This window comes from Stegostoma tigrinum, chromosome 3 (genome assembly GCF_030684315.1).
Source record: "Stegostoma tigrinum isolate sSteTig4 chromosome 3, sSteTig4.hap1, whole genome shotgun sequence".
Classification (NCBI taxonomy): Eukaryota; Metazoa; Chordata; class Chondrichthyes; order Orectolobiformes; family Stegostomatidae; genus Stegostoma; species Stegostoma tigrinum.
In genome coordinates, this window is record NC_081356.1 from 113281857 (window position 1) to 113426035 (window position 144179).

At 43.1% G+C, this 144179-nt stretch overlaps 2 protein-coding genes and 1 long non-coding RNA gene across 3 annotated transcripts; 1 reads left to right on the top strand and 2 right to left on the bottom strand.

Moving 5' to 3' along the window:
* The first annotated feature begins 2391 nt into the window (after positions 1 to 2391).
* On the top strand, positions 2392 to 102851 carry si:ch211-197n1.2 (EF-hand calcium-binding domain-containing protein 6). The gene is made up of 19 exons (XM_048527715.2): positions 2392 to 2456; positions 5603 to 5943; positions 18316 to 18422; positions 18793 to 18893; positions 19464 to 19541; positions 22496 to 22669; positions 23999 to 24136; positions 33910 to 34052; positions 37770 to 37912; positions 39297 to 39493; positions 42880 to 42987; positions 45816 to 45881; positions 74225 to 74335; positions 83380 to 83494; positions 84550 to 84674; positions 85109 to 85352; positions 86395 to 86567; positions 99912 to 100068; positions 101735 to 102851. The coding sequence occupies exons 1-19, from the start codon at positions 2446 to 2448 to the stop codon at positions 101990 to 101992; spliced, it is 2790 nt and encodes a 929-aa protein (XP_048383672.1). The 5' UTR covers positions 2392 to 2445; the 3' UTR covers positions 101993 to 102851.
* An 80-nt stretch (positions 102852 to 102931) lies between these two features.
* On the bottom strand, positions 102932 to 108725 carry LOC132209513 (uncharacterized). Its single transcript, XR_009445641.1, has 2 exons — positions 108219 to 108725; positions 102932 to 103469 (listed from the first exon to the last, which is right to left on the bottom strand). It is a non-coding gene; the product is annotated as an uncharacterized LOC132209513 (long non-coding RNA).
* A 16169-nt stretch (positions 108726 to 124894) lies between these two features.
* helt (helt bHLH transcription factor) lies at positions 124895 to 128412 on the bottom strand. The gene is made up of 4 exons (XM_048528051.2): positions 128233 to 128412; positions 127848 to 127952; positions 127592 to 127688; positions 124895 to 126677 (listed from the first exon to the last, which is right to left on the bottom strand). Exons 1-4 carry the CDS (start codon positions 128257 to 128259, stop codon positions 126184 to 126186), a joined length of 723 nt encoding a protein of 240 aa, XP_048384008.1. The 5' UTR covers positions 128260 to 128412; the 3' UTR covers positions 124895 to 126183.
* Between the last annotated feature and the right edge of the window lie 15767 nt (positions 128413 to 144179).

Sequence of the window (144179 nt, forward strand, 5' to 3'; positions counted from 1 at the left end):
ACTTGCAACAGTACTTGTGCCAGCCACTAAAAACCAAAACCCACTTCATCCAAACCAGTTTCTGAATGACAAAATAATCTCTTTAATTTACTTTACCCTATACCAACATGCATGTGCTGCTCATAATAACCCAGAGTTTATTAACTTTGAGATGCTGCTTTTTAATTTGTTGCCTAGCTTGTCGTACTCTATGTGTCCAAACTCTTACCCGGTCTTTCATATGTTGTTGAAAAAAAAGGAAAGATGTTGTTTCAGCTGAAAGGGTAGAGAAAAGATTTACAAGCATGTTACTGGGCTTGTAGGGTTTCAGCTATATGGAGAAGATGAATAGGCTGGAGCATTGGAGGCTGAGAAAAGTCCTTGTAGAAGTTTATAAAGTCATGAGAAGCACGAATAGGGTGAATAGTCAAGGCCTTTTTCCCAGGATAGGGGAGTCCAAAACTAGGGGGCATGGGTTTAATATGAGAGGGAAAAGATTTAAAAGGAAACTCAGGGGTAACTTTTTCATGCAGAGGGTGATGCTTGTATGGAATGAGCTGACAGAGGAGGTGGTGGAGGCTGGTACAATTACAATATTTAAAAGAAATTTGAATGAATATTTGAGTATGGGTCAAATGCCAGCAAATGCGATTAGGTCAGACTGGAATGTCTGATCAGCACCAACAAGTAGGACCAAAAGGTCTATTCCTGTGCTGTATTACTCTATGACTCTAAATACAATGAACTTTACTTTTAATTGTAATGTTCTGATGGCATTGTATTTCAATGCAGTTACTTAGATACAGTACACTGGGTTCAGAAATGTTCACTCATCATTTGACCCAATCCAAAGTTTACACAAGCTCTAGAAACTGGAAAGGCAAATAGTAGAAACGATCCAGGGGTTTTTGAAATGTAGTCTGTTGAGCAAACCTTTGCACCCAATATTTTGTCTTGATGCTTTATATTCCAATTTACTTTTTATGTATTATAACTTAACAACTTAAGTATTTTATGGGAGTCAGGTTTTCGAGAGGACATCAATAAAAATGATTTGTTTGCATTGTGGACAGAATTACGGTGTTACAATGCTGCTTTGTGGCAAGTAGGAACCATGGTTTCAGCTCTCATGCAGAGGAGAATGTAATGAAGTATTAAAGTGTGGTGAAACTGCTACTGCAGGAACGCAGCGTATTAGACGTTAAGATAATCCCAATTAATCAAGAAAAGAAAATATTGGCTTGAGCCTGCAGGATATCACTGCATAAAATAATATCACTGTTTCCATTTAGATCCAAAAGTTCAAATGAAATCCTATGGTATGGTTCTGGTCTGAGTGATCACAAACAATGTTTTGGAGTTCCTTTCTAAGTTGTTTTACTAAGTACTAAGATATAAGCTATTTTGGAATTTTCTGTGACCAAATACCGATAATTGGCATTTCTGCATGAGGTGCAGTTCAATAACAGCTGAAATATTATCTATCAGCTTGAGTTTTAAGCAATTATTTATTTCATAAAACTACTTGTTTGTTAATGTAAACATCAGATAATTTGTTTTTCTATAACTGTGCACATTCAAAGGTGGAGAGACTGGCTTGGATTTATTCAGTTGCTTACCACTATTCTAGGCTTGCAGGATAGGAAGCAACACCATGATAAAATGGAGTACTTTCCAGTCAAATGGATTGCAATGATGCCAATTTTGGATAGGAGACGAGACTTACTTAGAAGTCACAACATATGATGCCATTCTTGTGTTCTGGTTGCTTTTGACACTAATCTCAAACCTAGAATTCTCTAAGATGGGAAATGTCTCAAATGAGAATAGTGCCCTGCAGATATAATGTCTAATGTCATCAAACCCATGATGTATGCATTGAGATGATAATTAGACTTTGGGGAGTCAAGGAGTGAGTTACTTCCTAGTCTCTGACCTGTTCTTGCAGTCACAGTGTTTGTAAGGTGAGTCCAGCTCAGTTTCTGGCCAATGGCAACCCCCCAGGACACAGATTTATATTTCACTATTGTCAATGTATTACACTTAACTGTAAATAGAATCAGTCTCTTAAGAATGTAGGCATTTGTTCCCACATTTTCAGGTCAGTTGCATTTACCCTGGAGTTTCTCCAGCAATTTCAGATTTCCAGCATCTGCGTTTCCTAGTTTTATCAATTTCCTTGCTTTGCCTCCCTATGTTCACACTTGCATTTGTATTGAAAACCAGGCACAAAACAGCTTGGGAGTGAAAGAAAAATACAGAAAAAGTATAGTGGTGTACAGCAAGAAGCTATCAATAGTGTACAATTTGATAAGTCAAAACTTTTTCTTCATGACTTAAAGTTGTAATCAAATCAAACAGGTCCCTGCAAGCTCTGCTGCTGATTACAAAGAAGAATATTGTTTTGGTGTAAAGTGATACAAGGATTAGGTACAATTAGTACCCAGGCATCTGGCACATTTACTGATGAATTCCAGGTAAGTCTGGAGCCATGGAACCAATATCCAAACAACAAACACAACTGCATATGAGTGCTTTAATGACATTTAACCTCCATTGCACTTATTACCAATCATATCTGAATGTGCAAATTGAGTAAACAATTATACTTCTAATTTTTGCAGAGCGGATTGGTATGCTGTAGGAATATAAGATTAGATTTCGTAGCCCCTTTAAGTCTAAACTGCGGTACAATAAGATCACAGCTGATTTGGTCTCAACTCCTCTTTCTTCTCCCCATATAATACTTGTCTCCCTTGTTTATCAATAATCTAACTTCACCTTCAATAAATCCGGAGCCCTACTTCCACTGCTTTCTGGAGAAGACAATTTCACAGACTAATGACTCTGAGAGGAAAAGGTTCTCATTGCTATTTTAAATGAGTGACAGTATTAGACCCTCAACGTCAATAAGTCATTTTCTCATTTTCACATGTCTAAGCACCTTAAAAATCATCAAAGAAATTATTGAAGCAAAAACAGAAATTACAGGAGAAACACAACAAGTCTGCAGCATCTGTGGAGAGAAACAGAATTAACACTTTGGGCCGTGTGCCCTAGTCTCCTTCACAAAACAAAACATTGACCTGTTATCCTCCCACTCTGGTCTCTTTAAGATCTTATAATTCTAATTTTACCTCCTCTTTTGGAGGTTCGGTGAAATAACTCATGTCAGAAGGATCTATTTCATTTCGAATTTTTTTGAAACATAATGTTTTATTGGGTCAGCCTTCTGATTCTTGGACTCTGATTTTCAGAGTCCTGATCTAAAACAAATACAGAATGATCACTACATTCATGTCGATTACAGGGGCCATTCAAGGTACTAATCAGTGAGAAAAGGCTATAGAGATACCATATGCAGTATTTCATTTGCTTCAACAGGCTTGAACTGTTAACTTTAGCTTTTCTGTCTTGGGGAGGCAATGGACAAGTAGTATTATAGATGGACTGTTAATCCAGAGACCCAGGATCCTTGGTTTGAATCCCACCACAGCAGATGGTGGAATTTGAATTCAATAAATATCTGGAATTAAGAGTCTAATGATGACCCTGAATCCATTGTGAATTGTCAGAAAAACCCATCTGGAAACTACCATTCTTTCATGGTTGGTCCGACGTGTGACTTCAGACCCACAATAATGTAGTTGGCTTATAAGTGCCCTTTGGTCAATTAGGGATGGGCAACGAATGCTGCCTGGGCAATGAATAAATAAAAAGAGATGCTGCCAGACCCGCTGAGTTTCTCCAGCATTCTCTGTTTATATTCTAGGCCTTCAGATCTGTAGACAGTGAAAGGTGGGGTGCAGCTTTGGGATATCATCTGAGGTTCAAATGTATAAAATCTGGTCTTAGAACATAGAACAGCGCAGAGCAATACAGGCCCTTCGGCCCACAATGTTGTGTCAACCTAGTATCCTACTAAGGTCAATCTACCCTGCCTACCCTACATTTTACTATCCTCTGTGTGCATATCCAAGAAACGCTTAAAAGTCTGTAAAGTATCTGACTCCGCTACCACCGCCGGCAGCAAATTCCACACGCCCACCACTATCTGTGTGCAGAACCTACCTCTGACATCTCCCCTATACTTTCCAACAATCACCTTAAAATTATGCCCCTTCCTAATAATAATTTCTGCCTTGGGAAAAAGTGTCTGACTATCCACTCTATCTATGCCTCTCATCATCTTGTAAAACTCTATCAAGTCACCTCTCATCCTTCTTCACTCCAGTTAAAAAAGCCTCAGCTCTCTCAACCTTCCTTCATAAGATCTGCCCTCCAGTCCAGGCAGTATCCTGGTAAATCTCCTCTGCGTCCTCTCTAAAGCTTCCACATCTCTCCTATAATGAGGCGACCATAACTGAACACAAGTGTGGTCTAACCAGGGTTTTATAGAGCTGCAGCATAACCTCACAGCTATTAAACTCAATTCCCCTGCCAATGAAAGCCAACACACCATGTGCCTTCTTAACCACCCTATCAACTTAGGTCACAACTTTGAGGGATCTATGGATGTGGACCCCAAGATCCCTCTGTTCCTCCACACAGCTGAGAAACCGGCCATTAACCCCGCATTCTGCATTCAAATTCCACCATCCAAAATGAATCACTTCACACTTTTCTGGGTTGAATTCCATCTGCAACTTCTTTGCCCAGCTCTGCATCCTGTCAATGTTCCATTGCAACCTACAACAGCCCTCCACACTATCCACAACTCCACCAACTTTCGTGTCATTGGCAAACTTACTAACCCACCCTTCCACTTCCTCATCCAAGTCACTTATAAAAATCACAAAGAGCAGAGGTCCCAGAACAGATCCCTGTGGCACACCACTGGTCACTGAGCCCCAGATCTTCTTTCCAATTACTTCGGTGTACTCAGATCCAGTAGCTCTCACAGATCAGATATCTGCCTCATGGCTGCATCCTCTGTTCTGTTGGCAGTTCATACCGCCTCTCTTACCTGAGACTCAAAAATCATGAGATACCAGCTGCTATTGTCCCATGAAACGCAAAATGAGTGCAGCCAATCAGCACCAGTGACCATGGTCTATCACTAGCAGGAGGATGGATTTAAGAACAGCTTCAATTTCTCTCAAGTTCCCTTCCAATTCCTTATGTTTCTATCTGTGAAACTGCTTCTTCCATCAGCAGATTTTGGAGACCATTTCAGCATAAAAACAATGCCTGTGCTCCCAATGCAGGCACTGATAGCCTAGTTGCATCTGAGGTTCTTAAAATACCTGCTGAGATATTTTGTTTGCAAAACTACAAACTCAAGATAGACTTTTGGCTGACAGAACAAGCTTGCCCATATTCCAGATAGGCACAAACTGTAAGTTACAATGCTGCCAGTGTTCAAGTGCAGCTGTTGATAGTTCATTTGCAGCATTTGTGTTTGTATGGCGCTGCCTGAAACCGACGTCCTCCTGCTTTCTGCATGCTAAAGTAATTTAATGAGAAGGATTTGGGCTTACTGTGTTGCCTATGGCAACGTCTCCTTGTTGACTCAGAGACACAGAGTCACCAACTGGTGAAAAGTTGCTACAGTCCGGTTACATTTCTCCGTCTTTTGAAATTAATACTGTAAATTCCGTTTATTTTTCTTGCTTTTCCGAAGGATGGCAGCTCTCGGCGGAGTGCCCCGGCCTCCCAGCCACGCTACTCCCCGGCTGCAGTACGTCCAGCACCCGCTGTCCCGCCTCGGGGACCCGGAGACCATCAGTGTCCGGGGCTTCTCTCGGACGGGTGACAAGACATCGGCCGATCCGTTCCCGGGACCGGACAGGCCGGCGCCCACTGACCGCAGCGGGGGTAAAGAGCCAATGGATTCGCCTCATTACGGCCGCAGCAAGGAGCTGCAGCCGGCCCGAGGAGCGCGGGAGTCGCTGGCCCATGTTCCCGAGGGAGTGGAGGTGACATTCGGGACTGACCCTGAAAAACCCCGGCTCCCCATCTTCGGTGAGTCGATGCATGGGACGGTGACGTAGAGGCCAGCTTTTTAACTGCTTGGGAGAAACCTACAGTCACAGGGAGATAGAGGCTGGCGCAGAGACAGAGAGATACTGCACACAGAGAGACCCGCAGAGACTGGGGATAGTGCACAGAGATAGAGATGGTGCACACAGAGAAGTGGAGATAGTGCGCGCAGAGACAGAGAGATGGTGCATACCGAGCAATGGCGGGATAGTGCACACAGAAAGACAGAGAAATAGGGCACAGAGAGAGAGAGAGAGACGGGCCGTGTGTTCATAATGGACACAGAGAGACAAGGGGATAGTGCACACGGAGAGAGAGAGAGATGACACATATAGAGACTGGGGATAGTGCGCACAGAGAGACTGGGGGATAGTGCACACAGAGGGACTGGGGGATAGTGCACACAGAGGGACTGGGGGATAGTGCACACAGAGGGACTGGGGGATAGTTCACACAGAGAGACAGGGGGATAGTGCGCACAGAGACAGGGGGGATGGTGCACACAGAGAGACTGGGGGATAGTGCGCACAGAGGGACTGGGGGATAGTGCACACAGAGAGACTGGGGGATAGTGCACACAGAGGGACTGGGGAATAGTGCACACAGAGAGACTGGTGGATAGTGCACACAGAGACGGGGGGGATGGTGCACACAGAGAGACTGGGGGATAGTGCACACAGAGCTACTGGGAATAGTGCACACAGAGAGACGGGGGCACAGTGCACACAGAGAGACGGGGGGACAGTGCACACAGAGAGACTGGGGGATAGTGCACACAGAGGGACTGGGGTATAGTTCACACAGAGAGACTGGGGGATAGTGCACACAGAGAGACTGGGGGACAGTGCACAGAGAGAGACGGGGGTAGTGCACACGAAGAGACAGGGGGATAGTGCACACAGAGACGGGGGGACAGTGCACATAGAGAGACGGGGGGATAGTGCACACGGAGAGACTGGGGGATAGTGCACACGGAGAGACTGGGGGATAGTTCACACGGAGAGACGGGGGCATAGTGCACACAGAGAGACTGGGGGATAGTGCACACAGAGGGACTGGGGGAAGGTTCACACAGAGACGCGGGGATAGTGCACACAGAGGGACTGGGGGATAGTTCACACAGAGAGACGGGGGGATAGTGCACACGGAGAGACTGGGGGATAGTTCACACGGAGAGACAGGAGGATAGTTCACACAGAGAGACGGAGGGACAGTGCACACAGAGGGACTGGGGGATAGTGGACACAGAGAGACGGGGGGATAGTGCACACGGAGAGACTGGGGGATAGTTCACACGGAGAGACAGGAGGATAGTTCACACAGAGAGACGCGGGGACAGTGCACACAGAGGGACTGGGGGATAGTGGACACAGAGAGACGGGGGGATAGTGCACACAGAGAGACGCGGGGATAGTGCACACAGAGAGACTGGGGGATAGTGCACACAGAGAGACTGGGGGATAGTGCACACAGAGGGACTGGGGGATAGTGCACACAGAGGGACTGGGGGAAGGTTCACACAGAGAGACGGAGGGACAGTGCACACAGAGAGATGCAGGGACAGTGCACACAGAGCGACTGGGGGATAGTGCACACAGAGAGACTGGGGGACAGTGCACCGAGAGAGACAGGGTGTAGTGCACACGGAGAGACAGGGAGATAGTGCACACAGAGAGACGTGGGGATAGTGCACACAGAGAGACGTGGGGATAGTGCACACAGAGACTGGGGGATAGTGCACACAGAGAGACTGGGGGATAGTGCACACAGAGAGACTGGGGGATAGTGCACACAGAGGGACTGGGGGATAGTGCACACGGAGAGACTGGGGGATAGTGCACACGGAGAGACTGGGGGATAGTGCACACAGAGAGACTGGGGGATAGTTCACACAGAGAGACGGAGGGACAGTGCTCACAGAGAGACGCGGGGACAGTGCACACAGAGGGACTGGGGGATAGTGCACACAGAGAGACGGGGGGATAGTGCACACAGAGAGACGCGGGGGGGATAGTGCACACAGAGAGACGCGGGGATAGTGCACACAGAGAGACTGGGGGATAGTGCGCACAGAGAGACTGGGGGATAGTGCACACAGAGGGACTGGGGGATAGTGCACACAGAGGGACTGGGGGATAGTTCACACAGAGAGACTGGGGGATAGTGCACACAGAGAGACTGGGGGACAGTGCACACAGAGAGACTGAGGGACAGTGCACACAGAGAGACGGGGGAACAGTGCACACAGAGAGACGCGGGGATAGTTCACACAGAGAGACGGGGGAACAGTGCACACAGAGAGACGCGGGGATAGTGCACACAGAGAGACTGGGGGAACAGTGCACACAGAGAGACGTGGGGATAGTGCACACAGAGAGACTGGGGGATAGTTCACACAGAGAGACAGGGGGATAGTGCACACAGAGAGACTGGGGGATAGTGCACACAGAGAGACTGGGGGATAGTGCACACAGAGGGACTGGGGGATAGTGCACACGGAGAGACTGGGGGATAGTGCACACGGAGAGACTGGGGGATAGTGCACACGGAGGGACTGGGGGATAGTGCACACGGAGAGACTGGGGGATAGTGCACACGGAGAGACTGGGGGATAGTGCACACGGAGAGACTGGGGGATAGTGCACACAGAGAGACTGGGGGATAGTGCACACAGAGAGACTGGGGGATAGTGCACACAGAGGGACTGGGGGATAGTGCACACGGAGAGACTGGGGGATAGTGCACACGGAGAGACTGGGGGATAGTGCACACGGAGAGACTGGGGGATAGTGCACACAGAGAGACTGGGGGATAGTTCACACAGAGAGACGGAGGGACAGTGCTCACAGAGAGACGCGGGGACAGTGCACACAGAGGGACTGGGGGATAGTGCACACAGAGAGACGCGGGGATAGTGCACACAGAGAGACGCGGGGATAGTGCACACAGAGAGACTGGGGGATAGTGCGCACAGAGAGACTGGGGGATAGTGCACACAGAGGGACTGGGGGATAGTGCACACAGAGGGACTGGGGGATAGTTCACACAGAGAGACTGGGGGATAGTGCACACAGAGAGACTGGGGGACAGTGCACACAGAGAGACTGAGGGACAGTGCACACAGAGAGACGGGGGAACAGTGCACACAGAGAGACGCGGGGATAGTTCACACAGAGAGACGGGGGAACAGTGCACACAGAGAGACGCGGGGATAGTGCACACAGAGAGACTGGGGGAACAGTGCACACAGAGAGACGTGGGGATAGTGCACACAGAGAGACTGGGGGATAGTTCACACAGAGAGACAGGGGGATAGTGCACACAGAGAGACTGGGGGATAGTGCACACAGAGAGACTGGGGGATAGTGCACACAGAGGGACTGGGGGATAGTGCACACGGAGAGACTGGGGGATAGTGCACACGGAGAGACTGGGGGATAGTGCACACGGAGAGACTGGGGGATAGTGCACACAGAGAGACTGGGGGATAGTTCACACAGAGAGACGGAGGGACAGTGCTCACAGAGAGACGCGGGGACAGTGCACACAGAGGGACTGGGGGATAGTGCACACAGAGAGACGGGGGGATAGTGCACACAGAGAGACGCGGGGATAGTGCACACAGAGAGACTGGGGGATAGTGCGCACAGAGAGACTGGGGGATAGTGCACACAGAGGGACTGGGGGATAGTGCACACAGAGGGACTGGGGGATAGTTCACACAGAGAGACTGGGGGATAGTGCACACAGAGAGACTGGGGGACAGTGCACACAGAGAGACTGAGGGACAGTGCACACAGAGAGACGGGGGAACAGTGCACACAGAGAGACGCGGGGATAGTTCACACAGAGAGACGGGGGAACAGTGCACACAGAGAGACGCGGGGATAGTGCACACAGAGAGACTGGGGGAACAGTGCACACAGAGAGACGTGGGGATAGTGCACACAGAGAGACTGGGGGATAGTTCACACAGAGAGACAGGGGGTAGTGCACACGGAGAGACAGGGGGATAGTGCACACAGAGAGACGGGGGACAGTGCACACAGAGAGACGTGGGGATAGTGCACACAGAGACTGGGGGATAGTGCACACAGAGAGACTGGGGGATAGTGCACACAGAGGGACTGGGGGACAGTGCACCGAGAGAGACAGGGTGTAGTGCACACGGAGAGACAGGGAGATAGTGCACACAGAGAGACGTGGGGATAGTGCACACAGAGAGACGTGGGGATAGTGCACACAGAGACTGGGGGATAGTGCACACAGAGAGACTGGGGGATAGTGCACACAGAGAGACTGGGGGATAGTGCACACAGAGAGACTGGGGGATAGTGCACACAGAGGGACTGGGGGATAGTGCACACGGAGAGACGCGGGGACAGTGCACACAGAGGGACTGGGGGATAGTGCACACAGAGAGACGGGGGGATAGTGCACACAGAGAGACGCGGGGATAGTGCACACAGAGAGACTGGGGGATAGTGCGCACAGAGAGACTGGGGGATAGTGCACACAGAGGGACTGGGGGATAGTGCACACAGAGGGACTGGGGGATAGTTCACACAGAGAGACTGGGGGACAGTGCACACAGAGAGACTGAGGGACAGTGCACACAGAGAGACTGAGGGACAGTGCACACAGAGAGACGGGGGAACAGTGCACACAGAGAGACTGAGGGACAGTGCACACAGAGAGACGGGGGAACAGTGCACACAGAGAGACGCGGGGATAGTTCACACAGAGAGACGGGGGAACAGTGCACACAGAGAGACGCGGGGATAGTGCACACAGAGAGACTGGGGGAACAGTGCACACAGAGAGACGTGGGGATAGTGCACACAGAGAGACTGGGGGATAGTTCACACAGAGAGACAGGGGGTAGTGCACATGGAGAGACAGGGGGATAGTGCACACAGAGAGACGGGGGACAGTGCACACAGAGAGACGTGGGGATAGTGCACACAGAGACTGGGGGATAGTGCACACAGAGAGACTGGGGGATAGTGCACACGGAGGGACTGGGGGACAGTGCACCGAGAGAGACAGGGTGTAGTGCACACGGAGAGACAGGGAGATAGTGCACACAGAGAGACGTGGGGATAGTGCACACAGAGAGACGTGGGGATAGTGCACACAGAGAGACGTGGGGATAGTGCACACAGAGACTGGGGGATAGTGCACACAGAGAGACTGGGGGATAGTGCACACAGAGAGACTGGGGGATAGTGCACACAGAGGGACTGGGGGATAGTGCACACAGAGGGACTGGGGGAAGGTTCACACAGAGAGACGGAGGGACAGTGCACACAGAGAGACTGGGGGATAGTGCACACGGAGAGACTGGGGGATAGTGCACACAGAGAGACTGGGGGATAGTTCACACAGAGAGACGGAGGGACAGTGCTCACAGAGAGACGCGGGGACAGTGCACACAGAGGGACTGGGGGATAGTGCACACAGAGAGACGGGGGGATAGTGCACACAGAGAGACGCGGGGATAGTGCACACAGAGAGACTGGGGGATAGTGCGCACAGAGAGACTGGGGGATAGTGCGCACAGAGGGACTGGGGGATAGTGCACACAGAGGGACTGGGGGATAGTTCACACAGAGAGACTGGGGGACAGTGCACACAGAGAGACTGGGGGACAGTGCACACAGAGAGACTGGGGGACAGTGCACACAGAGAGACGGGGGAACAGTGCACACAGAGAGACGCGGGGATAGTTCACACAGAGAGACGGGGGAACAGTGCACACAGAGAGACGCGGGGATAGTGCACACAGAGAGACTGGGGGAACAGTGCACACAGAGAGACGTGGGGATAGTGCACACAGAGAGACTGGGGGATAGTTCACACAGAGAGACAGGGGGTAGTGCACACGGAGAGACAGGGGGATAGTGCACACAGAGAGACGGGGGACAGTGCACACAGAGAGACGTGGGGATAGTGCACACAGAGACTGGGGGATAGTGCACACAGAGAGACTGGGGGATAGTGCACACAGAGGGACTGGGGGATAGTGCACACAGAGAGACGGGACAGTGCACACAGAGAGACGGGGCTATAGTGCGTACAGAGAGACGGGGCTATAGTGCGTACAGAGAGACGGGGGGACAGTGCGCACAGAGAGACGGGGGACAGTGCACACAGAGACAGGGGGATAATGCACATGGAGGGACAGAGAGATGATACACACAGAGAGACTGAGTGGATAGTCCACATGGTGAGACAGATACTGCGCACAGAGAAGCAGAAAGATACTGCACACAAAGACATGAAGGATACTTCACATGGACTGACAAATGCACAGCACACAGAGAGGCAGAGACAGAGACACAGACATAGAGAGGCAGAGACGAAGAGATACTGCGCACAGAGTGTTAGAGACAGAAATAATGCACACAGAGAGACAAACATACAGCACGCAGAGGCACAGCGATGCTACAAACAGAGGCAGAAATGGAGAGATACTGCACACAGAAACAGGGAGATACCACACACACACAGACACAGACAGAGACAGAAACCAGTTCCCAACCACAGTGTTTCCTCAGCTATTTCAATGAAATCATCGGTGCTGCTTCCTCTCTTGTCTGGAATTGTAAAGGTTTATCTATTTTATTTCCAATTTCCAACCCTGTCTCACCTTCACCTGGTCCTTTTCGGACTCCTCCATTTCCTTTCTCTACATATCTGTTTCCATTTCTGGGGATGTGCTGGCCACTAATATCCAATACAAACTCACCAATCCCCACAGTTACATGGATATACATCCTCACATCCTGCTTTTTGCGAAGATTCTATTCCATTCTCCCAGTTCCTCCATCTCCATTGCTTCTGTACTGAAGATGCCAGCTTAGACAGGGGGTCACCAAATATGCCCACCTTCTTCCTCAACTGAGGATTCCCCAGCACCGTTGTTGACAGGGCTGTCAGCCAGGTCTGACCCATCTCCTGCACTTCAGTCCTTACCCCCGCTCTTCCCTCCCACAACAGTGATAAGGTTCCCCTTGCCATTACCTAACATCCTACCAGCATCCATGTTGAAAAGATCATTAACTGCCATTTCCACCACCTCCCATGGGATGCCACCACCAGACACATAAACCCCTCCCCTGCCTTGCCAGTCTTCCATAGGAATATTCCCTCCAGGACAGCCTGGTCCAGTGCTTCTCTACACCTAACACTTCCCCACAGCCCCACGACACCTTCCCCTGCAACCACAGAACGTGTAACACATGTCTTTCTCCTTGCTCAGTGTCGAAGGGCCCAAATACACCTTCCAGTTAAAATGTCACTTACCCTCACTTCACACAATCTAGTCGACTGCATTCGCTGCTCACAACATGGTCTCCTCAACATTGGGGAATCAAAGTGTTAACTGGGTGACTGCTTCACAGAACACCTATGTTCTGCCCGCAAAAATGGCCCTGCAATTCCACCTACACAGGCCCCAAACCCCACCTCTTCCTCCGGTACATTGATGACTGTATCGGCGCCGCCTCTTGCTCCCCAGAGGAGCTCGAACAGTTCATCCACTTCACCAACACCTTCCACCCCAACCTTCAGTTCACCTGGGCCATCTCCAGCACATCCCTCACCTTCCTGGACCTCTCAGTCTCCATCTCAGGCAACCAGCTTGTAACTGATGTCCATTACAAGCCCACCGACTCCCACAGCTACCTAGAATACACCTCCTCCCACCCACCCTCCTGCAAAAATTCCATCCCCTATTCCCAATTCCTCCGCCTCCGCCGCATCTGCTCCCACGATAAGACATTCCACTCCCGCACATCCCAGATGTCCAAGTTCTTTAAGGACCGCAACTTCCCCCCCACGGTGATTGAGAACGCCCTTGACCGCGTCTCCCGCATTTCCCGCGACACATCCCTCACACCCCGCCCCCGCCACAACCGCCCCAAGAGGATCCCCCTCGTTCTCACACACCACCCTACCAACCTCCGGATACAACGCATTATCCTCCGACACTTCCGCCATTTACAATCCGACCCCACCACCCAAGACATTTTTCCATCCCCACCCCTGTCTGCTTTCCGGAGAGACCACTCTCTCCGTGACTCCCTTGTTCGCTCCACACTGCCCTCCAACCCCACCACACCCGGCACCTTCCCCTGCAACCGCAGGAAATGCTACACTTGTCCCCACACCTCCTCCCTCACCCCCATCCCAGGCCCCAAGATGACATTCCACATTAAGCAGAGGTTCACCTGCACATCTGCCAATGTGGTATACTGCATCCACTGTACCCGGTGCGGCTTTCTCTACATTGGGGAAACCAAGCGGAGGCTTGGGGACCGCTTTGCAGAACACCTCCGCTCAGTTCGCAACAAACAACTGCACCTCCCAGTCGCAAACCATTTCCACTCCCCCTCCCATTCTCTTGATGACATGTCCATCATGGGCCTCCTGCACTGCCACAATGATGCCACCCGAAGGTTGCAGGAACAGCAACTCATATTCCGCCTGGGAACCCTGCAGCCATATGGTATCAATGTGGACTTCACCAGTTTCAAAATCTCCCCTTCCCCCACTGCATCCCTCAACCAGCCCAGTTCATCCCCTCCCCCCACTGCACCACACAACCAGCCCAGCTCTTCCCCCCCACCCACTGCATCCCAAAACCAGTCCAACCTGTCTCTGCCTCCCTAACCGGTTCTTCCTCTCACCCATCCCTTCCTCCCACCCCAAGCCGCACCCCCAGCTACCTACTAACCTCATCCCACCTCCTTGACCTGTCCGTCTTCCCTGGACTGACCTATCCCCTCCCTACCTCCCCACCTACACCCTCTCCACCTATCTTCTTTACTCTCCATCTTCGGTCCGCCTCCCCCTCTCTCCCTATTTATTCCAGTTCCCTCCCCTCATCCCCCTCTCTGATGAAGGGTCTAGGCCCGAAACGTCAGCTTTTGTGCTCCTGAGATGCTGCTTGGCCTGCTGTGTTCATCCAGCCTCACATTTTATTATCCTGCAATTCCAGTTGTCTGCTTTTACAACACACCACCCTGTTCCCTGGCTAACGTCTCTATCTCAGGCTTGCTGCAGTACTCCAGCAATGCATAGCACAAGCTGGAAGAACATTGACTCATTTTCCACTTTGGGACCCTGCATCCTTCTGGACTCAGTGTCAAGTTCAAAAGTTTGAGGACTTGGGCACTTTCTCCCCTGTGTCTTTACTCCAACCCCACACACCAGGCCTTGTCATCACTTGGGCTGCTACCACGCACCCATTGTCAGCTACTAATAGTCCCTATTAGCAGCTATTCATTCTGCCATACTGACCTCTATCCATTCCTTTGTCTGTCCAACTATGTTTCTCTCTCACTTTGGGTTCCATCTCCACCTATCAACTATTCCTCCCCCCACCCATCTTCTGCATAAATACCAACCTTTTTGTAGTTACCAACAGTTCTGAAGAAGGATCACTAGATCTGAAACATTAACTCTGCTTTCTCTCCAGAGATACTGCCAGACCTGCTGAGTTTTTTCAGCAGTTTCTGTTTTTATTTCGAATTCCAAGCACCTGCAGTTCTTTGGGTTTTTTTTATAGTCCCAGTTCTGGCCACTGCAGCTACTAGTGCTGCTGGGATTTCCAAACTTCCAGACAATCAAATTTGTGTACATCTGTGTGACGCATGGAATCCCATCTTCAGCCACTTCATGCAACTTGTTATGATCTATGGGAATGTGTTTAGGCTGAGTCTTCTGGTCGCAGGGCAGAATACTCCACCAATTAAAAAATCATGCCCAGGAAGATGTTATTGACAGAGAGAGATGTTACTGGCAGAAACATTACTGATTAAAACAAAATTACTGACAGAAATATTATTGATGGAGGGAAAGGTTACTGACAAGGGAGAAGTTACTGATGGGGGAATCTGTACTGATACAGAGGAAGGTAGACTGACTCAGAGCAAGCTACACACATAGTGGGTGTTAGGACAGAGATGAGGAGGAATTTCTTCTCTCAGAGAGTAATGCATTCTGTGGAATTATTTAGTGCAGAAAGCTGTGAAGGCTAGGTCATTACGTATATTGAAGGCTGAGATACATAGATTATTTTAAGAGATTTATGGGGAAAAGGCAGAAAAGTAGAATTGAGGATTATCAGATCAGCCATGATGCAAAAAAGAAATTGAAATTAAGATATACAAGAAGCAGCGTGCTTACAATAGTAGAAAATACAATTGAACTCTAAGAGGAATACTGAAGGTTCAGAGGGAAGCTTAAAAGCATATTAAAAGGATTATTAGAAAAGACTGTTAGCCAATAGAAAGCCCAAAGTCTTCTAAAGGTGGATTGATGAGCAAGAGTCAGTATGGATTTTAAAGGGATAATTGTGTCTGACTAATTTCCTGGAGTTTATTGAGACATTTGATGAGAGAAATTATGTTCATTTAGCATGCATAGATTTTCAATAGTCATCCAATACAATAACACACAACAGACTCAAGAAGAAATGTATAACTCATGGATTAAAAGAGACAGTATAGCAATGTTAATACAAAATTGGTTTGAGTAATAAGAAACAGAGTAGCGGTGAATAAGTATTTTTTTCAAGATGAAGGAATGATTGTAGTGGAGTTCCCAAGGGGTTGGCATTAAGATTCTTGCTTTTCCTTAGGAGCTCAATCTTGCCTAAAGATCTAAAACTTGGTAGCACTGTAAACTGTTTGGAGAATAGCATCGAACTCCAAAAAGACATTGACAAGTTGGTGGAGATGATGCAAAATGACCTTAAATAATATATTTGGACTGTTTTAACCTCAGAGAATTGTTATACATAATTCTTTAGATATGAGTTCTGCATTGAAAATTTTTAAAATTCTTTGTTATTAAGACCATAAGACAAAGGATTAGAAATTTGGCCATTCAGCCCATCAGGTCTGCTCCACTGTTCAATCATGGCTGATAAATTTCTCAGCCTCATCCTCCTGCTTTCTCCCTGTAATCCATGATTCCCTTGACAACCAAGAACCTATCTATCTCTGTCTTAAACATACTCAATGACCTGGTCTCCACAGCCTTCTGTGGCAGTGAATTCCATAGATTCACCATTCTCTGACTGAAGAAGTTTCTCCTTATCTCCATTCTAAAAAGTCTTCCCTTTACTCTAAGGCTGACACCATATTGGAGAGAAAGTTAATAATGAGGAGGACTGCAACAAATGACATAAAGAAAGTTGCAGAATGGACAAATAATTTTCAGATGAAGTTCAACACAGATAATTATGCAGTAGTACAGTTTGGCAGGAAGAATAGCGAGGCCACTTATTACTTGGAAACCTTGAGTCTAGTTGGGGTAGAGGAACAAAGGAATCTTAGACTATAAGTACACTGCAGATAACATTACAGATTAGAACGCCTATTAAAATACAATTTTAAATTAAATTAAAATTTGGAACGTGCTGCCATAGGGAATAGTGGAACTCAATGGTCTAAATGCATTAATTGGAAAGCTGGACCTGCATTTGAGGCAGAGGACAATAGAGGCTAACAATGATAGATGAGGAAATATGGAGTGGAGTACGGGAATACAGCATTGAACAGTTAGGTCAAGTGGCCTGTTTCTGTGTAGTATGTCGCATGTAAACCTCTGTAAAGCAAATATCTGGAAGAATAGCAAAACCATTCTCAGTATTTTCATTGCCTCACCCTTTGTTGTTTTCCTGTCAGACAGTTTGCAACAGGTTGCTTTCTCTGCAGCATCTGTAGATTTTCATTGCAAGTTTATGTACATTGTTCAGCTTCAATCAATGCATTCTCTCTCTGTCCAAGTCAGTTTTACTGCAACTCATAGAAGAAAATGCATGTATGGTATTGAAAGTATGAAATAAGAAATGGAACAAAATGTTAGTTTGCAGCTGTTAGCAACCCTCTATGCCACTATTCATTCTGAATCAGGGGTTTTGATATTTTATAAGGACAGCTGAATCACTTTGCTGCTAAATGCCTTTAAGGCTGTAAGATATAATTTAACTTCTTGAATCACTCTTGAATCAATCCCTTTTATTTACATGCAGTCACCAAGTTCAGTTCAGTTTTATTGTTGTTTGATCTTCACAGATTGGAATGTACTCGTCAGGCTGCAGCTGAGGAACACCCAACATTTGGTACCTCTAACAAAATAGAGTGAATGACGTATGATTGTACTAGAAGTAATTTTTTCATAGATATTGATGGATTGTCAGATAGTACAGTCTGTTTCAAAAGTTAGACAAAGCTAAAGGATGTATAGAGTCTTTCTCTACTTTAAAATGTAGTGCTCAGTGATTGTGTTATTGTGATACATATGATATAAACAGGCCTATAAATTTGCTTACTATTACAGGTCAGCGAGCAGATCTGGAAAATCGTACTGAGAGCAGAATAAGCCAAAGCAGCAAGATAAGCAACAGATCTCGACCTGGGACCCAGCTCAGAATTGAGATTGATGAGGTACTGGTTAGAATATGGCAGACTTTTCTAATGTCATTTTAGCTTCCTATTCCTTCATACCTGTACTGATTTGTACCACGGCCAGGTGGATCTCATTGACTATGAAGTCTTTGATTGGGGTTGTTAACTTGGACCCGTCGGTGAGCCCTGGCTGACAGATATAAACAGGAGATTCAGAGGGTCTTTTCAGTCTGAGTATTGACTCTGAGCTACCTGGTCACACCCCATGTAAATATAGGGTAACATGGTGATGGGATACTGGCTTGTGTGCAGTTTTTCCAATACCCTTTCCTAATTAAAGGTCACTTGCACTATTCACCAAGTACAGAAGCTATTCAAAGTATACCACAATTCTTGTTCTGTTTTTCAGCTGGAACATGAGCTGCGAGAGAAAATAATATCCAGTGGCTACTTTGCAGTAAAACAACTCTTTAAAGCTAATGATCCTGAAGGAAGAGGACAGCTTAACAGGTAAATCTAAGGAAATGTTTACTGGCATTCATTCTGGGTATGGAGAGATATTCTTCCATGTTGAGGCTGAGTGGGTTGGGCCTGTAGTTACTGGAGTCTAGAAGAATGAGAGGAAACCTTATTGAAACATATCAGATTCTTTGGGGGCTACATAGGACAAGTACTGAGAGTTCGCTTCCTCTTGTGGCAGAGTTTTGAATGTTATCTCAGAGTAAGTGGTCATCTATTTAAGACAAAGGTGAGGAGGAATGTCTTCCCTCAGTGTATTCAATTTGAGGAATTCTTCCCCAATGAATTTGGGTTGTTAAGTTTATTCAAAGCTGAGATAGACAGATTTTCAATTGGTAGAGGAATCGAGGATTACGGGGAAGAAGTGGAAAGTGGAATTGAGGGCTTTCAGATCAGCCTTGATGGGCTGAATGGCCTACTTCCGCTCGTACATCTTATTGTGTTATGGTCTAAATTAATTGTCATTATGACAATGAAAACAAGCTGTGAAGGCATGTATGCCATCAATATGGAGTTGTAAAGAGATTGATTGATTGATTAATAGATTATTCATTCTCCTAGGGATGTTCTCCATATGGTTCTGACAAAATTCTTGGGACGATTTATCACACCAAGACAATACCAGCAACTTCTTTTGAGGTGAGTGGTTTGAAAAGGGTTTTATTGCAGAGCAATGTGATATTTCATATTCAGTTTTAGGCAAAATATTATTTTCAGTCAATCAGTTTTTTCCCTGGTGTTGAGCTGTGTCTCGATGCCCATCTTCAAGAGCAGGAGTTTCATTTTGAAAGAAATATAGGGCTTGTACACCTTGAGGGTGGGGCAGAGATGTAATGTTTTCCCATAATCATTCATTTGACTAAAGGATATAATTGGAGCCAGCCGTGGAGTGAATTGCTATAGGCTATTAATCTGATTGCCTAACTTTGTTAGAGAGGCAGGAGAAACCTAGAAAATATAAATGTTGCTCTCCAGGAATACCCCCTCAGAAGTTCAACCCACAGATCAATAATCTTAACATTAATCTTAATTGCAGATATCAAATACCTGTGTCATATACTAATACTGTATGGACATCAGTGTAGATCTGTACAGTGATACATAGGTACCAGTCTGGTACGATGTGGATATCTTGTTTTAAAGGTGTTCTATATCAGTACTTTGCAAGTTTCAATATTGTATAGTGTGGAAGTCATTTAGCATAACTACAATATCCAAATACAGAGTAAACCTGTAGAATACAGACATAGTATATTGGTAAATCAAGTCTGGAGGGTTGAATAAATTCCTTTCTTCATTCCTGAGGTCGGTCATAACAAAGTTTCAATTTTTTTTAATAATGCACTTTTCAATTAAATATGTGCTTGACTATATGTAGAGCTATGAAAAAACAAATCAACCAAATCTCACTTCTCAAAAAAAAATTCAGTTGAAAATATAAACATTGTTACACCATCCAAATTGCAAGGTGGAAGGAAGTGGAATTGGAAAAGTTTAATGTCCATTTGTAGAATAAAAGATATAATCTGTATTTTCTTTGGGAAAATCTTGAAATTCTGGTGTGGTTGTGACCAGTGTAAGCTGATTATTCTCTGGCAGCAGCCTCTGCTAAATCACAGTCAGTGCTTTTCCAAGGTGGGCACTGTAACATTTGAAATTCCTCCCCATTTTTCACTTCTCCATCAGTGATTTAACAAACTGTAACAGTCAGAGCCCAAGTTTGGAATAACTCTTTGGAGAGAAATACTGCAGTATTACTTCAACCTGCAGATCGTCTTGGTTGTTAATCCCTTTGGTAATCACCAGACAAGCTTGTAATCTTAGCTTTTCACAAAAGGGAACTTAATTCACGTAATTACTGACCCATGATACCTGTAAGGATGCAATACCGTACGTATTCCACTGTCAAAGGTATCAAGGTGCTGTTGAAACAGACAGCAAGGTCCTCAGCACTCTTTGTTTTGCCTAATGGGTTGCGATAATTATCCTTTTTACAATGTTTGTTACTTGTTGCCTGCTTCAAATTATCTTAATGCAAATCAGTTCCTTAACAAAGTTATTTGTGTTCATTTTTTAATTCCCTTTGCAGGTTAGCCAGCCTGCAGCCATTTTGAAAGGGCAGGTGCTAGCTCACTTCAAAGTGAAATTAGTTCTAAATATTGAATCAGTTGATATAATTAAATATTAATCTTCAATATATTGAAATATTCATGACAATAGATGTGCTGGTATGTATAGGCTTCATGTGGCCTCTTTTTTAATTTTAATTTTGTTTTAATCTCGTTTTCATCCATCGCCACCTAAAATTCAAAATAGCCTATTTTTAGTGATGGCATATATCTATTTGAAAACTAAGGATTCTTTAAACATCTCATTGTTGCTTTACAGACCTGTGTGCTAATTTATATCTCCTCTCAGCTAGCTCATTCTTCACCTTTCTAAAATCTACCCCAGTTCAATTTGATGTGTTGCTTTCTGTGCCATCTATATCCTCTCCATTTGGGACTTGAACATCCTGTAACTGAGATGTTCACCCCATTCAACCCATTCATGGTATCTATTCCTAATTGCTAAACAGCAAAGTATGTCCAATTTGGTAGGACTAGTTTTTTGAAAGATTTCTTCAATCAGTCCTACTCCCCTGAGGTAACAAGGTATAGAGCTGGAAGAACACAGCAGGCCAGGCAGCATCAGAGGAGCAGGAAGGCTGATGTGTTGGGACTAAACCCTTGGAGAATCACAGATTCTCCAGCATCTGCAGGTCCTAGTATCTCTCGTCCAACTCCCCTACTGTTTTCCAACCAGAGCCTACTTTTCAAGTTTATACCAAATTTCCTTTCGAAAGATTTTACGTTTTCCAGCCTTTTGGGCAGTACATAACCAGACAATAATTCAAAGAAGAAAAAAATTCCTCATGCTGTCCTCCCTGATCAAGATCAGAGTTTATGATGGAACTGTGTATAGTTATTTAAGCTACAGCGGGAGTACTGTGTGCAGCTCTAGTCTTCACATTATAGGGAGGATGTAATCTCACTGTAGATGTTGCTTGGACTGAATTGATTCAGCTATGAAGAGAAACTAGATTGGTTGGGGATATTTTCCTCAGAACAGAGGGCTGAGAGGGAATCTGAATGAAGTGTACAAAGCTGAGGGCATGGGCATGTTAAATAGGGGAAAAGTCTTTTCCCTTAGTAGTGGGGTTAGTAACTAGGGGGCACAGTTTTAAGATAAGATGCAGGCAGTTTAAAAAGAATTTGAAGTTTTTTTCACACAGAAGATTCGGGGTATCTGGAACTCATTGCCTGAAAGGCTAGTAGAGGCAGGAATCGTCAGACATTTAATACCTTCTTAGATGAGCTCTTGAAACATCATAGCCTACAAAGGCTATGGGCTGGAAAGTGGGATGAGAATAAATGGATTGTCGATGAGCTGAAGTGCTTCTTTCAGTGCTGTCAACATTTTAAGACTCCAAATGAAACCAGCAATATTGTAAAAGCAACAGCTGCAATGTAGCGAAAAATTGAGATGAAGCATCATACCAGAGATGCAAATAAATGCTAATGCTATATATTTTTAACAATTGTTATATTCAGGTTCAAGCTAAATGAAAAGCCTGTCATTAAATGCGAAGACTTTTATGCAGCTGCTAGAGACCCTATTTTGATGAGAACAGCCTCCTGGCTCGATCCTGTGAGCCGACACAGTGACAAGGTTCTGGCAACTGCCTCCCAAGTGCACTTGCAGCTGAAGGATAGAGTAAAGCAGAGGTAGGAATTATGTCAGAGGCCATTCATCTGCCTAAATGAAAGCAAAATATTGTGGATGCTGGAGAAACTGAGCAAACCTGGCACCATCTGTGAATGGATACAGTCTCAACCATAACAGAACTGAGGAAGAGTTGTTTTAGATTCACACTGTTAACTCTCTTTCTCCCTCCAAGATGCTGCCAGACCTGCTGAATTTCTCCAGCACTTTCTGAATCTATTTTTATCCATATACTTGACAAATTCATGAGCAGCACTCAGAAAATAAGGCAGCAAGTATTTAAAAATCAGCTTTTTAATTTGTAAATCGCAATGAGGGAAAGTATAGCCAATTTCTCTACAGACCCATGTACTAAATTATATCTCATCTCAGCTAGCTCATTCTTCACCTTTCTAAAATCTACCAGAGTTCAATTTGATGGAATTGGAGGGAATTTCTCTAGCACTCTTGCAAACTTTGTGGTATATCCCAGAAAGTACTTTTGAAACAGTCATTGTTTCGCTGCAGGTTAATGCTGGAGCAAATGTGTTCATAGTCAACTTACACAAAGATCAATGAATTGATGACCACATCGTGTGTTTTATCAATGTCGGTTGAGGGTTGAATATTGGCAGAACACTGGGAAAAATCCTTTACAAATTAAACAAAAATGCCACCGTGTTATTCGTATATTAATTATTAAAATTAAATGGTTATCTCAGGTATATAGTCATTGTTAGAACATGACTGTTTTCAGCTTCTGTTTCTGAACAAATGTTTTAATTGACTACAAAGTGTATTTAACTACAAATCAGTAACTGACATACAAATATATATCTGTTTTCAGTCATTCATAATACAGATAACCATTTAGTTTTGGTTTCATCCCTGTAAATCTATTTCACACCATTTCCCACACCTCCTTTACACAAAATGGAAAACATAACCATGCAGAGTATGTGTGTGAGTACTCAAAAGCTGAGATGGCATTACAAAGAATGAAGAAAACCTAGTATTCGTTGTCCTGAATCTTGCAATTTGAAAAGTGATTTCAGAAAGATTTATTTTCTGACAAAACAGAATGCGGGATGAACTCAGCAGGTCTGGCAGAATCTGTAGAAAGTTAAACGGAGTTAATATTTTGAATCGTGTATGACTTTTCTTCAGAACCACAGCTGCTACTAGATCTGTTGAGTTTCTCCAGCATACTTTGAGTTTGCTTCCAGCATTTGCAGTATTGTGCCTTTTAGTCAAGCTTTATTTTCCAGACAGATTAAATGCAATGTAGGTATTGTATGAAATTCTGTTCTGTTAGAGGAGTATTTTCCCCTGATTCACCTGTCTAATGTTAGGCTTTTGGACCTGACTGAAATTCTGCCTCAGAGGAACATTGAAGGGCCTGTTAGGATCCTGGTTCCTGAGTTCCGGGAAATGGTGAAGCAACTGGGGTATCACATGGAAGATGAAGAGTTCGAAAAATTATGGAGAAAGTAAGTGTGGATCACTCATCTGATCCTTTTAACTTGTTTAATGTTCAATATAGAAGGCTGAATACATATGTTCAATGTAGAATATATATACATGTAAATAAATGCTTAATTGGGCACCATATTAATTTGTATTCCACTAGCATAGTGAAAATATTAAACCACAGATCAGTTCTGTGGTTGTTTAAATAATAAGCAAGACATTTTGTGTAAATCACATGCTTATTTGTTCACAAGTATTGGCTAAATCTAATTTCAAATATCTTTAATGAATATTTTGAAGACTGTTTGTCATCAGAACTGTCTATTGCAAACAAATTTTAAAGAAATTTTCAGTGTTTTTGATTACTCTAGGCTGACTTTCTGTTTTTCTTCTGACTAGTGAAGACTTTGAAGAGTTGCTATGTCTAATCTTACAAAAGTGTGCCCCCAGTATGGAGCCTTACTTACTGGGATCACCCACCAAAAGTTCAGGTCTTTTGTCTCCATCAGTTGATAGAAAATGATGTGTAGCAAACATTAATATTTCTAACATGTGCCCCATGAAATGAAACAATGTCAAAAGCAGAGTTTCATAATTTTGACTTAACTCCATTCAGAATGTGAGCAAGATGAATGAGAAGATCATTGGAGTTTTGGGAATAATGAATTTAATTCTGAAAATCCATAGATGAGTTGCATTCTGACAGAGATGCTGTGACCTCTGGCTCTGACCCGACCAGAGTCCATAGGGTCACAGGGAGATGCTCTAGTTTGTACAGTAGTGACAAACTCTGGCAACACCTCGGTTATATTTGCGGAACTCTTACCTGAAAGAGAAGAAAGCCAGAAGTCGGGTGAAGGAATGCTTGATCCTTCATCTCTCAATTAGAAATATTCTCAGACTGCTCTGAGTGGTCCCCATTTAAAGTGAGAAACTGGATCCTCTTCTTTGGCTAATTCTATACTGTCAGCCTGGGCTCCTACATAGCACCCTTTGCATTGCTGAGAGAATTGCTATTCTAAATTTCAACATCAACTCTACACCGTATCACTTAAGTGTCTAAAAAGGGACACCACCACCCTTGGGAGATTCCCAAACCTTTCCCAAGCTCCCTTCTTGTACAGGGTCTTGTGTGCAGTGAGTGGGGGTTCCACCCCCAACTGGGCATCCTGTAAACTCCAGTCAATGTTGAGATTCTGTGCATCTGGGTCATTTTCAAACTTGCAGTCCTGTTATTGTATTCCAAAAAAATACATACTTATAGCACACCAAAAGGGTTTTGAGTCCTGAGTCTCCTCTCTCTCTCATTAATATTCTGTAACTCCTAGAGCCCCTGTAGTGAGGAAAGAGGCCATTCAGCCTATCGAATCTGCACCAACCCTCCAAAGAAACATCACACCCAAACCCAGGCCCTGTAACACAGCATTTACAAAGTTTAGTTTGAGTTTTACCCTTTAGATAAGCTAATGTTCAATCCTTGGAATGAATATTTTTAAAAGTGAGCTTAGATTTACACTTTCTTAAATATTGATTGTTTCTATGACGAAAGGAAACAAAATTCAATTAATTATCAGTGTAAACATTAACCACAATTTGTAGTTTTTTGCTTAGAAACCTTACCCTTTCTAATACAAAGGATACAAGTGCATCTTGTCTGTATTTAAAAGAATCTGATAATCCAGAAATCAAGTATTAGAGTCTTAACCCTAAGTGAGGTCTTCCCCCCTCGAGTGCAATGTTGGCAAAGCACAAGCTCATAGCCAAAAAGAATTTAGATTCATAGAAGTATACAGCATGGAAACAGGCCCTTCAGCCTGACTTGTCAATGCTGAATAGGCTTCCTGAACTGGATTAGCCCAATTTTCCTGCATTCAGCATATCCCTCTTCACCTTCCCTATCCATGTAACAATCCAAATTTCTTTTAAATGTTGTAATTGAACATGACTCTACCATTTCCTCTGGCAGTTTGGTTTATATATGCTGCACCCTCTGTGAAAAGTTGCCCCTCAGATGCCTTTTAAATTTTTCCCCTCTCTCCTTAAACCTATGTCCTCTAATTTTGCACTCCCCTACCCTTGGAAAATGACCTTGGCCATTGACCCTATCTATATCCCTCATGATTTTATAAACCTCTAAGATCACCCCTCAACTTCCCATGCTCCATCGAAAAAAAAGTCCTAGCCTCTTCAGCCTCCTTTCTAACTCAAAACTTCCATGCTCAGTAGCATCCTTGTGAAACTTTTTTGCACCTTTTCCTGTTTAATAATAGCCTTCCGATAGCAAGATGGCCTGAATTGTATGCTGTACTCCAAATCTGCCGTTCCCAAAGTCTTAACAACTGTAGCATGTCTCACCGTCTCTTCTCAGTGCTCTGTCAAAAGAAGGCAAGCGGACCAAATGCTGTCTTCACCACCCTGTCTACCTGTAATGCTACTTTCAAGGAACTATGTCCCTGCTTGTGTGTTTTACAACACTCCCTAGGCCCCTACCATAAACCGGGGCAGGACTTACACAGTTAGTTATGCAACACCTCACATTCATCTGAATTAAACTCCACCTGCCATTCCTTGGCCCACTGCCCCAGTTGTCTTGTATGTTTCATCTTCATGACTATAACTACTCTGATCTGATTCATGATTGATTTAAACTTTAATACACAGGAAGGTATGAGTGTGAGAGGTAGGAAAGGGGATCCAAAAGTTATATATTTCAAGTATCCAATAGACTCAGTTTTCTTTTTATTTATTGTTTTGTGGCATGGAGGCATTGCTGGCTGGCCAGAATTTATAGCCCATTCCTGGTTACCCTATATACCGCAATATTTATGGCCTCTGACCTGCTGTTGTAGCCACTGTTTATATTGAGTCCTCTTGAGTTTCTGGTCATTGGTAACTCCAAAGATGTTGATAATGAGCAATTCAGTGATGGTAACACCATTGAATGTCAAGGGTCAGTGGTTAAGTTATTAGAGGTGTTCTTCCAGTCTGTGCGGATGAGTACAGGGACTGCAAAATGAATGAGTGTACTGACTATCAAATTGGACTGTGGGTAGTTGAGTTGCAATGCTGCCACTAATTCTCCTTTCTATTTTGAGCCTTTCTCAGTATCAGTGGCATAGGATGGACCATAGGTCAGCATTATCGAGAAAAGGCACTTGCTTTCCACAGTGAGAAATAGTTTGTTGCATGATAGCAATAGGTACAAGTTACATCAACTGCTTGGACATAATTACTTAAGACTATCAAGAACCAGGAATGTATCTTCTGACCCCACTGGGATCTTTTACAAGACTGTCTGTCTGATTTTAATTCTAAAGGCTGCAGGATATCAAGAGAATGGGTGAAGCCCAAAGCAACTTCAATATGGTTATACCACCACCTTGTATAATATCTACCCAAAGTGTTTTTTCCCCATAACATTGATCTTTAAGCATTAATGGATATAACTATGTTTACGTTTACCAGTACCCATCACACCTAAAACTCTGACTTCACAAATGGACTGATCTGAAGATAGCACAATCCTTCCAAAATGCAGCTGTTTCTCATTTGGAGGAATTGTATGCCTTTGGCTTGAAGTGTTGAATTTGATTCTAGTCTTTTCTGTAAGTCATTTATCCACTGGAGGATCGTTTATCAGTTGCATGTCCTTGATGGAGAATATTGGTCTTGATAAACCCGGCAGCTCATTCATTACCTTAGTTAGACACTTCATCTCCTGGATTTCCTTTAAAGAAGACCCTTTCCCTGCTAGCTCGTGTTGTCATCCCATAATCTCATGGGGGACCTTTAGTCTTGTGAATGCCCTTCAGGGAATTTAGCTGCTCTGTTGAAGCAAGTATTTACTTACTTGTGCTATTCTGAATTCACAGACCAGGTAATCATCTCATTTTGACCAATCCTGATTCTGTGATTATTGGTCTGGCTTCCATGGAGTCTCATCTGTAGCTGATCTCTAAGTTGTTCAAGCAAGTCTTCATTTTCAATCTGCTGACACATCTGAGTGAAAGGATGTAAGCTCTTTATTTCAACTTGTTGATTGGGTTGGATGCCTTCAGTCACACTCTGTGGATGTCTTTAGGTGATCAAAATATTTGTACATCCTCCGATTAACATTACCTCAATTGTTTTTCCCAGCAGCCCAGGCCTCTGAGGTCCATACATGGCAGCGACATCTGTAACTGGATGTCAATGCTGTGAGCATGCTGATGCCAATTGCCATTTGCACAACCTTGGAGCACTGTGCCTGTGCTGCTTAGAGGGAACAGTCTATCAGACATGAGATAGCAAGACCTGCAGATGCTGGCATCAGATAACAAAGTGTGGAGCTGGAGGAACACAGCAGGCCAGGCAGCATCAGAAGCTCAGGAAAGCTGACGTTTCAGGTTGGGACCCTTCTTCAGAAATGGGGAGGGGGAAGGGAAATCAGAAATAAACAGACTGTCTTATCATTGCCTCAGACATGTTGTTCACCCAGTATCCTCATTCTCACTGACAATTCTGTGTGAGAGAAAGCAGCTTGGTGATGATTGTAATGGAACACATTTATTCCAGTCACAGTAAACCTGTGATAATAAAATGTGAGGCTGGATGAACACAGCAGGCCCAGCAGCATCTCAGGAGCACAAAAGCTGACGTTTCGGGCCTAGACCCTTCATCAGAGAGGGGGATGGGGCGAGGGTTCTGGAATAAATAGGGAGAGAGGGGGAGACAGACCGAAGATGGAGAGAAAAGAAGATAGGTGGAGACGAGAGTATAGGTAGGGAGGGGATAGGTCAGTCCAGGGAAGACGGACAGGTCAAGGAGGTGGGATGAGGTTAGTAGGTAGGAGATGGAGGTGCGGCTTGGGGTGGGAGGAAGGGATGGGTGAGAGGATAAACAGGTTAGGGAGGCAGAGACAGGTTGGACTGGCTTTGGGATGCAGTGGGTGGAGGGGAGTAGCTGGGCTGGTTGTGTGGTGCAGTGGGGGGAGGGGACGAACTGGGCTGGTTTTGGGATGCGGTGGGGCAAGGGGAGATTTTGAAGCTGGTGAAGTCCACATTGATACCATTGGGCTGCAGGGTTCCCAAGCGGAATATGAGTTGCTGTTCCTGCAACCTTCGGGTGGCATCATTGTGGCACTGCAGGAGGCCCATGATGGACATGTCGTCTGAGGAATGGGAGGGGGAGTTGAAATGGTTTGTGACTGGGAGGTGCAGTTGTTTATTGCGAACCAAGTGAAGGTGTTCTGCAAAGTGTTCCCCAAGCCTCCTCTTGGTTTCCCCAATGTAGAGGAAGCCACACCAGATACAGTGGATGCAGTATACCATATTGACAGATGTGCAGGTGAACCTCTGCTTAATGTGGAAAGTCATCTTGGGGCCTGGGGTAGGGGTGAGGGAGGAGGTGTGGGGGCAAGTGTAGCATTTCCAGCGGTTGCAGGGGAACGTGCCGGGTGTGGTGGGGTTGGAGGGCAGTGCTACCTACTAACCTCATCCCACCTCCTTGACCTGTCCGTCTTCCCTGGACTGACCTATCCCGTCCCTACCTCCCCACCTATACTCTCTCCATCTATCTTCTTTTCTCTCCATCTTCGGTCCGCCTCCCCCTCTCTCCCTATTTATTCCGGAACCCTCACCCCATCCCCCTCACTGATAAAGGGCCTAGGCCCAAAACGTCAGCTTTTGTGCTCCTGAGATGCTGCTGGGCCTGCTGTGTTCATCCAGCCTCACATTTTATTATCTTGGATTCTGCAGTTCCCATTATCACAGTAAACCTGTGGCTTCCTTTCTGATGACATGATGAAATAGTTCTCTTACTTTAACGCATCACCCTGCTCCCTGGCCAACATCTGTCTCTGGCTTGCTACAGTGTTCCAGTGAAGCCCAACTCAAGCTGGAGGAACAACTCATTTTCCACTTGGGGACTCTACAGCCCTCCGGACTCAACATTGAGTTCAATAATTTTAGGGCCTAAAGGTCGGGTCTTGGGTGGTATGCTTCAAGTGGCGGTGTGGACTTGTTGGGCTGAAGGGCCTGTTTCCACACTGCAGGGACTCTAATCTAAACTCTGCCATGTCCCAGCCCCCTCCCCCACACACCAGGCCTTGTTACCACATAGCCTGCCACTACACACCCCTGTTAGTCGCTAACAGTCCCCATTAATAGCTATTCACTCTCCCAGCCTGATCATTAGCAACTCCTTTGTCTGTCCAAGATAATAAAATGTGAGGCTGGATGAACACAGCAGGCCAAGCAGCATCTCAGGAGCACAAAAGCTGACGTTTCGGGCCTAGACCCTTCATCAGAGAGCTCTCTGATGAAGGGTCTAGGCCCGAAACGTCAGCTTTTGTGCTCCTGAGATGCTGCTTGGCCTGCTGTGTTCATCCAGCCTCACATTTTATTATCTTGGAATCTCCAGCATCTGCAGTTCCCATTATCTCCTTTGTCTGTCCAACTGTCTTTCTCTCTTTGGGCTCTATCCTATTGTTTACTCCCTACCCTACCCCACCCACTTCCCTGTTTTCTGCATATAACTGACCGTTTCCCAGCCACCATCAGTTCTGAGTAAGGGTCACCGGACCTGAAATGTTCACTCTGCTTTTACCTTCACAGATGCTGCCACTGCCAGACATGCTGAGCCCCTCCAGCAATTTTGTTTTTCTTTCTTGTCTTTGTTATATTTACTGTGCCTCATGGAGGCAAATCATGATGGAGGTGACACTCAGTTTGAAAGCTAAATGCTCCCTTCCCCTTCCATCTTCTCCATGACCTAATCACTCATGGTAAAGTTTGCCCTCAGGGATCTCCAACTTTACTCCCAGATCTCCTAACCACTCCACAGACCCTTCTTCTCTAAGGACTCTTGTTCATGCCTGTGTATTTAGTCTCGACTCTCTTTCTAGCCCATAATCCTTTTATATACCTCTTGCCAGCTCTGAGGCGAAGGTTTACTTTTGGAGTGTGGCTTTCTCCCTGCTCTTGCTCCCACAACTAGTAAATAGACCAAATTAAAAGTTCTTTATTTGTGCACACACATTATTCATAACAAAAGGGATCAATTGTTTGGACTAGTCTTGTTAATAAGGATGAAGTTGGTATAGTCGGGAGAATGACCTTAATTTGGCCGATCAAGATGTGGAATCATTGAGATAAGAAATAACGAAGGAAAATCACTGGTGGGAATAGTTTATAGCCCCCCTGACAGTAATTACAGTTTAGGACAAAATATTCATCATGAAACTTTGGAAAAAAAGGACTGTAATAATTGTGGGTGAATTTAGTCTCAGAGATATTGAGACATGTAGCATAAAAATAGGTCCTTTGCTCCACCATGTCTATGCCAACCAACAAACACCAAACAATACTAATCCCATTTACCTGCGCTTGGTCCATAGCCTACCACACCCTGAACATTTTAAGTACTCATCCAGATGCTTCCTAAAAGTTGCAAAAGTTCTGAATGTGAGTTTGCTCGCTGAGCTGGAAGGTTCATTTTCAGACGTTTTGTCACCATTCTAGGTAACATCATCAGTGAGCCGCTGACGAAGTGCTGGTGTTATGTCCCGCTTTCTATTTAATGACGCACTATCGACATGACCCACTATCACTCGTATCCTTACATACAGATGAGGAAGGACACCACTTTGATTGGGACAACACATCCATCCTAGGACAAACCAAACGGAGACACGCACGAGAATTCCTAGAAGCATGGCATTCCAACCGGAACTCCATCAACAAACACATTGATTTGGAACCAATCTACCATCCCCTGAGAAAAAGAACAGGAAATGACATCACCAACCCAAGGAAACCTAACCAGATAAATAGAAAGCGGGACATAACACCAGCGCTTCGTCGGAAGCTCACTGATGATGTTACCCAGAATGGTGATGAAACGTCTGAAAACGAACCTTCCAGCTCAGCGAGCAAACTCACATCCAGAACCTCAACCTGAGCTACAAATCTTCTCAAAACTCACTAGTTGCAAAAGTATCTGCCTCCATCATACTCTCAGATAGCATATTCCATATCGCTACCACCCTCTGAGTAAAAACATTTTTCCCAGACCTCCTGTAAATCACTTACTGCACACCTTAAACTTATGGCCTATGCTCTGGGACACCTCTGCCATAGGAAAAATATTTTTTCAATCTACTGTCTATAACTCATAATTTTGTATACCTCAGTCAGATCCCATACCCTTAGCCTCCTCTGCTTTAAAGAAAACAAATTCAGTCTATCCAGTCTCTCCTCATTACTGATTTTTCATCCTGGTGAATCTCCTCTATACCTCTTCAGTGAAATGACCTTCTGATAGTGTGGAGACCAGAAATGCACACTATTAGGGCAGCATGGTGGCTCAGTGGTTAGCACTGCTGCCTCACAGTGCCAGGAACCTGGGTTCCATTTCACCCTTAAGCAACTGTCAGTGCAGAGTTTGCACATTCTCCCGGTGTCCGTGAGTTTCCTCCCACACTCCAAAAACGTGTAGGCTAGGTGGATTGGACATGCTACATTGCCTGTGGTGTTCAGAGATGTGTAGAATAGGGGGATGGGTCTTTGTGAGTCTAGGGGGAATACTGTGATGGTTAGTGTGGACTTGTTGCGCTGAAGTGCCTGTTACCACATGGTAGGGATTCTATGATATTCCCTCTATGTCCTAACAACTTCATCTTAAACTTTGATTGAATGAAGCTAGTTAATAAAGGTAGCCTCATAAAATGTGTTTGGGACAATTATTTAGAGCAATATGTTCTGGAATTAATGAGGGACTAAGGTATTTTAGATTGGGCAAAGTGTAATCAGGAAAAGTTAATTAATAATTTCATAATAAATGATCTTCTTGATCATAGCCTGATAGAATATCACATTCCATCTGATCATGAGAAATGCGGGTCTGTAACTAGAGTCTTAAACTTCAACAATAAGGGCATGAAGACAGTGTTTGTTAAAGTGTAATCAGAACAATTTAAAAAATTAAATGGTAGACAAAGATGGGGAATGTTCAAGGAGCTATTCCATAACTGTCAACAAAAGTATGTTCCTTTCGAGAATTATGGATTCTACAACAAGAATGACTACCTGTGGCCAACTTAGGACTTTAAGGATAATATTAAATTGAAAGAGAAAGTGTACAATGTTGTAAAGACTAGTTGACAACACTTTAGAAATCAGAAAAAGATGATTAAAAGGATAATGAAGACAGAAAAAGTGAGGGAAAACTAGCAGAAGTATAAAATCTGACTAATACTTTCTGCAAGCATGTAAAATGAAAGGAATATCTAAGGCGAGGATTGAAGATGAGATTGGAGATTTAATAATGAGTAATGAGAAAGTGCCAGAGACTTTGAACAAGTAGTTTGCACCTTCTAGAGAAATCTAGAAGCATCCTGAGGTTAGCAGAAAACCAAGAGGCAATAAGGGCAGGAGGAAGTTTTAAAAAACCATGATTTGTAGTGAAAATGTACTAGGAAATGTAATGGGACTAAAGGCAGGCAAGTCTCCTGGTTCTTTTGGCCTGCACCACTCACCTCCTTATGACAGGATCTTACATTCATGTTGGAGATGAGGAACAATTTTTTTCTCTCAAGACTCATTCATCTTTGGAATTTTCTTCTACTAAGTCCAGTAGAGAATATATTCAAGCCCAAATTCAAGGGAATGGCAGGAAAGCGAAGTTAAAGTCATAATCAGATCAGCCATAATCTTATTGGATAGAGGAACAGGAACAATGGACCAAATGGCTTACTGGTGTTCCTATGTCTTAAAATTCTATGATCTGATTCCAGAATGTTCTCTCATTCCAACAGATATGATCCTGATGGCATTGGTGTTATTAAAGGAGATGTACTAATGAGAAAGCTTGGAACTGATTTCAGGAATGGAACAGCACGTAACGGTGAAGCCTTTGCTGGAAAAGTATCTGATGAAATGAGTTTAGACGGCTCAGCAAGTAAGTGCCAGACCAATGAGGGGCTGGGAAAAGAATCTAGTAAAATAGCACATTGCAGCTTTAAGGCAGTTATGAGGTATGTTAATTTGATCTGCCAAGTTGGAAACTGGGAGGATTGGGTTAGAGTAAAAATAGAAAGTGTTGAAGAAATTCATTAGGTCTGGCAGCATCTGCAGAGAGAGAAATAGATTGAATGGCAAAGCAGATTGGATGGGCCGAACAAGCTAATTTCTGCTCCTATGTCTTATGGTCCTACAGAGAACATTTTGAATGCTATGACTTCAGAATAGATGGGATTGGATTGCACGCCCACTTTAAGTGCCATCCGACTTCAAACTATCTGGTTCAATCATGTCCTTTAGAAAACAATATCTGCTGTCCTTTCTTGGCCTGCCCTACATGTGACACCAGACCCACATAATTATGATTGACTCTTAACAGCTTTCTGAAATGACCCAACAAGCCACTCAATTGCATCAAACAGCTCAAATGTCAAAGGAATGAAATCACACAGAGCAATTGGCACAACCTAGGCATCAAAAACAATGACAAACACAGCCTTGTTGACCCTGTAAAGTTCTGCTTATTAATATGGTGGCATGATTGCTCAGTGGTTAGCACTGCAGCCTCACAGTGCCAGGCACCTGGGTTTGATTCCAGCCTCGGGCAACTGTCTGTGGACTTTGCACATTCTCCTCGTGTCTGTGTGGGTTTTCTCCGGGTGCTCCGGTTTCCTCCCACAGCCCAAAGGTATGCAGGTTAGGTGGATTGGCCATGCTAAATTGCCCATAATGTTCAGGGATGTGTAGATTAAGTGGGCTATATGTGGATGGAACTGGCTGGGATGGTGTGTGGGTTGGTGTGAGCTTGTTGGGCCGAAGGTCCTGTTTCCACACTGAGGATTCTAAGAAATATTTGGGGATAGTGCAAATATTGGGAGAGCTGCCTCGCGGACAGGTTAAGCAATGGCTTGTTGTGATTACACTCATGGAATCATAGCTTACAGGATGCCACCATCACTTTGCTGGGTCTGTCTTGGAGGAGGCATGCCATGAGGAACACTCAGAATATCTTAAATATCAGGTGTCAACCTGGTAATGCTGCAACTCAGGTCTGCAAGCACGTTAGAAAATGGCATAAGCGGCATATAATAAACAGAGATAAGCAATCCTACAACTGATGGACAGATCAGATCTAATGTGTGTGGCCCTGCCACATCCAGTTGTGAACAGTGGTAGACAATTAAAGAACCCACTGGAGAAAGTGTCCACAAAACACCTTCATTTACAATGATAGCAGATTCCTGTACATCAGTGCAAATGCTAGTCTTCAGCCAGTGGATGATCCATCTTGTCCTCTCCAAATGTCACCAGCATCACAGATGTCAGTCTTCAGCTAATTCAAGTCACTCCTCATGATATTAAACAATGGTTAGAGGCACTGAATACAACAAAGGCTATGGGCTCTGACAATATTCTGACAATTGTACTGAAGACGTTCTCCAAAACATACTGAACTCCTGGCCAAGGTGTTCAAGTACAGCTACACCAGCAAATACCTGACAATGTGGAATTTTACCATGTGTGGCCTTTACACAAATGGAGGACAAAGACAACCCTGCAAAATACTACTCTACAGCAACAGGAAAATGATGTCAAGGGCCATCAATGTGATCAAGCAGCATTTGCTTGGCAATACCCTGCTGACAGACCATCAACTTTGGTTCCACCAGGGCTAATCAGCTCCTGACCACTTATGGCCTTGATTCAAACTTGGGGGATGAGAGCTGAATTCCAGAGGCTCCTTTGCATCTTCAAAACCCATCCCCACCTCCATCTAGAAGGAGAAGGGCAGCAGACGCTTGGAACTTACACGAGGTGGTACATCCCTCCAAGCCACTCCCCGTCCCATGTTGGAAATATGCTGTGGCTCCTTCAATAATTGTTTCAAAATCTTGGAACTCAGCCCCCAACAACACTGTCTGTGTACACCACATAGACCAGAGGGTTCACGTAGGCAGTACACCACCACCATGGGCAACTAAGGACAGACAATAAATGCTAGCCCAGCCAGTGACATCACATCCTGTGAATGAATAAAACAAAACCTGCGAAAAATATCGTCTAACCGGAGCCCATCAGTTTTATTAAAATGACCCCAAAATGTCTCAATAGTAGAACCAAATGTGTAAAATATGCATAAACTTTATTTTTTGGGTTTGTCTGATGCAGGTTGAAAGGGTCATTTATAGAAACAATATTTTGAATTCAAACCATAACATGCAATAGGACATTACTGATTATGATATGACTTGTGGCTCAGTAATGCTGAATCTGTATAAATCTCTAAATAGGATATTGTATCCATTTCTGGTCACCACACTTTCAGAAGGCTGAGAATCCTTGAGAATGAAAGGAGATTTAGCAGGATAATTCTAGGGATGAAGGATTTTAGCTCCAAGGTTAAGCTGAAGAAACTGGGGTTGTTGTCCTTGGAACAAAAGATTGAGGGAAAATTTTGTAGATATTTTTGATATTGAAAGAATGTGAAAACAATTTTTGTGCAGTAAGCTCACTACCTATGAGATGATGAAACAGATGATGAATTATGTTAAAAAGATTGGATGGCTACTGAGGGAAATAAACTTGTTCTGTGAATAGAACAGGGTTAGGGATGGTTGATAGAGCTGTGTGGACTTGATGGGCCAAATGATGTCCTTCAATGTCTTAATCACTCAATGATTGCAAGGCATTAACATAATTTTGATTCTTAGACATGGATAATATTTTAGTTGATTTACCCTCATTGAGAGAAAGTGGAAGACTGAACAGGAGATATAACATAACATAACATAACATAGAACATTACAGCACAGTACAGGCCCTTTGGCCCTCGATGTTGTGCCGACCTGACATACCGATCTGAAGCCCATCTAACCTACGCTATTCCATGTACGTCCATGTGCTTGTCCAATGACGACTTAAATGTACCTAAAGTTGGCGAATCCACTACCGTTGCAGGCAAAGCGTTCCATTCCCTTACTACTCTCTGAGTAAAGAAACTACCTCTGACATCTGTCCTATATCTTTCACCCCTCAATTTAAAGCTATGCCCCCTTGTGCTCGCCGTCACCATCCTAGGAGACGCTAGAATAAAATTGATGATCTGTGACAAATTGTTTGGAATAGCATCATCTTCTGTTGAAATGTTCTAATGCCTATATTTTCACCAGTGTTATTAAATAATAAGCTGCTATCGTAAAATTTATGAAGGTGAAATAGTAAGATATATGTGTGAGGTTATGAGTAATTCTAAATGTTTACCACCCAAGCTCTAATGCATCTCCTTTTATGGCGTATTAGAGATCCTGAAATCACTGAATAAGATGGGAGCATAATTACCTCAATTAATCAACCCAGTTATAGAAATGTTGTAAACTGCAGTTCTGGCATTATTTTCACCAATGATAAATTCACGTGAATGGTGAAAAAAAACTCTCAAGTTATCAGGAAACCCAGAACCTAATTTTGTTTTACTACAATTTCTAAAAGAAACTAGCTACGATTCTCTCAAGGCTTTTGCTGAAATGAAGTTATGATTATGAAGTCTGAGTGATAAAAAACCTGGAAAATCAATCGAATTTCTCCATTAAGCCTCTGGCAAGAGGCCACAATTGAATTATGTCGCCATCCCAAACTGTATTATTGTTCTTTCCAGGACTGACTAGGACACTGACCAAAGCAGAGCATGAGAGAAAAGCTTCTCTTCATATTGAAAAATGGCTAAGAGACAAGTTCAGGGAAGGTTATAACCTTATGAAAGAAGAATTTGAAAAATATGATCCAGAGGGAACAGGCAAGGTAAGAAATCTTTGGGTGCAGGAGTTCGCGATATTTCTTCAAGGATGGCTGGCAGGTATGATAACGTGTGTGTGTGTGTGTGTGTGTGTGTGTGTGTGTGTGTGTGTGATGCCTCCCCCCAGCCACCATCGCTCCTCCCACACCACCAGACCATCTCTTTACAGGCAGCTAAATGGCTTCCTCCTGGGACAGAATAACAGTACCACACCAGAGGGTGAGACTGCTCATAACACAGCAAACTGCAGACTAGGAGCAGTAGGCAAGATCTGTGTCTTCCCAGGGTGTGCAGAGGTGGGAGAGCAGTTAACCCAAGAAACTGGTGACCTGTGAGTAGTTACTACAAAATTTCAGAATCAAAATAGACCATGACTGCCAACATCTTCTACGTGAAGGGGAAACTCTTCCATGGACAAGCATATTTGAACGTGCGGCTCTATTCGGAAGTGGGGATAGGTTCTTAGTTGGATAGAACACTTGCCCCACCACACACCTTGAAATCTTCTCCTGTCACCTCCCTGCACCCCGTGTTCCCCTAGACTGGAAAATTCCAGAGGAGCAGAGTGGTCTCAGCAAACTCCTTAGTTAAATTTTTAGTTACCCCACTTGTTCATGCTTCCATGAAAATCACTTGGATGTTGTGCCCATGATGGGTGAGCAGCACTCTGGATGGTTACGCGAACTTGGGTGTCCTATCACTTCTGTCCACGTTTCTGCAGCCACCAGAATATTTAGCCCCTGGGCAGAATGATGTTACTGGGCTAGCAATATTCGTTCTTTGTGAGTGTGTGACTGTGCGATAGAAATCGGTGTCAAATGGTACATCAAGCTTGTGAATTATCTGTTTGAGCATCAGACAATTGCCAGGAAGAATAGACTCAAGGGCAAGAGAAGCGAGTTTGTGGAGGGAGTGAACATGTTGGTTTCTGTCATCCCAATATTTTGCTGCAATCAAGCACAAAACAGATCGTGTCCTTCACTCTTTCCAAACAATAGAATCATATCTGCTGGGTGAAATATTATGCACTGTTGTAAAAGCAAATTTGCACAGAATTTCTGCTGTATGGCAGACCTATTGTGTAATTTTCTTGCAGTTGGTGTGAATGTCTGGCTGAAGCTATTTGTCTCAGGCAGGCAATTGTGTTATAATTGAACTCTCTGCCAGCATCGATGTTATTACAGGACTACAAACAATATGTATCCTTAGCCAGAACTTTTCAAAGCAGGGTAGCATCACATTAAAAGTGAGTACTATCACCAAAGTATTAAGTACCATCCAATCAGTTTGTGCAAGAGAAACTCTTTGTATCAGATGTTAACATCTATTTCAAGCCAGATCTTTTTCTGTATATATTTACAGTATGCTTTTCTCTCTATGCATCACCAGGTATTACACAGAGACTTTCTGGCAGTCCTGGCAATCTTTGGCCTCCACCTGAAAGATGAACATTTTAACCTTTTCTTGGCAAGATGCAATCTCGAAAACAGCAAATCTGGGATCAAGTACATTGACTTCCTCAGAAACTTTCAAGATCGAAGTGAAAAGGGAATTCCACATAAAATCTTGAACAACCCAAAGCACAAGTTAGTGGTTCTCTCTCCTGACAATGTGCTTTACTGTATTGCACTTCCATTCTGATGCCCCTCCACATTTCTACAGCTAGAGAAGCAAAGAAAGTCAATTCTGAAAGAAGCTCACTCATCCTCCAAATCACTGTCAACTCAGGAACAGAATTGTGAGAACATGTTGTGACACAATCCTTGCTCTGCAAGCTGTCGCTGTATAAAACATAGCTTCATCTCTTTTAAGAAAGAGATTGTGGACACATATTGAACACAGTCTTGTTATGTAGGTAAACATGGAGAGAAGGGTCTGGTCTGTGTTGAATTTAGTCAGAAACTACTAACTTGCTGACTACTAATGGATGCCATACCTCCAATTAGTTACATTTGTATTTGTATGACATATTTTCCCTTACTAAAGACTTCTTAAAACACTTAACCAGCATTAAAGAATGTATTTCATTTGAATTTATCACTAATGTTGTTCAGGAACTGACAGTTGCTATTTTACACAAAACAAGATGCCTCAAACAGAAGATGAATGACCAGATAATCACCTTTTTTATGGTTGTTCAGGACATGTGGGGAATTCTTCTTTGAGGAGTATAATTGGATCTTTAATGTCCACATAAACAGGTACACAAGGACTCAGTCACAGTTCAGAAATGTCATCTCTGACAATGTACCTCCTAGAGGCACCTCTGCACTAACACTGATGCATTTTTGCCTGAGAGTTCAGACATCCATCAGAGTGTCGAAATAGCTGTGCCTCAGAATTGACAACTTTGGATCTCTGATCTATTTTGTCAATAGTACAATATTTTGATTTGAGTTTGCTCGCTGAGCTGTAAGGTTAGTTTTCAGATGTTTCGTCACCATTCTAGGTAACATCATCAGTGAACCTCTGATTATTTATACAACATAAAGGGATTTCAAGTACTTGCAGTTTCTGCTATTGACACTTCAAAAGACCTGACTGGCATTCTTAATGGAAGTAGTATTTTAAAAAACTTTTTTTTGAAAAATGTCATGAAAGAACAATTTCTAGCAGTTTTTGACAGTCTGTTGTTACAATTGTGTTTATTACTTAGCTGCAGAATGCGTAATGGGTGAATTAACATGGAAGTGTCATAGCTTGGTATGGAGTGTATGAGAGCCCTGGAAGTGAGTGGAGCAGCATAAATTGGTAGAGACGATAAGATGCTTTGTGATTTGCGGGGGGAGTGGGTGAGGCCATACTGTTTATTATAACAGGTAAATTTTCAGAGCACCGAGGTGGATCTTTAAGCGATTTCCCCAATTTAGCTATTAAATTGAGTTTTAATTTAATATTTCTGACACCTTTTAACAAAATGCCTTTTAGTAATATACACATGTCCATTTAGATAACATCCGTTTAGATTCAGACTCAAGTGGGATTTGAACCCACAACAAGAAAATAACCATCTCAATGGAGCAAGTGCCTCCTTTTTTGGCTCCCACTGTAGCATAACAGATCCTCAGAACATTGTTTGGCATCCAAGTGGCTTTCATATTGATTCTAACAGCGAGAAGTAAAATTGTCACAGTGAGGTCTTCTCTATCATTAGCAAGACATGGCTGGTGGTGAGTTTAACCTGCTGGTCACATCACTTCAGGCAAGGAATGAGGTTGAGAAGGCAAAACCTTTGTGGTGATCTCAGCCATACCAGGTATTGAACCTGCTGCTGTTAGCATCACTTACCAGCCACCTAGCTAACTGAGCTGACCAACTCAATAGCACATGAGCAACACGCTCTCAGTTATTACACTCTCTTGTCTTTGAATCTGAAGTTTCAAGTCTCACTTCAGAAGCTTTAGACCATTTTATAGAATGACACAAGTAATGAGGGCAGCTGCACCCTCTTGTGCCACCTTTCAGATGAGATATAAAACTGAGGTTCCATTTTCAACCTCAGGTGTATGTAAAAGATATCATGGACCTATTTGAGGCAAAGTAAAGAGTCCCTCCCAGAGTTCTGGTCAACATTTATTCCCATATCAACTTCACTTAAGAAATAGATTACCTGGTCATTACTTCATTTTAATTTAAAAAAAAAGTTTCATGAGAGGTAGATTGTTAATTGCATTTGAGAAAGGGCTTGCTCAGCCATTTTAGTTACAAGTGAACCACAAAGGGTCTGAAGTTACATTTAGACAATGTTGGTAAAGACAGGAGATCATCTTCCCTAAAGGGCTTTGCTGAATTAGATGGGGTTTATGACAATTGATAGTGGTTTCACGGTCATCATTACTGAGGCTAGCACTTACTTTCAGATTTATTCATTTAAATTATTATGATAATTTGCCTCTGTTTACCTGTGGTGTGATTTGAACCCATTCTCCCAGACTATTAACCAGGGCCTCTGTTACCCAAGTGAGATTACCGCTGCACTACCATCTGCCCCAGTCGTGCCTAATCTGGCTGCCTCGTTTTGTACATTGCAACAGTGCTAACATTTAAACCACATATCGTCCACTGTGAAGCACTTTAGTATGTCCTAAGGTTGTTTAAATGCATTTTCTTTCTTTCAAGCAGGAAGGTCATCCCAAAGCACTTAACAATCATTCAACACATTTTTCTAAAGTAGTGACTTTTATTTCATTACTTCAATCATAATTTAGTAACACAATGACAAACCAACTCTAGGATATTATTGATAGTCAGAATACATAGAGGGTGGATTAACTCCTGAAGTGAATTGGTATCACTGACTATGAACTGCACTGAAATAGGAACAAGAGATATCTCTCAATTTCCTTATTCATTTATGGGATTTGGCACCACTGACTAGACCAGCATTTATTGTCCATCCCTAATTGTCCAGTCAAGAGACAGCCGTATTGTTGTGGGTCTGGAGTCATTGGATGTGCTTTGTCAACAATTGACAGCGGCTATGCAGTCACCATCAGACTCTTTCTCGTAATTTCAATTTTCCATTGAATTCAGCTTTCACTATTTACCAGTGTGAAATTCAAACCCATGTCCCCAGAATATTAGTTGGGGTTCTGGATTACTCGTCCAATGATATTACCACTGCGCCATCACCCCAGCTGAAATACGACTATAATATCCCGACACTAATTCTGCAGGGATGATTTTAGATACTGGCTTCAGTGAATAATATAAACATTGGTCTTCCTTGTATGCCAAAAATGCATATTCAACTTAGAACATATCTGTGAAGTCAGGTGTGTGGGTCAGAATTGCAGTTAAGATTGGCTTTCATCCATACGAGAAATTCCATTGGAATATGGTGACAGATGAATTTCTATTATTCAAGGGTAAATCTATGCACCTGTTCAACATTTTAATGGAATGAAGGAATAGTTTTCCTACTTTACTGAGATGGTTTGTTTTTTTTTTAAAATATGTGCTTTGTTTCTAGATTCAACTGTGAAGGGAGTGTCAGTCTGTGCTCCACAGTAACTGCAATTGAAGCAAAACTGACAAGACTCTTTCAGTCAGACTTCCTGGCTCTTTTAGCCACCTTTCAGTAAGTACGTAATTTCTAAAGCTTTAGCAAAGATCTGCAGCTCGGGCTGTGGGTGGGGTTGCTGACTTGCTTGCCACGCTGGCTTGTTCTCGTTCAGATGTTTCGTCACTATGCTAGGTGACATCATCAGTGAGACTTCCAATGAAGCAACGTTGCTCTACTCCACTTGGAATTTATACTTTTTGGTCCATTATGGTGAGTAGTGTCATTTCTGGTTTTGATCTGTACAGGTTTTGCACATGGCGTCCAATCCTAAATGTTTGACTGCATTATGGGTGGAGAACCAGGCCTCTAGGAATTCCCGTGCGTGTCTATGTTTGGCTTGGGCTACTATGGTTACCTTGTCTCAGTTAAACTGATAACCTTCATTGCCTGAGTGTACTGATATTAAGGAAAGTTTGTCGTGCCGTTTTGCTGCTAGTTGATGATCATGTATTTGGATGGCTAGTTTCCTTCCTGGCTGTCTGTTGCAATGTTTGTGGCAGTCGTTGCATGGTATTGTGAAAACTGTGTTGGCTCAGCATGTTGTAGGAATGGAGTCTTTAATCCTTGTGAGGATTTGTCGTAGAGTGAGGTTATGTGCTACCATAATTCTTAGTGGGGTTAGGAGTCTCATTGTCATTTCCAACATATTCATAATGTAGGGGAGATTCCCTATTACCTGCTGAACTTGTATGCAGGCTTTCAGTGATGCATGAGGACCCTTAAATCTACCTGTGTTGCAGCTTTCTCCATTTAAATAATAGTCAGTTCTGGATGTGAGTTTGCTCGCTGAGCTGGAAGGTTAGTTTTCAGACGTTTCGTCACCATTCTAGGTAACATCATCAGTGAGCCTCCGACGAAGCGCTGGTGTTATGTCCCGCTTTCTATTTATCTGGTTAGGCTTCCTTGGGTTGGTGATGTCATTTCCTGTTCTTTTTCTCAGAGGATGGTAGATTGGCTCCAAGTCAATGTGTTTGTTGATGGAATTCCGGTTGGAATGCCATGCTTCTAGGAATCTAGAGTTCCTAGAAGCATGGCATTCCAACCGGAATTCCATCAACAAACACATTGACTTGGAGCCAATCTACCATCCTCTGAGAAAAAGAACAGGAAATGACATCACCAATGCAGGAAATGACATCACCAACCCAAGGAAAGCTAACCAGATAAATAGAAAGCGGGACATAACACCAGCGCTTCGTCGGAGGCTCACTGATGATGTTACCTAGAATGGTGACGAAACGTCTGAAAACTATCCTTCCAGCTCAGCGAGCAAACTCACATCCAGAACCTCAACCTGAGCTACAAATCTTCTCAAAACTCGCTAATACTCAGTTCCTCTATTCTTCCTGCTAAAGTGTAATATCTCATTTCTGTTTTGCCAACTCACTTCCCTATCTATATCTGTCTATAAATCCTGTGATCATTATTACTTGTCTACGCATCATCTGCAAAAAAACTTGACACAAGTGCAGCCACTTACGTCATCCAGAAAATGCCTTCTCTTATCCGAGGTTAGAGAATTGGCTAAGAAAATGGAGAGTTGCGATAAGATGAACACTTTCAGGATGGCAACCTGTAATTAGTGGTGTGCCACAGGGATCAGTGCTGGGACTACAGTTATTCACCAAACACATTATTAACACTGATGAGGAAAGTGAATTACTATAAACAAAGTTGGCAAATGACAAAAGTAAGTGGGAAGGTAAATGGTGAGGATAACATAAAATACGCAGGGGGATAGATACAGGGTAAGTGAGTAGGCAAAAACTTTGTCAAATAGAATATAATGTGGAAAAATGTGAGGTCATGCACTTTGGCAGAACAAGTAGAGAAGCTGAGTTTTATTTAAATTGAGAATGATGGCTGAAAGCTACAGAAGAGGGATCTGAAAGTTGATGTCCATGAATCACAAAAAATTAGCATCCAAGTTGAATGGGTAATAGGGAAGACAAATGCAATGTTGGCCTTCCATTCAAAGGGAATGGAGCCTAAAAGTAAGGAAGTTTTGCCATATACTTGCATATTGCTTAACCGAACCAGTGCTATAAAGCAACTTTGTTTTAGAAAGATTGTTTTGATTTGATTAATTTCTGTCATGTGTGCCGAGGTGCGTGAGAAGGATTGACTTATGTGCTGTACAGACAGATTGTACGATACAAGTGTGTAAGGGTAACAGAACAAAGTGCAGGATACAGTGTCGCAGCTACTGAGAAGGTGCAGGGAGAGATCAACATTAACATTAAAGAGGTCACTTTGAAAGTCTGGTAACAGCAGGGAAGAAGCTGCTCTTGTATCTGTTCGTACGTGTATACAAACTTTTATATCATCTGCCTGACGGAAGAGGGTGGAAGAGAGTATAACCAGGGTGAAAGGGGCCTTTGATTATGTTGGCTGCTTTCCCAATGCAGCAGCAAGTATAGATAAAATCAATGGATGGGAGACTAGTTTGTGTAATGGACTGGGCTGTGTTCACATTTCTCTGCAGTTTTGGTCTGTCTTGGGAAGAGCATTTGCCATACCACGCTGTAATGATCTAGAGATGCATTCTATGGTGCATCGATAAAAATTTGTAAGAGCCTTTAGCGACATGCCCACTTTGTTAGCCTCCTGAGGAAATAGCATTGCTGTACTTTTTTGACTGTAGTGCTGACTTAGGTAGACCAGGACAGATTTTTGGTGATCATCACTCCCAGGAACTTGATGCTGTGAACCATCTCCTCCTCAGCACCATTGATGTAGATTTATTTTGGTACATTCTAAAGTTGTGACATAGTATCATTTCAAAAGATAATTTAAAAATAAACTTTAACAATCTCACTGAATTTGGTCTTTCTATATTACAGCAAAATTGACAAACTGGGAAGGAATGTCATCAGTCAACAAGAATTCCGAGCTGCCATTGAGAGCAGGTACATTTTGATGATTATGGTTGATTAAAAACTGAAGCATATTCAATATTTTTGAGAAGCAGTAGAAAGAATTATACAACTTACGTGCGTGATAGTAATATTCGTCATTTTTGCGACTGTGATACTTACATGGATCTGCTGAAATGTGAGCAGGGAGAAGTTCATTCAAGTATCTGTCAATAAACTCCCATTGTTGCAGTCTTCGCAGCTGCCTGAAGAGAAGACAATTAATGGGGGTGGAGGCATGGGCTGTGACAATTGAAAAAGAAAAGATAAATCTTGTGTTTATACCATATACAACGTTGGGGTGTTTCAAAACAATTTACAGCCATTGAAGTCCTTTGAACTGTTACATCTGTTAAAATCTAGAAAACTTACCACCCAATCTGCACGCAGAAAGCTCTCTCAAACAACAATGAGTCTTAATCATAGAATCCCTACAGTGAGGAAGCTGGCCATTCAGCCCATCGAATCCACAGTGACCCTCCAAACAGCGTCCCATCCAGACTCAAACACCCCCCCTCAAATCTTGTAACCCATTGCTAATCCACCTAGCCTGCACATCCTTGGACACTGTAGGCAATTTAGCATGGCCAATCCACTTAACCGCCTCATCTTTGGACTTTAGGAGGAAATCAGAGCGCGCAGAGGAAACCTGTGCAGACGTGGGGAGAATGTCCAAATGTCAGGTGGATTGGCCATGCTAAATTGCCCATAGTGTCCAGGGATGTGCAGGCGAGGTGGGTTAGCTATGGGCGTACAATTGAACCTGATGCCGTGAGGCAGCAATGCTAACCACTGAGCCACAGTGCCACCATAATGGCATGTGTTAAGTGATAAATACCACTCTTCTTCAAAGAGTGCTGTGGGATCTTTTCTCTCTGCTTGAGAGAACAGATGGAGCCTTGTTTCATTGTCTCATGCATGGGTGCAGCACTCCTTCAGTGCTGCAATAGAATGTCATTGAGATTACGTGTTCAAATCTTTGGATGAATTCATTGTCATAGGAGTCATTTAGGAGTACCCTTAGTACTCATCTTTAGCTGCTTTCCTTCAGAATGCAAACTGTGGTGTTTCAATCCTCCGACTCCACCAGAATATTTCAAGATAGTCTTAAATGTGTACATTTCATATTACACAGTACTGTTCATCAGAAGGGTGTAAATAACAGGGCCAGAAAAATGCTTTGAGAATTTTGTACCGTATGACTTTGAGAAATTAATTTTGATGAACTAACAGATTCATTACTATTTCATATACGTCTATTAAAAAAATTCGATACAGGATACACAATAGACACTTTGGTACAAAGAACATGGAGAGATGTCTAAAATAAAGGGTTTATTCCATTCTAAAAGGAGCAGCGCAATCTAGATGTATTTGTATATAAGATACTAAAGCTGGCAGGGGGAGGAAGAGAGTGCCATTAGCTTCATTAATGGAAGCATTGAATACAAGACCAGAGAAGTTATGATGAGATTATATAAGACACTGGTTAGACCTCAACTCGAGTATGTGCTGTGTATAGTGTTGCACACCATACTACGGATACGAACACATTGGAGAGAGCACAGAAGCTGTTTCCCAGAATGGTTCCAAGGATGAGACACCTCTGTGATGAGGAAAGATTGGAGACGTTGGAGCTGTTTCCCTTGGAACTATTAATCCACGAGCTAAAGAGGGGCAATAACTATCGTTAGAGAAAAAGTACGAACTATGGACTTGATGGGTTATATCCTAAGATTTTAAAGGAAGTAGCCACAGATATGGTTGTGCTGGTAAAAATCTTCCAGGAATCCTTAAATTCTGGAAAATTCCTAGAGGATTGGAAATGGTAATTGGAACACCCTTCTTCAAAAAGGGAAGGAGATAAAAAGCATGTAACCAAATGATAATTAGCTTAGCATCTGTCATTGGGAAGATGTTAGAATCTATTATAAAAGCTAGTGGAGTATTCAGAAGCAACATAATATAAAGCCTGACTTCATGCAGGAAATGAAATTGAGGATTATCAGATCAGCCTTGATTTCATTGAATGGTGGAGCAGGCTCAATGGGCTGAATGGCCAACTTCTTTTCCTGTGTGTTGGTTTTAACCAGAAGACACACTTTTAAAGTGCTTTGCAGAAAAAATAAGTCTGAACTGAGAATGAAACCTTTACACGCAATGACAGGTTCACGTCAAATGCTCTACCTGGAATTGAGGAGGCAAGTTCAATTGGGGCGCCAAGAGAAAATTGGATGATTATTTCACCTTAAATAATGTGGAGGGTATGGGGAAATGATGGAAGATTGGCAATCTTAAAATGCTCTGAGTCCTCGTATGGACAGCGATGGACTGAATGGCCTATCTGCACTGGAATACTCTGACTCTGTACTTTACTCCTTTATACTGCTCGTGTTTATATCACTATCACTTACATGCAGCGTAAATATTTCACTTTCAGATGTCTGATGATTTACTTTGTTTTCTCAAGGCACCCACTAGGTGGCAGGTTAGCACTTTCTCTGTTACAATGGGTGGTTCTCAAAATAAGGCTCAGACCCTCCAGATTGTCAGACGTCATGTACCCGTGTAGGATTCTGATGCACTGACTTTGCTGGACTGTCTGTGTTTTCGATTTCAATGTGAAATCCCCATCTCCCCAGACCCCTGCCTAAATATGTCCACTTCTGAGTGAAAGTGTGAAACATGGGATAAATCCTTCTTACTAACTTAGATAGTTACCCAGGAGATGTTAAACGCCTGAGTAACTATGCAAATGACCTTGTCTCCCACCCTTGACTCACTCCACCCTCCAACTTCATACCCTGACCTTCCCAACTCCTCGGTCACCCATCACTTCCTGCCACTCTGACTATTCATCACAACCTGGGATTGTCTGATCTCCCCCGATCATCTGACTCTTACTGTCCACCTGACTCCTAACCCCATTCTCCAACAGCAGCCCCTTTCTGAACCTTCAACTCTCACCCTCTGACTTCCCCCAAGCGTTGTTCCCTCTGGATCCTAAATCCCCTGCGACCTCCCTGACCTTCTTAACCCTTTCCCGAATCACATCCCCTGACTGACTGACTCCATCCCCTGATCTTCCAACCCCTCTGGACCCCTGGCCCAACCTCACGATTCCAGAAATCTGCCTCCTGGCCATCTTGCGGGGAACATACGAGCTGAAAGTAAAGGTTTCTATAGGTGTGTGAGGAAAATAATTGGTGCGGACAAATATAGGCTCCATGTAGTAAGAAACAGCGAAACTACTCATGGAAAAGAGAGGTGGCAGATCAATTCAATACATATTTTGGTTCTTCCTTCACTGAGAAGGGTACATAATATTCCAGAAATGTGGGAGAACGCAAGGTCTAGATGGAGGGAGGAAGTGAAGAAAATCATTTATTAGGGAAATGGTATTGGGGAAATTGGGAATATCAGCTGAAAAATCCCCAGGCCTGATAATTTTCATCCCAGAGTACTTAAGGAAGTGACACTAGAATTAATGGATGCATTGATGGTCATTTTTCAAGACACAAAATAGTCTCTGGAACAGTTCTTATGGATTACAGAGTAGCTAACGTAAACCCACTTTTTTAAAAAAGGAGGTAGAGTGAAAACAGAGAATCAGACCAGTTGACCTGATATTGGTAATGGGGAAGATGCTGGAGTCCATTATAAAAATATTTAAAAGCAGACACTTGGAAAACAGTGACAGGTTTGGACAGTGTCAGCACAGACTTACAAAAGTGAAATCGTGCTTGACAAATCAATGGGAAATTTCCAAGGATGGCAGTCAGTGGCTAGTGGACTACCTTAGGATCTGTGCTTGGAACCTAGCAGTTCTCAGTATACACTAATGGTTTAAATGAGGAAACAAAATTGTAATATCTCCAAGTTGCAGATGATTCAAAGTTGGGTGGGAGGGTGAACTGTGAGGAGAATGCAGAAATGCTTCAGTGTGTATATATAAGTTGAGTGAATAGGCAGATGCATGGCGGATGAAGCCTAATGTGGACAAATGTGAGGTTATCCACTTTAGTAGCAAAAACAGGAAATTGTGACAACATGGGAAGGGGGTTAAGGTGGGGGGCGCTACAACAAGTCCTGTGTATCCTACTATACCAGTCGCTGAGAATAAGCATGCCGGTGAGGCAAGTGGTGAGGAAGCAAGTAGTACATTGGTTTACATAGCGAGTGTATTTGAGGACAGGAGAAGGGATGTATTGCTGCACATGTATAGGGCCTTGGTGAGACCAAACCTGGAGTACAGTGTGCTGTTTTGGTCTCCTTATCCGAGGAGGGATGTTCTGGGTGCTGAGGGAATGAAACGAAGGTTTACCAGACTAATTCCTGGGATGACAGGTCTGATACATGAAGAGAGACTGGATCGGTTAGGACTATATTCATTGGCTTTAGATGAAGGAAGGTGGACTCTCTCAGCAACCATAAAACTGTTACAGGACTAGACAAGGTAACTGCAGGAAGGATGTTGCCAATGACAGGTGAGTCCAGAACCAGAGGTCACAGGCTAAGTGTGACAAGGATAATTCCCAGACTTTGGAATAGACCACTTAGGGATGAAATAAGCAAAAATTGCTTCATCCAGCCTGTGGAATTCTCTGCCACAGAAGATGATTGAGGGTAAAACACTGAATCATTTTAAGAAGGACTTAAAACAGGTCCTTAGTGATAAGGGGATCAAAGTGTGTGGGAGAATGCAGAAACAAGGTACTGAGTTGGATGATCGGCCATGATTGCATTGACTGGCGGAGAAGTCCTGAATGGCCTAATTCTGCTACTGTTTTGAGGGAAGAATTGAATATAAGAGTAAGGAAACTCCGTGTCAATTACTCAGGACAATGGTGGGTCAATATTGCGAATACAGTGTGCAGTTGATCTTCTCAATTAATAAAGGAAGTAAATGGTGGTTCAGAGGTGGACCACTGTAGTAATACCTTGAATGAGTGAGTGTTTTATGAGGATAGGTTGGACGGGGTGAGTTTGTTTCTGCTGCAGTTTTGAAGAATGAGAGGTGACTTGAAGTGTGTAAGATCCTGAATAGTCTTGACAAAGATGGTAGTTGCATTTCAGGGGTGACATTTTATGAAGAAAGATTATACAAATTAGGCCCATTTTCTCAAGAATCGAAGGTTAAAGGGTGACCTGATCAAAATCTTCAAGATAACAAGAAAAGTTAGGGTAATAAAGAGAAACTATTTCCATTGGTTGGAGATTTGAGAACTGGGTAGCATTGTCTTAAAAACTAGGACCAGATCATTCAGGAGAAGTTTCAACATGCAAAAGGGCAGTATTAAAAACTTGAACAAATGGCAATTGATGATAAATCAGCAGTTAATTTGAAATTTGAGATGGTGTCTTTGTTTCTAACATAGAACATAGAACATAGAACAGTACAGCACAGAACAGGCCCTTCAGCCCACAATGTTGTGCCGACCATTGATCCTCATGTATGCACCCTCAAATTTCTGTGACCATATGCATGTCCAGCAGTCTCTTAAATGTCCCCAATGACCTTGCTTCCACAACTGCTGCTGGCAACGCATTCCATGCTCTCTCAACTCTCTGTGTAAAGAACCCGCCCCTGACATCCCCTCTATACTTTCCTCCAACCGGCTTAAAACTATGACCCCTCATGCTAGCCATTTCTGCCCTGGGAAATAGTCTCTGGCTATCAACTCTATCTATGCCTCTCATTATCTTGTATACTTCAATTAGGTCCCCTCTCCTCCTCCTTTTCTCCAATGAAAAGAGACCGAGCTCAGTCAACCTCTCTTCATAAAATAAGCCCTCCAGTCCAGGCAGCATCCTGGTAAACCTCCTCTGAACCCTCTCCAAAGCATCCTCATCTTTCCTATAATACGGCGACCAGAACTGGACGCAGTATTCCAAGTGCGGTCTAACCAAAGTTTTATAGAGCTGCAACAAGATCTCATTACTCTTAAACTCAATCCCCCTGTTAATGAAAACCAAAACACCATATGCTTTCTTAACAACCCTGTCCATTTGGGTGGCCATTTTAAGGGATCTATGTATCTGCACACCAAGACCCCTCTTTTCCTCCACACTGCCAAGAATCCTATCCTTAATCCTGTACTCAGCTTTCAAATTCGACCTTCCAAAATGCATCACCTCGCATTTATCCAGGTTGAACTCCATCTGCCACCTCTCAGCCCATCTCTGCATCCTGTCAATGTCCCGCTGCAGCCTACAACAGCCCTCTATACTGTCAACGACACCTCCGACCTTTGTGTCGTCTGCAAACTTGCTGACCCATCCTTCAATCCCCTCATCCAAGTCATTAATAAAAATTACAAACAGTAGAGGCCCAAGGACAGAGCCCTGTGGAACCCCACTCACCACTGACTTCCAGGCAGAATATTTTCCTTCTACTACCACTCGCTGTCTTCTGTTGGCCAGCCAATTCTGTATCCAAGCAGCTAAGTTCCCCTGTATCCCATTCCTCCTGACCTTCTGAATGAGCCTACCATGGGGAACCTTATCAAATGCCTTACTGAAGTCCATATACACCACATCCACAGCTCAACCCCCATCAACTTTTCTAGTCACATCCTCAAAAAACTCGATAAGGTTTGTAAGGCATGACCTACCCCTCTCAAAGCCGTGTTGACTGTATTTGATCAAGCCATGCTCTTCCAGATGGTCATAAATCCTATCCCTCAGAATCCTTTCTAACACCTTGCAGATGACAGACGTGAGACTTACTGGTCTGTAATTGCCGGGGTTTCCCTATTTCCTTTCTTGAAGAGAGGAATTACATTTGCCTCTCTCCAGTCCTCAGGTACGACTCCAGTGGAGAGCGAGGATGCAAAGATCTTCGCAAGTGGCGAAGCAATTGCATTTCTCGCTTCCCAAAGCAGCCGGGGACAAATCTGGTCCGGGCCTGGCGACTTGTCAATCTTAATGTTTGACAAAATTTTCAGCACATCAGCTTCCTCTATCTCTATCCATTCCAGCATGCACGCCTGCTTTTCAAAGGTTTCATTCACTACAAAGTTCGTTTCTTTCGTAAAGACAGAAGCAAAAAACTCATTAAGGGCTTCCCCTACCTCCTCAGACTCCACACACAAGTTCCCTATGCTATCCCTGATCGGCCCTACTCTTTCTTTGACCATTCTCTTATTCCTCACATAAGTGTAAAATGCCTTTGTGTTTTCCCTGATTCCTTTTGCCAAGCCTTTCTCGTGCCCCCTCCTGGCTCTCCTCAGACCATTTTTGAGCTCCTCCCTCGCCTGCCTGTAATCCTCTCTAGCTGAACTTGACCCTAGCTTCCTCCACCTTATGTAAGCTACCTTCTTCCTTTTCACAAGAAGCTCCACCGCTCTCGTCATCCAAGGTTCCTTTATCTTACCCCTTCTTGCCTGTCTCAGAGGGACATATTTACTCATCACTCGCAACAATTGTTCCTTAAACAGTCTCCACATGTCTATAGTTCCCTTACCATGGAACAATTGCTCCCAGTCCATGCTTCCTAACTCCTGTCTAATCGCATCATAGTTTCCTCTTCCCCAATTAAATATCCTCCCATTTTGCCTAATCCTCTCCTTCTCCATAGCTATGTAGAATGTGAGGCAGTTATGGTCACTATCACCAAAATGCTCTCCCACCACAAGATCTGATACCTGCCCCGGCTCGTTTCCGAGCTCTGTTAAGCAAAGGTATTCAGGCATACGGGCCAAAGGCAGGTATATGGAGTTAGATCACAGACTAGCCATAATCTCATTGAATGGTGAGAGGCTCAAGGGGCTGACTGGTGTAATCCTGTTTCTATGTTCCTAGATGGAGTTTAGGAACTGAAAAGTGTGATTTGATTAAGTTTGGAAGAAGAAACAAGACAAGAGAGTACTCAATGAATGGCAGGACATTAGGAAACTCAGGAACAGACTGGTGCATGTCGACACATCCCTGATGATGGTATGTCAGGTGAATGAGGTGGTTAAGAAGAAAGACAGGACACTTGTGTGTCTCAGTCATGGCACTAACTATAAGAGCAAGGAGAAGCTGTTCAAAACTTTGGTTAGGCCGCTTTATAGTGAAGTACTATGTGCAGTTTTGGTGACCACCACTATAAGAAGAATATGATTGCAATATGATGTTATCCTGGCCTGGAATAGTTTAGATATGAAGACAGGCTAGTTAAGCTAGGGTTGTTTTCCTTGGAGAAGAGAAGGCGAAGACAGCACCTGATTGAGGGGTATGAATAGGTGGAAGGGTCAATGATTTTCAGGAAGAATGGAAAGAGAGGATGAGGCCAGGCAGAACAGTATCAGCTGCTGTGGCAGGGAGAGACAGGAGGATGAGTTTGACTCCTTTGTCCTTGGGGGTGAAGATATCTTCTCCACTGGGCTTCATCCATCAGGACCTGGAGGACGCCTTATTCATTCCTAAACCATCCTGAAACTGACACATCAGCCATCACCCTCTGCACATACAGTGGAGGTGGATGTGATGAGTCCACATATGCAGCACCATGAATATTGTCTGTTCATCACTTAAATGTACAGTGTGCTAGGGAAATAGATCCAAAATTATGCTCTAAACCACCTTTCAATCAATGTGATTAGCATATCTATTGCCTGATTTGACATTTCTTCAAAGCAAACTATATACATCCATTTAATTATTGTCTGTGTACTTCTTTTGTTGGTACTGTGCTGAGGATTTGAAGGATCAAGAATGAGAGGAGCTAAAGGAATATTTTCTACCATTAGAACCATTTGCTCTTGCATCAGAGTAGCTGACTTTGAGGAGGCAGCCAATAAGCAGGTGGTCTCCAGGTTCCCTGCCTGGTGAGGGAAGGTGGGCAAGTTAAGTGGGATGGAGGATCAATCAGCTGATAGCTGCACACTGACACTTCAGGTGCTGTGAGGCAGAGGAGAAAGCCCCAACTGAGAACTTCCAAAACTGACCACAAGGAAAGATGGAGGGGGCTGACAAATGTTTCAGTGCACCAAGCACTAACTGTGAAAGCAGTGTCCAGGAGCTGCTGTTTGGAATGAACAGTTCCCAATCTTTGACCATTGTAAAAAATGCTCTGCACTTCTGGTCCTCCTACATTGTGTCCCATCTGAGATAACAAAGGGTAGAGCTGGATGAACACAGCAGGCCAGGCAGCATCTTAGGAGTAGGAAAACTGACGTTTTGGGCCTAGACACCCTCAATTTCTGATGAAGGGTCTCGGCCCGAAACGTCTGCTTTTGTGCCCCTCTGATGCTGCTTGGCCTGCTGTGTTCATCCAGCTCAACACTTTGTTATCTCAGATTCTCCAGCATCTGCAGTTCCTATTATCTCTTTTTTCCATCTGCTATGTTCTTGCTCCCTCACTCAACCTATCAAAAAGCCCCCAAAGCATGATTGCATCTTCCGCACAGCTAAAATTTCTACCTGATTTTGTTATATGCAGACATGAAAATATTGCAGTGATTCCTGACATCCAAGTCTTTGTAAGAAGTTGTGAACAGCTAGGGCAACACGACTGATCTTTGTTGTACTCCACTAGTCACAACCTGCCATCCTGAGAATTTATTGATTTTTGTCCTTTGCCTTCTTTCCATTAACGAATATCGATCTATGCATATTCCCTTCAATCCCATTGTCTCTAATTTTATTTACCAACCCTCTATGTAGGACATTATTTCATAAATTCTGCCCAATTAAATCTTTATTTTGTAAGTGTCCGGTCATTAAGTCCATTATACAATTCTACTATTTTCACCACTGCTGACATCAGACAGATCTCTAGTTTACCATTTTCTTTCAGTCTTCTTTCTTAAATAGGAATATTACATTTGCAGCCTTTCAATCTGCAGGCACCATTCCAGAATCTCTAAGTTTTGTAAGATGACTACCAAAGCATCCTTTATCCCTGTAAGCATCTCTTTCAGCTCTTTAAAGGTGTTGTAACTAACCGAGGGAGACGTTGACTAAAGGAGGGAAGATGGGTCATCTCTTCTCACCCCCTGAGATTAAGGATTGGAGTTATCTTGTCTGGAACTAAAATAACTTGTGGAAACTCACCTGCGATCTAATTGTAAAAAAAGTTTTGGGGCGAAAGTGTAAAAATTGTTCCAGTGATGTGATTTACTCGTTGTTCTTAATGAAAAATCACAGTTAAGGCTGTCAACAGTACTAGCTCTTGGGATGGTAGAAATTGGCTGTCGGTGAATCAAAATAGGGCAGAATGCACCTCAGTTGTTGTGGACCCCACTAGCAGCTGCACACAGGTCTAGTGTGGAACTAGGAGAAGCGGGAATGTGTCGCATTCGCTGATAGAAGGCAATGGTAGCATTCCTACTTTGTGCTCAGTGGCTGTAGATAACATGAATGACAAGGGTCTTTTCCCAAGGGTGAGGGAATTCAAAAGTAGGGGGCACATTTTTAAGGAGAGGAGAATTTTTTAAAAAGGACATGAAAGCCAACTTTTTTTAGACAGTGGTCAGAGAAGTGGTGGATGCAATATAATTTTAATGTTTAAAAGACATTTTGGATAAGTACATGTGATGTGATTTATTTGTTGCTCTTAATGAAAAATCAAGTTAAGGCTGTCAGCAGTACCAGCTCTTGGGATGGTACAAATTGGCCATTGGTGAATGCAAAATAGGACATAGTGGGATGGGATGGCATAGTGGCTCAGTGGCTATCACTGCTGCTTCACAGCACCAGGGACCCAGGTTCGATTCCACCCTTGGGCACCTATCTGTGTGCAGTTTGCACATGCTCCACCTCTGGGTGCTCCAGTTTCCTCCCACACTCCAAAGATGTGCCGGCTAGGTGGATTGGCCATGCTAAATTGCTTAGTGTTCACAGATAGGTGGATTATAGGGGGATGCTCTGAGGGTCAGTGTGGACTCATTGGGCTGAACAGCCTCCTTCCACACTGTAGAGATTCTACTTTAAAAACAAGATTTCCGACATGACTAAGAAATGTTTGGAGTGATATGCACCAAGTTCGGCCATATTGGACGAGTTTAGTTTATGATTATGGACTGTTTGGACCAAAGAGTCTGTTTCCATGCTGTATATCTCTAGGATTCTAGATTCAAGCCTTACCTCAGGACTTAGGGGTCATGGCAGGCAAGTCAGTACATGGCCAAGAAGGTTGACTATCGTTTGGTAAATCTTATGGCAGGTTGTAAGACTGGGAGAGTTTCCTGGTCAGTCAGAGCAGTGTGGTAGCTGCAGTGTAAAAGTCTCCCAGTGTTAAAAGAGAACAATGTACAGGAGCTTGATAACAAGGTGTAGAGCTGGATGAACACAGCAGGCCAAGCAGCATCAGAGGAGCAGGAAGGCTGATGTTTCGGGCCTAGACCCTGTGCTTGTTGTGAGCAAGTGTCATCCTTGATTTGAGGGACATTGTACTCAGTTATTGATTTTAAATGATGGGAAGTTGAATTAATCAATCTGGGCAGAACAGGATCTTTTAAAGGTTTCTGTATTTGTTTAAATCCATTCTTATTTGCATTACTTAATGGGAAAGGTCAGTTGAATCCAACACTATTACTATGCAATGCTAAGGCAAATATTGTAGCCATCATGCTCCTGTAAGTTCCTCATGTTATTGAGATAATTTACTACAAAAACTGATAAGAAAATGAAATAGAACATAGAACATTACAGCCTAGTACAGGCCCTTCAAATAATTAACTTGAATTTGGAATGCTTTTTTCATAACTTCAAGATATTCAAAGCATTTTAGCCAATTAAACTGTTGTGGTATAAGAATTGTTTCAGCCATTCTGCCCACAGCAAAGTCCCACACTTAGTAATTTGATTGTGACCAGATCATCTGTTTGAAAGATACTTTTTGAGAGGTAGCTGTTGGACGGGACTCAGTGGAGAACTCCTCTACTCCTTAATGAATAAATTTGCTTCAAACTGCTGCTTCTTGTGGACCTCACCAAGGTCATAAGCATTGGATACAATCTTTGTTTTTGATATTAACTGAGAAATATGATCACTTTTCTTTTGGGATAGCAAGAATGGCAGATGCTGGAGTCAGAGACTATACAGTGTGGAGCTGGAGGAACGCAGTAGGCCAGGCAGCATCAGACGAGCAGGAAAGTTGACGTTTTAGGTTGGGACGCTTCTTCAGAAATGGGGGAGTGTGGGAACACCCAGAGGTGGAGAATGTGCAAACTCAACACAGTTGCCCAACAGTGGAATCAAACCTGGGTGCCTGGTGCTGTGAAGAAATAAATTGAGTGGAGGGTTGGGGCTGGGGAAGTTAGCTGGGATGTTGATAGGTGAGTGTAGGCAGGGAATGGTGGGAATTGGTCTGTCAGTGGGGAGGAGCAGACAGGTGGGAGAGAAGATGGACAGGTTGTGTCAGGTCAAAGGAGAAGAGAGGTTGAGGCCATAGGTGGGGAGATATTAAAACTGGTAAAATCTGCATTTGGGCCATCGAGCTGTAGGCTCCCAAGGTGGAATATGAAGTGCGGCTCCACCGGTTTGAGGATCGTGTCATTGTGACACTGAAGGAGGCCCAGGATGGACATGTCACCCAGGGACTGAGAAAGGGTGCTAAAATGGGTCATGACGGGAAGGTGGTGTTTGTTGCGAGCGGAGTGCAGTTGTTCTACAAAATGGTCTCCGAGCCTCTGCTTGGTCCCACCAATGTAGAGGAGGCCACATCGGGAGCAGCGGATGTGGTAGACCAAGGTGATGGTGCATGTGAACCCTTGTCTCATGTGGAAGGTTTATTTTGTGCCATGAATGGAGGTGTAGGGGCAGGTGTAGCACTTCCTGAAGTTGCAGGGAAAGGTGCCGGGGGTGTTCAGGCTAGTGGGGAGTGTAGAGCAGATGAGGGAATCATTGAAAGAGCAGTCTCTATGAAAGGCAGTTAGGGATGGGGAGGGAAATATCTCTTTGGCTGTGGGGTCAGATTGTAGGTGGCATCTGCGCTATGTGACAAACGGCAACACCTTCCGTTTGTGTATCATTTTACTCCCCCTCCCACTCACTGGGTGACATGTCCATCCTGGGCCTCCTCCAGTGTCACAGTGACACCACGTGGGAACTGGAGGAGTAACACCAAATATTCCACCTTGGGAGCCTACAGCCCAATGGCCTAAACATGGGATTTCACCAGTTTTACAATCTCCCCACCTCCGGCCTCAACCCTCCCTCTTGTCCCCACCTTTGAACTGACACAAACTGTCTATCTTCTCTCCCACCTATCTGCCCCTCCTCTCTCTATCACTTTTCCTTTGCCTTTTTTTTTGTTACAATAAACTGTTGTATGAAAATAAATGTTTTAAGCTTGGAGGTTGTTTGACCATGTGGATTCTTCATCAATATATTTGCTACAGGTGTGGACCTCATGAAAGAAAGCTTCTATTTGGTGTGTTCTTAAGTTCATATGCATCAGAATGAAATAAAGACTGACTGCCTTCAATATTTCCAATGGACGTTTAAAAGATATGGCTGTACCAATGTTAAATATCTGCTTCCTCTGTTTGGTTTGCAGGCTGTTGTCAAATGCTGTTAAAGCTTTGCATCTCACAACTATTCATAAGATGATATCAAAGGATATGTTAAGGAGTAGGCTATTCAGCCCATCAAGCCTATTCTGCTATTCAGTAAGGTCATGGCTGGCCTGATTGTGTCTTTAATTGAACTTTGCTGCCTTTCCCCAGAAATAATCTTTGACTCTCTAATAGATTAAAAATTTACTTAACTCAACCTTGAACACATTCAATAACCTAAGCCGTACTACCCTCTGTGGAAGAGAATTTTAAACACTACTAACCACTGAGAGAAGAAATTCATCCAGATTTTTTGTCTTAAATGGGAAATTCTTCTTTTTTAACTGTGTACCCAGCTCGAGACACTGTACAAGGGGAAAAATCCTCTCAGCACCTGACCTTACGAGCTTCCTAAAGTCATGTATCATTTCTTTAACTTAAAAGGATTGTATGCCCAAAATACTCAAACTTTGCTCAGAAGACAGCCCTGTCACCCCAGGATCCAGCCAGGTTAACATTCTCTGAAGTGCAAGCATATCCCCTTTAAGGAGATAAAACTGTGCATAGGACTTCAGATGCAAGCTCACTGATGTCCTTTGCACTTACAGTAAGACTTTTTTCTATTTTTAGACTCCAGCCACCTCCTTGCAGTAATTGTCAACATTCCATTTGCCTTCTCAATTCCTTGCTGTACCTGGAAGCTAATATTTTTGTAATTAGTGAACCAGGACATTCATAGCCCTCTTCGGTACAGCAATCTTTAGTCTTTCTCTATTTAAGTAATATTCTGCTTATAGGTAGATTAGAGTAAACTGATTGATGTGGTGTATATGGATTTCAGCAAGGCATTCGATAAGGCTCCCCACAGTAAGCTATTGTACAAAATGCGGAGGAATGGAATTGTGGGAGATATAGCAGTTTGGATCAGAAATTGGCTTGCTGAAAGAAGACAGAGGGTGGTAGTTGATGGGAAATGCTCATCCTGGAGACCAGTTACTAGTGGTGTACCACAAGGGTCGGTGTTGGGTCCACTGCTGTTTGTCATTTTTATAAATGACCTGGATGAGGGCGTAGAAGGATGGGTTAGTAAATTTTCAGGCGACACTAAGTTTGGTGGAGTTGTGCATAGTGACGAAGGATGCTGTAGGTTGCAGAGAGACATAGATAAGCTACAGAGCTGGGTTGAGAGGTGGCAAGTGGAGTTTAATGCAGACAAGTGAGATGATGCACTTTGGTAGGAGTAACCGGAAGACAAAGTACTGGGCTAATGGTAAGATTCTTAGTAGTGTAGATGAGCAGAGAGATCTCGGTGTCCATGTACACAGATCCTTGAAAGTTGCCACTCAGGTTGACAGGGCTGTTAAGAAGGCATACAGTGTTTTAGCTTTTATTAATAGAGGGATCGAGTTCCGGAACCAAGAGGATATGCTGCAGCTGTACAAAACTCTGGTGCGGCCGCACTTGGAGTATTGCGTACAGTTCTGGTCACCGCATTACAAGAAGAATGTGGAAGCTATGGAAAGGGTGCAGAGGAGATTTACTAGGATGTTGCCTGGTATGGAGGGAAGGTCTCACGAGGAAAGGCTGAGGGACTTGAGTCTGTTTTCATTAGAGAGAAGAAGGTTGAGAGGTGACTTAATTGAAACATATAAAATAATCAGAGGGTTAGATAGGGTGGATAGAGAGAGCCTTTTTCCTAGGATGGTGACGGCGAGCACGAAGGGGCATAGCTTTAAATTGAGGGATGAAAGATATAGGACAGATGTCAGAGGTGGTTTCTGTACTCAGAGTAGAAAGGGAATGGAATGCTTTGCCTGCAACGGTAGTAGATTCGCCAACTTTAGGTACATTTAAGTCGTCATTGGACAAGCTTATGGCTTGCTGAAAGATCGGTATGACAGGTCAGCAGATCGGTATGACAGGTCAGCATGACATCGAGGGCCGAAGGGCCTGTACTGTGCTGTAATGTTCTATGTTCTATGTTTTCTGTTCTTCCTGATAAAGTGGACAACTCTCACCTTTCCTCACTTTATGTTCCATCTTCCAATGTTTTGTCCACTGTGTTTATTAATCTATAAGCCTTTGTATCCCCCTCACAAACTACTTTTCAACTTGACTTCCTGGTCATTTGGAACATCCACTCCAGTGACCACAGTTTAAGGATATGGGGAAGATGCCACTCATAATTTTATATATCACAGTCATGATCCCTTTCAATCTCCTCTGCTCTAAAGAAAACCCCAGTCCGTCCAATCTCTCTTCATACCTAAAACTCTCCAACTCTGGCGACATTCTAGTAATTATCCTCTGCATCCTCTTCAGTGCTATCACAACCCTCTTATAATGAGGATTCCAGAACTGTGTACAATACCCTGACTTGTCCCTTTCTGCTTGGCTTTTGTCAGACTCCACCTAGCCTCACTGGGCTTAGAGTAGGAAAATTGGAAGTTAAGAACAAGAGTAAAGAATTCCACCCAATGAGCCAGTCCCACCATTTTAAATCGTCCCTGATCATCTCCTCGGTGTAATTTTTTCTGCAGTTTTTCCATATCCCTCAATGTTTGCTGGGCTTGAGAAAACTAGCAATTTGATCCTTGAACCTGCTCAACAATTGAGCCACATGGGGCGGGGAATTCGAAATACTTGCCACCCTCTGAGTAAAGAAATTCCTCCTCTTCTCAGTCTTAAATGGCCTGCTGGCAATCTTGAGATTAAGTCACCAGGCTCTGCAGTCACCAGCCACGGAAAGCATCCTATCTATATGCAGTCTGCCAACTCAAAGAAGTTTCGAAGAACAGTGAACAATACAGCACAGGACCAGGCCCTTGGTCCTCTAAACCTGCACTGACACATTTTGCCTTTCCATACCAACACTGTCTTCATTTACAGGATCCATATACGTCTATTCCCTTCCTGTTCACATATTCATCTAGGGGCTTGCTGAATGCTGCTATTGTGCCTGCTTCCACCTCCTCCTCTGAACAGCGCATTCTAGGCACTTGCCACCCTTTGTGTGAAGCATCTGCCTACACATCTCTTTTAAACTTCCCACTTCACACCTTGAACCCATGACCCCTCGTAATTCACCCCTCCACCGTGGGAAAAATCCTCATAGTTTCCAGTCTATCCATGCCATTCATAATTTTGTCAACTTCTGTTAGGTCACCCCTAAACCTACTGCATTCCAGTGAAAGCAAACCCAGTCTATCCAATCTTTCTTCATGGCTAACTGAAATCATCTCGCATTCTTTGAAACTCTAGAGAATACAAATCCAGTTTCCTCAATCTCTCGTCATGAAAAATCCTACCATCCCAAGGATTAATACGGAGAGCTTCCATTGCACTCCTTTAATCTAAAGTATATTCTTCCTTAGGAAGGTAACTAAAACTGTACACTGTACTCCAGGTGAAGTCTCACAGAAGTTCTGTACGACTGCAGCAATGGCATCTTTGCTTCAAATTCACTTGAAATGAATGTCAGTATCCCACTTCATTTTTATTTGCTTGCTTGTTCTGCAGTCATGATTCTAGTAACTCATGGACAAGGATATCCAGGTCCCTTTTGCACGCTGACGTTTCCTAATCTTTCACCATTTAAGAAATGTTCTGACCTCTTGTTTTTTCTTCATACCAAAGTGAGAAACTTCTCACTTATTCACATTGCATTCCATCTGGCATGTTCAAGCCCACTCACGGGGCGTGTCCTGGTCCTCTTGAAGCCTCCTTGCATCCTCTTCTTAACTTTTATTCCCACCCAGTTTGGTGTCACCAGAAAATTTGGAAATATTGAAATTGGTCCCCACATCCAAATAATTGATTGTAAGATTGATACAAAAAATTGAAAACAGTGTGGACCTTTTGATATCCCACCAGTAATAGCCTTATGATGTGCAAGAAAAACCTTTTCACAGAGCAAGTAGTTCGGGGGATAGTTAGTTCAGTTGGCTGTCAAGATAATAAAATGTGAGGCTGGATGAACACAGCAGGCCAAGCAGGATCTCAGGAGCACAAAAGCTGACGTTTCGGGCCTAGACCCTTCATCAGAGAGGGGGATGGGGAGAGGATTCTGGAATAAATAGGGAGAGAGGCGGAGACAGACCGAAGATGGAGAGAAAAGAAGATAGGTGGAGAGGAGAGTATAGCTGGGGAGATAGGGAGGGGATAGGTCAGTCCAGGGAAGACGGACAGGTCAAGGAGGTGGGATGAGGTTAGTAGGTAGGAGATGGAGGGACTGTTCCACGTAACCTTCCCTCTTCCGCACCTACAGAGGCCCCAAACCCCACCTCTTCCTCCGGTACATTGATGACTGTATCGGCGCCGCCTCTTGCTCCCCAGAGGAGCTCGAACAGTTCATCCACTTCACCAACACCTTCCACCCCAACCTTCAGTTCACCTGGGCCATCTCCAGCACATCCCTCACCTTCCTGGACCTCTCAGTCTCCATCTCAGGCAATGAGCTTGTAACTGATGTCCATTTCAAGCCCACCGACTCCCACAGCTACCTAGAATACACCTCCTCCGACCCAACATCCTGCAAAAATTCCATCCCCTATTCCCAATTCCTCCGCCTCTGCCGCATCTGCTCCCACGATAAGACATTCCACTCCCGCACATCCCAGATGTCCAAGTTCTTCAAGGACCGCAACTTTCCCCCCACAGTGATCGAGAACGCCCTTGACCGCGTCTCCCGTATTTCCCACAACACATCCCTCACACCCCGCCCCCCCCCACAACCGCCCTAAGAGGATCCCCCTCGTTCTCACACACCACCCTACCAACCTCCGGATACAACGCATCATCCTCCGACACTTCCGCCATTTACAATCCGACCCCACCACCCAAGACATTTTTCCATCCCCACCCCTGTCTGCTTTCCGGAGAGACCACTCTCTCCGTGACTCCCTTGTTCGCTCCACACTGCCCTCCAACCCCACCACACCCGGCACCTTCCCCTGCAACCGCAGGAAATGCTACACTTGCCCCCACACCTCCTCCCTCACCCCCATCCCAGGCCCCAAGATGACATTCCACATTAAGCAGAGGTTCACCTGCACATCTGCCAATACTGCATCCACTGTACCCGTTGTGGCTTCCTCTACATTGGGGAAACCAAGCGGAGGCTTGGGGACCGCTTTGCAGAACACCTCCGCTCAGTTCGCAACAAACAACTGCACCTCCCAGTCGCAAACCATTTCCACTCCCCCTCCCATTCTCTAGATGACATGTCCGTCATGGGCCTCCTGCAGTGCCACAATGATGCCACCCGAAGGTTGCAGGAACAGCAACTCATATTCCGCCTGGGAACCCTGCAGCCTAATGGTATCAATGTGGACTTCACCAGTTTCAAAATCTCCCCTTCCCCTACTGCATCCCTAAACCAGCCCATTTCGTCCCCTCCCCCCACTGCACCACACAACCAGCCCAGCTCCCCCCCCCCCCCACCCACTGCATCCCAAAACCAGTCCAACCTGTCTCTGCCTCCCTAACCGGTTCTTCCTCTCACCCATCCCTTCCTCCCACCCCAAGCCGCACCCCCATCTACCTACTAACCTCATCCCACCTCCTTGACCTGTCCGTCTTCCCTGGACTGACCTATCCCCTCCCTACCTCCCCACCTATACTCTCTCCACCTATCTTCTTTTCTCTCCATCTTCGGTCCGCCTCCCCCTCTCTCCCTATTTATTCCAGTTCCCTTTACCCATCCCCCTCTCTGATGAACGGTCTCGGCCCGAAACATCAGCTTTTGTGCTCCTGAGATGCTGCTTGGCTCGCTGTGTTCATCCAGCCTCACATTTTATTATCTTGGAATTCTCCAGCATCTGCAGTTCCCATTATCTCAGTTGGCTGTCAAACCATTTGATCAGTACAGATATAATATTCTTTCAGAATTGTTAATCCTTTTGTGAGGCTGAAAAGCTACTCACAGAAACCAATTTGAGAACACATTATTATCAGGCTGAAGACCAAATGTCAGCTGACTTTTCAAAAAGAAACTGTACATAGCCATTGGCTGTTGTGACTAATTGCTGAATGCTGTGAATGACAATTTCATTTGGAACTACAATTCCCAAACAACTAAAATGCCACTATGTTGGCTACACTTATTATGGAAGTGTTGATCAGTGCCAGGATGTGAGAAATTCATAAATTTGCAGTTATCTTGCATTTTTATATTGATTGCCATTAAAACATTTACAATTATTCCCAGTGTAATTTCGGCTAACTATTAAGTTGATCCCCCGATTCATCACTGGATTGCCTTCAATCACTCACTCTGACCCTTCACCTGCAGCACAGAGGGATTTTGGGAACCTTGAGCATGAGTCGCAAGAAGGGGACAAATGTTCTGCAATGATCCAGTTTTGCACCCATCTGATACTGCCTTTGCAGTTTGTTGGACTGCATCTAGGTGATAAACCCTGCATCAGAAGTTTGGCCAAAAATTTCCTGGTAAGGTAAGTGAGTAACTGATCCAGGTGACCCAGGCAACTGAAGCTACAGCCACCAGACATTAAAACTGGGGATATACAAGAAACCAGAATTGAAGGAGTGCAGATATCTCAGCAAACTGGGGTTGGAAGAAATTACAAAGATAGAAAGTGGCAAAGCCGCAAGAAAGAGTAAGAATTTTAAAATCTGGATGCTGCTTAACTGGTAGCCATTTTCAGATAGTTGGCCAGCAGGTGATTAGAGTCTGTGACAATGTTAGGATATATGTACAAGAGTTTGAGATGAGCAGAAGTTTCTTACAAGAAGAGGTAGAAAAGGAGAGCACAGGGAATAGTCAAGTCTAAAGGTAACAAAGGCGTGTATGAGCGCTTCAGGAGCAGATAAGCTGAAATGTTAGATCTGACTACTCATCCAGCACTGGATGTCAGACAAACAGTGTCACAAATTAGAGACAGAGTGGGAGTCAAGAGGGGTGATGGTGAGGAAGAATTGCATGTTGTACATCAGAAACTTCAAGCTGATGTTCTCAGGACATGGGTTCAAATACCACTGGCAGATGGAGAGATTTGAATGGAATAAAATCTGCAATTAAAAGTAGGCCTAATGGTGACCATTTAACCACTATAATTGTGATAAGACCCATCTTCACTACTGGAAGGAAATCTGCCATCCTCACCTCGTCTGGCCCAAATGTGACTTCAGACACACAACAATTTGGTTAACTCTTAACTGCCCTCTGAACTGGCTTTGACAGCCAATCAATTCAAGGGCAGTTAGGGATGGGTAACAAATGTCAGTTTTGCCAATGAAGCCAGCATCCCAAACAAGAAACAAAAAAAATCATGTTTTCAATGACGTAGCTGAAATTCAAAAAGCAGGTTTGTAACAGTATCTTCATAGTCATGCTCTGATTACTGATGGAAATCCTAATACATTGTATACAGAAGTAGCTAAAGTTTACTGCAAACAGTACAGTTAACAATAGAACCCATGTAACAAGTAGGATAACAATCGGTATCACTGTTAGAAAACAATACTAGCATTTGAAAATAACATCAGAACATCAAAGTTCATTTAACCAGTAACTGCCTGAAAGTTACCATTACTGATCATACGGAACATGTCTGAGGAGCTTACGTTTCAGGGAGACAAATTGTACAACTTAAAAATGAATCATCAGGGAGAAATACACATGAATGTAGTTTGATCAACCTGACAAACTTTAGACATTATCAAACTTAGCAATTGGCTGACATACGAATAGAGATTTGAGTCAATTAGGATTGAGAGGGGTCTCATAAAGACCTATAACATTCTAACAGGACTAAAGACATTAGGTAAGGGAAGGTTGCTCCTGATGGTGGGGAAGTCCAGGACAAGGGGTAATGCTTTAAGTATAAAGGGTAAACCTATTAGGTTTGAGATGAAGAGAATTTTTTTTTCACACAAAGAATGATAAGCCTCTGGAATTCACTATCTCAAAGTGGTTAAGATCAAAACGTGTGTTTTCAAGAAGGTGGTAGGTATAGCTCCAATGGTTATAACAATCAAGGAATATAGGGGGTGGGCAGATTAGTGTATTGAGCTCAATGATCAACCATGATCATATTGAAAAGTGGAGCAGGCTTCAGGAGCCAAAAGTTCTACTCCTGCTTCTATCTTCTATATCTCTATCTATTACCCTATTTCTCTGTTTAATTAGAATGTTTTTAAATGTGGTAATGTCTGATTTCTGAAGTAGTGTTGCAAAATTGCAGGTTCAAAGATGTGCGGATTAGGTGGATTGGCCATGCTCAAAATTGTCCTGTAGTGTCCGGGGGTGTGCAGCTCAGGCAGGATAGCTATGGTTAAAAATCCCATGCAGGGCTAATGAGAATGTGGTGAGGGTGGGGGTTGAACATTGGAGGGATTCACTTCATAGAGTTGGTGCAGACTTGATGGGCCAAACAGCTTCTTTCTGCACTGTAGTTATTCTATGATTCTATAATCGTTTCGTCATGGTGAATGTAGGGGAACAGGCTTTGACCAGGGTTGGAGGTAGTGTGGGGTGCGGAGGATGCTATGGGTCCTGGCTACAACAGAGATGGGCAACACTTGCTGTTCTGAGGTGGAAAGCAGCTTTGGTGCTTCCCTGAGCAAACCATGAGCAGTTTGCACTTTCTCCTTGGGTCTGTGTGGGTTTCCTTTGGGTGCTCCGGTTTCCTCCCACAGTCCAAAGCAGGTCAGGTGGATTGGCCATGCTAAATTGTCCAGTGTCCTGCAGTGTGCAGTCTAGGTGGATTAGGCACAAGAAATGCAGGTTGCAGGGAAAAGGTCTGGGTGGGATGCTCTTTGGAGGGTCGGTGCAGACTTGATGGGCCAAATGGCCGACTGTTAGGATTCTATGATTCTATACCTGTTTCCGGTTCTTCAGCAGGATGGAATACACCAAATGTGATTTACCCCTTAGAATCCCTTGCTTGAGACCCTTTCGGTAGATGCTACAATTAAGTTTTGCATTTTTAAAAATCCTTTTGCATCAATTTTACTAGCAGAGTCTGACAGGATCATTGGCCTGTCCCTAATTGCCTTTGTAAAGCTGGTGGTGAGCTTCCTTCTTGAAGCTAGTGTAAAGCAACCACTTGGCAAACTGGCACTTTTATGGGGCAGCAAAAAAAAACTATTCATGAAACTGCGTTAGTAAATAAACAGGCTTCAAGCAGCCTAGATCCACTAATATGCTTCCACATACTATGCGTTTTCTAAGCATTTACTTTGAAGTGTCACCTAAAATTTCATATTCTGTGCCTTACTCTATGCAGTAGTTTTAAAAGTTTGCATATCTACATGGCTATTCTAAAATTCTGAATCAGTAAATAATATCAAAAAGCATAATATAATCCCCTGTTATCTTAATGATTAGTAATTCTGCATAAAATCATTCAGTAACTGTTGCAGGAACTCATGGCCATACATTACGTGAACCAAATTACACATTATAATATACATTTCTTTTAGCCAAATCCTGTGAAAAATGTAGAACAATGGGAAAATACATACAGCATTTTTAAAAATCTGCTTTCTCATGTAACATAAATCTGTGATTACCATTGCAGAAGTTGTAATTCAGCAATGCACAATGTTGAGTTTGGAAAATTAATTGTGGGGGAGGGAATGACGATGCAAGTCTCAAGGTTTTTCCAGGTTTCTCACCTGATACCCTTTCACCAGCCATGCTTGAACTGCTAAAGTCCATCTGATTCAAAAACACACAGACAGCTATTAGGAAAGAAGTTTCAGAATATTGATCCAGTGATTGACTGTAAGGAAGGGTGATATGGTTTTAAATCAGGATGGTGTGGGCTTGGAGGGGAACTTGCACATGGTCGTGTTCCACTGTATATGTTGCTTTTGACTTTCTAGGTCGGAGGAGTCACATGTTGCTGTTGAAGGAGGTTTGGTGAATTGTTGCAGTGTATTTTATATATTATGCACAGTCATCTGTACGAGCCCATAGTGGGGAGGGAGTGAACATTTAAGCTGGTGGATAGGGCCAGTCATGTGGGTGCTGGTATTGTATGTAATCTTTGCACAGTTGCTAAGAATTTTACTTCCACAGGATTTACGAGCCAATGTTTTGCCAAGTTACCATTTTAGAAATTGATCCAACTTGAGTTTTGTGTGACAATCATAGCACGATGTTCTAAAGTTACATTAATTTCCTTAATGTCTATACACTCAAACCATAAATACTGATGTATTTGTCCAACTTTTAAATATATGTGATTATCAAGGTTTTTGAATGTCATCTTCAATACCTTTTTGATGAGAAATGAAATCAAAATCTGTAAATGTAACCAGTTTGATTATATCTGCCATAATGTTTAGCGTGTATTCTTAAATAATGAAAATTGCCATAAGACTCACCATATTTTTGACAGAAAAGATTAACAAATTACTTTGCACAGCATTCATTAGAAAAGAGGTCCCAAGAGAATTCTGAAACCATAGGAATTCTATGTACCCACTACATATTTCCAAGTCAGATGTAGCACACCTAAGTGCAGAATAAAGTTCTCCCTACCCATGGAGTGAGTGTTCAATGTATTCTTACAGGCATTAGTTTAATTTCTATCAATTCATTATTAAGGGATAACCAGTGACATGCCACTGCTTTGAGTTTTAGATATAGATATAGATATAGATATGGAACATTACAGCACAGTACAGGCCCTTTGTCCCTCGATGGTGTGCTGACCTGTCAGACCGATCTCAAGCCCATCTAACCTACACTATTCCATGTACGTCCATATGCTTGTCCAATGACGACTTAAATGTGCCTAAAGTTGGCGAATCTACTACCATTGCAGGCAAAGCGTTTCATTCCCTTACTACTCTCTGAGTAAAGAAACCACCTCTGACATCTGTCCTATATCTTTCACCCCTCAATTTAAAGTTATGCCCCCTCGTGCTTGCCGTCACCATCCTAGGAAAAAGGCTCTCCCTATCCACCCTATCTAACCCTCTGATTATTTTATATGTTTCAATTAAGTCACCTCTCAACCTTCTTCTCTCTAACGAAACCAGCCTCAAGTCCCTTAGCCTTTCCTCGTAAGACCTTCCCTCCATACCAGGCAACATCCTAGTAAATCTCCTCTGCACCCTTTCCAAAGCTTCCATATCCTTCTTATAATGCGGTGACCGGAACTGTGCGCAATACTCCAAGTGCGGCAGCACCAGAGTTTTGTACAGCTGCAGCATAACCTCTTGGTTCCGGAACTCGATCCCTCTATTAATAAAAGCTAAAACACTGTATGCCTTCTTAACAGCCCTGTCAACCTGGGTGGCAACTTTCAAGGATCTGTGTACATGGACACCGAGATCTTTCTGCTCAATTACTACCAAGAATCTTACCATTAGCCCAGTACTTTGCCTTCCGGTTACTTCTACAAAAGTGCATCGTCTCACACTTGTCTGCATTAAACTCCATTTGCCACCTCTCAGCCCAGCTCTGTAGCTTATCTATGTCTCTCCGTAACCTACAACATCCTTTGTCACTATCCACAACTCCACCGACCTTAATGTCGTCTGCAAATTTACTAACCCATCCTTCTACACCCTCATCCAGGTCATTTATAAAAATGACAAACAGCAGTGGACCCAACACCGACCCTTGCAGTACACCACTAGTAACTGGTCTCCAGGATGAACGTGTCCCATCAACTACCACTCTCTGTCTTCTTTCAGCAAGCCAATTTCTGATCCAAACTGCTATACCTCCCACAATCCCATTCCTCCGCATTTTGTACAATAGCCTATTGTGGGGAACCTTATCGAACGCCTTGCTGAAATCCATAAACACCACATCAACCTGTTTACTCTCATCTACCTGTCTGGTCACCTTCTCAAAGAATTCAATAAGGTTTGTGAGGCACGACCTTCCCTTCACAAAACCGTGCTGACCATCCCTAATCAATTTATTCTTTTCTAGATGATTATAAATCCTATTCCTTATAACCTTCTCCAACACTTTACCAACAACTGAGGTAAGGCTCACTGGTCTATAATTACCAGGGTTGTCTCTACTCCCCTTCTTGAACAGGGGAACCACATTTGCTCTCCTCCAGTCGTCTGGCACTATTCCTGTAGACAATGACAAGTTAAAGATCAATGTCAAAGGCTCGGCAATCTCCTCCCTGGCTTCCCAGAGGATCCGAGGATAAATCCCATCCGGCCCAGGGGACTTATCTATCTTCACACTCTGTGTAGGATTTCTAATACCTCTTCCTTGTGAACCTCAATCCCACCTAGTCTAGTAGCCTGTATCTCAGTATTCTCCTCGACAACATTGTCGTTTTCTAGAGTGAATACTGTCAAAATATTCATTTAGTGCTTCCCCTATCTCCTCTGACTCCACACACAACTTCCCACTACTATCCTAGATTGGCCCTAATCTTACTTTCGTCATTCTTTTATTCCTTAAATACTTATAGAAAGCCTTAGGGTTTACCCTGATCCTATCCGCCAACAACTTCTCATGTCTCCTCCTGGCTCTTCTGAGCTCTCTCTTTAGGTCTTTCCTGGCTTCCTTGTAGCCCTCAAGTGCCCTAACTGAGCCTTCACATCTCATCCTAACATAAGCCTTCTTCCTCTTGACCAGAGATTCCACCTCCTTCGTAAACCACGGCTCCCACGCTCTACAGCTTCCTCCCTGCCTGACAGGTACGTACTTATCAAGGGTGGACATGATTGACCATTATAAAAGCCACAGGAGACCAGAGTAGTAAACAAGTATGTAGTAAATGCAGTTTAATAAGGACACATTGGCTTTCTTTCTGTAGAAATGACCAGAGAATAGAATTATAATCTAACTGGAAAAATAACAATGGAATGCAGAAATACAGACTGGCAGATATATGGATCTTCAAGTGAAGTTTCAGTGAGTCAAGGTTTCAAAAGGCCAAATGAGATTTTGAGTTGTGTATGGACCATTGAATAAAAGTGAGGAAATGATGTTGAATTTACAAATGGCATTGACTCAGGCACTGTGGAATACTGTTTTCTCACTCATTCTAAAAAGAGCATTGAAGTCAGGGGGGGGCAAAAAATTCCATTATTTCACTAGGAACGTGAGTTAGGACTAGAAATTGAAAAACTTAATTTTCGGTGAAGCTGACAAAGTTAAGCAAGGGTCTAACTGAAGAATGTAAGACAGAGCTTCTCAAATTATGATCTGGAACCCAAGGGGAGACACAGGCTGAAATTTTGGGGTTGTGAGCTTGAAGAACTTTGCCTCCTTCCTCTTAATGATACAGATCTTCCCCCTCCTGGTTCCACAAGTCCCCTGACCCACAGCTACCCCACCCTCCACCCACTTCCTGCTACAGCCCTCAATCTTGGCACTGAGGGATTGTGAAATTGTGGGAAAAATTGGGAAGCAGTGACTGAAGATAATGAAGGAATTGAGAGGATAAATACTATTTTCACTAGCCAGTGATTCAGAAACCGATCAGAAATCCTAAGAAATTAATATTAATATCAGGAAAAGAACTGTGAAATTAATGGCACAATGGTTGCTTCAATCGAATATTAGGGCACAGAGTTAAATGTGTGAAGTAGAAAAATATTAAAATGCAACAACAGTCTTGCCTAAATAGCTGAATTGTGGAATTAACGACAATATAAATAATTTGGGCAAGTTTAACATTCTACTATTCTAAGTACAGTTTGTTTTCAGTTGGCTTGTTTTATTTTGTTATCACCCTCTCCAGAACATTTGTATTGTTTCCTCTTCTATGATGAGAGGGTTAATAATACTTAAATAAGAGGGTAAAAATAAGACAAATTTCTCAGTTCTATTAGCCCAATATCAGTGAAGTTGGGTTAATTAATTTTCACACATTTTAAAGAAAAAATGAAGGTCAAGTTTATAGAGTTTTTGGAAGATGTCCTTGTGTACTGCTAGATACTTTTAAAATGCAGTCACACAAGGCTGGAGCTATAGTTCCTTCATTGCACACTTCTACTTAGCATTATGTTACCAAATGAAATAGTCTTAATACCTTTGGGAATAAGATTCCATAGGAACATTGGGAAGGAAAGGGCCTTTTGTAAAACTGTGCTCTTAACAGTTTGAATAGTTTCTATTTAAGTGATATCACCATTTAATAATTTTGTTCCCTATTAAAGGAGTATGCCTATTTGAGTTATTCATGTCCCATAATGAAATGTCTGGTATTTTATGAAAATTATGAGAACATGGTTTAGAAATGTCATGATTTTCTGAAACTACTGGGTTTTTGTACCTGGTCTTTCCACTGAATGCAGCAATAAAATATTCTGGTGTATTGTGTTGTCTTAATGTTGATTTGTTAGCCTAGGTTACCAAGTTCTGTTCTTGTTTAACAATTATAGAATAGGAAGGCTGTAGCTAATTTTCTCCTTCAGTAAGAATATTTTATTGTGTTAAAACTTGGGTGAAGGTATCCCTATGTGTAAATGTAAGTACATATCTTATGTATTCAAACTGCTTCTGTTAACTTTCCTAAGTTTTAACTTGCTGACAAAATCTTTTTGGAAGCCTTTTCATAGTTCACTTGTTTAACTTAGTATGAGTGGTTAACTGCAATGAATAACCTCATAAGCTATAAACCCATCTGATTTGTTCAGCTGTATAAAATGGATCTCGAGCCATCAAATGTGCTATACTTACGGATGGATTGACTAGTAGAATTTCTTTCTTTCTGAGACCTGGAGCCATCAAAACCCTGATTAACCTCTGATATTCATGTGGTGCTCTTGATCTTGAAGACAGATTCTGTAACAAAAAGTTAACGGCTGCCATATGCCGAGTGTTTTGTGGGTAGTGCTGACCTGAAAGTGAACTTGCTCTTTGACTGCTGTTTTCTTCTTTTTTTGCAGGTTTGGTGTGGAGATTACTGATGAAGAGTTTGAGCTGCTCATTGACAGAATCCCTCTTGATGAAGATGGAAATGTCCGGTACCCCCAGTTCATGGCCATGTTTGACTCTAGGTATGACTTTATTTGTCACTCTTTTGGGGGCAGGTTCTGAAAGTGTTTTAAACTCTACGTCAGTGTGAAAGTAGTCTTTAAATTGACACAATGTATTTATCTCAAATGCTGTTTTTGGTAGCTTTACAAGTCTGAAATCTGTTCAACTTTTATCTGAAGATTCAGTGAACCTTTGTCTTGAGTGTTACAGCACTGTTTGAAGTGCATCAAATTCCTTTCTGTTTCTCCACACTGACTTTTAAAGCAGTGAGAATATGCTTGTTCATATTCACTTGAACATCTCTTTAAGGCATAACAATAATATTTACAAGTCTTTGGCTAATTATTTCACTTTGCTCAATGTGGATGACCTCAGTTGAATAAACCTGACACAACCACACATGACATTAGTATATAATATCTGCTGTTGACATTATGGGCATATCAGGAAAAAAGTGCGCCAGTCAGCAGTAGTTAAAGAACAGTTCCTCCAAATAAAATGTCAATGTCCTTTGCTTTTGGAGAACTTTTAAAAAAAGACTCACTCCTGTCAAGAAAGTGACTCAAATGAATATTTAGTATCTACACCCCCAACAATGAATTAAAATTGAATTGAATTTACTTCACATAATTGCTATTAAGTGTAAAATGCATTATTTTATTCATGAGATATATGCAGCCCTTCAGAAATAACTTTCATGATAAGACTATCAGCATGTCAAGCCTCCTTACAAATAGTCTGCTTATTGATTCATACAGGGGAGTCAGTTGGCAATGACTGCTATAAAACAGGAGGGATACAGAAATTGTTCAAATCGTCTTCCACCGTTAAATTATCTTCCCAGAGGTCTGAAACGTTGCCTTTGTGTGGTCTTATTTCTAACATGCAAAAGTATCCAGTAAACAGCTGGTGCAGTGAACACTAAGTAGATATTAAACGTGTGTGGGAACTGCGAGCACAAAATCCAACCCGATTTAGATTCAGTGCACTGCTTTTCCATTTTTTTTATTAAAAGGGGGGAAAAGTGACTGTTAAAAACGCTAGAAAAAAAAAGTTAGTACTGGTCAGGCTGGGCGTAAACAATAGCACAGTGTTGTCGCGGGCTGCTTCCAGGACTTAGATATTCTTCCCATGTCAGTATAACCACTACTGGGAGGTAGCTCGATTAAGGATTACCATATCATTAATAGTATCCATGACTTTTGTTCAAAGGCTACTTGTGTGATGTTGCCTTGTGGATGAAGCTGCTTAATCCTCTGAGCCACAGCTGTAGAGAGGGGCTTCTTCAGAGCCGCCCACACTGACTTCCCTGTCCCCCTAAATCGATTCAAGAAAAAAAAGACAGAAACAACAATCAACTCAAACAGAGTAAAAAGAAACATAAATTCTACACTTCCACATTCATCCACAGCGCCCTCCTCCTCTTTCCCCACCCCCCCACCCCCAAACTCCCCAATTCCTGCCAATATTTTCCATTCATCCCATCTCCAACGTCCCCATCACTGCTCGGACGGTGACTGACTTATCTCTGTCTAAAGATTTTTTTTTATCTCTCTCTTTCCACATATATGTACATTTTTCTTCCATCTTTCTCTTTCCCTTCAACTCTGTGTGACTTTTGTTAGCCTCCCTGAGCCACGTTGGGCTGTGATTTGCTCTTTTCCCTCTCTGCCTGAGGTCGTGTCTTACACGGAGTCCCCACTGTGGCTGGGAGCTTCGGGTCAGCAATCTCTCAGAAGGGAACAGAGGCTGAGATTTTCCACCCCTTATTACTTCTTCACTACCGACCCGGGTCTTCCGGTTTTGGACCCGCTTGGTCTGTTGGTCTGTTTTCCCCCTCCGCTGGTCATTTGCACACCACATGTGAATCATGTCAAACTATCCCCCTTTAACCGCAGAAGGAGACAGAAATGGTCTCAAATGAATGCTAATGGCTCTATGGGAACAATGTACATCGTTAGGCTGCCTGATTTCACAAACAACAGTTTTGTCTCGAAACAAGCCCTGCAGAAAACTCTGTAAAACAGTGTCCGTACCAGCTTTGTTTAGTATCGGCAACGAGAGAGGACGAAGCGGTTAAAAAACGGACAGTGATTTTAGAAACAAGTGTTTCCTTACGCTGCTGTTCCAGGCTGAACTTTATTCCAATATTTCACGGTGTGCCCACATTTTACTATTAGCATTCATTTGTTAACTTGTCACATCTCAGATAGTCTCCTGAATTTCCTCGCTGAATGCTAAAACGCGGCTCAGAGTACTCTTGCCAGGTTTTTTCTGTGGTTGGTTTATTTTAAGGCACACATTTCTTTTATTCCCGTTTATTTTACTCTCTCGAGCTGGCTCAAGAGCTTGACTCACACTGAATGGAGCAAATGGACCCAACATTCCAGCTTTACCCCTTCGAAAAAGCGTTTTATGTTTCTCCCCACCAACACCTGCATCTTTGCATCCACTTTACTCGGTCACCGAGCTGCCCATCCAGGAAAAAATATATTAATAAATTAAAAAAGAACGAATCATTTAATCGTGATCGCCCTGTGCCCTTGCAATTGTGATTTGGTATTCTGAAGCAATTTTGCCACTGGTAATTATTTCGATAAAGTCTTCAGTTACTTGCTAAGTGTCAGGCTAATTTTCGTATTGTTTTCGCTTGGTTAATTCTGTCTGACCCCGGGTCGCCCCAGTAACCGTGTCTCTCGTGGAGACTCCGAGTGGTCCTCCTGTTCAAATAGATGGAAAGTGTCTGTCATTACTTGTGGACAAAAGCCTCCACGTTAGCAGCTAACAGCCTCCCAAAAGCAGCCACACCGTTCACCCAAGCGCAAGAAAAACTCATTTAGTGATGTCTTTTGTTTTTTCCATTCATAAGAACTTGTAGGGTTGACTGGTGTCAAGTTTGTCAGGTGTTGGATCTGTTGAACTGCCAATCCTTTTCAAACACCACGATATGGTGACTCTATCAGCAACCAGGCTTCCATTGCCTCATGCCTTGCTTTTCTGATAACCTTTATGTACAGACCCTTTCAATGCCACGTTAATGAATAGATTCCCCTGTTACTATGGACCAGACTACTTTCAATGCACATGCCTACTAAGGTCACTTTCCTCTGAGCATCAACATTGTCCTTAGTTGAACCTGAGAGATGAATGGATCTGGGGCTGTTTGTATTGTAGGTGCTGCCCATTCCAGTTAAATGGACATTTCTTAGTGGCAGACAATGATGGCAGAACAGTGCTGTGTTGTTGAGAAAGGCTTCTTTTACTAAGTCACATGACAATTAATTAAGAAAGGCCTAACTTGAGGAGAAATTTGGTAATGGTCAAAAGTTTGCTTCAGGCTGAAAGATGGAAGAAGATGAAATGCACTTCAAATTAATTTGCTCCATCCTCTGTTCTTTTTGTTTAGGGTCCCTGCTAATTAGTGTTTTAACCACTTCTCAGCCGTGTCAGATGCAACAATTTCTCTGTAAATTCACATCTGTCGGGACACATCTTTAGGGTGAGAGGAGAGAGATTTAAAAAAGACATGAAGTGGATTTTTTACACAGAGGGTGGTTGTGGAATGAACTTCCTGATGAAGTAGTGGATGGGGATAGAATTACAATGTGTGAAAGACATTTGGCTGGATATATGAATAGGAAAGGTTTGGAGGGATATGGGCCAGGAGCAGACAGGTGGGACTAGTTTAGTTTGGGATTACATTCAGCACGGTCTGGTCGTACTGAAGGTCTGTTTCTGTGCTGTATTACTCCAAGGTGAAATAAATTTATCAAACTGAAACCAAAGAAAACATGGCCATTAGTTCTGTATCTCGGAGTGGCAGGATGACATGTTAACAATCGCTTTTCCTATATAAAGGTAAGTATACTATATTAATGGTGTCCCTGCTACAATTGTGATGCAGCCAACTGACAATGCAATTCAAAGTCAGGCTTTAATCCTGCTCTGACTTCAATGGCCCAAGAAACTTCTTAGCAGATTGTTTCATATCATTTTGGCTTGAAGCTAAATTCAGGAACAATCCAGTGGGACAAGGTCCTTTGACAAACTTGCAAATTTACACCAAGTTATTTTAGTGTTGAATAGCAGATATTTCTCCACTGGATCACTATGCATTTCAAAATTTCAGCTGAGAGCAAAGTTCTGCTCAGATGTATGAGCTTGCTTCAGTAATATGATCTAGCCCTGTGACAGCAACAACATGCATTTAATTAGCACCATTAGCATAGTATAACATCCCAAAGCTGTTTTTTTTTATTAAACAAACATTAATATCAAGGCACTATGGGATATTAAAGCAAGTAAAGGGGAAGATTTAAGGATGAAAGAGAAGTAGGGAGAAGTTTAAGGAGGGAACTCCAGAACTTATAATAACTTCACCAGATAAAGACACTGCTACTGATCACGGAATAACTAAAATCAAAGGCCAAGAGGAGTTCAGAATTAAAGTGCTGATATGTCAGAGGGTTGCCTTGCTGAGTGAAGTGTGACAGTGTTAGGAAATCGTGAGGTCATGGAAGAATTCAAAAATAATGTTGAGAATTAAGTCATTACAGGTGAGTAAGTGATGGTGAGTGAACAGGATTTGGTACAAGCTAGGGTAAGTGAAGCAATGTTTTGTAAGGGTGTGTTTCTGGAGGGTTACAATTTCTGAGGGAGGCAAAATCAGCATGACTGAGGGAACTCTATCACCACATAACTGTTCTCTAAATAATGTACATTCCGACTTGTACCACCATTCCATTATTATTGTTGATGAAAATCTATCACCACTATGGAAGGACTGTAAACACAGGGGCTGCAATGAATCAAAGAGAAGACTCAACACCTTTTAAGGTAATTAGGATTAGTCAATAAATGTGACCTTAGTGAACAATCGTTACATTTGCTTCTTTCGTGAATGACATGTTATCTAATCAATCATTTCAGGGGAGACCGTTGAAGAGTGATAATGTCACTGGTCTAGTAATCCAGAATTCCAGGTTGATGGTCTTGAAGGCTTGAGCTCAAATCCCCCAACAATGGTAGATGATGTAATTTGAGTTCAACAAAGACCTGGAATTAAACAGCTGGCTCAGTGGTTGCAGGGTTACTAATGTGGTTAACTCTTATCTGCCTTCTGGATAATTAGGGACTGGCAATAAATGCAGCCCAGTGAGAGACACTCATATCCTATGAAACAATAAGAACAAAAAAGATCTGTTTACTATTATTATTTAACCATTAACTTCATTGTTGTTTACCTTATTTTTAAATCCTGAGGAGTCAATATTCTTCTTATGTAGTCCTTTCACTGTTAAGCAGAACTATATCAAAATTACAACATGAAAATGGAAATGGGCTATTTCACCAAGCTGATATACTTAAACTCTTGATGGTTGTTGGCAGTCCATTTAATGTTGGAGGCCATATTTTTATTTAATATAATTTTTTGAGCTTTCTGTTGTTTCCGCTCTCTCCACTTGACTTTTCTGTCCAGTGGGGTTGCCAACCCTTTTAGATTTTCTTGGAAATACAAGGAATTAGAGGTCATCTGCTAGTTACTTGTGAGCAACAAAAAGAAGGCAACCATAGATGGTAGAAATTATATCTTTTATATGGTAAAACACAATATTTGAGTTACAGTCAAGAATCGACCAGTTGACTACGTGTGACTAATTTCCAATTCATGCTGAAAAGCAGTATTCTACATGAATGGGTGTATGGAATGACCATTGGCTTGGGCTGTTAAATGCAGAAAGTCATGCAACCAAAACAGATAGTACCATATTCCTAGATAATAAAATGTGAGGCTGGATGAACACAGTAGGCCAAGCAGCATCTCAGGAGCACAAAAGCTGACGTTTCGGGCCTCGACCCTTCATCAGGGAGGGTGATGGGGTGAGGGTTCTGGAATAAATAGGGAGAGAGGGGGAGGCGGACTGAAGATGGAGAGAAAAGAAGATAGGTGGAGAGAGTGTAGGTGGGGAGGTAGGGAGGGGATAGGTCAGTCCAGGGAAGACGGACTGGTCAAGGAGGTGGGATGAGGTTAGTGGGTACGACATGGAGGTGCGGCTTGGGGTGGGAGGAAAGGATGGGTGAGAGGAAGAACAGGTTAGGGAGGCAGAGACAGGTTGGACAGGTTTTGGGATGCAGTGGGTGGAGGGGAAGAACTGGGCTGGTTGTGTGGTGCAGTGGGGGGAGGGAACAAACTGGGCTGGCTTTGGTCTGCGGTGGGGGAAGGGGAGATTTTGAAGCTGGTGAAGTCCACATTGATACCATTGGGCTGCAGGGTTCCCAAGCGGAATATGAGTTGCTGTTCCTGCAACCTTCGGGTGGCATCATTGTGGCACTGCAGGAGGCCCATGATGGACATGTCATCTAGAGAATGGGAGGGCGAGTGGAAATGGTTTGCGACTGGGAGGTGCAGTTGTTTATTGCGAACCAAGCGGAGGTGTTCTGCAAAGCGGTCCCCAAGCCTCCGCTTGGTTTCCCCAATGTAGAGGAAGGCACACCGGGTACAATGGATACAGTATACCACATTGGCAGATGTGCAGGTGAACCTCTGCTTAATATGGAAAGTCATCTTGGGGCCTGGGATAGAGGTGAGGGAGGAGGTGTGGGGGCAAATGTAGCATTTCCTGCGGTTGCAGGGGAATGTGCCGAGTGTGGTGGGGTTGGAGGGCAGTGTGGAGCAAACAAGGGAGTCAGGGAGAGAGTGATCGCTCCGGAAAGCAGACAAAGGTGGGGATGGAAAAATGTCTTGGGTGGTGGGGTCGGATTGTAGATGGCGCAAGTGTCAGAGGATGATGCGTTGTAACTGGAGGTTGGTGGGATGGTGTGTGAGAACGAGGGGGATCCTCTTTGGGCGGTTCCTGCAACCTTCGGGTGGCATCATTGTGGCACTGCAGGAGGCCCATGATGGACATGTCATCTAAAGAATGGGAGGGCGAGTGGAAATGCGACCCCACCACCCAAGACATTTTTCCATCCCCACCTTTGTCTGCTTTCCGGAGAGACCACTCTCTCCCTGACTCCCTTGTTCACTCCACACTGCCCTCCAATCCCACCACATCCAGCACCTTCCCCTGCAACCGCAGGAAATGCTACACTTGCCCCCACACCTCCTCCCTCACCCCTATCCCAGGCCCCAAGATGACTTTCCATATTAAGCAGAGGTTCACCTGCACATCTGCCAATGTGGTATACTGTATCCATTGTACCCAGTGTGCCTTCCTCTACATTGGGGAAACCAAGCGGAGGCTTGGGGACTGCTTTGCAGAACACCTCCGCTCAGTTCGCAATAAACAACTGCACCTCCCAGTCGCAAACCATTTCCACTCGCCCTCCCATTCTTTAGATGACATGTCCATCATGGGCCTCCTGCAGTGCCACAATGATGCCACCCGAAGGTTGCAGGAACAGCAACTCATATTCCGCTTGGGAACCCTGCAGCCCAATGGTATCAATGTGGACTTCAAAATCTCCCCTTCCCCCACCGCATCCCAAAACCAGCCCAGTTAGTCCCCTCCCCCCACTGCACCACACAACCAGCCCAGCTCTTCCCCTCCACCCACTGCATCCCAAAACCAGTCTAGCCTGTCTCTGCCTCCCTAACCTGTTCTTCCTCTCACCCATCCCTTCCTCCCACCCCAAGCCGCACCTCCATCTCGTACCTACTAACCTCATCCCACCTCCTTGACCTGTCCGTCTTCCCTGGACTGACCTATCCCCTCCCTACCTCCCCACCTATACTCTCCTCTCCACCTATCTTTTTTTCTCTCCATCTTCGGTCTGCCTCCCCCTCTCTCCCTATTTATTCCAGAACCCTCACCCAATCCCCCTCTCTGATCCCCCCCTCCCTGAAATGTCAGCTTTTGTGCTCCTGAGATGCTGCTTGGCCTGCTGTGCTCATCCAGCCTCACATTTTATTATCTTGGATTCTCCAGCATCTGCAGTTCCTATTATCACTGATACCATATTCCTAACCAGGCTCCACCTCCTCTCCCCACATTGCTCCTCTGTAGCCCCAGCATCCCATTTCCAGCACTGCTCACCTGCTCCCACTCCTTTCCTCCCTTCCTCCCTTAACAGACTTACGTACCTTCCCTGTCTCCTTTCCACTTACCTCCCATTCTCTCCTCTTCCTCCCTGCATTAATCCTACATTAATTAATCCCAGTTTGCCTTGCTGCTTCCTCTTATTGCCTGCTCCATCCACCTCAACTCACCTGCCTCCTTTCTTCTTCTCAGGTCTGATTGGCGTTCACTTGTTCTGGCTGGTTGCAGCAGTACAGTTGCTTCTCCCATTCCTGTTCAAACGGAACCCACTGCTAACCACGTTCAATGGCTAATCCCTCGTCAGTCTCTCAAGATGTAACCACCTTTAAACTTTTCTAAACTTCTCCCTCATCCATTGCTACTTTGTCCTTCCTTCTGCATCTTACCTTCTAATCCTGTCATAGCGTCTCCTCCCATACTCCAAACTTTCCTTGCTGCCTCCGTTTAAATGCGCCTACTTTCTAACTGTCCTGTCTTCCAGCTTACCCCGATCCCTCTCCACACAGTACCAGCTTCATTGTGTAACCCTTGTACCTTAAGAATAACAACCTACCCTCAGCATAAGCCCAGTCATCCTCATCTATCTGAAGGCAAAATCACCATAATCCTATCACACAGTAAGGCTGCTCTGTTAGAGAGAGATGGGCAATGGCAGGCTTAACCAGAGGGTCACTATACCTCAGGTAAGGGAAGCATTGAGAAGGAGGGATTTTCATGGCAATCTCAACAGGTGTGGGAATTGGACCTGCACTGTTGGTGTCACCCTACATTGCAAACTAGTTGTACATCCAACTGAGCTGACATGCACCTTCATCTCTGGTCTCATTCTAACTGTGAAGTCTACTTCTTTTCTGCTTCTCCTTATGTTGTGTGAAAACTACTTTAGGCCTATACTGAGTATTACATTTATGAATAAGGATGTTCCTGATCTAGGTCTCTGGATACCATTAGCCAGAGACAATGGAAGACTCTGTGAGTGTTTTGTTGCAGTTGTGAATAATAGTTAATACATCCACTTTGGATAGGAAAGGAGTTTCTAGCATTTTGGACGAGAAGATATCAAGGCCTAAAGGATTTCATGAGAAAGAGTCATCCAACCAGCTGGATGGAGACAGGAGAAATGGTAGAACTCCAGATCAGGTATAGTTTTAATGTTATTTCATACAGGGGATGAATTCAAAGGGCAAAATCTTGGCAGCCACATCAATACAGGGGGAGCAGTTTCAGACAGATGCCGCCAGATCATTTAAAACCAACATTGCTGCCTCTGGGCATCTTTAGCTGTGCCAGGATGGTACTAGCAATGGTTGTGTCCAGCAGTGGAGGTTGTTGATTATTAGAAATGAAATGCATGGTCGCACTGCCAGTGTCAAACAGTTTGCTTGTTGAGGTCAAAACCCAGTAGATGGCTGGAGGCCGCCTTGGCAGATGGTCGGAGGACTAGAATACCACTCCCCCCACTTTTAATTTCCTTTATGCTAGAGACATGGCACAGATGACTGCAGTGGTGGCTGCTGTACTTTAAGTGGAAATGCCCACCATCCTTTATGATGGTCTTGTATCTGTCCACAGTCATATTCAGAAGACATTTCCATCTTGAGGCCCCCTCACAGTCATTCCCTGACAGCAATGACCACCTGTCCTGGTGGCACAGTCAATCTGCCCTGAGTGTTCCCATTGCTTCCAGCAGCCCCATTCAAATTAAGAATGGTCAATCTGCCCATTGACTGGTTCCAAAAGCAGACAGCACCTCACCGAGGCTTTGAGATTGGGAAATGGCCACAACCCTTAGAAGATAAGATCCTGCCCATAGAGTTAGAATATTATTTATATATCAATCTTTCTCACCTATTTCTGAAGTGAATAACATATGAATGCTTGAAGTGCTAACTAGTTAACCGAGGTCGCTATCCCTGTTCAAATATCGGTACAATGAATAGAACGCATATTGAGGCCTCAAAATTATCAATTGGGTATTACCTGACAGTTAAGTGATAAACATTGGCAGATTCAAAGTATGCCACATATTTGAGAATAAAACCCCAAATATGTTGCAAAAGCCTTATGTATATCCTGTTTACAAATACAGGACAGGACTGCGTTTACCCAGGCACTTTTCACAGAATGATATTTTACAAAGTATGTTGTTTAACCTAATGGCTTAGCTCCCTTATTTTTCTCTTTGCTTTGTACAGCTATTCCAGATTATTAAAACGCTGTTATGTAACCAGTACCAAGAGGTTGAAAGAGAATTTGAAGAGTTGGATGAAATTAATTCAAGGCGGCTGAACCATGAAACTATGTATCAACTTCTGAAACGGTAACTTGGAATGGATATGAATTGGGATTAGAGCTGTAGGAATGGATATATCACACTCCACTATGTTAATAGGGTGACATTCAAAGGGCAGGCAGAGCATTTTAGAGATGTTCGCTGGCCTCATGCCTCCATTTAAAATAATGTTGTTGCTTTATTTCTAAAGGTTCCGTGCTGTATGATTCTATGTTGAAATCTTGAAATTTGGGCTGTTTTGCATCAAAACTTAACTTGCTTGCATATGCTGCTTACAGTTTGTTTCTAGCATCTGAACATCTAAAGTTTAAATTTGCAAAACGATTTATAAATGTTGCTAAGCCGAGTTGACATTGTTGATTTAACTTCTGTAACTTGCAGGTGGATTACTTGTGGGATGATCTTAGAAAAGAATTTCAGGAGCTTGACCCTTATATGTTTTCACTCCTCTTCCCTACCAGGTTTGACATCTGCCCAGAAGTAACTCGTGGTGAGATTCGGAGGCTTTGGCAAACGCTGATCACCAACCAGGATAAGACATTGGACTTTCTGGAGTTTGTGAGGCATTTTGGTCACTCTCCTAAATCTGCCTGTTTCCCTAATGCCAAAATCAGCCCTCCCAGAAAAGGAGACTGCGACTTTCGAATGCGCTCAAAAAACCTCAACTGTGCATCTGACATCCTGGTGGACAGTGTTCGTGCCAAAGTGAGAATCTCAACTTTTGATTCAGTTGCATGCTCCTTCCTTTTTTAAAATCCAGATTAATTAGATACTTAAAGCTCCTGTGCAACTTTAAACTTTAATAACTTTGTTTCTGTCATCTGCACATCTAATCTGTAAATAACATATAGCACAACAGCATAATTCACTTTGGACTTTGAATGCTCATGCTGTGATGTTTAACTGATTAAAAATGATAAGAATGGGAGAAAAGGTGAACTGATGGAATTGCTGACTCCAAGATAGAGATCATTGCTTGCGTTCATTGCTCATTCCTTTTGAGTATAGGAGTTGGGAAGTCATGTTGAGGTCAAACAGGACATTGGTGAGGCCTCTCCTGGAATACTGTGTGCAGTTCTGGTCGCCCAGTTATAGGAAGAATATTATTAAGTTGGAGAGAATTCAGAAGAGATTTACCAGGCTGTTGCCGGGTATAGAAGGCTTGACATAAGAGGAAAGGCTGGATAGGCTGGAATTTTTTTTCACTGGAGTGTAGGAAGTTGAGAGTCAATCTTGTAGAGCTTTATAAAATAATGAGGGTTACAGATTGGGTTAAGGTAGTTGTCGTTTCCCTAGGATGTGGGATTTCAAGACTGGGGGGCATATCTTTAAGGTTAGAGGAGAAATGAGGGGCAAACATTTTACTCAGAGGGTGGTCTGCATGTGAAGTGAACTTCCTGAGAGAGTGTGGATGTGGATATATTTACAATGTTTAAAAGACATTTGGATAAGTACATGATTAGGAAAGGTTTGGAGGTTTATGTGCCAGGAGCAGTCAGGTAGGACTATTTAGTTTGGGAGCATGTCCAGCATGGACTAGTTGGACTGAAGGGTCAGTTTCCGTGCTGTATGACTCTATGTTGAAATCTTGAAATTTGGGCTGTTTTACGTCAAAACTTAACTTGCTTGCATATGCTGCTTACAGTTTGTTCTAGCATCTGAACATCTAAAGTTTAAATTTGCAAAACGATTTATAAATGTTGCTAAGCCGAGTTGACATTGTTGATTTAACTTCTGTAACTTGCAGGTGGACTACTTGTGGGATGATCTTAGAAAAGAATTTCAGGAGCTTGACCCTTACAGCACTGGCTTTGTCAGCAAAGAAGAGTTTAAAGATATCTTGACTGAACTGTGTGTGAATTTGAATGAATATGAATGTGAGATGCTGGCAAAGAAATTCGAAATCAATGGAGATGGCCGGTAAGGTCAACTGTGCTCACTCTCTGAATTGAGGCTCAGACAGAGGGGGATGCACAGGGACTCATTAAAATCTACTTTAACATATTTCAGAGCTGAGTTGCCTGGGTTTGTGGATGGATTGTTAATTGCCCAGAAAGTTAAACATTACATTGAAACAGCTGACAAGGTTAAGCAAAGTTAGCCTTATAAGAGCCGCACAGAATGGCAGTGATGTCAACAGTACAGCCAGTTCTCAAGAGTGAAAAAGGTGCAGAAAAACTAATAAATCCAAAATAACATTGGACTGCATAAAATTTAACAACACAGAAGAAACCATTTTGGCCTAATGTATTTATGGCCTATGCAACCTCCTCCCATTCTGTTTAATTTATCTGTCTGTCTTGACATTATTTTTTATTTCTTTCTCCCTCATGCTAATCTAACAACCCTTCAGTACATCTGCAATATCCACTTCCACCATTATATGTTCAGTTAATACCAGACTGCCAAACATAGTACCTGGTAGTACATGGAAATTCAGCTACAAAATTTAACGATTTCATGGATGCTTTTCAGATTGAAGTTTGTATATTTTATTTATATCTATGCATTCGTATAGTATTTTAAACTGCTTTACAATCAATGGAATGTAGTAAATGTTGTCATGTAGAAGATACAGTGGTAGCTCCCACAAATAGCACTGTGGTAATAACTAAATAATGTGTTCTTTCTAATATGTAGATTGAGGAATAAATATTGGGGAATGCTGTGGACAACTTCCCCACACTTACATAAAATAGTGTAATTGGATCTTGTATAGGTTCATACAAAAGTACGTGTAAGAGGTGGAAGTAGAATGTTCGATCCCTCAAGTCTGCTTTGCCATTCAGTAATAATGTGCCTGATTTGTTTGTGTTTCAAAAATCTACGATTTCACCCACTGTTGACAGCCATTGATTCCATTGCCTAAGAAAAATCTATCTTCTCCCTAAAAACACACAATGACATCACCTGCACCGCTTTCTGAGGCACAGTTCCAAAGCTGCACAACCCTCTGAGCAAAAAGAATTTTCATCTCTGTCCTTAAAAGAACAATCTGTTATTTTTAGGTATTGCCTTTTAGTTCTAGACTCACCCTCAAGAGGAAACATAATTTCCATGTCCACCTTGTTAAAACCATTCAGGATCCTAGCCACCTCAATAAAGTCATGTCCCAATCTTCTGAACTCCAGTGAAAATAAGTCTATTCTGTCCAACCTTTCCTAATAAGGCAACCTGGTCATCTAGGTATCAATCTCGGAAATGTTGTTTAACTGCCTCCTACACATTTATATCTCTCCTTAAAAAGAGGCGAATGTGGACCTTAGTGTAATGTCATGCCCAAGCCACAGCATAGTCAGCTTCAGTGTCAGCCTTGGTTTTTGTGCTCAAGCTGTGGAATGGGACTGGACCTTATTATTCCGAAGACAAGTATGGTACAAGATTCATAGTCATACACCATGGAAACAGGCTGTTGAGTCCAAGTAGTTCATGCCAATCATGCTCCCAAACTAAACTAGTCCCACCCGCCTGCATTTGGCCCATATCATAGAACATAGAACAATACAGCACAGAACAGGCCCTTCGGCCCTCGATGTTGTGCCGTCCTGTGAACTAATCTAAGCCCCTCCCCCTACACTATCCCCTCATTATCCATCCATCATATCCCTCCAAACCTTTTCTATTCATGTACTTATCAAAATGTCTTTTAAACATTATAACTGTACCTGCATCCATCAGTTCCTCTGGCAGTTAATTCCACACACTGACCACTCTCTGTGTAAAAAGCTTGCCACCATTAAATCTTTCTTCTCTCACCTTAAGTTTTGGACTTCCCCACCTTGAGGAAAAAGCATTTTCTAATCACCTTCTCTATGTTCTCCCCACCACCCCCCCCCCCCCCCCGCCCCCCACCGTGATTTTAATCCTCTATAAGGTCAGTCCTCAACCTCCTCTGCTCCCACTGAAAAAGTCACAGCTTATCAAGCCTATTTTTGTTACTCAACCCTCTATTCTCGGCAACATCCTGGTAAATCTTTTCTGAACCCTTTCCAGTTTAATAATATCATTTCTGTAACAGGTGACCAGAACTGCACACAGTTCTCCAGAAGAAGCCTCAGTAACATCCTGTACAATCTCAAAATGATGCTTCAACTACTAACTGAGCCACAGCTAACATTCCAAGGGGCAATGCTTATTTAATTGAACTTACCAAAGTGTAGATGTTTTATGGACACAGTGTGTGTGTCTTTCTGAGCAAAGGTGTGCCACTAGTTAGGCAGAGGTTGCTGAGAAACTAGGATATTTCCGGGATTGTAAGTCAATTTCTGTCTACTTTGAGATTGACTATCACAATTATTGTGGATGCTCTGTTGTTGAGTACGTTAAAGATTGAGGCCAAGAGATTGTTTTGATCTCTCAGGGAATCAAGAGATATGGGGAGCAGACAAGAAAGTCGGGATCAGCCATTATTGTTTGGAATGGTAGAGCGGGTGGAGGAACAGAATTCTCCACTTCTGCTCTGATTTCTTATGTTCATTTATTACCATTCACACTTTCAGCTTCAGTTTAAGGTTTTCAAAGCAATATTCCCTGCATCCTTACATCTGTATAAAGACTGAAGTTGAGGTCACAAAACAAATATCGAAGGACAAAGCACTTGAGATATGAACTTCTTTTATCCCCACAGATATTGGCTGACTTGCTGAGTGCTTCAAATAGTTTCTGCTGTGTTTCGGATTTCCAGCATCTATAGTATTACTGTATTTTTTAATCCTTGTGGCCTCGCCTCTGTTTTACCATTGATGAATGTAAACTATTTTAAGTCGTCTTGTGATCTTATTTGAAAAGGAAATGTTTAATTAGCTAAAAACCAAAAGAACTGTGGATGCTGTAAATCAGGGGGAAAAAAACAAGATGTTGTTGGCAAAGCTCAGCAGGTCTGGAAGCATCTGTGAAGAGAAAAATCGGAGTTAACATTTCAGGTCCATGAGGAAGGGTCACCAGACCCAAAACGTTAACTCTGATTTTCTCTGTTTAGTAAGTTAAGCCAGTGGAATTTTAAATGCACAAGTAAACAGAGGAAAATAGTAAATACTGGATATAAAAAGTGAAAATGCTTTTGAAATACCCGAAATGAAACTCTAGGGCTGAAAGCATCAAGAATGCTTTGGGAAAGGGACTGTATAGCTCTCTGTCCCCGCAAACAAAGAAAATATAAATGTGCTTTGAAATGTATGAATGCATCGACAGAATAGGTGCTGAGAGTTTTGAGCCCACTGGCTGCAGCATCTACAACTGGGGGCATGGTGTCAGGAGAAGAGGTCGATCATTTAGGACATTGTGTTGGAGAAGGTTATAATCTTAGGAATTGTCTACCTCACACCCCAATGGTTACTATGTCATTGAGTGTATTTGACGCTAAGATAGGAAAGTGGAACTGGGGTCAAAGATTAATTAAGGAAGTTTGAAGGGAAGAAATGGCCCACACTACCTTTTTGTAACTATAAAGAAATTCACCAATTAAATTTTTAAATTCCATATTAAAGATAATGTAAATTGATTCACAATCTAATTATATGCATTATAATGCATATATGCAACTTTCCTGCATTATTGTCATTCCTTTGTTTGGCTTTAACTTTCAGCTCAGCATCCCAGATGGATCTACACAACAGGTCAATAAAAATCAGTCACAAGATAGAATTATAGTTTTAGTAATCCCTTAAGGTCTTTATGTTAACCTGTCCTCTCTTTTTGGAGGCTGACTTCCTTGCTGTATATTTCCAATATATTGGGTTCCTTATTGAATGTCTAAGATTGGGAGATTTCTAAGACTGGGGAAAGGGCATGAAAATTGACGAGGATAGTCGGAGCAGCCATGATCCTATCGAATGGCAAAGCAGGCTCGCAGGACCAAATGGCCAATTCATGTTCATATTTCTTATGGTCTAATGGTATTATGCCAAGCCACCTCTCCATATGTTTCAGCCAGCTCCATCTCCATGGGAAGTCCTTTGAAATAGTGCGTGATATGCTTCTTCTAGAGTCTGAGTTTCAAGGTGGTTGAAAAGTCCAATTTGTGATCTGCAATTTCTGCCACATGTGGGGCAAGTCCTGCTTGGAGGGTTGGGTGGTTGGGTTCTTTTAGAGGCATGTGCAAAATTTCTGATGACTTTGCCTCTGCATGTTCCCGGTGATGTCTTTTGATGTTGACATTCTGAACAAGCCTTCTACATTTGAGTTGGTCAAAAGCTAGGACCTCCAATGATTCAGCTGAGTATTTGACCACTTCAGGGATACTATAAGGACACCTCTAAAGCATCATTGTTGTCTTCATGAGATGCCTGACCCAGCAGAGCTTGTTTTGAGTAGTTAGTGCATTGATACAGGACATACTGGCCTGGAAGAGAGTGCTGATGTGGGACTGCCTTTCTTGCCACTGCATTCTCAGGGATTTATAAGGGTCTGATAGTGGTTCTTCTTTGTTTTGAGGTGCCCACTGCAAATTGTCTCAGTCTGTGCAGCATGGGGATCCCTGCTGCCTGGTAAACCATGACCTTAGTCTTATGCTTGATATCCTGGTCCTCAAATACTCTTCCTCAGTTGGTTGAAGGTTGAGGCATATTTGAGGCAATGATAAATTTTGTAAGCTATGGCTGCTTTTGTTGAGAGGGACTCTCCGATACAGTAAATGGTCCACATTTCCCAGGATCTCATTGTTTACCTTAGTCAGCAGGAAGAGTGATTTTGGAACTGGTTACAAAAGGACCTTAGTTTCCTGGGATGTTTAGGAAAGGCCCGTTTTCTCACATGCTTCAGAGAAACCGTCAATAATGTCTTGGAGTTCAGTTTCTGAGTGAGAATATACGCACGTAATCTGACTTCTGCAGCTCCACATTTGGGGATAATTTGCTGGAGGTGAGGTGCAGTATTGCAGGAAGGGAAATGGAGAAGAGAGTCAGTGCAATGATGCCACTGACCTGAATTCTAGTTTTCACTGAGTAGTGGTTATCTTGATGACGGTTTGCATGCAATTGTACAATAGGTAAAATCATAGAATCCCCATAATATGGAAGCAGGTCATTCAGGCCATAGAGTCCACACTACCCCTCCAAACAGCATCTCACCCAGACCCCCTCACTTTATCCCTAAACCCTGCATTTCCCATGACAAACCCACCTAGCTTGCTCATCCCCGACTCTGTGGGCAATTTAGCATGGCCAATCCACCTAAAAGCGGAAAGCGGAGCACCTGCAGGAAACCCATGCTGACATGGGGTGAATGAGCAAACTCCACACAGAAGCTGCTGAGGGTTGGAATCGAACCTGGGTCCCTGACGCTATGAGTCAGCACTGAGCCACTGTGCCACCCATTGTGAGGATGGTCACACATTTCTGAGGGAGATCAAATCTGCAGAGGGTACTCCATAAACCAGAACCAAGGCCTTTTAAGAGGTCGCAAAGTCCATGTGCAATAGCTGATGCTGTTGCCTACATTTTTCTTGAATTTGCCACACAGTGAAAGTCTGCGCCTCAATGGGTGGAAATTGCATTGAGTTTGGAAGGACTTCCTCACCTCCTGGGAGGGAGCAGTTGAGGAGGATGTTTGCAATGAGCTTCCCAATGGCAGGTAGCAGGAATACTTCTTGGTAGTTACTGACTTCCTTCTCGAATGTAATTACAATCACCATGCCCCTGATTCCTGCAACATCATCTTTTCTTCTGATGGAGGTAGGTGTCAGGACGACCAGGAATACATGTCTACATCATGAAAACTCTTGGGATGTAGTAAGAAAGGACAAAGAAATTATAGGGCTGAACCTTTTTGTGGCCAAGTGTCAGCTTCGTTGCGTTTTGTAGAGGGTTCTCTCTGCAAGCAAATTATTTCACTGCATCTCACCAAACATTATTTTTTCTTTATTCATTCATGGGATGAGGGCATTGTTGGCTAGGCAGCATTTATTGTTAGCCCCTAATTGCCCAGAGGACAGTTCAGAGTCAACCACATTGCTGTGGGTCTAGAGTCACATGCAGACCAGACCAGGTAAGGGTGGCAGTTTCCTTCCCTAAAGTTCTTTAGTGAACCAGATGGGTTTTTTCAACAATTGACAATGGATTCTTAATTCCAGATATTTTATTGAATTCAAATTCCACCATCTTCCATGGGGGGTTTTGAACCTGGGTCCCCAGAGTGTTACCTAGGTCACTGGATTAACAATCCAGCAATAATACCACTAGGCTATCGCCTCCCTGACTCTTGACTCATTAACTACCTACTCTGTCTTCATGCCACCCTCTCATCTGATTCTAGCTCCATCCTACCTCTCACTGTAGCCACAGCAGCTTACCACAGCCAGGATACCTCAGAATGGACCGGCATTCCTAGCACTGGTGCCATTTTTGATAGGTCACTGTGCTCCCAGACAAGCATTGTCAATGTGGAGTTGCCCTGTGTGGTGCCTGACACATGCACACAATATAAGATGTAGACTATAGGATATAGGAGCAGAATTGGGCCATTTAGCCCATTGCATCTGCTCCACCATTTGATTTTGGCTGATATGTTTCTCAAATCCATTCTCCTGCTTTCTCCCCATAACCCTTGATTTTCTTACTAATCAAGAACCTATCAGCCTCTGTCTTAAACATACTCAGTGGCTCAATGACGTGGTAAGATGGAAACATTGGCACCCTGCTTTGCACCCGTTTATTTGGAGGTCCTGCCCAATGGGATGGTGCAGAGATGGGAAATCCTCTCACCAGGACCAGCAGTGGAGGCTGTGATGCCAGACCATGCCGCTCTGGCCTGAGTTTACCACCTGGGTCAGTGGAGTCTCAGCCTACCTTGGAAGAACACACAGCAATGTAGAGAGAAGGTCAATAAGTGTCTCAATTCTGCCAATTTAAGAACCACCATATTCTCATACTCACTATATCATTGTGACCGCACCCACTTCTCACTAAGGCTGAAGCTCCACCACTCTCACTAGTGCCTTCGTTCACTGGCTGTCACTGACCCCAACCTGGACATGACCAGCATGCCCTCTGTGCTGCCTATTCAATCCCTCAGGGAACCTCCCCAGCTGCATAACACATGACATGTGCCGTTCACTTTCATCTCCCTTAATATATGCCTCTCTCGCTGTCTGTCTTCACTTGCTCTCTATCTCGGTGACTCTCTCTCTTCAGGGGGAAAATAACCTGCAGTTGTGCACCAAGTGTCAGGATGGGTAATGGGCTGCCTAATATTTGTCTCTGCATTTCTTACGAGAAAAGGATTCTGACTCTAACTGCCCTGAGTGGCTTACTGACCATTTCCAAGCTCCTGGAGACTGCCCTTGGCTTATTGCGCTGTGACTTGCCCTCTAACAAAATGCTTATCCCCCTCTTTGACTTGACTGACAAATGCTGACAACCATGTCAAGCTTCCTGGCTTTGTGTCAGTGGCACAGAGCTAAATACTGTGAGCCTGGTAACTCTGACTAAGGCGCAAGATGATAAAAAGGCAAGGCAAGGCAGGGGTGCTGAGGGCATTCAAATAGGCCCAATGTGAGTGAGTGCCAAGAGAGCAAGCAAGCAGCCTCTAGGTGCAGCCTGGTCCAGTTCATCAGCTGGATGTGTGGGCCTAAGTGCAAAGTGTGCATGCTATAGCATTACAGTGATTGAAGTGCAGAAGCATTCTGCATGTGGATCAGAAATGGTGTTATGATTCCTAAAGGCTGACACATAGCAAATGGTAATGTTCGTGATGTGAGTGTGTGTGTGCGCAGTGCTTGTGGAATATGTCCTGAAATATTGGTGCCTGATGTCCATCATAAACCTCCTTTGCAGCAAGAGGCAGACTGAAGTTACCAGGTACCCACTCTGACTGCAAATTTTTGGTGTCCAGTTTGCTGGAAGTAAGTGGTATATAGAAAGCTTCATATAATAAGGTTGTTAACAAGCAATAAACTCCCTTAATAGGCAATTCATCCGAGCCTCATAAGAATCTCGTGTCACCACCCAGAATGCAGTTAAGGCATACAATAAAGCCTGCTGAAGTTTGCCTTGATATTGAAGTTAGGAAACTGCCAAAGAAGCGAGAACCTATGTAGTGCCCTTCCCTTTCTCAGTACATTCAAAGTGCTTTACAGCCAATTAAGTGAATAACTTAAGTCTCTCAAAGTACTCTATTGCTATCAACTATATTTGAACATTAGTATTTTATGCAGGCAGTTTTATAGCATCAAGAAATAGGTTTTAAACCAACTACTAGGGGCAGGAATTGGCACGTGGCTGTCCTATCCAATATTTTGGGGTCGGTTTTGTTCACTTGGCCCAGCTGGCTGGTTTGCGATTCAGGGTGACACCAACAGTATGCATTCAATTCTCACACTAGCTGAGGTTGTCATTGTAGGATTCTCCTTCTCGGATACACCATTGGTTGACTGGCAGAGGCAGAGAGTGGGAATAAAGGTGTCTTTTTTAGGATGGCAGCCAGTAACATGTAGAGTTCCACAGGGTTCAGACTTAGGATCACAACTGTTCACATTATACGTTAAAGATCTGGGTAAAGGAACTGCAGGCACTGTTGTTACATTTGCAGATGATATCAAGATAGTTGGAGGGGCAGGTAGTGTTGAGAAAGTGCGAAGGCTGCAGAAAGACTTGGGCAGACTAGGAGACTGGACAAAGAAGTGGCAAGTGGAATACAATGTGGGAAAGTGTGAGGTTGTGCACTTTGGTTGAAAGCTTACAGCCATAGACTATTTTCTAAATTGTGAAAGGTTTTGGAAATGTGAAGCACAAAGGGATTTGGGAGTCCTCGTTCAGGATTCCCTTAAGGTTAACATGCAGGTTTATTTGGCAATTGGGAAGGTAAATGCATTCATTTCAAGACGTCTAGAAGGCAAGAGCAAAGATGTAATGCTGAGGGTATAGAGGCTCTGATCAGACCGCATTTGGAATATTCTGAATGGTTTTGGGCCCATGTCTAGGGAAGGATGTGTTGCCATTGGAGGGGGTCCAGAGGAGGTTTACAAGCATGATCCTGAGAATGAAGGAGTGGTTGAAGACTCAGGGTCTGTACCCAGTAGAGTTTAGAAAGATGAGGGGACATCTCATTGAAACTGACAATATTGAGAGGCCTGGATACGGTGGGCATGGAGAGGATGTTTCCACTCGTAGGAGAGACTAGGATTTGGAAGAACAGGCTCAGAGCAAAGGGAAGACTCTTTAGAACTGAGATGAGGGGGAATTTCTTCAGCCAGAGGGTGATGAATTTGTGGAACTCATTGCTGCAGTGAGCTATGGAGGCCAAGTCACTGAGTGTATTTAATACAGAGATAGATGTTTCTTGGTTGGTTAGGGAATCAACGGTTATGGGGACAAAGCAGAAAGAAGGGTTTGAGAAACAAATTAGCCATGATTAAATGGGGGAACAGACTTGATGGGCTGAATGGCCTAATTTTGCTCCTGTATCTTCTGGTCTTACAGTTTGGGTCTTTAGGATGAAATGGGAACTGGTGATGAACTGTATCCGATTGGCTTAATGGCACAAATATGTAATAATTCCAGTCTGAAACAAATACACAGTGAGACAGGCTGATCCAAGTTAAACCATTGGCCGCTTGGGAACACTGCAGCCCAATGGTATCAATGTGGACTTCACCAGCTTCAAAATCTCCCCTTCCCCCACCGCATCCCAAACCAGCCCAGTTCGTCCCCTCCCCCCACTGCACCACACAACCAGTCCAGCTACTCCCCTCCACCCACTGCATCCCAAAACCAGTCCAACCTGTCTCTGCCTCCCTAACCTGTTCTTCCTCTCACCCATCCCTTCCTCCCACCCCAAGCCGCACCTCCATCTCCTACCTACTACCTCATCCCACCTCCCTGACCTGTCCGTCTTCCCTGGACTGACCTATCCCCTCCCTACCTCCCCACCTATACTCTCCTCTCCACCTATCTTCTTTTCTCTCCATCTTCGGTCCGCCTCCCCCTCTCTCCCTATTTATTCCAGAACCCTCACCCCATCCCCATCTCTGATGAAGGGTCTAGGCCCGAAACATCAGCTTTTGATCTCCTGAGATGCTGCTTGGCCTGCTGTGTTCATCCAGCCTCACATTTCATTATCTTGGATTCTCCAGCATCTGCAGTTCCCATTATCGCTGCCCTTAGTTATTTAGTTTGGAAAAGGATTACTCAGTGCATCCATCAAAAACTGAAATCCATAGTAGAGAAATACCAAATCACTTATCACATTAAAAAAGAACAGTAGCGTGTATCATTGCAGCAACTCGCCCCACGTCCTTCAACAGCGCCTTCCAAACCCATGGTCTGTGCTGCCTCCGAAAACAAAGATACATTGGATCACCATTGCCAAATAGTTTCCCTCCAAGTTACACATCCTTGGAACTGTATCATTCCTCCTTCACTATCATTGGGTTAAAATCCCCAAACTGTCTCCCTAACAGTGGTGTGGGTGTACTTACAACTATTATAATCTGATCCCAGACAAGATTCTCAGTTATATCAAGTTCCCAGGTGAGAATGAATGAACAGATTTCACAGTTATTTTTTGGTTCATTCAGTTAGTCTCAACAAGCTCAATTGACAAAAGATTCTTTCCCTTATAGATATTTTTCTCACTGGCCAAATGATGTTTTTTAAAATGCAACAGTTTAACCAGGCTTTCTTCAGTTAACAACGGAGTGAGTTTTAGTTACTAAATGCGAGAACAAACAACAAATCACAGATTAGGGATGAAAAGTGAAGACAAACGAAAAGCTGAAAGATATATGGATCAGTTTCTCTGGCTGGTTTGTGAAGAGTGCTGATATTTGAACAGTCGATTTTGGGATTCGTGGTTTGACAGTCAGTTGAAATCCTTGATAAGAGACAACAAAGTGTGGAGCTGGATGAACACAGCAGGCCAAGCAGCATCTCAGGAGCACAAAAGCTGACATTACAGGCCTAGACCCTTCATCAGAAAAGGGGGAGGGGGCGGGGGAGAGAGTTCTGAAATAAATAGGGAGAGAGGGGGAGGTGGATTGAAGATAGATAGAGGAGAAGATAGTTGGCGGAGAGGAGACAAAAGTTAAGTCAAAAAGGCGGTGACGGAGCCAGTAGAGGTGAGTGTAGGTGGGGAGGTAGGGAGGGGATAGGTAAGCCCGGGGAGGACGGACAGGTCAAGGCGGCGGGTTGAGGTTAGTACGTGGAAAATGGAGGTGCGGCTTGCGGTGGGAAGAGTGGATAGGTGAGAGGAAGAACAGGTTAGGCAGGCGGGGAAGAGCTGGGCTAGTTTTGGGATGCAGTGGGGGGCGGGGAGATTTTGAAGCTTATGAAGTCCACACTGATACCATTAGGCTGCAGGGTTCCCAAGCGGAATATGATTTGCTGTTCCTGCAACGTTCGGGTAGCATCATTGTGGCCCATGATGGACATGTCATCTAAGGAATGGGAGGGGGAGTTGAAATGGTTTGCGACTGGGAGGTGCAGGTGTTTATTGCGAACCGAGCGGAGGTGTTCTGCAAAGCAGTCGCCAAGCCTCTGCTTGGTTTCCCCAATGTAGAGGATGCCACACCAGGTACAATGGATGCAGTATACCACATTGGCAGATGTGCAGGTGAACATCTGCTTGATGTGGAAAGTCTTCTTGGGGCCTGGGATGGGGGTGAGGGATAAGGTGTGGGGGCAGGTGTAGCACTTCCTGCAGTTGCAGGGGAAGGCGCCGGGTATAATGCGGTTGGAGGGGAGTGTAGAGCGGACAAGGGAGTTGCAGAGAGAGTGGTCCCTCTGGAAAGCAGACAAGGATGGGGAGGGAAAAATGTCTTTGGTGGTGGAGTCAGATTGTAGATGGTGGAAGTGTTGGAGGATGATGCGTTGTATACGGAGGTTGGTGGGTGGTATGTGAGGACGAGGGAGATCCTCTTTTGGCGGTTATTGTGGGGACGGAGTGAGAGGGATGAGTTGCAGGAAATGCGGGAGACACGGTCGAGGGCATTCTCGACCACTGCTGGGGGGAGTTGCAGTCCTGGAAGAACAAGGACTTCTGAGATATACGGGAGTGGAATGCCTCATCCTGGGAGCAGATGCGGCGGAGGTGAAGGAATTGGGAATAGGGGATGGAATTTTTGCAGGAGGGTGGGTGGGAGGAGTTGTATTCTAGGTAGCTTTGGGAGTTGGTGGGCTTGAAATGGATATCGGTTTCTAGGTGGTTGCCTGAGATGGACACAGAGAGGTCCAGGAAACTGAGGGATGTGTTGGAGATGGCCCAGCTTGTCTCCTAACCTATTCTTCCTCTCACCTATCCCCTCCTCCCACCTCAAGCCACACATCCATTCCCTACCTACTAAACTCATCCCGCCCTCTTCATCTGTCCGTTCATCCCGGACTGACCTATCCCCTCCCTACCTCTCCACCTACACTCACCTCTCCTGGCTCCATCCCCTTTAACTTGTCTGTCTCCTCTCTATCTATCTTCTCCTCTATCCGTCTCTGATCCGCCTCCCCCACTCTCCCTATTTATTTCAGAACCCTCTTTCCCTCCCCCTTTCCTGATGAAGAGTCTAGACCCAAAACGTCAGCTTTTGTTCTCCTAAGATGCTGCTTGGCCTGTTGTGTTCATCCAGCTCCACACTTTGTTATCTCGGATTCTCTAGCATCTGCAGTTCCCGTTATCTCTGATATCAGTTGAAATCCTTTTGTCATGTTTCCCTTTGACAGTGGCTGCTGTCAGCACTCAGGCCAGGAGTATTCTTCTTCAGGCCTGTTTGTTTTTGGGGCTAGCTGATTTATAATGCTCAGAGAAAGAGAGTCCCTTACTTGCAATACAGGGAAGACTAGAGCGTGGCTCTTCGACTTCGACATTCACAGCACATTAGCACTCAATCCAGAGTATCACATATGATTACCTAAGCCTACTGGTGCACATGACCACCTTAGCACAGTGTTGCATCTTCTTCTGCTGGTACACACAGAGCACGTACTTCAGAATTTCTACATCGTCATGACATGATTTTCCAAATCCCGATCTTACTCACTTCAGTACTTTCAAATCCAATCACTGACTGAAGTGATTGAATTCAACCTCCCCCCTCCCCACCTTTAGAGACAACTATTACGAGAGGCAAAGAAACATCTTTAGATTCAGGTGTACCAGTAGTGGATAGTGCAGGTGAACAGTGTATTATAAATCCAGGCAAACATGAGTTGTTGTTTCCAACATTTTGAAATCAACTATGGAAATAAAATAATTTATTTGGGGTTTAAAATGTGAGATTAGCTTTACTGTAAATGTAAACCGCCTCTCCGCTGCTGATTCTCCTCTTAACTTGGCCACCAGGGTTTATTATGTCGACTTCTTGAAGCCATTTGCAATGCGCAGACAACAATGGCGGGAGGGAAGCAACATGCTGGCAGTCCTGCAACATCCTCATACTCACTTTACTGATCATCGAGGAACAGGGCTGGACAGCATCACAACGAGGCTCCGAAAAAAGGTAATGATGCAGAGAGTTACAGTCTCCTCCTTGTTTTCAAATCGATCCATGCCTTCACCACTTCTCTAAGCCCCTCTAACCCTTCAAGAGGTTTGCATTTATCTTATTCTGGTTTCTCAACCATCTTCAGATGGCTCATCAATGATCTTCCTTCCAAAGTTAGGTCAGAAGTAAGGATGCTTGCTGATGATTGCGCAATGTTCAGCACCACTTGTGACTGGTCAGATACTGTAGTAGTGTGTCTATATGGAGCTAGAGCTGGGTGACATCCAGACTCGAGCTGAAAAGTGGCATTAACATTTGTGCCACACAAACAGAAGCCGATGATATCTCCAATAAGTGATTTCAGCTCACCCCACCTTTGTGAGAGCAGACAGGGATGAACAATAAATGATAATGAAATGTGAGGCTGGATGAACACAGCAGGCCCAGCAGCATCTCAGGAGCACAAAAGCTGACGTTTCGGGCCTGGCCAGCAATGCCCACATACTGTGAATGAATTAAAAAAGCAAGAGAGAGTCTAACCATCTCCCATTATTATTCAATGTATTGCCATTGCTGAATCTCCCTCTAACAACAATCTAGGGCCATTGACTGAAAACTAAACTGGAATAGTCATATAAATCCTGTGGCTACTAGAAAAATTGAGAAGCTAGGAATTCTGTGGTGAGTAACTCTCCAAAGGCCATCCCCTAATCTACAAAATACAAGTCAGGAGAGCTTTCAACCTGTCCAGATGAATGCAGAGTCAACAACACTCAAGAAGCTCAACACCACCCAGAACAAAACAGCCCTCTTGGCTGGCACACATCCACCACCTTAAATATTCACTCCCTCCACAGTGGCAGCTGTGCAGACTTTATACAGGATGCTCCTCAGCAACTTGCCAGATGTCCTTCGGAACACCTTCCAAACCGCTGTAAAACCTATCGCCTACAAAAACAAGGGCAGTCAATGCATGGGAATCCAACTGCAAGTTCCCCATCATGCTAAATGTCATCCTAACTTGGAACTATAGTACTGCTCCCTGGGTCAAAATTCTAGAACTCCTACCAGTGCTGCAAGTTTATCAATGCATACCACATGACAGCAGCAGTTCAAGAAGGCAGCTCACCACTGCTTCCTCAAGAACAAAAGAATGGCGAGTAATGTCAACACAACCAGTGGTATAACAAAGTGTGGAGCTGGATGAACACAGCAGGCCCAGCAGCATCACAGGAGCACTTTGTGCTCCTGAGATGCTGCTTGGCCTGCTGTGTTCATCCAGCTTCACACTCTGTTATCTTGGATTCTCCAGCATCTGCAGTTCCCATTATCACAGCCAGTGGTATCCACACTCTACAAATGATTGTCTCACAACTGGCAACTCTGCTTTTAGCCATCAAGTACCTACACTGTGAAATTCTGTCCCTGAACTTCACCAATTCTCCCTGCCTTCCTTTGTTTAAAATTCTCCATAAGAGCTGTTTTTTTAATATAACTTTAAGGGATGTGAGCATTGCTGGCCTGCTTAACATTTATTGTCCACTCTTAAGTACCCTTCAGAATTGGAGCCTCTACCAGGGTTGTGGTCATGTCTGTTAAAAACCGTTATAGTAATACAGCAATACAGGCATCTATACAGGATAACAAAATTTAAATATTTATCTTCCCCTGTACTCCACAGTTAAAAGGAGAGTGGAAATCCTTACGCAGAGCCTTTAAGAAGTTGGACAACACCAGCAGTGGTTACTTATCTCTGCCAGAGTTTCGTGCTGTGCTCAAACTCTGTGACCTGCTCCTGAATGAGGATGAAGTGTATCACATCATGTCAAAATTTGACGAAAACATGGAAGGCAAAATCAACTACAAAAAGTTCCTGGAGGAGACCTACAAAAAAGAGAGAAGTCATGCAGGAAACAAAGATTCTAACTGCAACGAATAAATGTGAAGACTTAGCTGAGTGATGACGAGAACAATAACTGTTGGCCCATTCTGTATTGAATGAACATCTCCGTGGAGCAGCCTCTGTCTCTACTCCATGTTCTTAATAGTCTATGAATTAACACTGATTTCTCCTTCATAACCGCTCAAAACCTTACAATGATAAACAGCTCAATGTCTCTGAAGTTTCCAAAGCCTCTCCTTTTTTATCTTAATCCAATTCTAATCATTTTGCTTTGGGGTGAGACATTGATGTGGGAAAGAACATGTTCAGATCACTAGCATCAGTGACTAAGATGATAAAAGGCAAGAAAGAACTTCTGTCTTTCACAACCTCAAGACATCCCAAAGCATTTCACAGCGAATGAAGTCCTTTAGAAATTTAATCACCATTGTAATGTAGGAAACACCCATTGGATTTGCACACAGTAAGATCCAACATATGCCTTTGAATGGATAATCTGTTTAAATTGAATTTGTTGAGATCTCCTCAAATCACAAGTGCAATTTTACAAAATAGAGCTTTGATTTTTCCCTAATAAAAATTAATGTTCCCAATTAGGCTATCATAAAATTCAGCCTTAGATACAGCGTGAGTGTTTTATGACAAGCAAATTGGTTTACATCTCTAGGACGATATATATTTTTCATTTTGATATTGGGCAAAGGTTTGAGCTAAGTCAAAGGTAAACCAACTCCAGATCCAAACTGATGGTTCATAAATTTACATCAATCATATGTCATAAATATCGCAAGAAAACCAGAAGATCATTTGATATATGTTACTGTTATAGGAATTCCTAATCAGTATCTTTGCTAGTTGAATATGCAATATTTTAGATTTTAAATAAAGTAGCACTTATTTAACTGTTTGCATTTTCTTCTGTAATGACATTAACTTCACTCTGTTAGGGAGCAAAGAATATTCAATGTAGAGTAATAGCAACTATAAATTGTGTTTATTACAGAAGTGTCATCAGTGATAATCCCAGGTTGTGTTTATTATACAATGCCCAAGGACAGCAACCCTTAGTTATGTTCGTTTTTTTGGTCATCTACAAAAAAAAGACATGGAGTTGTAGTTTGAAGAGAAGTTCCTTATCAACAGATTCCTGAAATGGTAATGCACAGGTTTGAAATTGCTACTAATCAGGGGCATTACACTCAATATCTTCACAATGCCTTTTGTCCACTGATGGCTTTTGTCTCTTCCCTCCATATTTTCCAGTTTAAAAAATGAGAAGTATTTTGGTTGTATACATGCATAAAAACATAAAGATTTAGGAAATAGAAGTAGGGCATTTTCTCCTTATAAGCCTGTCCAATAACATCAGGGTTTTTAAAAATTCATTCAGGGATATGGCTGTACTGACTGGACCAGCACTTATTGCTCATAGCGCAGGTAAGAGCCAACCACATTGCTGCAGGTCTGGAGTCACATGTAGGCCAGCCCAGGTAACGACAACAGATTTCCTTCCCTGAAAGACATGAGTGAACCAGATGAGCTTTTTCAACAATGCATTCATGGTCATTGTTTGACTTCTAATTCTAGACTTTTGATCAAATCTAATTTGCACCATCTGCCTTGGCAGGATTCAAAACTGTGTCCCTAAATCATTAACATTCCAGCAATAATACTGCTTGGCCATTGGCTCTTCCGCAAAATCAGCGATCTGTGCTGATCTGTTGTCTCAATGACTTCTTCCTGCAATAGGCCTATATTCTTTGCTCCTCTTTGTCTTGAATATTCCCAATGATTGAACATGCATAGTTCTGTGCATCAAAAACATTCATGATTCACATCCATGTGTGAAGGAATTCCTTCAAGTCTCAGACCTAAATAGCTAACCCTGTTTAGAAAATATGACCCCTTGTTTTAGACTCCCTAGCCACCTGAAACATCATCCAATATCAATTCCATCAGTACCCTTAAGAACTTTGTGGTTCAATGAAATTGTGTTCATTCTTGTACATTTTCAGAAATGTGAGATTTGTCTACTTAGTCATTGGGTTATCCCCTCATTCCCAGAAAGCACTCTAAGACTTAGGTAAATACACTAAAACTGTATACTGTTCTCCAGTTGTAGTTTCGTTGTAACTGCAGTTAAAATGTTGACTTTTATACCCTGATCCCTTTATTACAAAAGCTACCATGCCATTTTCTGATCATGTATGTGAATCATGTATGTGAATCCCTTCGAAAGTCAACATTTCCAAGGCTCTCACCAATGAAAAAAAATTCTTCCTTTCTATTTTTTTCTTCCAAAATGATAACTTTATGCTTCTTCACAGTGCTTACATTGCAAGAACATTGTAATACACATTCTTGCTCACTTACTTAATCTATCTGTATACCTTTGCTACCTCCATTTTCTCTAAACTGCTTAACTTTCTACCTAACATGGTTGTGTTAGCAAACTTGAATACCTTACACTTGATCTAAGTAATTGATATATAGCACAAATAGCTAAAGACACTGATCTTAAGAGAACCCAGCTTTGCAGCCTGACAACTGAAAATTTTTCCTATTCTGTCTTCTGATTTTTTAAAATAGAATCCCTACAGAGTGGAAACAGGTCATTTGGCCCAATAAGTCCACACTGACTCTTTGAAGAGTATCCCTCCCACCTAGACTCACCCCGTATAACCCATCCCTATAATCCTGCATTCATTAATGGGATGAGGGCATTGCTCTTAGGTAGCATTTATTGCCCTTCCCTAATTGCCCAGAATCAACCCCATTGCTGAAGTTCTGGAGTCATATGTAGGCCAGACCAAATAGGGATGACCGTTTCCTTCCCTAAAGGGCATTAGTGAAGCAGATGTCTTTTTTTTCCCTCCTGACAATTGACTCATGGTCATCATTATACTCTTAATTCCAGATATTTTATTGAATCTGCCATGGTGGGATTTGAACCCGGGTCCTCAGAATGTTAGCTGCATCTCTGGGCTAACAGTCCAATGATAATACCACTTGGCCATCACCTCCCACAGCTAATCCACTTAACCTACAATCCCTGGACAATTTAGCATGGCCAATCCACCTAACATGCACATCTTTGGACTGTGGGGGAGAAACTGGAGCACTCAGAGGAAACCCATGGAGACACAGAGAGAATGTGCAAACTTCACATAGACAGTTGCCCGAGGCTAGAATTGAACCCAGGTCCCTTGCAATGCGAGGCAGTCATATTAAGCACTCAGCCACTGTGCCGCACCTAATAAATAATCCCCTAATAGTCCAGGAAGTCTTAATTTTGGGTAACAACCTCTTGCATTGCTCCTTTATGGAATTTTTCTTGAAAAATCAAACACACAGCATCCACTTATTGCCTCTTTTCCACCCTGCTAGTTACAACCTCAAAAAGACATATTAAACACATTTTCCCTTTCATAATTTCATGTTGACTTTGCCTAATCATATTATGATTTTCGAAATGCCCCATTACCACAACCCTCGTAATAGATTCTAATAGTTTGCTTGCCACTAATGCCAACTAACTGATCTGTAGTTCCCTCTTTCTGTTTCTTTCTCCTTTCTTGAGTAGAATGATTTTGCTTGCCACAACTTCATGGGGTCTATTCTAGAGTCTACAGAATTCTGAAAGACTAAAACTACACATCCATCACCTCTGAAACTACCTGTTTCAAAATCATAAACTACAAATCATCAGGGCTAATAATTAACCTCATTGAGGAAGACCATGTGAGACCAGGTAATGCACTTCAGGTACTGTAGTATAATTTCCAGCTCTGCAAATATTGCAACATCCTGTAATATTCAACTCTCTGATATCGAGCACTGCAACATTCAATATTACTTTATTCAATGCCATAGTATTTCACCATATATTCAACATTGTAATATCGAACATTCTGACAACCAACACAGTAACACTACTATAGCCACCATTGTAAGATCCAGGAGTGAGACATTCAGCATAACAATATGCAGCACTCCAGTTCAAAATACTAATATTCCACAACATGATATTCAACAGAATAATTTGCAATGCTGTAACATCCATATGGCACTTTGCAATCCAGCACTATCATACCCAACATCATAATTTCCAGCACTGTTGATAGCTATGGATGTAATATCTCATGCAATGATATTTGGCACTATAATATAAACATTGTGATCTCTGACTGTATAATATCTTGCAATAGACAGTTCAGCACTGTGATAGCCAGCAGGGTAACTTTTGACTGTAACATTTAAAACTTTCATGTTAGGTAATGTATTATTCAACACTATAAATCGAACCACTGTATACTCTGTACTGTGATATTCAACACTACTACGTCTAACACTATAAAATCCACCACTAATATCCACCAGTGTGAAATTTGGCAGTCCAGTATTTACCACAAATATTCAGCTTTGCAACATCCAACATTATAATATCTCCAGCCCAGTAATATTGAACACTGACTGCAATGTCTCGTATTGCGATATCCCCCAGTGGAATGTTCAACAATCTGACACTTAGTACAGTGATATTGAACAATCTAACACTGTAATACCTTAGACTGTGATATTCACTATTGAATATCCAGCACAACAGTGAACTTTTAAAAAATTGTGAAATCTAATTTCAATGTGTCATATTCAATTTTACATGAAATTGGGTGAAAATATTGATTACAGTAAACAAGAATTCCCAATTTGTAGCAGCAAAATATTCATAACCTTTGCCAAAACCAAGAAGAAGGAAAAACCGAAAGAACTGCGGATGCTGCAAATCTGGAACAAAAACAAAAGTTTCTAGAGAAGCTCAGCAGGTCTGGCAGCATCTGTGCAGAAAAATCAGAGTTAACGATTCGGGCCGGGTGACTAAACCCGCTGAGCTTTTCCAGCAACTTCTGTTTTTATTCCAAAAGGAAAGAAACTTACTTTCCCTCCCTTTTACTACAAGTGGCATTGAGACGTACAATCATCGCCTTACGCATTTCCCTTGGAGGAATTCTCTTGATACTGCAGCCTTGTCATTACACCTGCAGTCAACACTTGCCCTTCCCCATCAAGATAAATGCCACTGTCAAATTATGACTGTTCTATATTTCGTTTCCAATCTCCTTTTCCTTCTATGTAAGAGTGCGTCTGAAAAATGTATCAAATCAGTGCTATCTTTCTGCTTTTACATTGTCTAAGTGTGAGCATCTGTTTATTGGGTAAAATTTGAATTTCCTCTGAGTATCTATAGGCTGGGTTTGTTTGATAACACAGCCCTCGCTCCTTGTTGCCTCTTTATCTCCATTTCTGAGGACTGGTCCCAACGTTTGTTAGCCTGTGAAATAACTTGCTTAATATCAGGCAAACGGCTGTAAGTGTCTTGATCACACTGTCTGTCATTTCTGTTCTGTAGCTGATGACCTAAGTAGGAGAAAGTCGTCTTTCTCTGGTGTTGTTGGATTTCCCGAGTTCGTGCACCCATGTGTTGTCACCTGGGAAACAATAGGGGATGCTGGATCTCCTCTGAGGACAGAGAGGAGCTCCTCTCCTGCTTAATCTGCTAAACAGAAATCTTGAAACAGTAAAGGAGACCAACAACAGCTTGTATATAGCACCTTACATAAGGGGGAGTCGGTTGAAGGTGCTCCACAGAGTTTGAGGAGGTGCACTGATCTCTCTGTGAAATAGGGGATAGAGCAGATATCCAGTGATGCATCATTCGCAAGCGTTTACTCAGCAATGTCTTTTATGTGCGGCTTTCAACGGAAGACGATCAGCGAAATCCACGATTAGGAATTTAGCGCGTCACATCATAACGGGACCCAGATGAGCAGGGGAGAGGTGACCTTTGGAAATGAGACCGTCACAAGATCCCATGCCATCAGCGGAGCCACCGCCTCCTACCTTGTCAACTCTCACAAACACGTTCACCGTGCCTGGATTTATATTTCCGCTGCAATAGAGATGTCAGCCCTTTAAAAGCCAACCCGTGACTTATTATTGGAGGTGGGGGAGGAGGGTTGAAATTCGGGCTGAAGACTAAATGAAATTTGCAGCAAGCCGTTCAGTGTTTATGGCAAATGAAAGAGGCGAGCATTACCTCCACTCTCTCTCTCACACACACACACACACACACACACACACACAGGCAAATCCCTCACATGCCGCCTGCCCGCGAGAAGAAGGGGAGAAAAGTCCGACTGGATTGTTTTTGAAGCAGTTGAGAAGTTTCGATGTGATTCCTGCCCTCCCCATCCCGCGCACTCACCTCAATCGCCGAACCGGTCTGATAGGATCTCTATAGAGGACGCGGATCTAAAGCCAAGCCCGAGCCAAGTAAACGGGAGCCTTGGTGTCAATCCGGGGATGACATTTGCCTGTAAATCCTACATATACTGACTGACAAAGAGGTCACTGGCTCTTTGTGGCCGAACAAAAAAAAAGAGAAGCCAAATAAAGAAGGAGACTGTCTTTTGCTGAAAGCATTGTTTGCGGAACACGTAAACCTCTAGATAGCTGCAATCTGCACCAACTCTGTTCCTTATGTGGTGCACTGGAGCTGCTCAACAGATTAACGTGTCCATGCGTTAGTTTGCAGCTGACACCTGCACAGCAGACTACAATAGTAGTTCGAATGTCTGTTTATGGCTGTGAGTGGTTTTTTTTTACATGGCTGGAACACGCCGACCTGTTTGCTTAGTGTACGCCTGGACGCACAAGTGAGCTCTGTATTAAGGAAGGGACCTGGGGATTGAGAGCTCACCCTCCCGGCCAGCCGTGCATGTGGGACTCCGGGCTCCAGCAGCCAAACCCAGCAAAATGTCTCTTTCCTTTTGTTTCTTCAGGACACAGAGGGAGCCTTTGATTTAATGGAGACGATTATATTTATTCTCGCCCACTCAAGGGTGAAGCGCAAGGAAGCGGGGAATGTCCCTTTTCACAGATTTTACAATGCAGCACCTCCCAGTCAAAATAAAAGAAAGATAGAGAGAGGACGGCGAGAGAGAGAAAAATAAAGAGCAGAAACGTTCTGTGTTCTGGTGAGGCTCCCTTAGACACCGGAGCTACACAACTTACTTTTTTTTTAAAAGAAAATGTGGCGAGGAGGCAGAAATGAATTCGTTCTTTGTGTGAGCGGACAGAAACACACTCGAACACAATCTGGTTTGAGAGTGTCTACTGTGCTGCTTTGAGCAAAATCGTTTTTGTTTGGAAAAACACAACTTATTCACCACCTCGACTTTGGCAAGTCGGTACTTTGGGTCGAGATATTAAACAAGTCTTCTATCCTGGCTGTATCTTTTTCTTTGTAGCGCTTCTGGTGGAAGGGCAGACACCATGTGATACCCTTCTGTCAAGAAAGGAATTTAGTATCAACTTTTATTAAAGCAACATTAACAATTGTGTAACGTAACAATTGTCTACGTGAAAATAATGTCCTACTGGCGATCCTTGTAGATAATCCTTTATTAATGGCCGCCAAACTGGTTTTTTGGTCATTGGTTGCAGTGGGGTAGTTGCAGTTTGATCGTGGAGAAAAGCTTGGAATCAGAAACATCACAAAGATCCATTTCTGAGTGATTGATGGTCACGGAGAGACAGGACTAGCCTTGGGAAATTCTTGGCAACGCAAGGCTTCCTTATTCTGAGAGCTCAGCCATCTGTTGGTTTCGGCTGCTAGTGGGATCCGCGTCCTGGGGACATCAGCCCGAACTTCGGGCTTACTAGTTCATGACACGAGTAACATATCAGGTTCACATCCCATCAGTACAACGGGTGGAATTTATATTCAACTTATAACGCTAGAATTTAAACCTAATCTTGGTAATTGTGGCCACTAAATTATCGCTTTTTTAAAAAGAAAAGTCAAGCCCTTTTGGAAAGGCAATACGCTGTCCTGACCTGACCTAGGCCACATGTGACTCCAGACCCACACCATTACGGTTGACTCCTAACTGCGCTCTGATTTGGCCTGGCCAGCAATTCAGTTTAAGTGAAATTAGGGGTGGCCAACAGGTACCTTGTCTGGGACAAAAACAAAGTTTCTGGAAAAGCTCAGCAGGTCTGGCAGCACCTGTGGAGGAGAAAACAGAGTTAACATTTTGGGTCCGGTGAACTCTTCCTCAGTTCTGAGGAAGGGTCACTAGGCCCAAAACATTAACTCTGTGTTCTCCTCCACAGGTGCTGCCAGACCTGCTGAGCTTTTCCAGCAACTTTGTTTTGGATAAACAATGAGGAATTTACCAGTATATTACAGAAGAACATCAATGGTTGCAATCTTTCTGAGGTGTCCAGTGATCATGAGAAGTTCTATAAATGTCAGTCTTTACATTCTTTGTTTCCTCAGTGATTTGATTTAGTCGTGAGCCGGTACTTATCGCTCATTCCTAGTTGCCCTTGAGAAGGTGATCATGAGCTGCCCCCTTCAACTGCTGCAGTCCAATTGGTGTGCGTATACTCACAATGCCATTAAAGGAAGGAATGTTCTACAATCAGCAGAAGAAAGACGGGCTAAGTGAAATCCTTCTATGATGCATGTGACAGTGATTACAGTAGTGATATTATTTATCATCCATCCTGTAGCACATCATACATAATAATCCCTACAGTGTGGAAACAGGCTCTGTGGCCCAACAAGTCCACATTGACCCTCAGGGCATCACACCCAGATCCATCCCCCTATAACCCACCTAATCCCTGGATGCTACAGTCAATTTAGCATGGCCCATCCATCTAACCTGCACAACTTTGGACTGTGGGAGGAAACCAGAGCACCTGAAGGAAACCCACACAGACACAGGGAGAATGTACAAACTCCACACAGGCAGTCACCCGAGGTGGGAATTGAACCCGGGACCCTGGCACTGTGAGGCAGCAGTGCTAACCACTGAGCCACCATGCCACCCCCTGAAGGACATCAGAAGGGAGGTTATAAACAAAAGTGTTTTAGAAGGTATTTTTAAATTTGATTTCATTGTCCTTTTAAGAAGTGCATTCCAGATCATAAGAACTCCTTGAGTCCACAAAAACCTGTTCATCTCTCATTCCAATTTTCTTTTCGCCAATTACCATAATCTGTGCCACTTCAGTGCAGTCTCCTAAAATTCAAACACCTTCTGCCTATGTACTCTACCAAAATCCCTCATAATTATGGCATTGTGTTTTTATCCTAATGTGGTTAGGATCTTGCATGCACTGCCTGAGAGTGTGGTAGAATTAGATTCAATCATGGCCTCTAAAAGGGAATTGAATAATTGTGTAGTTAAAACATTTTGCAGTCTCAGGGAAGCATATGCAAGTGCAGCCAGCAGGGCTTCTTGCAGCGTTATCCAATAGAAGGCTGGTACAGACATGAAGGGCTGAATTCCCTACATTTTTTATTTGATCATGGGATTTTGGGCATTGCTGGCTGGGTCAGTACTAATGACCTGTCCCTAGGCTCTCTTGAGAAGGTGGTGTTGAGCTACCTTTTAACCTATTGCACTCATTTGGCTTAGGTAGTCCAACAACACTGCTAGGGAGGGAGTTCCAGGATTTTACCCAGCGGCACTGAAGGAAGGGGGCTATATTTCCAAGTCAAGGTGGTGAGTTTCTTGGAGAAGACCTTGCATGTGATGGTGTTCCTCTGATAGCAGTGGTCACGGAAATGGAAGATGCTGTCTAAGGAGCATTGATGAGTTTCTGCATTCCACCTTATAGATGGTACTTATTGCTGCCAATGACCATTCGTGGAAGAGGGTTTAAATATTAATGTTTCAGAGATAGTACGAACTGCAGATGCTGGAGAATCCGAGATACCAAGAAATCAGTATTTCTGAAGAAGGGTCTAGGCCCGAAACATCAGCCTTCCTGGTCCTTTGATGCTGCTTGGCCTGCTGTATTCATCCAGCTCTACACCTTGGTATCTCATTAAATTGTAGTGAATGTGTTGCCATTCAAGCAGGCTGCTTTATCCTGGATTAAGCTTCTTTAGTGTTATTGGAGTTCCACTCATCCAGGCAAGGGGAAGTATTCTATTTTGTGTCTGACTTGTGCCTTGTAGATGGTGGACATTATAGATATAGATGGTTTGTCCTGTGCTGAATCAGTCTGTGATTCAATGATTAAATGACAATATTTCTCTGCACCATTCCTTGAAGACATTTCCATATGTCTGATATAAAAATATGAATTCAATCCATTTAAATATTAATCCTACAATACAACAGGTTAATGCATTCTGTGATTTAGTACTGAGAAGACCAAGGTTCCATCTTTTCCGAATATGATTGAAGTTTGCAAAGAAGTGCACATATGAACATTGCCTTTCACATTCATTCTTTCAGAATATGGTTTGGAAAACAGCTTAAGTTTTCCACTTTTACATTATGATGCATTGATCCTTTCTATGTCCGTAATTGCACAACACTATGCCATCTCACAGCTGCATAGCATGCTTATTGTGTCAACACATCTGAAAGTACTTCACTAAATGGGAGAGATAAATAGTCATCAGGCAGGACTTAGCAGATGGGTTGGAGGAAGTGATGAAAATATTAGAAGAGAATGATAACAGGCGTCATAAGTTCAAAAATCTGAAACTTCTTTTAGTTTTGATCAAATAGAGGGAAAGGAATACATAGCAAATCTACACTAAATTGCAGTTTCAAAAAGGAGTTAGGTGTAGCTCTTAAGGCTAAAGGGATCCAAGGGAATGGAGAGAAAGCAGGAATAGGGTGCTGAGTTCAATGACCAGCCATGATCATATTGAATGGCAGGCAGACTCAAATAGCCTACTCCTGCTCCTATTTCCAATGCTTCTATTTTTCAATGTAGTTGGTCCAGATGAAATATAGAATTTCGGAAGGTTACAGACGTTGGATATGTTTAGATTTTAACATGACATGTAATCAATGTTGATAAGCTGGAAAGGTAAAGTAGGGTAGTGCAGTAAGTGATCAGGCTCTAGTCATTTGATAGTACAGATCTTGAGTATTGCTGAAAAAGGGCATATTTTCTTGAAATTTTTCACCTCGTGCCCATTAGGACAATTCACATGAAATATCAATTCAATGTTTGTACTGCATGAGAAGAGAGTGAACATTGGTCCAACTCTTCGACAGATGCATTGCCGTGGAGCCTGCACCCATTAATTCTCATTGATAGTTATGAACCAAATTTTGTTTAAACATTAAACCAGGCATGTTGACTCTGAGTGGTCAAGGCTTGTGCCTGCAAAATTAATGAGCTGATAACATTGCTACATGTTTCAGCAGTGGTGGAGGTAGGGCAAGAACAGAGCCTGGGGATGTTATACCACTGTGAGTTTGTAGTCTTGTTGATGGGAGGAGGGAGTAGGTTAGCTCAATTGGCTGGCAATTGGTTTGTGATGCAGAGGGATATGAACAGTGTAAGTTAATGTCTTACACTGGCTGAGGTCCCAATGAAGGCCCCACCTTCTCGAACTCACCCCTTGTCTGATGTATGGGTGACCCTCAGATTAAATTCACCACTAAACATATCTCTCTCTTTCTCTCACTTTCTCTCTAATGCTATATTGCCCTCTAGGACTATAGTGACTACTACAACTTGCTAATGGATAAAAAGGATTATCTCATCCAAGTCCCCTGAAGGCAGCACATAGATTAATAGGGTAGATAAGAAGGCATGTGGGACACTTGCCTTTATCAGTCTTGGCATAGATCATAATGGAAAAGGTGTCATGTTGAAGCTGTACAGTACTTTAGGCCACAGATGGAGTACTGTGTGCAGTTCTGGTCACCACACTACAGGAAGGATGTGATTGCAGTGGAGGGAGTGCAGAGAAGATTCATTCAGAATGATGCCTAGGATAGAGTAGTTTAGCTATGGAGGGAAACAAAACAAGCTTGGGCTGTTTTTTTTGAAGCAGTGAAGGTTGAGAGGGGCCCTGATTGATGTGCATAATATTATGAAAAGTGAATACAAAGCGGCTCTCCCCCTTACTTGAAGGGTCGGTAACAAGTCAGTAACTTAAAACATAATTTTAGGTTGGCAGAGAGAAAGTTTAGAGGAATATGAGGAAATATATTTGCACTGAAAGGATGTTGGGAATCAGGAATGCACTGCCTGGGAGGGCAGTTGAGGTGTGAAACCTTTATAAGGTTATTGGATATGCACTTGAAATGTCATAAGATTCTTTGGTCCCTGGAATAGTTCCTGCAGACTGGAAGGTAACTGATGTAACCCCACAATTTAAAAAGGGAGGTAGAGAAAACGGGGAATTATAGACCTGTGACTGATAATCGTAGTGGGGAAGATGCTGGAGTACATTGGGGAGGATTTTATAGCAGACTACTTCAAAAACGGTGGTAGAATCAGACACAGTCTGCAAAGATTTACAAAAGGTGAATCATGCTTGACAAATCCACCAGAATTCTTTGGGAAGGGAGCTGGAAGAGTTGATCAGTGAAGCCAGTAAATGTGACTCTAAACAAAAAAAACAAAAGAACTGTGGATGCTGGAAATCCAAAACAAAAACACAAACAGAAATTGCTGGAAAACCTCAGCAGGTCTGGCAGCATCTGTGGAGAGAAATCAAAGTTAATGATTTGGGTCCAGGGACCCTTCTCCACAGATGCTGCAGCACTCACATCCGACAAATGAATAAACAAAAATAACCAGCCAAGTATATCCAGCAACTTTTGATTTTGTTTCGGAACCAGCTGATATGGTTTGTTTGGACTTTCTGAAGGCTTTTGACAAAGTTCTGCATAGGGGATTCATGTGTTAAGACAAAGCACATGGAATTGGGATAGTATATTGTGATGGATAGAAAATTGGTCAGCAAAAAGGAAACAAAGAGTAGGAATAAATGGTGCCTTGTCTGAATGACAGGCAGAGACCACTGAGGTTCCACAGGGATCACTACTATTTATAATACCTGTTAATGAGTTAGATGAGGGAATGGAACATCTCAAATTTTACAAATGACACAAAGGTGGGAGAAAGGGTTAGCTGCGAGGAGAATGCAATGTGATTTGGACAAGCTGTGAGTGACCAAATGCATGGCAGATGCAGTATAATATGCACAGAGAGATAGTAAGAATATGGACAAATATGCAGTCATCCACCTTGGTAACGAAAATAGGAAGGCAGATTATTATTTGAATAGCTGTTAATTGAGAATGTGGAATATTCAATAACACTTGGATATCCTTGTGCACCAGTTGCTGAAAGTTAGTGCGCAGGTGCACCTGACAGTAAAGGAGGCAATCTGTATGTTGGCCTTCATGATGCGAGAGTTCGAGTACAGGAACAAGAGTGTCTGGCTGAAACTATACAGGGCATTGGTGAGGCCACAACTGGAATATTGTGTGCAGTTTGGTTTCCTTATCTGATGAAGATGTTCTTGTTCCAGAGGAAATACAGTGAAGTTTACCAAATTGATTCCTGGGATAGCAGGACTGACATATGAGGAGGTATCGAGGCAGTTAGGGCTGTATTCACTGAAGTTTCAAAGAATGAGGCAGGATTTCACAGAAACCTACAAAATTCAAACAGCAGTAGAGCAGTTAGATGCAGGAAGGTTATGCCCGACTGTGGGGTTTTCCAGTACCAGGAGTCATAATTTAAGGATTAAGGGTAAATCTTTTTGTGATCGCAATGAGGTGAAATTATTTCATTCAGAGAATGGTGAGCCTGTGGAATTCATTACCATACAAAGTCGTTGCAGACAAGTATAAGAAGGAGATAGATATGGCTCTGCTGAGTACAAGGATAGGTTGGGGTGATGGTGGAGGGCAGGATTAGGGTATTGAGCCCAATGATCAGCCATGATCATATTGAATGACAGAGCAGGCTTGAGGAGTTGAATAACCTAGTCCTGATCCTATCTCCTAAGTTTCTATAACGTTCAAAGTTATGGGCCAAGTGCTGGAAAGTGGGACTAGTGTAGATTTAGAATAGACTTTTGTCAGTGCAGACTTGATGGCCTGAATGGCCTATTATGTGCTCTGTGATTATATGAACACATATTGCTGTGATACAGCTTTTCATGTTGTACGATGAGGACGATGAAACCACGATCCTCTGTAACATGGAGGGGTTTGGTGTTCCCTTTACAGTCTAATTAGTACTGTTTTTCATCTCAACTGAAATTGGTAGAACTTCTTTACAAACTGCCAGAAAGAACCAATCATGTCAATGTAGCAATTTTTGTACACGTTCACTATTAGGTTTTTTTTAACTTTGAGGTACACAAGCATTTTCTCTCGGTTTGATATGCATTATGAGGCCAATGACTTTTAGACAAAGAATTAGTTCAGAATTTTACTGTAGCAAACAAACTGAAAACAACATTAATGAAATACTTCAAAGGGAACTAGTGTTGTAAACCATAAAAAAGGTATCTTCACTTTAAACTTTTTAATATGACCCACACCACAGTTATAATTCACTGGGTGTTCTCTGTAGAATTGCAGTTTTTACTGGATCTTATAGAATTATATGTTGCTTAGTGTAACCTTAATACTTCTCAAATAGCTGAAAAAATTCTTACCACATTGGAATATATTTAACTTATGAGAACAGACCGTCCCCCTACCTATGCTCCAGGCCTACACTCCTAGAGCCTTAGATCATGCAAGAATAGAGAAACTTCCTTCTGTGACATCACAGTATGTCACAATGAACCTTTGATGGGGCTTAGACATCATTCTCCACTTCATTAAAGAATTAGTTAAACATTTTTCAGGTTTCAAAAGATTTGCTTCTCCTCATTTTGTTAAGTGCTTCTCTTTGTTTCCAGAGAAATCTGAAACTGAAAACCGACAGAAAGATAATTTATTTCCACCTTTGGCCATGCCAAGATGATTTTCCAGATTCCTTAGGTGGGTACTGCGTACTTCCCTTCTGCCAAAAACCACCTTGCATCAAACATTCTCCTTTGTAAATCACAAAATAGCAGAACACCTAAATGTTCTGAGGAAGGGTCAACGGACCTGAAACGTTAACTTTGATTTTTTTTCTTCACAGATGCTGCCAGACCTGCTGAACCTTTCCAGCAACTTCTGTTTTTGTTCCTGATTTACAGCATCTGCAGTTCTTTCAGACTTTATTTAGTCTTTTTCCAAAAGTTGGGGAGCCCAAAACTAGAGGGCATAGTTTTAAGGTGAGAGTGGAAAGATTTAAAAGGGACCTAAGTGGCAACTTTTTTTATGCAGAGGGTGGAGCGTGTATAGAATGACCTGCCAGAGGAAGCGATGGAGGCTGGTAAAATTACAACATTTAAATGGCATTTGGATGGGTACATGAATGGGAAGGGTTTAGAGAGATTGGGTGTCAAATGCTGGCAAATGGAACTAGACTAATTTAGGATATCTGGTTGGAATGGACAAATTGGACTGAGGGGTCTGTTCCCATGCTGTACAACTGTATGACACTATGACACTTATCTCCTTCTCCCTTGATCTCTCTGTCTGACATCTTGGAGACAGAAAGTCTGCGCACAGTCAGCCTAAGCTGTTTTTGCCTTTGTTTCATATGCAAATATTTTATTGGAGTGAATTTGGTACAGATCATGTTATTCTCTCACTGGCCCATGTTGCTTTAAATTAAAGAAACAGGCCCTAAGCAACTCATCAAAACCTTATAGATGCGTTGCTTGGTGAGGTGCTGAGCAAGACCATTGAGAAATGTCTTATGTTTGATCCTTGGTCTGAATCAGCTAATTTAACAAAGACCAGACAAAGAGACATTTCAGTTTGTGTTTATAGCAAAGTTAGGAGGGAAGAGTTAGCTAAGGCAACCAACCTCAATTAATAATTAAGATCAGAGATAATGGGAACTGCAGATGCTGGAGAATCCAAGATAATGAGGGACTTGGGTCTGTTCACATTGGAGAGAAGGAGGCTAAGAGGGGATTTAATAGAGACATACAAGATGATCAGAGGATTAGATAGGGTGGACAGTGAGAGTCTTTTTCCGAGGATGATGACTTCAGCTTGTACAAGGGGGCATAGCTACAAATTGAGGGGTGATCGATTTAAGACAGATGTCAGAGGCAGGTTCTTTACGCAGAGAGTGGTAAGGGCGTGGAACGCCCTGCCTGCCAATGTAGTTAACTCAGCCACATTAGGGGCATTTAAACAGTCCTTGGATAAGCATATGAATAATGATGGGATAGTGTAGGGGGAGGGGGAGATTAGTTCACAGGTCGGTGCAACACTGAGGGCCGAAGGGCCTGTTCTGCGCTGTATTGTTCTATGTTCTATGTTCTATAACAAAGTGTGGAGCTGGATGAACACAGCAGGCAAGCAGCACCTTAGGAGCACAAAAGCTGATGTTTCAGGCCTAGACCCTTCATCAGAAAAGGGGGATGGGGAGACAGTTCTAAAATAAGTAGGGAGAGAGGGGGAGGCGGACGAAGATGGATAGAGGTGGAAAAGATAGGTGGTGAGGAGATAATGGGTGGGGAGGTAGGGAGGAGATAGCTCAGTCTGGGGAGGACGGACAGGTCAAAGGGGTGGGATGACATTAGTAGGTAGGAAATGGAGGTGTGGCTGAGGTGGGAGGAGGGGATAGGTGAGAGGAAGAACAGGTTAGGCAGGCGGGGACGAGCTGGGCTGGTTTTGGGGACAACTCCCTACCTATGTCCGTGACACCACCCACACCCTCCACCTCCTCCAGAACTTCCAATTCCCCGGTCCCCAACACCTCATTTTCACCATGGATGTCCAGTCTCTATACACCTACATTCCCCATGCAGATGGCCTTACGACCCTCCGCTTCTTCCTGTCCCGCAGACCCGACCAATCCCCCTCCACCGACACCCTCATCCGCCTAGCCAAACTCGTCCTCACCCTCAACAACTTCTCTTTCGATTCCTCCCACTTCCTACAGACAGAGGGGGTTGCCATGGGTACCCGCATGGGCCCAAGCTATGCCTGCCTCTTTGTAGGTTATGTGGAACAGTCCCTCTTTCACACCTACACTGGCCCTATACCCCACCTCTTCCTCCGTTACGTTGATGACTGTATCGGCGCCGCCTCTTGCTCCCAAGAGGAGCTCGAACAGTTCATCCACTTCACCAACACCTTCCACCCCAACCTCAAGTTCACCTGGACCATCTCCAGCACATCCCTCACCTTCTTGGACCTTGCTGTCTCTATCTCAGACAACCACCTACAAACTGATGTCCATTTCAAGCCAACCGACTCCCACAGCTACCTGGAATACACCTCCTCCCACCCACCTTCCTGCAAAAATTCCATCCCCTATTCCCAATTCCTTCGCCTCAGCCGCATCTGCTCCCAGGATGAGGCATTCCTCTCCCGCATATCCCAGATGTCCTCGTTCTTCAAGGGCCGCAACTTTCCCCCCGCAGTGGTCGAGAATGCCCTTGACCATGTCTCCCGCATTTCCCGCACCTCATCCCTCAGACCCACCCTCGCAAAAACTGCCAAAAGAGAATCCCCCTACCCCTCATATAGCACCCCACCAACCTCTGGATAAAACGCATCATCCTCCGACACTTCCGCCATCTACAATCTGACCCCACCACTAAAGACATTTTTCCAACCCCACCCTTGTCTGCCTTCTGGATATACCACTCTCTCCAGGACTCCCTTGTCTGCTCCACACTCCCCTCCAACCCCACCACACCCGGCACCTTCCCCTGCAACCGCATGAAGTGCTACATCTGAACCCACACCTCCTCCCTCACCCCCATTCCAGGCCCCAAGATGACTTTCCACATCAAGCAGATGTTCACCTGCACATCCGCCACTGTGGTATACTGCATCCGCTGTACCCGGTGTGGCTACCTCTACATTGGGTAAACCAAGCAGAGGCTTGGGGACTGCTTTGCAGAACACCTACGTTTGGTTTGCATTAAACACCTGCACCTCCCAGTCGCGAACCATTTCAACTCCCCGTCCCATTTCTTAGATGACAGGTCCATCCTAGGCCTCCTGCAGTGCCACAATGATGCCACCCAAAGGTTGCAGGAACAGCAACTCATATTCTGCTTGGGAACCCTGCAGCCCAATGATATCAATGTGGATTTCACAAGCTTCAAAATCTCCCCTCCACCCACTGCATCCCAAAACCAGCCCAGCTCATCCCTGCCTCCCTAACCTGTTCTTTCTCTCACCTATCCCCTCCTCCCACCTCAGCCACACCTCCATTTCCCACCTACTAACCTCATCCCGCCCCCTTGACCTGTCCGTCCTCCGCGGACTGACCTATCCCTTCCCTACCTCCCCACCCATATTCTCCTCTCCACCTATCTTCTCCTCTATCCATCTTTGGTCCGCCTCCCCCTCTCTCCCTATTTATTTCAGAATCCTCTCCCCATCCCCCTTTTCTGATGAAGGGTCTACGCCCAAAACGTCAGCTTTTGTGCTCCTAAGGTCCTGCTTGGCCTGCTGTGTTCATCCAGCCCCATATTTTGTTGTCTTCAATTAATAATTAATGTGGTTTCTTGGAAGTGCGCATGTAGAGTGTTGGATAAGGACACTCTTGAACCTGGTATTCCCCATCACTCAGACTTTCCCAGTTTTGTTCCATGAGCATGTTGATTATTTTGGGTTCAAGGGCACCAGCTGTCCAATAACAATTTGCTTGATGACCATTTTTTGATCTGCAAATGCAGTTCATTATCAGATCAATGATTTGCAGAAAACTTGTAAGAATGGTAGTTTGGACAAAGTAGCTGAAGGCTTTTGGTGCCCATTGCATTCAGAATTTTAGGAAAGTTATTTGGGAGGGGTAGGGGGAAGCTGTAACAATTAGCACTTAGGCACATAGTGGGTTGATGCATATATTGGTTTCAGGTGGTTACCTTGTGGGATTGCTTTTTGCCTAAATACTTTTCTCCATAACACTCCAACACCATTCTATATTGAGTATATCAACACTAAACTATTTACCTTGCAAATAAAATTTATATTTGAGAAAATAATATTTCAATAAATATCTGTTTCACAATTCAAGTGCAAGAAAATCATGTATTTCTGATAGATTTGGCTTATTGAATTGAGGTTGTAAAACACATAATGTAGAATAAAGAATGCTTACAAATCAATTTTTTTCAGAATAAGAAAGGCTCAACTTTGAAAGAAAAGAATATTAAACTTGCCATTTAATCCATAAACTACTTGGCTTGAAATTTCTTATTAATGAATGTTAGCAATGAAAATGTGGTGGAGGTTTTACAGGGTCACCCGTGCTCAATTCATGCCTATGTTTAAGCCTAAACCTTAAGTCATTTAATTAATAGAACTGTAAATACATCATTGACACAATTTCTTTTGAGTACCAGTAATGGTTGTACAGTGCAATTTAAAAGTTGAAAAGTTTATCTACTGGTTTCCACATCTTTGAATTTGTTCATGGAATGTGGGTATTGTGGCCTGGACCAGTATTTATTTCCCCTTGAAATAAATGGTTTGCTAGTTTGTTTCAAAGTGCAGTTAAGAATCAACCATATGCTGGGTCTGAAATAACATGCAGGACTGACCAGATAAGGATGGCAGTTTTCCTTCTCCAAAGGAGATGAGTAAACCAGATGAGTATTTTTGAGAATCAACAGTGGTCACATTAGTATATAATAAAATGTGAGGCTGGATGAACACAGCAGGCCCAGCAGCATCTCAGGAGCACAAAAGCTGGTGTTTCGGGCCTAGACCCTTCATCAGAGAGGGGGATGGAGTGAGGGTTCTGGAATAAATAGAGAGAGAGGGGGAGGTGGACCGAAGAGGGAGAGAAAAGAAGATAGGTGGAGAGAGTATAGGTGGGGAGGTAGGGAGGGGATAGGTCAGTCCAGCGAAGACAGACAGGTCAAGGAGGTGGGATGAGGTTAGTAGGTAGGAGATGGAGGTGCGGCTTGGGGTGGGAGGAAGGGATGGGTGAGAGGAAGAACAGGTTAGGGAGGCAGAGGCAGGTTGGACTGGTTCTGGGATGAGCTGGGCTGGTTGTGAGGTGCAGTGGGGGGAAGGGACGAACTGGGCTCTTCCTCTCCACCTACTGCATCCCAAAACCAGTCCAACCTGTCTCTGCCTCCCTAACCTGTTCTTCCTCTCACCCATCCCTTCCTCCCACCCCAAGCCGCACTTCCATCTCCTACCTACTAACCTCATCCCACCTCCTTGACCTGTCCGTCTTCCCTGGACTGACCTATCCCCTCCCTACCTCCCCACCTATACTCTCTTCATCTATCTTCTTTTCTCTCCCTCTTCAGTCCGCCTCCCCCTCTCTCCCTATTTATTCCAGAACCCTCACCCCATCCCCCTCTCTGATGAAGGGTCTAGGCCCGAAACGTCAGCTTTTGTGCTCCTGAGATGCTGCTGGGCCTGCTGTGTTCATTCAGCCTCACATTTTATTATCTTGGATTCTCCAGCATCTGCAGTTCCCTTTGTCAGTGGTCACATTAGGCTAGTTTTTAATTCTAGCTTCTTTTAAAATTGATTTTAGATTTCATCATCTGTCATGGTGGGATTATGAGCCCATGCCCCCAGAATCATAGCCTGAAATTCTGGCATATTAGTCCAGTGATATTACCACCATGCCACTACCTCCCCCCCAATTAGTCATCAGACATAGTAGTCATAGAAATCATTAGTTACTAACAATTCTTAATTAGTTACTATCACGACAAAGAATTGTTAATCTGCCACATAACTCTGATTATGATTCACACAGCTGGTCTTTATAATAACAAATGTCACAGCAATGATTGACTTGGCCATCCATTTCTATTAGTGCTCTACAACTTTGTTGGCAGGCTCTGATTACCTTTGGGAATGTTTTCTGATGCCGAGAACAAGCAGGTCCTGGAGTGACTATCTCCAGTGCCTGTAAACAACAACTTGACTGTCATTTTTGCATGGTGGCCAGGTTGGTGGTCCATTTCATGATTTTATTCGATGCCAAGTAGGAAACTGAAGTGCCTCTCAGAACTAATCTTAGTAGGCAGGTTAGTAAGTTGTGCACCATTGTTTGAGACTCATGGCCAGTGTCACAGTCATCCCTCACTTTCCAATTCCAATTGTGGAGCATTGTCAACTGGTGTGGTCTCTGTTAAACTCTATCCAATGTCTTTCAGTGAAGACATAAAATGTGCTAGGCTTATTCAGGTCAGCATTGTTTCATTTTAAAGCATTACATCCCACGATTCAGTCCAATTGGAGAACAGGTTACCAGCAGTTGCATTAATAAAAACAACTGTTTCCCAGACAGCAAATGTGTTGCTAAATACCTTCTTGATGGGTTTTTCAAATCTTTGTCAATGAGTGAGAAGGTTGGCATTACTCATTCCTGTTTCCATTTCAAGAAGTACGTTGATATCATAGTAAGTTGTAGGAGGGAGAATGTGGAATTACACGCGTGTCCTCAATTGGATTGAATCTTGGCTTTTCTGTCATGGCATTGCTTCTGTCCATTGAGTATGCCTGAGGTCAAAGGAGGCCTTGTTTGATTCTTATGTTGTAATGCTACTTTGGCTTCTATTTGCTTTATATTTAGTTTGTACATTTGGCTGAGACTTCATCTTATTGTCTTTTTAGCCTTTGTCTCCCTGCTCCAAGCTTTTATTTAATATAGCACATTGGGCCAAATGTTTATCCTATTGTTCCTTCACAGAGTCAAGATTAAATTCTTTTTCTTCAATAAATGCTAATCCATTAGAAATACTTGAATAAACTAATATTGCAGAGCCTGACTTTTCAGATAATTTAAAAATATTCCAGCATTTGTCAAGGAAAATGTTGTTATCTATTTCATTTGCACTATTTCGCTTTTAGCTTGTATTAAATCATCAGCTCCGTTCTATCAACGGTTCAAACCTTTTAATAGTGAATATTATTTCACAATGTATTATCCGTGCTAGTATACTAAATGTGTAAATGTTAGGTTTTGTGTTTTCCAGATGTAACCGATTTCAGAGCTAAAACAATGAAACTTCGCGATGGAATGGGTCCCAGTAAATTTGATTGCAACCGCTGAGAGCCATGAAAACTACATGTACGAAATTCATAACTGGAACGGAGATATTGTTATACCTTGGTTGAGTATTAAACCCACTCGCACTTGTGAAACTGACAATGCAGTGCCTTAAGATTACCATTTTTCACAAAATTCAAATTTATTTAATAACGGCTTCAATGGATGTCTGCTTTCCACCTTCAAACAAAGAATTTAATACAGCCAAGATAAAATCATAAAATTGTAAAATTTGGAGTAAGGGAAATATTTAAAGATTTCTAAACACTTTTTCATGGATGTGGGCATCGCTGGGCAGGCTAGTGAGCTGCCTTTTTGAACAGGTGTCGTTCATGTTGGTGTAGGTGGTCTATCAGTGCTGTCAGGAAGGAAATTCCAAGATTCTCAAGTTGGGATAGTGTGCAACTTGGAAGCGAGATTGCAGGTGGGGGTGTTTTGGATAAAGATATTGCTAAGTGTTTAACAAATGTTTCTCTTACATGACTCTCCCTTCGTGAATGGTAAAGCTCATTCTGGTACCCAGAGTCTGGGCTAGCATCATTTACCCAAGAAAGCGATGAATGTCCAGAGCACTCAGTGCACTATCTTGATGTCTCAAAGTTAGACTAGAGGGACCTTATGCTCTGAACCCAGTTGTGTTTTGCCTGAACTTGTAAATACGATCCGGTGTTCGGCATATCCCCCATCACTGGTTCATTTATAATGTTGTCCATCGGTACTGAGTGAGTGTGAGAGCGCAGCGTTAGGATGGATGCACTTTTCAGGGACAGGCAGTAAGAAGTGGATTTCAGGCACCTTCTCAAAGCTGCCGTGCTGGCGTTGAATCAGAACACGGTGCAAGAAAAAAAATCAAACTTTACCGCAGCGACTGAACAAGATTTGCAAAGAAAGCTTAATTTTTTTTCAGTACTTTATCCAAACTCACAAAAATCAACCAACGCGTGCAGGGAATATTAAACCCTACCTTGATAAAATTGACATTGACATTCTCACCGAAATATTATTAAATTATTGGTTATTAAGATAGATATTAGTACATGGAATATCCAGGACAACGCCCATCATCATCCGAACTAGGTATTTGAGCTTTTAGTTATTGAAAGGGTGTGGCATTTGTGAAGGAAACACCAGTGTTACTTCAAGGAAGACGATGCAACAAGCAAGTCAAAGTAAGAAACAGAAGGGATATACTTCGATACATTTCCCCCGTCAACATTAGTTTTCAATTATGAATTTCGTTCCGAACTGCGCTTGCGGAATGGTTACCATTGAGAAACGGTGAGTTGCTCGAAAGGTAGATGTTTTATTTTTGTGTGTCATTACTCATTCCGTAGCCGTGCTGCTAATCTCCTCTCTTGAGTTAGTTCTGTTCATGTTTTATATCAAACATGATATGTGAACAGAGCGCTCTCCTCACTAAACACGCCCCAGGGTTTAGTAATTCTAATCGTCCACAACATGAAGCTGTAAACTATTGTTGTTATTGTTTGGTTTGGGGTAAACTATGTAAATTCAAAACACTTAAGGACCGAACAAAATTTTACTTTCCGTGCGATCGTCGTTGTTAGAAGCGGCGGAAAACGCTTTACTGTCAGCGCATGTTCGACTCGCGCAACATCCAGCGCTTCTTCCATGGGGAGAGCTGTAGGGGGAGAGAGGAAATCAGGGGCGTGGAGATAGAGCTGTATCATTGTTATTTCAGGACACTTGTTTGCAAATAAAACTGTCAAGGCACCAAAGTAAATCAACAAAGACAGGACTCCATTGGCAGAATAAAATTACACTGTTATTGTTTTGCTATGTGTTTGTGAATCCTATTTTAATATATGTTTACTTAAGGCGAGAGTTTCCCATCCTCCGATTTAAAGCAACGGAATTACAAATATATTTCAGGCTATAAATCCTGTTTAAAAGGTGACACAATCCGAATTTCAAATGGGGCAAGACATACATTTTTACCAACATCCTCTAAATGATGTGGACGTGACGCACCGAGTAAACAGTATATTCTCTATGGATAGAGGATTGTTACATGGACTGGAATTGGAGACGGTGCGGCTGTCAACAGTCCGCGAAAAACGCGATAGGGGCTTCAATGGGTTTATGAATTGATGTGTCACAAGTCTACAGGACCAATCCCTAAATGGGTCACTCCGTGGAGCTGAAGGGCTAGCCCCGGTTCCTTACTGCTTTGTGGTGGCGACGGAATGGGTCTAACGGGTTCTAACAGATTTACAGCTCCACAGGGATTCTCAGCGCCTGCCCAAAGTCCTTTATGAGTTTGTGTGCTGAGAGTTGTGCAGGCTGAAAGTGTTGGTGTGAGAATGTCCTATCAAATTAATGTAATGGCGATCAAGGCTTTGCACGGAGTGCAGGAAGTTGTGCTGCTGCCCTGCAGCGTTTGCAATGGGCACCGCTGAGCTCGGGATGAACGGGAGCCCGGGACTCCGCGCCGAGCTGTGCCAATGCAACGGCTGTGTTCTGGCCACCCCGGCTCCTTGTTGCAACAGCGATTCGTTCAAACGCGGGTTTGTAAACTCTGAGACGGGGTGGAACTGATAGGAATATTCTGGGTCGTGAGTGGAGACGGGCCCGAAGATGGGGTCGGCGCATTGGCGAGCCTTGGACTGTAGGAAGGCGAGGATTCGGGCGTATGTGGTGTCTTTAGTCTCCAAGCGCTCCACCGTCGTTAAATAGTGAACAAGGTTCTTCATACACTCGTGATAACCAGCGTGGAAATAATTCGCAAACTCTGTTAATAACTCGCCTACAAAAGAAATTTGAAAAGTACATTTGTCCAGGCTGCGTATTAATTCTTAGCTCAATGTCAAAAGCTTCAGGCAATTTTGTTCACCCTCGTAAAGTCGGAGAAACACATCAATAAACTATTAGAAATAGCTTTAACAATATGTACTGTTATGTCTATTTAAAGCATCTACTTTTTTTGTGAAAAGAATCTCAATTTTCCTGTGGGAAAGTGTAGTTAGTAAAGCCAATTTTGGGCCAGATTTTACGTTTAATATTTCCACTTGAATTTTCTGATGCCAGATGAGCGCGCTTTGTTATACACAATTTTCAAATACCAGAAGTGAAATATAGATAGAACGCGTAGATGCAGGCACTTCTATCCAAACTGGAGATGTACAGCGGGCCTCATTTTGAGCCAGATGGGGATTAATAAAAAGGCAGGGATGACAAGTGCTACTTTTTCAATTTGGAAGTCTTTGTGAAATTGAGACGAACAGTTCACCACCCACTAAAATGTTTTTTTTTAAATGGTATAAATCCAACATGCTTAAACATAGAAACCATTCTGGTACCTACGTGCGTAACTGGCCCAGAGCGCTACTCTAAATAAGTGTAGTCCTGAAGTTCCAGTAAGAAAAATGCAATGTAGCTTTCTTTTGTCCAAAAGGCAAACAGTGGACACGCTAAGCGTTGGGTTTTTTTTTGGTTTTGCAGTGAAAAAATATAGCGTTTATCTCTTAAAGCTAACTGTTCTGGCAAGTGAGAAATTGGCTTTTTACCCCCAACTATACTTGGTAAGCTTTTCACCAATATTTACGCTCAAGCACTTTCATATTTCCCCCAGCACAAAGAGTGAAAAGGTTTTGAAGCAAATTTGACTCCCCAGTGTTTGGTTTTTAAAAAGGGCTTTGGGGCTGTGGCTTCTGTCCGTACCTTTGTCTCTCCCTCTGGCGCAGTCAGCGGAGTGCAGGGCCCTTAAATACTGAACAGTCATTTCCAGAATCTCAGCCTTTTCCAGCTTGCCCGTGCCCTGAAAAGAGGAGATTTCACAATTCAATTGCTGCAGGTAGCCGGAGAAAGGCTGGTCCAGTCTGAGGTGCGCTAAGAAGACCACAGCGCTGGTTAGAGCAGTAAAACACTAGTCTGTCTCCAAACAAAGCCCACGCGTGTGATAAGTGTCAGTAAGTACCTGCTTCGCGAGCGCCATCGGAATAGTTTTGCCAAGTTCGTTCAGACAGCGATTGATCCGATCTCTGCGCCTTTTCTCAATAACTTTGTGTGACACTGGGGCAGTCTGAAGAATAACAACAACAAAATAAGACAGAAGGAGGGGGTGGGGTGGGGAATGGGAATGGACACATATCCCCCCGGATGAATGTGGTCCACTTCCTATTCGAAGGTACGCTGATTTCAGTGCACTTTTACTGAAAACAACTTAATTTTTAAAACGAGCACACACACTCTTAAAAAGTACAGAGAGAAAACAAAAGCTGGGCTGCGTTGTAATTTGCAATGTCAGCAGATAATGCTGGACCTGCAGAGAGCACAAACTTAAAAGCTGACCGTTCTCTTACCTTGCGCTCTTTCGCTTTGGAGGACATCTTCAGACAAAGTGGGTAATTAGCAGGCAAACTTAGCCCTCGGTGTGCTTTCTGCAGTCACATAAAACGCGACTGTGCCGCTCCCAAGGCAGTAAGTGGCTCCTTATAAAGCGATCGTTAAGGGGACCAGTGCATTCATCGCCAGGATTAGAGAGCCGGGGGCACTGGGGACTACATGGTTAAAGAGGTGGCAGAAATCTGGGGTGAAGTCCTATAGACAGGGGTTAGGAGGGGGCACGCTGGCTTTGTTCATCCACGTGGCTCTTCAAAAGACACGTGATCGCTTCCCGAATAATTTTGCATAGTAATAAAACGGCGGGAAATGTGAACTAAGGATGGTGTCTGTCCTGATCCATCAGGACGCAGTGCGCACAAGAAGAAAGGGGAAACAGACACACACACACAAAACCTTCTCGTTCTCCCTCTCCCACCCCCTCCCTCCTCCCTTTCGATTTCGCCTGTTTACAAAACTGCAGCAAGCGATCCCAGCCCTCAAGCATGTCCGGAGTCATTAAAGTAATTAAGTAAGCCTTTAATAGGCTGTTCCGCGAGTTCAAGGGAAAGGGAAGGCTCGCGTTTGTTCTCACACGACTTGGTGACACATCCATTTTATGGGAGATGGCAAGCTTTTGTTTCCACTCATTATTTATTGGAGACCTCGGCAGGTGTGGGACCGAGACTGGCACACGAATTTTGCCTGCTTCAAAACCAGCCCCAGCAGACTTTGGCACACGAGACTACCCACCACTGGATTCGATTTGGTGGGCTCAATTTGTAGCCTATTATCCTATAAGAAAATGTCTATTGAAACGAATGAATAGTTTCGTTGGCCGAAATTTTAATAATGGGAGATCTTTAAGCATTGTGGGGGGAAGAGAGAGAAAGAAAGAAAAAAAAATCAAAGGGAAAATGCAGCTGGTCTAAAAGTGTATTATTCACTGTCACCTGCAAGAGGGAGAGCTGGAGATCCCTATTCATTTGCCTAATTTTGATCAATTTAACAAACTTTGGGAAAAATTACTCTGGCATTGTTCAAGAGGGCAAAGCTTGATGATCGAATTAGCAGCATGTTCTGATCCGGTAAATGTCATTAGAGAGAAAGAGACAATTGCCTTTAAAACGGTCCCTTTAAATGCGCCAAGTGGAGAACCACGGCGCTAATATTCTAAAGACAGCGCTTTGATATGATAGGCTACTTTGCATCCCGCTTTTGCAATATTATCATAACAAAAATATTTTAACATGCGACTACGTTAAATGGGAACAAAGCTGCTTTTTTTTGTACAGCGGCCTTTTAAGCAAAGTTTACTTGACAACTGTTTAGTCTGGTGGTGTTAGTTTAACAGACTCCCCTCCCCACGACAGCACATCTTTGCGCAGGAGTTTTTAAAATTAAATAACAAAAATATGAATTCACATTTTGTCAATAGTAAACGTATATTTTCTAAACTTCGAGAGGAGCATTGTTTTGTATCACAGGCTACGATCCCAGATTAAGGGTGGATTTTTTTTAAATGTGAGAGAGGTTGAATAGTTACAGCCTTCTGTTTATTAAGTTATTTTTGGGGATCATTTAATAACCAAACAGTTTTGTTCGTTTAAGCAGCAGCAAAGCAAGCAGCAAATAATTTTTAAAAATATAGATATAAAAAGTACAAGATTGCAGCGGGTGGGTAAACAAAAAAATCTGTCTCCTAATACTGTACACTTTATATAAATGTGTGTGAGAGACAGAGATCAAATAGTGAAATGGTGGAAAGCCTGATATCAGTGTTTTTAAGTCCTTCTTCCAAAGTTTAAAATTAAGATCTAGAGAAGTGTCACATAAATCAAAGTACCCCAGTGGAAAAATTCTGTACAATGTAAGTTGTTATTTGCAGAGAGTGATGCCCACGACCTTTTGACTTGCCACAATGTGGCTAGCATCAGTTTGTCAGACAAATCGGTTTAGCTGAGCGTTGTGGCCTTGGCGATGAGCTTTCAATGGGAAATTGTTCTGTTTGAATTAATCTTCAAGTGAAAAAGACACAATGTCACTCAAGCAACTCCGTCTTTACAATTATATAGAAAGCATATTTAATGCAGAAATTCCACGAAGATGCATGTTCCATTTTTTACTATACGTTAACGTATATTTGTTTACGAGCTCACACGCGAGCAGGAGGTCAACACAAGGCCCCTTAATCGTTATCCCGTTTTAGTGAAAATTTGTTCTTTTTTCTGAGTCAAATCTTTGTTTTATCCTCATTCGTAGCTCTTTATTTTGCGAGAGAAAAGGTCACTTTTTGATTTTAGTTACTCCAGCCAACATTACAAAATATTATTTGGAGACGACTTTATATTAGCATTGCGCATGCAGTTATATTTACATGAAGGACTTTTAGCTGGTTCGCATTATATTGTATCTCGGGGCGCCCCATGATTATTTGCGAATAAGTAGTCTGTTGTGAAGTTCTCATGGATTTTTCTTGTTTTTTTTCTCACGTAATCGGGTTGTAACATGAAAGTGGGACCTTCTCAGAGTCCAACTGAATACAGTTTCGACTGATGGTGTTATGTTAGACGTGCAATGAATCCTGCTCCATACATATTACTTCTGAAGCGAAAAAGTATAGGCTGCTGACAATTTTTAGTTCTCCAGTGTGCCTGCAACTCTTCCATCCACTTATTGTCACGAATTAGCACTTTGCTTTATCACGTTGAGAAATAAAAAAAACCTGTGTAGTTTTCAGGAAATGATTCTTTCCATGTTAAAATATAAAGGCTCTGTAGGAGGAAAAGCTCTTGTCTGTTTTAGAGACAGTCGACAACGAGCACTTTACAGCCACAAATGTGAGAACTCAGCCACGAAAGAAAAAGAGTACTTGGGGACTAGGATCTTAAGTCAGGGAACAAGGTCATGCGTTACTGAACAGCAATCTCTCTAAACTTTTCAACCTAGAGGAGGCACCTCAAAACACCGGACAGTTATTCCCCACAGTGCCTTTACAAATCATTCCAGTACAGTGACAAGAACGATAGACCAACAACAGCGTTCTCTCCCTTGCCATTTGGTCAGTATCGAGGCACTAATCATTCAAAGCCAGCTCCACAGAGTGGGACATGCAGTTTGGATGCCTGATCGACCAAAGACTCCCAAAACTATGTTCCACTCGGAATATGGTCGTGACAGTGGGGTCCTAAGAGGAGTACAGAAATACTTGAGGAATGGGGAAGGCACTGACCACTTCAAGGGACTTCAGTGGGAGCACACAGAGGGACAGCCACAGCTGCAGGTTAGTTTTCTCAATGTTCATGTAAGCAGGTTAATAATACCAAATGAGAGGAGGAGGTATCATATTGGTAATGTAACTGGGCAAATCAATCTTCATGTGAATGACATTAACAACATCCAAAAACATTAATTACTCATAGGAAATAAACAGGAAATAAATACAATAAGAAACAGGCAAAATAACCATTACTACAGAAAAAAAAATTAGGTAAACTAAAGACTGTTCAGACCCCTGGACCTAATGGATTGCATCCTAGGATTTTAAAAATGGTAGTCATGGTAGCTATCTTCCAATTATCTTTAAATTTGTGAAGAATCCAAGTGGATTGGAAAACTGGCAATGTAACATCCTTATAAAGAAAGGGGGGGAGACTCTAAGACAGGTAGCTCTAAGCATTTAGTGTAACATCAATCATTGGGATGATGTTACAGCCTGTTGCAAAGGATGTAATAGCAGACTATTTAGAGATGATCAAGCAGAGTCTGCATGACTTCACAAAAGGAAAATCATATCTGACAAATTTATTACAGGTTTTTGAGGCAGTAACAAGCAGCGTAGGTGAATGGGAAGCAATAGGTATAATATATTTGGATTTACAAAAGGCATTTGATAAATAGCAAATGTTAGGCTACTTAGTAAGATGAAAGCCCACGATGTTGGGAGTACACATTAACATAGATTGAGGATTGGTTAACTAATAGAAGACAGACAGTTGAGATCAAGGGGGCATTTTCAGATTGGTAACCTAATGTAACTAGGAGATCACTGCAGAGATCAACAGCAGAGCCACAATTATTTTCAATTTATTTAATGATTTGAAATTGAAAGCGAATGTACTATCAACAGGCTTGCAACTGACTCAAAAATAGGTGGAAAGGTGTATGATGAGGATGATGCAGGGTCTACAGAGGGATAAGGACAAGTTAAATGAGTGGGCAAAAGCTTGACAAATGGAATATATGGGAAAATCTGAGATTATGCATTCAGCAGGAAGTATAGAGGAGCTAAATATGGTTTAAATGGGGAAAGACTGCAGAAAGCTGCAGCACACAGGGAGTTGAAGTCTTTCTGCATGAATCAAAAAGAGTCAGCATCCAGGTTCAGATGGCAACAGAGATGGCAAATGAACTGTTGGCCTTTATTTTAAAGAAAATAGAGTAATAGTCTTGTCAAAAGTATACATGATGCTTATTAAACTGTATCTGGAATATGTAGACAATTTTGGTCTCCTGATCCAAAGAAAGATGTATTGGCATTGGACACAGTCCAGAGAAAATTCATTAGATTGATTCCAGGTGTGAATAGTTTGGGATTGTATTCATTAGTGTTTAGAAAAATAAAAGGATACTTTATTGAAATATAGAACATTACTGTGGATTCTGATGAAATAATGGTCCAAGGTTGTATTCCCTTGTGAGGGCCAGAGGGGATATTAACATAGTAAGGGGTAACTATTTTAAGACAGAAATTGGAGTATTTTCTTCTCTGAAGTGGAAACAAGTTTATGGAATTCTTTACCACAGAGGCCTTTGAGACTGGGGCATTAAGTATATTCGAGGCTAGGATAGAGAGATTTTTAATCAGTAAGGAAATCAAGGAAATAGGGGAAAGGCAGAAAGTGATGTTGAGGTTTATCAGATCAGCTATGATCTCATTGAATGGCAAAGCAGATTCAATGGATGAATTGGCATAATTCTGCACCTGCATTTTATGGTCACAGTCACTGGAACTAAATTTCAATTCAATTCTTTTATAATTAGTTCAATTTAAATTCCACCAGCTGCCATGGTAGAATTTGAACCCATTTCCCTGGAGTGTTAACCTTGAGTCTCTGAATTACTACTCCAGTGAAATAACTACCACACCATTGTATCCAGTAGGAAAGGAAAGAATGATTTGCAATTATATAGCACTTTTCATGACCTTGGGACTTTTCAAGGAGCTTTTCTTTTTATCAGTGCTGCATTTGAGGTATCATGATAGAAACACTGAAACAGCAAATTTACAATATGGTAGGAGACCATTTGGCCCATTATGTCTGTTTTAACTGAAATGTTATCAGGTTGGAATGTAGAGTAATCAGATTGGCCAGGATTTGACTAACTAGTGAATCAGAGGCAAGGGGCCAAGTGGCTGATTCGTGCACCTAATTCATATGTTCATCTGTAAAGAGAGCTATCCTGCCTGATCCTACTTTGCAGCTCTTGACCTGTAGTCCTGTAGTTTATGGAATTCGATGAACACATTCAAATATTTTCAAATATAGTAAGCATTTCCACCTATGCCATCCTTTTAAGCAGTGAGTGTTGTATCAGCACCATCCATTAGACGGAAAGATTTATCCTCAACTTTTTTCTAATTCTTTTATCAAATTATTTTAAATCTGTGAGACATTGTTTTTGATCTCTCCGCTAATGGAATTTCCATCCACATTATTTGAGCCCTCATAATTTTATACATCTCAAGGCATGACTGTAATGTAAGAGACATGACAAACAATTTGTATACAGTAGGCTCCTACAAGCAGCAATGATAATAATGATCACATCAGTTGGAGAAATATCTGCTTCTGTTCTTCAAATGTGTGGTGGGATCCTTAAGATCAGCTGGGAGGAAGATGGAGCCTCACTTAAAAATCTGATTGGAAAAAGCATACTTCTGACAATGCAGCACTCTCCCAGTACTACATCCAATGTCAGTTTCAACTGAATGCTCAAATCTCACACCCTTTTGACTCCGAGGTAAGAGTGTCAGACAAGATGAATTGGACAGAAAGGACCTTTTACTCTGATCAGAGGTCAATAAGGGAGCATAAATTTAATGTAATAGGTCATTCATTTAGTAATCTGCTCAGTTATACCCAGAAAGTTTAATGCAATGACCTCCCTTCCTATTCCTGCCTTTGGATGGCCTCTCCTGATTCTTATCTACATGCTGTCCCTGGGAACATCTGAAAATACACTCAGTTCTGCCTTACAGCATTTCTCTCAATCCTTCCATTGTCTTTGACTTGCCACACTGCTTCATTGAAGTTTAGTATTTGATGATGAGAAATTTCTTCAACTAAATATCAGAAAAACTAAAACCATTGTTTTTGGGTTTGTGGCGCAAATCTAACTCCGTGGGACTGACTCCATCCTTCAGGATAGCCATGTGCCAAACTACTTGCAATCTTTCTATTCTGTTTGCTCCTGGACCTACCTTCTGACTGGATTTCACCAAGACCACCTTACTCCTCTGTACTATCATATTTTTCTCTGCCCCTGCCACAGCTCATTTGCTGCTAAAACCTTCATCCATTCTAAAACTCTCCAGAATTCAGTAGACTTCAGCACAACTAAAATGCTGCTGCACCAAGTCCCACTCAGCTATGCTTAGCAAATTGGCTCCAGGTCTAGTGACACCCTGATTCTAAAATTACCATCTGTGTTTTCAAATCCCTCCCTAATCAAGCTCTTACCAATCGGTATTAACACTTCCAACCTCTCAACCATCTGACATCTTTGCCTTCCATCAATTCTGGCCTATCATGTAGTACCAGTATCCTGCATTCCATACTTGGTAATCATCAATTCAGCTGCTTATACCCAAAGTTCTGGATGTCCCTGGCTAAATCTCTCCTCCTTGCTACCTGTCTCTCCTTTAAAGCTACTTGAACCACTATCTACCCTAAAACCTCCTTACGTCGCTTAATATTGCTTTGTTTATTCCTGTAAAGCGTTGCGGGTTGGTTCGCTATTTTAAGGATAATATATAAATGCAAGTTGTATGCAAAGACTCAAAAAATCAAGCATATTGCAAAACAATTTGTGGAAATGTGAGCAACAATATGCAGTGCAATGACACTTATGTTACCAAGGTACCCTAAAAAAGTTATCATTCTTCTTTATTTCCCATTACGCCTCGTGCAGTGTCAGAGTCCATCACTGGGGTGGAAGGAGTTTGCTCAGTCATAGAGGTCCTTAGCCTTGGGGGTTTGGTCATTTGACCGTGGAAGCATTTGTGTTTGGATGATCCACATGTGCTAAGGATCTCCTAACTAAAGGCAGAAGGATCTTCTTTGGCTGAACAAGGTTCAACAAAGCAGCAGAGTAAACACCACATACAATGAATTGCAGTACTTTGATTTATAAAGGTGTAGACATTTCTTCCTCAGTGCTTTGCTGTCTTGTCCCAGTCCTTATTCTGTGGACAAATCCAACTCAGCCAATTACCACTGAATGAGTATACTATTGACCTGCAGTAAAGTGATGGAATGTGTCATCCTCAATAACCTGCTCACTCAAGCTCAGTTTGGGGTCTGTCAGGGCCACTCAATTCCTGACCTCATTATAAAGTATTATAGATAATTTTTAATCAGCTTGCTCAGAGGTGTTGTTATAGTCTGGAGCAGGTAGGACTTGAGTTCAATCTCTTCACACTTACATTCATGCCTTGTTGACTTTGCTATCTATGGAGTGAACCCATTCCCCCCATTCCACGCCAATCACTTACATCCATTTTTACATCTCTAGTTCTCCTTTACCATCATTAGCACTCCTGTTCCCTTTTGGTTTGGGTGCCCAGTTCTCCACCTCCCCCTCTGGCCACTTTGTATTTGCAGCCCCTTTCAGTTCTGGAGAAGAACCATATCAGACTGGAAATGTTAACTCTGTCTCTCTCTCTCCGGAGATACTGAGTTTGGTCCACTACTTTCTGTTTTTATTTCAAGTGTCCAGTAAGCCACAGGATACTGATTTTAATTGACTTTTAATTGCCTTCTGGGGATGTATAGTTAATGATGCCAACATCCCATGCAAGAATATGAAACGAATAAAAAATTGGAATTCTTGATATATATACTAATTTTTTGTGTGCTTCTTTCATGGGATGCTGAATTTGATGGCCAACTTACGTAATTGCTTGTCTCAGTGCTGATCAGGATTTCCATTTCCAATGGTCTTCGAATGGGGATCATGCCCAATGAGCTTTGCCTCATATATGAACAATGCACAACTAACCCAGTGGATCATCCATGACCACCTCTAATTATGTATTCTCGACAAGCTCTGGGCCTGACCCTGCTCAATTAGGGGTGGAAATCCCAGCCCTGCTGCAGTGATGAATGGGCCGTCAGTAACTGGATAAAGGGGATGTTTATTTTTGCTTGGCAGAAATTCACCCAATGCTGGAAATGGCTCTGACGGTACAGCAGCAGCCAGAGTCAGTAAAATGCTGCTTTCAGGAGAAGCTGTCACAATGCACAAATGTGCATATGTATTTGGGGTTGAAGGCTGCAATTTCAGATGTATGTCTTCCTTTTGTAAAAACCACTCTCAAATCATAAAGATGAAGTTTATAATGAAAGTGGGCTCTAGTCTCTGAAACTCTGAAATACTGTAATCATTTTGATGTGAATCTTTCTCCTTGCTTCACTTACTTAGCTGTAGCTTCAAGGAATGGCACAACAGACAGGTGCCTTTTACATAGACTTAAAGAAATGGATGCAGTACAAAAGAAGGCCATTTGGCCCTTTGTGTTCATGCCAGTTCTCTACAATAGCAGCTCACTCCCTCCAACTCACCCTGTATTTTTCCTACAACCCTTGAAAAGCTATCCTCCTAATAATTATCAAATTCTCATTTGATGGCCTCGTTTCAATCTTTTGCTACCAGACTCTTGGACAGAGCACTCCAGATCCTAAACACACCGTTAAAACGTCTTCCTCGTGTCACAATTGTCTCTTTTTCTAATCACCTTAAGTCCATGACCCCTGTGTTGGGGAAAAAAAGATTTTCTTTATGGTTATTAATGTGGTTGTAAAAGTCACAATTGTACAATTTGACGTGACATGAAACTGGAAACCCTAGTACAGAGAGTCCACATTTAACATTTAGCATTGTTTTGCCTTAACAGTGTTAAGAAATTGAGGTGCACAGCCCCAAAGGGCATCTAGAGATCCATTTTAAAGGTGTTGATTGGCACTTGACCCCATTGGTGTCACAGTGACATCACCACTCCAGACAGACTCATGGTCTCTTCTCATGCCACACTACTGCCCAAGGTCTGCATGGGAAGCTCACATTCAGCAGGGCCCAGACCCCACCAAAGCCAGCTCTAAAGCCTATGTGATAACCACCAGCTGATAGCATTGGCCCAAGAGGCCTGGTTGCCACAAAGAATGCCAGCTCCCCCAAAACGCACAAACACCCCACTGCCTCCTGACATTATCTGCCTAAATACGATGCAGTCACATCTCCTGACATGTTTTGTTTATTCTTTTGTGGGATGTGGGCATCGCTGGGTGGCCAGTAGTTATTGCCTGTCTCTAGTAGTCCTTGGGAAGGTAGTAGTGAGTTGCCTTCTTGGACTGCTGCAGTCCACCTGCTATGGGTTGACGCATAATGCTATTAGGGACGGAATTCCAGGAGTTTGGCCCAGAGATATTGAATGAGTGGAGATATATTTCCAAGTCAGGATGGTGAGTGGCTTGATGGGAACTTGAATGTGGTGGTGTTCTCTTATATCTGCTGAGCTTGTCCTTCTGGAAGTGGTGGTGGATTTGGAAGGTGCTGTCTAAGGATCTTTGGTGAATTTCTGCAGTGCATCTTGTAGATAATACACACTGCTTCTACTGAGTATCAGTGGTGAAGAGAGTGGATGCTTGTGGATGTGCTGCCAATCAAGTGGGCTGCTTTGTCCTGGACAGTGTCAAGATTCTTGAGTGTTATGTGAGCTGCATTCATCCAGGCAAGTGGGGTGTATACCATCCAACACCTGACTTGTACATTTTGGACCGGCTTTGGGGAGTCAGGAGGTGTGTTACTCGTCATAGCCTTTGACCTGCTCATGTATCCACTGCATTTAAGTGGTGAGTCCAAGTGAGTTTCTGGTCAATGATAAACCCCAGGATGTTGACAGTGGGTGATTCAGCGATGGTAACACCATTGAATATAAGGAGGCGGTGGTTAGATTGTCTCTTATTGGTGATGGTCATAGCCTGGCATTTGTGGGGTGTGAATGTAACTTGCCACTTGCCAGCCCAAGCCTGGATATTGGCCAGATTTTGTCACATTTGGACACGGTGTGCTTCACTATCTAAGGAGTTATGAAGGTGCTGAATAGCGCACAATCAATCAGTGAACATCCTCACTTCTGACCTTACGATAGAGGGAAGGTCATTGATGAAGCAGCTGAGGATGGTTGGTGCTAGGACACTAACCTGAGGAACTCTGCAGGGGTGCCCTGAAGCTGACACGACCGTATTCCTATGTGTTAGGTATGAGTCTAGCCACCACAAAGTTTGTTCCCAGATTCCCATTGATTCCTGTTTTGACAGGGCTCCTTGATGCCACACTTGGTCGAATCCGGCTTTGATGTCAAGGGCTGTTACTCTCACCTCACTTCTGGAATTCAGCCCTTTTGTGCATGTTTTAACCAGGGCTGTAATGAGGTCAAGAGCTGAGTGGCCCTGGCAGAACCTAAACTGGGCATCACTGAGCAGGTTAATCGCTGAGCAGGTGCTGCTTGATAGCAATGTTGATGGCATCTTCCATCACTTGACTGAAGAACAAGCGGAGACTGATGGTATGTGAACTGGCTGAGTTGGATTCGTCCTGCTTTTATTGTACAGGACATACTTGGGCAATTTTCCACATTGCCGGGTGGATGCAGTGTTGTAACTGTACTGGAAGAGCTTGGCTAGGGGAGCAGTAAGTTCTGGAGCACAAATCTTCAGTACCAATGCCAGAATGCTGTCAGGGCCCACAGCAGTATCCAGTGTCTCCAATCATTTCTTGATTGAATTGAATTGAATTGGCTGAAGACTGGTATCTGTAAGTATGGGAACCATTGAAGGAGACCAAAGTGGATCATCTACTCGGCCCTTCTGGCTGAAGGTTGCTGCAAAAGCTTCAGCCTTATTTTTTTCACTGATATGTTGGGTTCTTTCATCATTGAGGATGGGATATTTATAGAGCCTCCTCCTCCAGTGAGTTGCTTAATCATCCACCATCACTCACAATTGGAGTGGCAGGACTGCAGAGCTTAGAGCTGATCCATTGGTTGTGGGATTGCTTAGCTTGCTCTATCATTTGATGCTTATGCTGTTTGATGTACAAGTAGTCCTGCATGGTGGCTTCACCAGGTTGACACTTTATCTTCAAGTATGCCTGCTGCTGCTCCTGGCATGCCTTCCTGCACTTTCTATTGGAACTGTCTATTAGATCCCCAATAAGTGATGAGGGTCCTATTTTGATGTATTACCATCTTCATTTTTACATCACCTCCCCACCACTGCCCCTCCCACCCACCCGCCCGCCACCCCTGCCATTAAGATTTCCATTCTCCTACTTGTCGCATAGAAATGAGACAGCATCAATCCCCAACACGATGATCAGCTTGGTAGCCTGGCAATTCCACCTCACCGCTTGCTCCTCCAGTCCTTAATCCACCAGCAACATCTCAGGGCATGTCCCATGGGCAGTGAAAGCACGCACCAATTCCTCCAGTAGACCTCTCGGTCCTTGCTGACAAAACGGGTGCCAAATTTTCCTAACATTTCTCGGGCAATTGACAGGAACATGCAAGGCATGCCAATGGACTGCCAGTGCTTGACTAGGTGCAGGGCAGGACTTTAAAGGATGGCACCAATGCCAGAAATCCCAGGAAGTACTAGCAGTCACTAATACTGCCATCTGAGGATCTGCCATCTGATTTAGTTAACTGCAAATTAACATTTCACATTTCAGACAAATAACAGATTTTTATTCTTCTGCATGTTTTTTCCAGTTTCTGAAATTCATAACATTTCTTTATTTACCTTACATATCCAGGTTCAGTTGGCTACAAAACGACTTAGAGCAAAGAAGAATGGAAAAGGTACTAGATTTAGAAAACAGAGAGTAAGACTCTAATCCAAAGGCCGGGTCAGTTCATATGTTCATGATTGAGTGTGATAGATTTTTGTCAAGTAAGATTACAAAGGAAGATGGATCAAAGGTAGGAGAATGCAAAAGGTTCAGCTCAGTCGTGATCTAATTGAATCCTGGATGGAACATGTTCAAGAAGTAGATTCATAAGGCACCACAGAAAGAGACCATTCATTCAATCATTCATGTAAGCTGTCCGCAATAGCAATTCATTTAGTCCTCACTCTACCTGCAGCCCTGAAATTTCTCTTTAGGCATTTAACCTTCCAAAAGGTTCATTTTGAAGGTGATAAATTAATCTGTCTCCATGTCACAGAGAAACTCAATGAAATTACAGTCACCAGAGAAGCAGTACTAAGTCATCTGATAGAGTTTCAGTCTGATAAGTCCAGATGGACTTCATCCCAAGGTTTTAAAAGAGCTGGTTGATGGTTTACATTCTTTGTTTGAAACATGAGGAAATATTTCCCCATTTGAAATAAATTAATCAGAACTTCCAGTGGTCTGATTCTCTTTGTTAATATTATAAAAAGAAAGGTGAATTGAGAATGACAGCCCTTGACATCAAGGCCATTTTAACAGTGTGCAGCATCAAGGAGCCCTGGCAAAACTGGAATCAATGGGTATCGGGGGGAGGGGGGCAAACTCTCCACTTGTTGGAGTCATACCTGGCACATAGCAAGATGGTTGTGGTTGCTGCAGGGCAGCTATCTCAGTGCCAGGACATCTCTGCAGGAATTCCTCATGGCAGTGTCCTAGGCAAACCATCTTTAGCTGCTTCATCAATGACCTTCCCTCCATCAGAAGGTCAGAAGTGGGGATGTTCACCGATGATTGCACAGTGTTCTGCGTAATTTGCAACTCTTCAGATACTGAAATAGTCCAGGTCTTTTTGCAATTGAACATGGACAATGCCTAGGCTTAGTCTAACAAGTAGCAAGTAACATTCTTGCCACACATATGCCAGGCAATAACCACCATCCTTTGTAATCAATAGTGTTACCATCACTGAATCCTACAGTCCCTACAATGAACATCCTGAGCATTGCCATTGACCAGAAATTCAACTGGCCTCACATGCAAATACAATGGCTACAAGAGCAGATCAGAGGCTAAGAATACTGCAGTGAGTAACTCACCTCCTAGCTCCCCAGAATCTGTCCACCATCTACAAGGCATAAGTCAGGGATGTGATAGAATACTCCCACTTGCTTGGATGAATGTAGCTCCAAGAATACTCAAGAAGTTTGATACCATCCAAGTCAAAACAGCCTGCTTGACTGGGACAATATCCACAAGAAATCCACACTGTCCACCTCCTGTGCTCAGCAGCAGCACTGTGTACTGACTACAAGTTGCACAGCAGAACTTCAAAGATCCTTAGTCAGCATCTTCCAAACTCACATGCACTTCCATCCAGAAGGGCAAGGCAGCTACATGGGAATGCCACCATCTGCAAGTGCCCTTCCAAGCCACTCATCATCCTGACTTGGAAAATATATGTCTGTTTTTCACTGCCTCTAAGTCGAAATGCTAGAATTCTCTTCCCAAGGGCATTGTGGATCAACCTACAGCACATAGGCTGCAGTGGTGCAAGAAGGCAGCTCACCACCACTTTCAAGGGCATGGGCAACACAAATGCTGGCCAGCCACTGATGCCCACATGTCAGGAGTGAATAAATAAAATTGTCATTATTCTCCTGAACCACTTCTTAAAATATTCTAAGGAAACATGTTTACTTTGTACAACTACTACACGTTTAATATGTACAGCCTTTGTGGATGCCTACCTTTCTGAAAATTCTTTAGATATTTCTACTGCTCCAATCAATTCCCCATTTAACATTCAGCAATTACATTGGTATGTTCAGTTTTGTGACAATGGATCTGTACCTTAATGGCATTCTCCTGCCTTTGATTCATCTCAGTGTATAATCTTACCTGACAAAAATCTGTCAAACTCAATCACGAACATTTCAATTGACCCAGAGTTTTGGAGTAGAGTGCTCTGATCTCCTTTTTTTTGCATGAATACTACTTTTTTGTTTCATTCTTGAAGTGTCTGACCTAGACTACTCCTGTTGAAGAAATGTTTTCTTTCTAACCATCCTATGGACCATAGTCTGGAGCTTGAATTTAGATTTTGTCTTGCTATGGAAAATACTAAACATAGACCAAAAGGAAATATTCTAAGTTGGGTAAAGATTCACTTTATCAAACTGAGATAGGATTTGGCAGAAGTGAATAGGAATCTGCTCCTTGAAGGTGATGATGTAGTGGGATGCTTTCAAGGGGAAAATAGATAGGGCTCATAATTAACACAAATGTTCCCCAATTAACACAAATGTTCCCCACCTAGACAAATGATGAGGCTTCAAAATCTTGATGTCCTTAAATGTGAAAGAGGATACAGTGTAGGGCAGGAAAAAACAAGAAGCTTACCTCAGATACTGAGAGTTTAAAACTGCAGAAAGCATATAGGCATATATGAAGTGCAGGGCTAAAATTAAAAAATGAAATTATTAAAGCAAAGAGAGGGAATGAATTAATGTTCGTAGTAAATTCAAAGGAATTCCAAAGATGTTTTATCCATATATAAAAAAGGAAAGGAGTCACAAACAGAATCATTTAATTATAGCTGTAATGTCAGGTAGATAACTTAATTAAGAACCAGACTGAATGGTAAAGATTCAGGAAGAAAGAGTAAAAACAAGTAAGTATAGCTGCAGGACAGTATGAGAAGAGATTATCAGTTAGCACAAAATTAAATTCATTGTTTCACACTAAGTGCTGCTTTTGGGTGCGCAGAGGTTAAATGGCGTTTTGTGTGATGGAGCTCTGTAAAGGGAGCAAAAATACGTTGCAATCCTTTTCTAACCTTTCTAGCTTCCAGCAAATAGCTTTCACTTTGGTATGAGGAAGAAGCTGATTCTGGGTAAGTGGTCAGCCATTCTATACGTTCTCAATGGTTTTAATGTTGTGGTATAGCAGGTCAGTTTGGCCAAGTGGAATCTACTTCCTCAAATATGTGGGAAGTCTTGGATGCATTGTGGTTCTAGATGATCATATTTTCACAAATAATAAGATGATTTAAAGGCACAAATAGAGACAGATTGGTATTATTTATTGCCAATTATAGAAACATGGCAACAGGGTGAAAATATTGGGAACTGAATATTTAAGGATATTTGACATTTAAGAAGGAGAAGCAAAAAGAAAAATGAAGTGGTGTTGCATGGATAATAAGGGATGGGATCAATATATTTTTAGGGGAGGATCTCAGATTATAAGAAGAAAATATAGAATCACTTGTGGGATTAACAAACAGCAACTGACAGCAAATGTTGCTGGGAGCTCTTTATGGCCCATCAAATAGTACTGGTAGTGTGGGGCATGTTCTTCCTTAGGAGACTGAAGATGCATATAACATGGGTAGTATAGTATTCTTGGGTGACTTCAATCTGTTTAAAGACTGGGTAACCTAAGTGAATACTGTTGATATGGAGGATGAATTCTGGAATGTCATAGTGCTGGTGGTTTTTATTTGTTCACATGGCCGTCAATGGCTAGACCATTACTTATTGGCCAGCACTAATTTGCCCAGAAGACTGTTAAGAGTCAACCATATTGCTGTGAGTCTGAAATCATAGGTAAGGACAGCAGCTTTCCTTCCATAAACAATATTTGACATTTCTGAAGCACATTTTCTACAGCAATATCTTGGAGAACTAATGAG

Coding starts and splice junctions, on each gene's coding strand:
- si:ch211-197n1.2 (XM_048527715.2), top strand. Junction 85,353..86,394: donor TGGACAGTGTTCGTGCCAAA/GTGAGAATCTCA, acceptor TGTAACTTGCAG/GTGGACTACTTGTGGGATGA. Junction 100,069..101,734: donor CAACGAGGCTCCGAAAAAAG/GTAATGATGCAG, acceptor TGTACTCCACAG/TTAAAAGGAGAGTGGAAATC.
- helt (XM_048528051.2), bottom strand. CDS start 128,259: ATGTCCTCCAAAGCGAAAGAGCGCAAG. Junction 127,953..128,232: donor CCAAAGCGAAAGAGCGCAAG/GTAAGAGAACGG, acceptor GTTATTCTTCAG/ACTGCCCCAGTGTCACACAA. Junction 126,678..127,591: donor CGCCAGAGGGAGAGACAAAG/GTACGGACAGAA, acceptor TTTCTTTTGTAG/GCGAGTTATTAACAGAGTTT.